General features: G+C 36.7%; 1 protein-coding gene, 1 long non-coding RNA gene and 1 pseudogene across 5 annotated transcripts; all 3 read left to right on the top strand.

Annotated features, from left to right (window-relative positions):
• The first annotated feature begins 24,668 nt into the window (after positions 1–24,668).
• Positions 24,669–45,628, top strand: LOC126767842 (V-set and immunoglobulin domain-containing protein 10). Of its 4 annotated transcripts, none has more exons than XM_050485515.1 (7): positions 24,669–24,779; positions 26,216–26,477; positions 40,664–41,218; positions 43,165–43,422; positions 43,749–43,867; positions 44,548–44,761; positions 45,140–45,628. In XM_050485515.1, the coding sequence occupies exons 2-6, from the start codon at positions 26,399–26,401 to the stop codon at positions 44,569–44,571; spliced, it is 1,035 nt and encodes a 344-aa protein (XP_050341472.1). In that variant the 5' UTR covers positions 24,669–24,779; positions 26,216–26,398; the 3' UTR covers positions 44,572–44,761; positions 45,140–45,628. The 4 variants fall into 4 exon arrangements, with proteins under 4 accessions (XP_050341472.1, XP_050341471.1, XP_050341473.1 ...); XM_050485514.1 differs by lacking the exon at positions 24,669–24,779 and adding an exon at positions 25,684–26,156; XM_050485516.1 differs by lacking the exon at positions 24,669–24,779 and having other exon boundaries at positions 25,684–26,477; positions 45,067–45,628.
• Positions 45,629–56,520: 10,892 nt separating this feature from the next.
• Positions 56,521–60,451, top strand: LOC126751068 (tigger transposable element-derived protein 2-like; annotated as a pseudogene).
• Positions 60,452–86,126: 25,675 nt separating this feature from the next.
• LOC126767857 (uncharacterized) lies at positions 86,127–140,860 on the top strand. The gene is made up of 2 exons (XR_007669163.1): positions 86,127–86,453; positions 140,049–140,860. It is a non-coding gene; the product is annotated as an uncharacterized LOC126767857 (long non-coding RNA).
• Positions 140,861–144,179: the final 3,319 nt, after the last annotated feature.

Raw genomic sequence — 144,179 nt, 5'->3', positions numbered from 1 at the left:
CAATGTTTGCATAAGTCAAACTTTGTTCGCTTTTTAAGTACTCCACGCTTTTGTCCTCTTTATTTCCTTTTATTGTTCTATTTTTTTTTTTTTTTTTTTGTTTTATTTTTTATTTTCAGTGGAGCGCTGCTGTTCCTTTGTGCCACACCAGTTCTAGGCCGCTGAATTGCTTGGCCAACGCTTACTCGTGCTAAACTGCTATAAAATTTCATTGCTTCAAGTTTTCCACGCCCATTATATATTTCTGCAAATTTTCCAATTCATTTTGCTTCCATTTCGTTTTCGTTTTTACTTTATGAAATTGTATATGTTTTGGGTTACGCAGAATTATAGCAATTCATTTTATTTAATATAACACAAAACAAATCAAATTAATTGCGTAGGTCGATACTGTTTAGTAAATTAACCTTATTAATTTAAGCTTGAACGGCTTGTCGCTTTGACGCCACAGAATTACAGAAAGTGAAAACCATAGATAACATCACTCAGGCAAGCTAATAATTATTAAATTAATCTACAAATGTGCGGTCAACCTAATTTGGTGCAAAAGTTTATGATGACATTTCTATGTCAAGGTGTGAATATGGACGAAATTGGAATTCAAACGCGCCTAATTTCCAAATATACTAATTTGAAATTCCAAATAAGTTTTACGCTTTTAAGTATTCAAATCAAGTACAAATGAATGCATTCGGATGAAACCTTAATGGTTTTAATATATGCCATCGGGGTATAACTCAAGCCTCCAGACAGCGAGTAGAGGGACTCCAGTGCTTGTTGCTAACCTTTTACCGGCAATATGGGTCATTCTATGGGATACATTTTTGCAATTCGGAGAGAGTCTCTTTCATTTAATAGCCCTTCGGTTGACCTAATAGGAATATTTTCGAGCTACAGGTTTACTTTATATCGAATATATCGGTCAATATGTAAGTTCTAATAATCAAAATGAGAGAGTATGGATAAAATCGAGTGAAACCTCTTAAACCTAATGTCAGGATTTTCGAGTGAGTGAGTGAGTTTTCGCAATAACAGTGTAACTATGCGCCTAAAATAGATGAAATCAGGGGGAATAATGTCCCAGACACCACATAACTAATCAGAGGATTTTCGAAAATCCGGCTGATTTTACTCTATATATGAAATGATTAGCCTGTGGCATGTTAGTTGTGTATATTATTGGTAAGAATAGATAAAATCGATTAGCCAACTTAGCCGATTAGCAACTAGCCAACTCTGATACTTATAATAACTTTCGTTATACTAACAAGTTTTTCGCCGAATATGTCAGTCAATAAGCTTAAAAATATGTTCTCGAGTATACCCTACTCAACTCTTTTAAACCATTTATGTGAGTAAAAATTTGTGTTATTTCAATAAAATTAAGTCTATAGGCTTCATAAAAAATATTAGTTTAGCGCTTTATATGAATGAAGTGGGCTTAGACCTCAGTCCAAATTTCATACCCTGATTGATGTTGGTTGATGTTTTTGCATTAAAACGTTACATAAAATTTAATCTTAACTTCTGACATTTGCAAGTAGAATTAGTATGAAATTCGGTTACACCCTAACTTAGCCCTTATTTACTAATACTGTCCACATAAATTTAGGGGTTACTAGAAATAAGTGTAACAAGTTGAAAATTGTAAATCATTTTATTACCTACGCCATTGTCTTTTAACTTTTTTCCATCTGACTCATAATGTGTGGTGCACTAAGGTCCACTCCAACCATGGCACTTAACGTCATTTTGAACATAATGCCCGTAGGCATCGCGAAAAAGGTGTATGGCCGCGAACGTGACTATTAGACTCAAAGGATATAGGTTATTAAACGAATATGAGTTCTTAAAAGAATGTGTATCTGAACACTCGGATATCCTCACACACTTTGACTGCATACCGGATCATCATGGAGTCGCCAAATGTAGTCTGCCGGCTTCTTCTCTGCCCATATACCGAAGAATGAGCTACGGATGGGAAGATGCCCTTAGAAGAGAGGGGTCGTGAGCTTCTTTATGGATGGGTCAAAGCTGGGGAGAAGGGTGGTGGAGGAGTTTACTGTCTTGAGCTCTCTATCAACTCCAGTTTCAGACTTCCTGACTATTGTAGTGTCTTCCAGGCCGAGGTTGCCATCAAGGTAGCAGTACATTTACTGCTCCGGAGTGCAGCCTCGTTTAGAGAAGTGACCATGCACTAAGATACTAGCCTCGAACTCATTTACAGTGCGTCCAGGGTTGGTCGAGGTGTGCCTAACCTCGCTATCAATAGCATCAAGTATCTTTTTTTAAGACTGGTATGAGTGCAGGGCCATAGCGGAATCGCAGGTATGGTAATTGTAAAGCTGATGAGCTGGCAATGAAAGACACCCTAGAGCCGCTATCGGTAGAATGGGAGCGGGTTGATGTTCCCGCATTCTCTTGTGTTCTACTACTGGATGCCTGGGCTTCGCGGAAGCTTGCCCAGCGCTGGGCCACCATCGGTACTTGCGGTGAAGTCTTTTGGCCCATGATTGATCGCAGGAGATCTAGTGATCTCTTTGCCCTCAGTAAGGCTAGCCTCTCACTAGTTGTGGGACTTTTAGCAGGCCATGGTTCTACTGTCGTCCATGCTGCAAGGTTAGGAATCTTACCAGACACCTCTTGCAGAAGCTGCTTGCATGAAAATGAGCTGAAAAAACTCAGCACTTCCTTCTTGACTGAGCGCATACCTTCAGGCATCCCACCGAACTAGCGGGAGTTGAAATTACGCGCCTTTGCAAATTTGTATTGGAACGAAAAGATTTAGCCAATCTGTAAGTTCGAACACAGAAGTTCTTATTTTGTGTTTCCTCACAAAGGACTACATACATATACCAGTTCACGTGCGAACATCGATCAGCCATCTACCCTTGCCTACAAGGGTTGCCGGAAATTGAAATTAACCATTTCTAAAGCTTACAAATTTAACCAGCCCCCGCCCTTTACTCCTCCTGATCTTAGTTCGCAAGAAAATTATTTTTTCTTAACATTCTGTTGTTTCTTCTTCTCTTTCCAATGAGCTTCACCTACTGTGATTTTTTTCAGAATTATCGGGTCTGTTCTGATTTTACTCGTCAAAGTGTATTTTAATGGGTTGTGACTTTCCAACTGATATCTTTGAAATATTCTCATGGAAGTCAAAGTATGATTCTGCATTATTTGAGAGATGTGTAGTTTTGAAATATATATGTAGTTGATTTTGTAGTAATTAAAATATTCAGAGATATCAAAGAAATAAAAGCGCACAATAATAACCAGGCCAACAATTTTTCGAATTTTCAAGTGTATACAATAGAACTCAGTTTTGTATCACCAAAGACCATACGAGAGTTAAAAAAAAACTACTTGCCTAGGTTAGACACGCTCTCAAAATGTGCCGCAATTCAAGTCTTAATTTATGCCGAGGATGAGCAAAATTTTCCGCTTCACTGTAAGCATTTCCCTTCAATCAATCGATACATCGTTATTAAAGGTTAATTGCAGATTAAGTTACTTTGTAATTATGTTGGCAATATTTGTAAGTGTTGCGCATTTGCAAGCAAGCCGATAAAATGTTACGTGAAGATGTCTAAAATTAATCTCTGCGAAGATTTAGCTGCACTGCACACCGCAGTCTTTGTGTGTAACTTATATGCACTCATATATTCACTAAATGCATGCATTAAGGCATAATTTTAATGCGGCTTAAGCATTGGTTTGCTTATTCACTTACTGGCGCTATTTGTATATATTCACTTATATAATTGCCTGTTCAGAAGTTTATCGTTTACCTGGTTTGGTAACGCATTTCCCGTAAGATGTACAGTAAATTTCCACTCGTACAACGAACGCAGCAAAGCTATACTGCAGGAAAGTCATAAGGCGAATGAGAAATTGCATTAGAATTTGGGTGCGTAACACACTGCCAACTAGTTTATCAACTAGTCTAACCAGTGAGTTAATTGTCATTTCTCCACATGAGCTAGAAACGACCAGTATTTCTCTCGAGACCTAACTAATCTCGTGCAATAAATATGTAGCTAAATTTCTTGTGGGTACATACAAGTATATAGTATATTCACACACTACTTTCCGACATCACTACAGCGTTGTTATGGTTGGACGCAGCTGCATTTGTGTTCTTGGCAGCACATATCTATCCATTTATACATTAAAATCGCTGAAGCAAACAAGTTCATTATGCCATATAAACACGTTTATTTGAATATCACAAGCGCATAAAGCACTTTATGTGCATCCTCAACCGAAACTAAATAAATTCCCACAAATGTGTTGGCACGCATACAGAGTTTCTGTGCGCACATTTGTTTATGTCCTAATGCCAGAGGCTTTGAAGATGCTACCTCGCTGGCGAAAATGTCTCGTTCACATACTAACCTCAGCCCTTGTTGTTTTTGTTGGTGTTTAAGTAAAGCAAGTGCCTAATGATACTTTCGCCTATTAAGTGGATTTACGCGTTTATCCGTGATACAATACAGCAAAACCGTAAAGTCACCAGTGAGCAGCGAGGCGAGGCAATGTGCGTACACGAAGACACGAGTGTGTTATTTGATTATCGGATTATTATTACGAGCTGAGACACAGGCTGGCGCTCAAGTAAACTGTTTCTACACACAACTAGTAAGTGGCTTTAAAGCAGCAGAGATGTATGTGTGATTAGGAAGGTTGTATATGGCTTGAACTGCATATGAAAATATACAAAACAAAACAACAATAACATATAACTTGAATACATTTTGTTAAAGCAAAGAAGTCTCTGCTCACAGCATTTGCCTGATGTGAGAGAAATAGCAAAAGTGTAAATATATTTTAAATGCATACATATGACCTCAAGCAGTGCTAACTAATAGTTGTTTGGAAATAAATAAAAATAATAAAAACAGCTTTGTTTTAGAATAATATTTGCTTATGCAATAAATTTTTTATTTTACCGTTACAGATGCTACATATTTCATATATTAAATTTCAGCTATAATCGTGTGTTTACTATAAATACTTGCACAACTACACTGTGCTTGAGGCATTATAACTTTCTTCCTGCCGGCCCACACCTAGGTAGCTGCAAGCTGAGAGTGCTGCTAACACACACATACACATGCATGTGTGTATGTACGCTTGTGCTTGCTTTTTTAAATCCTTACACATGTCATAAAGTTTTATCTGTTGGATTTTGCTGTGAGCAGCTTGTCGTAGTTGTGCAGACTTTATGCACGGAAAATAAATTCTGAATTTATGTCCGGCTATTTTCATGTAAATATGTGACTAACAGTCAGTTATCTATATAGCTGAAATATTCGGATGAAAATATACGATGCATAACTATCTTTCTCTGCGTTGATTTTTACGGCTAAATATTGTGCGGGTACCTTGAGGTGTTTACAAACAGGTTAGTAAAATATTAGTCGTTTGGCATTTACACTGCTGCCACACGAGTGCAGGTGAAAAAACAAAATTTTATTGAAAACTTAATGTATTTTTTACAACGAATGTTTATGTGTCTAACCTCACTCAATGCATGGGGCTTATTCATCTCTGTTAGTGGCAAAAAAGTGAAAGTGAAGAAATTTTTGTCTGAAAGTCGTAGAGTTTTATCAACGCTTATGAAGTGAATATCTTGTGTTAAATTATCCATCGTGAGTTGAGTTGATTGTTTCTTAAATGAAATATTTTCTTCTTCAAATATCAAAATTAATTTTTACTTTTAATTTTTCGGGAAAAAAGATGTACGGAGATGAAATCTTAAGTAGAGACGTTAACTTGCTTGCATCAAAACTATAATATCCTTCACAAATACGATAGATTCCACATAACAACTTGATTTAGATCAGACAATTTGTATGGCAGCTATATGCTATATTGAACCGATCTGAGCAATTTCTTCGGAGCTTGTACCGTTACCTTGTTGAATGAACCTTACCAAATTTCGTGAAGATATTTTCTCAAATAAAAAAGTTTCTCATAAAAACTTGATTTTAATCGGACAGTTTGTATGAGAAATATATGCTATAGTGATGCGATCTGAACAATATCTGCGGTGATTATACCGTTGCCTTGGTGAATGAACCTTACCAAATTTCGTGAAGATGTTTTCTCAAATATAAAAGTTTCTCATACAAGAACCTGATTTTGATCGGACAGTTTGTATGACAGCTATACGCTATATTGATCCGATCTGAGCAATTTCTTGGGAGCATGTACCGTTGCCTTGGTGAATGAACCTTACCAAATTTCGTGAAGATGTTTTCTCAAATATAAAAGTTTCTCATACAAGAACCTGATTTTGATCGGATTGTTACGTTCATATGGTAGCTATATGCTATGGTGACCCGATATTAGCCGCTCAGACAAATGAACAGCTTTGAGACCTTTTGCAAAATTTCTGATCGACATCTCAAAAACCGTGGGATATACAGACAGACGGACATGGATATATTGATTCGGCAAATCCTGCTGATAGGGGTGACTGACGTTATCTGCTGGATATAAAAACCAACTGAAAAGGCGAGTAAATTCATTATAAGTAAGTGTGAACTCGATTGAGAACTAAAACGCAACTCCTACATATATGTACAAGTGAATGAAGAAGTAAAAACTTGAATGTATTTTTTCATGTGTGCATTGATTTAAAAATTGCGCGCTGTAAAATAAAAAAATGCGCTCCTGTGTTTATATTTCAAGCGCCTTCAGCGTATCCCACTCCAGCGTTGGCAATAACAACCTTGACAAGCCTCACTCACTGTGAGAGAATGCAATACTGAAAAGCAAACAGCAAGCGGTAAGCGGTAAGCAAAGTAAGAACGTAATAACTTTTACACACGACATGCAGAAATGCTTAATCAAGTGTATGACTTTATGAATCAAATGCTATTTTCAAAGCAGCAGCAGTAATTTATGATGAGCTATTGACATGTACAAACGCATACATACACACACAGGTATTCAGCTTGCTATGCTCAGTGAGTTTTGATTTAAAAACTTTCTCCAACCCATTGCTTTGATTGCCAACTGTAAATGTGTATGACCACTTTCATGGTGTTTGTTATGTCATCCTAGCACAATTTGCATTTTTGACTTCTGCTTTCCTTTCTGCTTGCTGTGAGAAATTGTATTTGCCACAGCAGAAAATCGAACACTTCGATTAACCTTTTTAGCACTGTGAAAGCTCATTCATGTGGTGATATCGACTAGCTTAACTCCCATTGACATATGCATTGTAATGCCTTCACTGTCGTTTGTCGGTTAAAGGTGTACGGAAACACATATTCCGTTTACGCCTTAATGATGCTTCAAGCATACGATGAATAAAATTGTCTTTAATATTAATCATATGTTACTCATACGCCACGTCTCACCCTATTTCTAAAAAAGTGCATGTTCATGTATGCCAATAATTAATGAGCTTATCCTCAAACTGGGCTAACTGTAAAAATTTATTAAGAGAGTGGGAGAAATTTATTTACATTTCAGACTTTTAGGTTATTTTAAATATGCATTTTATTGTATGTTTAAATAGGCTGCTACCGGACCATCGTTCGGGACAAACTCTTTTAAGGAGGCCTTTACTGGCGCAGTTGACTCTAAGAACTCGTACTATCAGTGGCAATATTAAAAATGTATTTTCAATCTAGAAAATGCTTGTACTAAAGTTTTAAAGCTCTTTGAGTATGAATGAGCAGTAAATTGTTCCTTTTATGTCTCAAAATTTTACTTTAAAGCCGAACTAAAAATTTTTGGTTTTTAGTAACTATTGAAGATTTCTATGTTATCGTCGCTATTTTCTCTATATTTTATATCGATTTGAGGGGTTAATATAAACACTAGCAAATTTTAAAACTTTAATTAGTCTTAATTTTTAATTATTATGCATAAGTGTATACTTTTTTTATTTCAGACTATTTCTACTGAAAATTATCTTAAATTTAAAATCCCAAAAATTTGCTATTATAATTAGTGCTTGCATACATGCATGTAATGATCGAAGGACTAGTAAAAGCTTTGATCAAAAAATAGTAAAAGTTTTTGATCAAAATAATTACTTCTCAAAAAATGTGTTTTTGTGAAAAAGTTTACATTTCAAATTGGCTTAAAAAATTAAATTATTCAGCTCTGTTCTGTATTTCACGTTTACATACAAACGAAAGGATTCGGTCTGAAAATCGTATAAAAGAGCAGTAAATGCACTGCGGCGAAGAGCTGCTTCATTCGCTACTCTTATTCAATCCGTTAACAGCGCAGCAATGGTGGCCTTGAGCTTGCTGACAGTAAACTCACTATTAATATCATCAAGTTAGTTCGTTATCATATTGGTTTGGGTGCCTGGTTGCTGGAAACTGCAAAGCTGATTTATCGGAACGCAACGAAGTGGATCGGCGCTTCACTCGCTTCTTGCACTTTAACGCTGCATCAATATAAACGTTGGTTAACAATTAGCATATATGCGACAGTGAAATCTTTCTTGTCCGAAGAGGAATTCATGTAGACACTTGAATTACAATGATAAGTTCTAACTGATCACTAACTGATCACTATAACACTGCCATGCACAAAATGAGACTAAAAATTTTGGTGGGCACAAATTGTCAAATCTGGGGGAAAAATGTAGGTTGAGAGCATTTAGATTCTTTTCTTCCACCATGCAACTTTTGCTAAATAAGTTTGAAGCATCTCCGAAGCCATACCTTCTCAAGCTTAGCAAATTGGCTGGAATTGTTATTAGCTGCCTGAAAAATGTCTGTCAGGTTCAAGACGAACAAAACAAATATAAAATAGTCAATGAAAGTATTAATGCAGAACTTCAGCAACTTCAAACGGATTTAAATTCCTGAAAAGCCCACTTCTAAACCTTTGCAACATGAAGTCATTTCTGTGCAAAGTGAGTGCCACGTGAGCTCACTTTTGATCAAAAGCAACGACGAGTGAATGTTTCGGGTCCGAGTTTTTGTGTCGATATGTGACAATGGATGAAACAGAGCTCCATCATTTCACTCCGAAGTCTAATCGACTGTAATCCGTGTGAGCTTTCGGGTGCGCATAGACTACCCTGGAAAAGGAAGGACCATCAAACGCAGCTATTACAAAGCATTATTCGATCGTTTGAAAATTACCACATTTGGAGAAAAAGAAAGTGCTGTTTCACCAAAACAATGCGGCGTGTCAGAAGTCAGTGCAAACGATAGAAAAAATTTATGAGTTGGGCTTCCGTATACACCGTATTCTCCACATCGACCCCAGTTACTATTGCCTGTTCTCAGATTACAAAATAATTTGATGGAATATTCGGTAACTATGGGCTTGCAGTAGGCGTGGTTATTGTCCGATTTCACAAGGTGACATAGAAATATGAAAAAAATAGAAAATACCAAATTTTGTCGAAATGAATTGGTCGGATCTCGAGATATTGGATTTCGCCAAAAAGTGGGCGGTGCCACGCCCATCATTCAATTTTCACACTGGATCTCATAAAGCTCTCTCTTACCATCCCGGTGATAAAATTTAATGTATTTGGCGTATTTAGTTATTGATTTATCGCGCTTTAAGTAGTTTTCATCCGATTTCATTAATTTTCACAAAATTGGTAGTAGTTCTTATAACATTCGTGCTGAACGAATTTGGTTGTTGTAGCTTGAGTGGTTTAGGAGATATATACATTAAATTTATTAGAGCACAGGGCCACGCCCACTTTTTCAAATTTTTTTTCCCAAAGTTGTTCCCAGCTACTGAGATCCTCTGTGCCAAATATGAGTTTGATAGCTTCATTTAGTGCTTAGTTATGTCACTTTATATTAATGACGATTTGTGGGTGTGGGTGTGGCAGTGGTCCAATTATCTACGAACTCGAGCGTCATCAAGATATCTCACTTTTTACTCAAATTAGTGCTTGCTCGAGTTAATTTTTACATGAAGTAAAAATGAATCAAAAGAATATATTTTGAGCTGCACCGAAATGTGTACTCTTTGTTTATACTCTTAAGACTAACTTATTACATCGTTTTTACTTCTATTTATACTAACTAGTATGTTTACTTATTACTAGTTGATAGTTTGTTTAGATACAGATTATATTATTTCTTTAGGTTTTTTACATATTTATTGTTTGCTTAGATACATTTGCTTTGTTTTAAGATAAGGTTGTTGTGGTATTCAAACTCAATGTTGTTTTGATACTTGTTTGTTTAGGATTGTTTGTTGTAGTGATGGTGCATTTCTATTGTTCCAACTCAAGGTTGTTTTGATGCATTCTGTTTACGGAAACAAAACGTTGTTTTGTTGTTTGTTACTATTATAAGGAATACGTTCCTTAACTCTCGCAAGGACAGACAGACAGTAACCCGGATTTCATCTCGTCTCGTCACCATTTATATTGTATAACCCTATATCTATCTCGCTTAGTTTTAGTTGATACATACAACTGTTAGGTGAACAAAACCATAATACTCTGTAGCAACTGAGTATATAAATGTTATCCAAAAATATCCTTTTAAGCTCCCTTTAAGGGAACTGTGTTGAATAAAAAAAGCGAATTTTGCAAAACTATTTTAGGATGAGGACTTTTCTATTGACCAGTTTGGTACATTCGATATAAACGAAAATAAAATTTATTTTTTGAAATAGGCAACTGAATATAACTTCTTAGAGCCTGCTTTAGAGGCTTCAAAAAATCTATATTTTCAATGATTTTTTTGGAAAGGAAAGAAAACTCTGATTGAAATGAAACTTTTAGGGTTATTCTTATATACTTGAAGAGTCTTCTCAATTTTTTTTATTATTACACATTAGATATTCTTCATGTTTGAAGAAATTTACGGAGGCGCCTCGAGTGTGCAATTTCTGTGTGGCGGGCAAGATGCAGGTCGCAATTTTCATCTGAAACAAAAAAACAAAAAAAATTTTTAATTTTCAATAGTGTAGTTCCTAGGTTAACCAAGAAAATTCAACAAAAAGTAAAAAATTCAAAAATTTTTCGCAGATTAAAAAAAAAATGCATTTAAAAAAAAATTTACTTTAAATCGTTTGAAAACCGGATTAATGTTAACTTTCTTACGGTATTTTAGGTTCACCTAGAAGAGAATTTAATTCCAAATACAACGCATTTTGATTCGTTTCGATAGGATGCTTACTTTTTTTTCTATCCTGCCCGCCATTTAAGAAAAATCGTAAAAATGAAAAACCGAGAAATCGCGCGTCAACATTTTCGCTTTCTGCCCAATCGCTCATATATCTGCTAGACGCTCGGTTACTATTTCCCTTCTAGCTCCGAAAATATTTCGAATTCCCATCTAAAACTTTCGGGACATATTCTTAGATTATTTTTAAAGAGATTTAAGCAAAAAAAAAATAATCGATTTTTTGAAGCTTCTAAAGCAGGCTCCCCCCTTAAGTCTAACTAAAACTTTTCAAAAATCCTATAAGCTAATCTTTTGTGATATTTTCCATGTTTTCTTTACATAATTTTTTCTGAATTTAAAAGAGCCATCAACAGAGACGATTATGAATCGATTTATGTTAGTTACATAACACATAACACATAAAAGACATATTTGTTTTAGAGTTTAGAAGTAGTAAAAAAGTATTGTATTTTTGTATATAGAGAGCAGGAAATATCAAACATTTTCAACCGCCACAATGACCTGCTCGTATACATTTTTAGCGCCGCTGTTGCAATCGCGTTCGACTACGAAACATTTTTCAGTGTGACATTTTATCATAATACACATCAGATATGGTTTCTTGCTGCTTTGGCGTAACGGATATCACAACTATGAACAACAACTGCGTTAAACGAAAGAAGGGTAAGGCGTGCGGCACAATAAAATATCATATTGTCCTGTCACAATTTTCTCTTATCTCTCAAAACATACTGCAAATCCATGCTAAAGCAACTTTAAAATAAAAAAAGGAATTGTGGCATAAAAACATACACATTCAAACCGAAAACTAGCGACATAAAATGTATGTCCATATATGTATTTATATATATGTGTGTGTATGTTTATGGTGTATTTTTGCATTGTGAAAGGGGAAAAACGGAACAAATTTCGAACAGGACTTAAAATTGCGTTCGATTTCCGGTGTTTTGTGACGCTCGACTAAGCGAAATGACGAAACGCTCAAACAATGCCATCTAAAGTCTAAAACGGTACACACACATACGCGCACACCTTGTTATTTGCATACAGACTTAACAGACATATAGCGATTGGCAGCCACAAGGGAAAAGACAACAGTTGCGGCGGCGGGTGGCAGGAAAATGGCAAAAACAACATTGAATCCGCAAGCTACACAAAGCTCTTCTTTACTTTATTTATACTTTGGTGCTATTGTGGTCGGCGCAACAGCAAAAATATAGTTTGTGCGCTTGGGCAATTGGAAAACTAGCTGTCTAAACGACCGACTAACCAGCCAACTTAACACGAGAATTGCATGAAACACTGGTCGATTTGCTTTCGAAAGCAAATTGGCGGTGCGATTGCGGCGCATTGTGGCGGTACTACGCCCACACACACACACACACGCACACACAGAAATCTATATGTTGATATATGCGGAATACTGTGCGAAATGTATCGGTCATGTCGCCAATGCAAAAACAAGTAAAATGCAACTATTATTGCTGCGTTGCAAGACAAACCCATTGTGTTTTCCTATGCCACTTTGTAGCCCCAAAGTTTGTCGTGGGCAAGGGTGGTTGGTAGTCTGTTCAGGCTTTCACTCATTCGATGGTGATTTGATTGCGGCGAAAGGTTTGTACTTTTTCTTTGCATTACAAATATATATGCATACGGAATTGAGTGAGTGAGTGAGTGTGTGAGCTCACAAAATAATGTTGACTTTATTTGGAGCTCAGGCGTAGTTGGTTGAATTTGAATTTCAGATTTTTCGCATGAATCGCCTTTCTTGTAATCCGATGAAAAGGGTATTAGCAAATAATAAAGCGGGAGAGATGAGCTTCTGTCTGCTAGTTTGTATGCAGTGTGCTTAAAACGGATTTAAAAGCATGTCAATTGACGAAATAGATGCAAAGCACTTTATGGATGTATATATTATGTGCCAGAATCAAGTACGAATTTGCTGCATATCACCTATTTCATGAAATTTGCTTAGCACATTTACATTTTGAACGCACTCTTTCTTTCTCTCTCTCTCTCTTTCATATATATACAAGTGCTTTACTCAAAATGAGCATCAGTTCAGCTGAGCATGGCTGTATGAATGTGTCTGTGTCTCCACAGACAACAAGTAGATATATGTAGATGACACGAAGCACTGCATATATTCTTCAATATAAACATATTCAGTGCAATGCAATGCAGATTATTCAGTTAAATGGCACTTTGCTTTATCCGAAATAAACTTTTCATAATATTGTTTTAAGGAAAATATTTTCTAGACTCAATTTCATATATTACATTCATGGTAATTGAAAAGTAGTAGTATAAGTAAGTTATACTTTTAACTCTCTTAAAAAAAATTTCCAAATAAGAAAAAACGCTAACCTCTGCTGCACCAACACTACATTAGTATCCTTTACCGGTGTATTTGCCAAAAATAGTGAAACTTTGCTCACAAATTTGAAACTCTAAATTTATGCTTCAATACAGTGGAGCCAACGTTTTTTCCAATCTCCGAACAATTATTAAAGTAAATTTCCGGATTAGCCTTCAATGGCCATAGTGATTCACGTTTAAACGGCTTCAATTGACCCAAAACATTTCCCGAAGCGGTCATAGTGCAAAAACCCATAATTCCAGCCTCTTTTTACGAATAGCTTCACGTAAACGTCACATAACACTCAAACAGAGTTTCTTTTTGACAGTTTTGTCAGTAGGAAGGAATTCGGAATGCACCACACCTCGATAACCGAAGAAAGCTGTGTTTTTTCGGCTCACCTTTGCACGATATTCTGTTTCCGGGCGGCAAGCATAAATCCAAGACTCATTGCCAGTTATAATACACTTCATGATATCCTAACGCGATGCTGTTTTTCGAAAATATTTAGTCACTTTGAAACTAAACATGTTTACACTTTTCTTAAAACCAAATGAACTTTCAAAATGATTTTCATTGAACTTCCGATATTCCGAAGATGTCAATCAGAGCTCTGACTGTTAATCGTCAATTCTCAAGTCCCAATTTTACTTTTTCCTTCCTTTTTTGGTGTGTTGATTATCATGTTGGCCCCGTAGTTTAATAAGTTTAATGTATATCTTCTTCTTAATTGGCGTAGACACCGCTTACGCGATTATAGCCGAGTTAACAACAGCGCGCCAGTCGTTTCTTCTTTTCGTTACGTGGCGCCAATTGGATATTACAAGCGAAGCCAGGTCCTTCTCCACTTGGTCCTTCCAACGGAGTAGAGGTCTTCCTCTTCCTCTGCTTCCCGCGGCGGGTACTGCGTCGAATACTTTCAGAGCTGGAGTGTTTTCGTCCATCCGGACAACATGACCTTAGCCGCTGTCTTTTAATTCGCTGAACTATGTCAATGTCGTCGTATATCTCGTACAGCTCATCGTTCCATCGAATGCAGTATTCGCCGTGGCTAACGCGCAAAGGACCATCCGTTGTTGACATCGTCCAAGACTCTGCACCATATAGCAGGACGGGAATTATGAGTGACTTATAGAGTTTGGTTTTTGTTTGTCGAGAGAGGATTTTGCTTCTCAATTGCCTACTCAGTCCGAAGAAACACCTGTTGGCAAGAGTTATTCTGCGTTGGATTTCTAGGCTGACATTGTTGGTGGTGTTTACGCTGGTTCCAAGATAGACGAAATTATCTACAACTTCAAAGTTATGACTGTCAACAGTGACGTGAGTGCCAAGTCGCGAGCGCGACGACTGTTTGTTTGAGGACAGGAGATATTTCGTCTTGCCCTCGTTCACCACCTTATCCATTTGTTTTGCTTCCTTATCCAGCCTGGAGAAAGCAGAACTAACGGCGCGGGTGTTGAGGCCGATGATATCAATATCATCGGCATACGCCAACAGCTGTCCACTCTTATAGAAGATGGTACCTTCTCTATTTAGTTCTGCGGTTCGAACTATTTTCTCCAAAAGCAGGTTGAAAAAGTCGTACGATAGGGAATCGCCTTGTCTGAAACCTCGTTTGGTATCGAACGGCTCGGAGAGGTCCTTCCCGATCCTGACGGAGCTTTTCGTGTTACTCAACGTCAGTTTACACAGCCGTATTAGTTTTGCGGGGATACCAAATTAATGTATATATCTGCTAAATAATTGAAGTGATTTCAGTCAAATTTGTGCCGGACATTTAATTTTGATACACGGAAATAAGTGAAGTCTTATGACAACCATTTCCCACTTCCTATATAAATATTTTGTTAACTAAATACCCTGAAGACATTAAGCTTTACACCCAAGGTGACACAAGACGATTTTATGGGAGCAGTGGGCAAAACCGTACGATGGGCTTGCCCACATTTAGGTTAAAATCCATATCTCAGGAACGGTTTCAACCAAGTGTGAAATTATTCTGACATTCCTCATTACAGTGTGAAAATGATAAAGACCATGTCCACATAACGAAATTTTGAATGCTTTATGATGCTTTTAGTTCTCAGTATACAAGTAAAGAACCTCTCTGTGTATTCGAATAAAACTATGTACAAATAAAGGCATTTCATCAAATTGTCGAATTCCGACTATAATTTTTAAAGAACCCAGAAATCAAATATGTGAACCGCAGTAGGTATATCCGATTTTTTGGCGAAAATATAGATCAATCTGTGAGACATATTATTGCAATGCGGGGAAAATGTTTCCTTGATACTAATATACCCTTGTGTCAAAAATGGGTTGAATCGGATCACTGTTTCCCTTAGCTTCCATATACCTAATATAAAGATTTTCGAACTTCCAGTTGACTTAATACCACTTATATTGGGCAGGCTCGTTTCATATAAAGTTTTGTCAGAACCTATTTACAAGTATGAAATATTTGTCCTTGCAAGTTGCAACAGCATGAAAAATTCGAACTTATCCTTTCCTTACTTCATACATAAGTATATACTCTTTTATGGTTTCATTTGAGTATAACCAACTTCGTGGCAAGCTCAATGTACCCTGTTCAATGTATTCTATAAGAGTAAAAACGAGAGCATAATGTGGCTGCTTGAAAACGAAAAGAAGTAAAGAACAGTTTTTCACTTCTTCACGCACACAAATTTGCATTCAATTTATTAAATTTTCAAGTGCAGCAATTACGTAAAATTTTATTACTAAATTTGGAATAATTAATTATTTTCGCTGTTCAAATGTACACGTGTTTCGAATGCCGGGCAAAAGAGATATCAATTTGTGGAAACTGAGCCTGCAAGTGGTACGTGCCTCGTTAGACACGTGTTCTCAATAATGCCACAACCACCGCCATTCAATCATCAAAAACATTTCTGTATGCAAATGTCCTATCAAATGTATTTGTCAATATTTGTGATACATGCCGGCATATACGCAAATATTATTGGGGGCAAACGCGAGCAATATCGCATGCAACATCTGCGGATGCGGTTGCTTCGCACAAAATTTGTCTAATTTCATATGCGGGAAACGCAGCGACAACAGCGCCGCTACACATATCAAGCCGCAACGTCAGGTCTACTGCCACTAGCAAGGAGTAAGTAACAACTACACAACAACAATAACAACAACAACAAATACCCCACAATAATTTTCAATCAAAGAGCCCTCATGTTGGCCTGTTAGTATTGATGCCATAAATGGCGCCTAAAATAGCACTACAAAGAAGCAGGAGCCAACAGCTGCGACACAACAACTACAACAACAACAGCCCATATGTACGCTACAGCCTGTTTGTGTTTTGCTGTGTTTGTGAATATTGACGCATGCAATAGTGTTATAGTTTTGCTGTTGTTTTTGTGTTTGGAATTGGTTTCTGATATATTGCCTTTGCGCTTTGCTATGTTGTGTCACCGTTGGCATCGCTGGCATCACCGGCAACGCTGTTATTGATGTTGTTAAAACGCCTCCCACACACGGTCACGCAGCCATGCGGTGTTTGCGTACGCTCATGTAATTGTATGTATGTGCGTGTTCGCACGCTTGTCGTGTTTAAGGTGCACGCCCACACGCATAATTCAATCGCTCGCTGGCATGTTCGATATGGCAGGGCAGCAAAAAGTGTGACAATCAAAGAGTCATAAGAAAAAACTTCATCACGCAGCCAACTGCTGCGACAACAAACAAACAAACAAACACACAAACAACAAACAGTGCACCGTGAGGCGAAAACCATTTCATCAGCAAACAACAAACGGCGCGCCGTGAGGCAAAGTGAGCATGTTCCCACCAAACTAAGGCCTGAGACTACATATCAATCCTTAGCGCCTTGCAGCATATGCTCCCCCTCCAACACTCGGCTTATCCATGCATAACCGTTGCAACCCCTTCATGTCAGTGCCTTATATATGTATGTACATTAGGGTGTTTGTTCTTCAGCGAGTTGATTTTTTGTTTTGCTGATGCCTCTCGAAGTTTTCGTTTGTGCCCTTAAACATGAATTTTAAACGATTAAGCTCTTTATCTTCTACTCAAAGCGTGCCAGAATCATTTTCTTCCCTCATGCACATAACATGGCATTTTTATATATTTTTTATGAAAGAAGTACTAAGGCAGCAACTTCAAAAATATATATTCTTATTGAAAATTCTGCGCTCTAAAAACAGTTTTGATTTAAAATTTTTGTTTAAAAATATTCTTTTTAATATTTTATGCTGTCAAAATTACACAAAAAATGTACTCAGCATTCATACAAGTGTCTCATACACTCAGTGTTGCTCATACGCCACGGTGTACCGTATGAATGCTCGAGCTGAATAACTTAAACTGCGTATAACTTGTGAAGTAATGGTTTTAAGAGAAAAATTACTATTAAAACATTTTTTGTAGAACGTACATTTTGTACTAGAATATGCATGATTTGAAAGTTGTTGGTTTCATATAAAATATTGGGTAGTCGAAAAAGTCTATTCGTATTTTGTCATTAGATGTCATTGCTGTCGTACATGAGTAATTAGGAGCGGTTTAATTGAAAATAAAGCGCTTATTTACGCTGAAAAATAAAGTTTTGAGACAAAAACTGAAACGAGATGAGTCTGTAACAAAAAAAACAAAAATCAAGATCAAACACCCTAATGCATAGTACATACAAAGTAAGCAAGATAAATATGCGAGCATATCCGGCACGCACACCTCAGTGCCATTGTTATTGTATCATATAGGAAATATTGTAAAATATTTACAATTTTTTTGCGCAACAACTACAAACACGCGTGTAACCCCATTGAGTATTGTTCCAACATACAACCGTTACAAATTTTTGCACATATAATATCCAAATGAATCCATAAATAAGCGTGTGCAAGAATAGCGGACTTCCTGGTGTGGAATGTTGGGTGTAATACTAAAATATGATAGTAAAATCTTATTTAATTCATGTTTAAAAAGAAAATGAAAAAGTTGAATACTTTTTAGTTGCTCAAGCGCATTAAGTTACCTTTGTAGTTTAAATATAAATTCGCCTGGCATGACAGAAATGCGACAAAGCTCAAATTTCGTTTGATATTTTGAACATAATATTATCACTTTAAATTTTTTTGTTAGCACCAAATTGCATTTGCGGTATTTTCTTCATACTTTTTTATAAAAAATATTGTGATTTGTTGGAAGAAATACTGGATATAGTATCTTTAAAAAAGCTTTGCAATATTTTCGTAATTGTTATGATTGAAGGATATAATAAATGTAGTTGTATGATTGTGTTTTGCGTTCTTTTCTATGACCTGCATTTTTTGCTTCGAATATAATAAGTTTAAATAAAATTTAATAAATTTAATTAAATAAATTTTTATAAATTGATGAAAGCGAATGGTAAACCCACTTACTCCTCATATAACGGTACTGTTGAAAACTACTAAAAGCGCAATAAACCAATCACTAAAACGCCAGCGACATTAAATTGTAGCCTCGAGATGGTATGAGTAGGCTTTAAAAGAGCCTATCAGTAATTGATGATGGGCGTGGCAGCACCCACTTTCAGATGATATCACATATTTCGGTACTCGACTGACCGATTTTAACTAAATTTTGTACGTAGCATTCTTCTTACATACCAATGTCACAGTGCGAAAATGCGCGAAATTGGTCTGCAACTAAGCCTACTTTCTATATAACACAAATTTAAATTCCATTTGATTCTTTCATTTTCAAGCACACAAATCAAGAAGTAATTAATATAACGGGTTACAATTTTTCACTAATAATTCCCATAAAATATGCCACCTTATGACCAAAAAATTTCCAAATTCAACAAAAATTGTTCAAGGTATCTAGTTACCGAATATGTGGACCCCAGTATCTATAGTTGACCTTTGGCCGAAAATATCGTTTAATACATATATGGAACATACAATGAAAACTCAGAGTGAATCCTTTCCTGTTGAAAGTATATCTGTGTGTCAAAAATGGGCTGATGAATCGGGTCAATACTTCTCTGAGCCCCCATATACCTAATATAAAGATTTTCGAAGTTCCTGGTTTTGTTATGCCGCATATATTGGCCAATATGTGAGTCTCGAAGAAAATGAAAGAGTGTGGTTTACTCGTAACAGTGAATCTTTGTGCCTAAAATAGATAAAATTAAGTGAAAGCTTAACAAAGCCCCCATATATAGTAACTAATATCAGCATTTTCGAACATCCGGCTGACTTTACTTTATATTATTATATGATTATATTTTATTGTATGTGTGGTAGTTTAATGAAACCCAGAGAATATTTTTATTAGCATGCGGCACGATAATAGTTAATAGATAAAATCGGTTCGATACTACCCACACTCCCATATACACTACCCCATATACACTGCAAGATAACGTAACATCACTTTTCATAAGTTTCTAGCGACGGAAATTGATATAATAGAAACCACTCATATTGAGGAAAATTTTGAGTTTTGGTTATAAAAAGGTTATATATTGGTTATAAAAAGGTTATATATTGGTTATATATGAGTTATATCTGACAGCGGAATGAGTTATATCTTACATAGTTACATAGACATATGTGGGTCAAACCACATTATTTTCATAAATGGTATGTAATAAAAAATCTATGAAAAATCCATACAGCCTCAATTAAAAAGCCGAATATCTCGGGAAGTATTAATGAAAGCGATTTTAACCTCGAATTTTTTTTGTAGCTAATAAAATTTGCTCATGCACATTTTTTCCATAGCTCTTGTCATTTAGAAGATATATACAAAAAAAATGCAAATTTCGTCGAATAATCAACGTCAACTACCTCGCCGGTGTGAGTTTCGACTTTGTCGCAAGGGGCACTTTTGTAGAGTGAACAATTCTGAGAAATATGCGTCTAAAGTCAAAGCGATGCCATAAAATACCTCTGATCTGTCGGAATTTAGAGATAAAAACTCACGATTGTAGTGTATTTTCTATTGAAAATTTTTACATGCCTTGGTCCACTTCTTAATGTTAATATTAAGAGCTAAAATTTTCAGGGAATTTTGTTTAGGGTATGGGACTGAAAAAAATGAATAGCTTAAAAAAAAAAACCCTAATATGTATGCTATATGTATATAAATGCTTGAATTCCGATCCTCTGGTTGACCACTTACACCTTAAGGTAGTTCCCTAACTTTGATTCCTGCAGGTTGCACGAGTATAAAATGTTCGGTTGCACCCGAGTTTGGCCCTTCCGTACCTATTTTCTATGTCTTTCTATATTTTTAGACTATACAATTTTAAATATATCATTTTCAGAATTTTCTCTGCCTTCATATGCTTTGTGTAGAAAATTTGAAATATTCTCTTTTCGCTTTAGCCATTGCTGAGCTTTTACTTGTCTTCTGTCGAAGTTTCCTGCAACTACCCTGTTTTTCTTGTATGTGAAACAACCATACCAGCTGTGAATATTCAATAGATTTTATAAAAACTTTCCACCTAGTTGCACTGCTCTTCCCCTACACTGTTATACATATGCACGTATGCGCGCGTGAATATTTATATTATATAAAGTTATGTATGTACATACTATATACTCGCTTGTTTTACATAAATGTTTGTTATACACTTCATTATTGTTTGTTTGTTTGCGTAGCAGCTGTGGCGTTTTTCTGTGCTTATACTATTATTTTGGTGTTATTTTTTGATAGACTCATAGCAACGTTTTCACGCTTCCGTACAGATTTATGTGTGTTTCGTGCGCCTAAAAGCGTGCTACGAACACATTTTTACGCTTGATTTCCTGCATATTAGGGTTAACGGCACAGTATCGGTGTTATTGAATTCTCAAATTCAATTTGTGACGCCTGTTGTTGTAATGGCAACACCACTTTCAATTTTTGTTTTTGTTTTATACATGTTTCACGCTACAAATATGAATATGATACAAATAAGACACGAGTTCCAACGTAAATACAAACATTTGCGTGTTTGCGTGAGTGGTTGTATGTGTGTGCGTGGTTGTGCATTGTGACACGCGTATTAAGTTTAGTTCTGCGAATACGCTAAACAGTCTTCAAAGCAACGGGTAGCATAACTGTAGTCGAGTTAAATTGAATTTTGCAAGCATTTGAATTCGATAACATTGTAAGTGTGTGTGCGTGTGTGTGGGTGGAATTGGAGGATGCCATCACGTTGCATGATTTTTCAGCGACGATGCGTATAAGCTCATCAACCAACGCTATTTTTGCTGATCTGCAAAACATCAACTCGCATTTGTGCTCGTGTTGGCAAGCAAGTACTTCGTTTACCGCTCATATTTCACAATAATGCCGTTGAGGGCTTCATATTCCCTTATTGAAGCATTAAGCGTAACACTGACTTTTAAAGTGTGCTTATTATATCAAGGCTGTGGCAATGCTGAGCCATTATTGTGTAAATACTTGCAAGGCGGTCGCGCTTAGCTCGAAGATATCAGCTGCGTTACTTCTTTTACTGTTACTTTTGTTTACTGTAAGCACGGATTGGCTGTTCGCTTAGCTTCGCTTAATTAATAATTTAATGATTTCTATTGTAATGTTGCTTATTCTCTGTAAAGAATTGTTTAACTATTAATACAAGTGATAAAGCTGGTTCAGTTCTATTGAAAACTGTAAGGGTCTTCTATTTAGTTTGTGTTGGTGTGTAGCCGCAGTTTGCACAGTATTTTATTTGAACTCAGTAATGAGAATGACTGACTGCCAGCAACTGATAATTGATGGCATGAAGTTATATATAAGTTAATGGAAATATACTCCATCCCAAATGGGTAATAATGTCAACTAACAAACTCTTTCTTACAAGCATATGATTTTGATCGATCAGCTTGTATTGACGCTATTAACTATAGTGGTTCGACTTGAATAATTCAAGCTTCGAATGAAATTTCGTGAATATATTTTGTCAATTGAAAAAAATTTTCATACAAAAACTTGATTCTGAACGTTTAAGGGGTTTCATGAGTATCCTTGGTTAAAAACAGCTTTCTTCAACATTTTTTTTTCACATATCAAAAATGAAATATTTTATTAGAATTTTTTATTGTTATAAACATACACTATTAACAAAGAAAATCTGAAATTTTTGGAAAAATATATTTTAAACTCAGCCATTGCGACGCCATTTCCGGTGACCCCTCGGAAAAACTCGGAAAAAACATGCGCCCGAGTTAACAGAATAACTCCTTACAGGATCATCTGAAGTGAAAAAATACGTGCTTTAGTTAAAATTTTAACTTAGAACTTGGACGAAGGAAAAAAGCTGAAAATTGCACTTTTGGCAGATATTTTTAGAAAAAAAAAATTCAGTGGAAATTTCGCGACTTTTTTTAAATAGTTGCAATCGTTCGTCCAAGTCTTTAAGAATTGTATCTCAAAGACTTGTGAAAAATTTCATGAAGTTCGGTTGAGTAATGCTCGAGAAATCTTGCCAACCAGCTTCAAAAACACAGTTTCCAGAAAAACGCGTTGAAAGACGTCACACTTAGCCCAGAATTCGCGCACAAGTTCTCAAAGCTAAATCTTCGAAATTATTACTCGAATCAACTTGAAAATTTAGAACACTATTCTAAATTTCATAGCACAATAAAAAATTTGATTTTTTTTAAATCTGTAAGCCCATATAACCCTTTAAATTGTCTGGCTGCAACACTTTATAGTTGGCCAATCCGAACCATATGTCCAGATGTTGTAGTTTTTCATCATAATAATAATAATAATCGATGCCAAATTTCAAAAAAAAAGCTTTCCATACACTAACTTGATTTTCATCGCACAGCTTATTTCGGCTTTAAAAATAAACTTGCTAAACAAAGAAAATTGTCATCTGCATCATAACTTTTTTTCAACAAATCTGCCAAAAAAAATTAAACAAAATTTGTGACTCTAAAATTAAATCAGATTTTTCAATATTTCGAATGAAGCCGTAAAATCAGTACGTTTTCCAATGAAGCCACTGTAGTTTATATAACTACTATTTAAAAATTTCTGCTACTAACTTGGCGACATTTCTTCAAATCAAATCATCAAATATTTGCAGTTGTTATATAAGTTTTGTTTCAATGAAATGCAAAAAGAATATAAAAATAAGCTGCAAAAGCATAACGTAATACAAAAAAAGCGTATAATACCTCATTCGGCGAAGCAATAATTTTGACTTTGAACGAAATTCTCATTTATTAAAGACACCAAAGTTGAATATGAATGAATGCAAATCAAGTTTTATTTCCACGAATCGCTTTTGGCTCGTTGCCTCTTTATTTCATATTCATAGCACTCCAGCATGACCATTTGAGTTAGAGCAGTGTGTAGGGGCGTGCATTGGGCGGCCTCTGATTGCACCTGACCGGCATTCTCTAATTCGCAAATTCATGATATTCGTTTTCTGCATTCAATGGGAATTCATAACAAGTGTTTCTGGAAACATTTTAGTTTAGAAAAATTGTATTCCATGAATTCGTTGAAAACGTTGTTACTAGCGACTAGTTTTCGTATGGTGAGTGTACATGAATGGTTTTTGGGAACATGAATGGTTTTCTAACCTATTTTTTATTTCTAACCGACGAAAGTAGTTTTCTGTAAATGAGGAGAATTGGGGCAACTTATGGGCATCTGATTTCTCTACGTTCTGCTTAAGCATATTTGAAACGTCACTTTCGTAAGGGATTTATACATATATATATACCATACTTATATGTAAAACGTCAGATTTTCTTTGTCATAATTTAATTTCGCATCCTCGTGCCACATAACATGTTGTCGTCACTACGCATTGAATATAACTATTTTTTTTCAATAAATGCGTGAAATCCACGTTTTAGTTTTAGTTGATGCTGAGCAACATGTTATAAAAAGCATTTGCTGCAGCAACATTTCACTACTCTGAGCACTCCATTTATTGCTCATTTTCGCACCGAAGCGCTCAGTTGGGCATACAAAGCGCCTGCGCCACAAAGTATGCTCCGAAATGTACACGACCGCTCAGCAACACGACTGCCTGCCTGTATGCTTTACTGTTAAGTTATGCCGTTGCTGTCAGCGTTGTGTCGTGCTACGCTCGGCCTTACCGTCGTCGACTGCACTTAAATCCCTCTTTTGCAGCACCAATATATTCAGTAGTCTGGTGTAAGTGCTCGCAAAAGGACGGTCAAGTGTTTCCAGCGCGGAAAGTTCATGTTTATTAGCCGCCGTGCGTTCACACAAAAGGGAGAGTGCAATTTAAAATGAAGCCAAAGGTAATGTTTTGTTGGCTACGCGAGATGTGAGTTCAGTGGCTAGCCGTGACTGTGTCTGCTAACTCATTGCTGACAAGTGTTTGTGCGTGTGTGTGTGCGTGGGGCGATTAAATTGAATTGATGTGATATTTAAGCTGTTGTGCTGGCACACATTATGCTGAAGTTGTCGCAATGAAATTATACGCTGTAAAAATTGTTAAAGTGTCAGCTGCTGTTAGTAACTCTGCACTTGTCAAGGAAATGCTCGGCATAATGCCATTTCCTTTAAGCGGAAGTCATAAGTTTCAAGTGAAATGTGCCACGGAACTACTGAAGTTATAAATATACTTCCGCCAATATTATTGCAAGTGAAGTGTGTTAGTGTGTGCCAGCGACTTGTATATTGAAAGTAAAAAAAAAACGCAAAAAAGGGCGTTAAGTGAATACAAGCAGAAGTGCCAAAGCAATTACAGTGTGTGCAAATAGTCTTTAAATATTTATCTAGCTTTTGGACCATCAGCCAGTGTTTAATAAATATACTAAATGAGTATCTGACAAAAAAAAAATATCAGAGCGCCTTGCAGAAAGTTGGCTGTTGATCGCAGGGCAATGTTTGATTCAAAAAGTCAAAAAAATCTTAAGTAAGGCACACCGCAAGCGAGCCAAGCGCAGTTTGGCACAGTTCAACAAATCACCGATTCCGTTAAAGTGTGCGAGTCGTGTGCGCCAAGTGCGCTGACCAAGCGTGGTCTAACGCAGATATGCTTGAACAACTGTAATTTTAATTGTTGTGGGTCAAAGTGTGCGCTGAAAGCTCGAAGCCGACATAATTGTTGCGCAAACAAAACGCAGACAAGCGATTCGACCAAACGCAATCAGTAAACAATATATATTTGTACACAAATACATACATAAATCCACACATAAATACCTACATATATATATAAATATATATAAGCACGCACTTATACGCTTAAGCTAGTGCATGTAAACAACCTCTGCTTGTTTGTTGTATGCCGCACAAGCAGCGCAAGGCAAGTTTGTTATCGCTTCATCGAATCGGCAAGCGTTTGCATGTGCATGTGAAAAGGAAACCACAGCGCGTATGGGCGTGTGCGTATATGTGCATATGTTGAAGGCCATTGCAGCAAGCTGCGCTTCGTGTCAACGACAGTGAAGCTGCGTAAGCACGCGTTCGTGCAAAGCCCTCGAAGGGCTCAGCTACAACCGTAACAACAACAACAGTAACAACAACGAGAACGGGCGTCAACTATCCGCCGTCAATCGCGGTTGCGGCTGAGTTGGGTAACGTCCTTCAAGCGCCATCATTGTCGCAAACAACAAGCAATTTCTGACAGCAGTTGTCATCGCTAATAACAATAGCAGCAACAACGCGACGTTGGTGTGCTATTTTTCGTCAGACGATTTTTTTTTTAATTTTCGTAAATCTTCTTTAGCTATCGACGTTGCGGCGCTGAGCTTTCGACTGTCGCCTTGTTGGTCCGCGCTGTCGTCGCGCGTGTCGTCATTTTGGTAATTGCCACAGCCTTTCGCAGTCGTCGTAGCAGTAGCGGCAGACAAGCGAGCAAGCGCAAGTAAACAAGTAAAAAAATATTGCATATAACGGAATTTCACATGAAATGTTGCTGGAATACGTAATGATGCTGCTTGTGTTCGGATTAACCACAAACGTTGAGCGAAGTCAAAGCAACGCATACGGTAAGCATAGCTATAAGTATGTCTATGTAGTGTCTATGACTGTATATATATACATATATATGTATAAGTATATATGTGTATACATTTGTATGTGTGTTTTTGTTTATATGAGGAATTTTGTGCTTTTGTGAGTGAAGTTAGGGCGACCGTCAGCCTTGTGGCACCAACTTGTTTTCGCGGTTGTCGTCATGTACCTGTTTACCAACATACTTTTAACATCATACACACACACACATACTTAAATATACGCCAAGTATATGCTCTCAATATTAAAGTGGGATACTTGTTTGTGTATTAGAGACGCGTGTAAGCTATGCTGAAAAATTTCACTGATTTTCACAAATTAATTCTTGCTCTATACTTAATGACATGCAAAACCAAATGACAATTTTTTTCTGGTTGCTGGCGGTGCTGACGTGCCATACATAGCGCGAAGTAAACATGGGCTTTAGTATATAGCATTAGGGCAAACATTTTTTCTATGCTGAAGTTTGTAGTATCTAAAATAAAATTAAAATATTCGCCTTACCTTCAGCAACCATCTAAAGAAAACAAAATGTTTATGAAAAGCTACATGCAGTGTGTCATTGCTTTTTGCACTTATAAGAAATTGCATTTGGTTTAACATAAACAATGTAATGACCAAACAACAGTCAGCAAGGCAAAACGGTACCTTTTGTAGCTGCATACTACAGGTAAATACTTCATAAGAAGTGAGTCAAGCGAAAAGGCCGCTTAATTAGAGCTTTCGGCTTTACAACTGATGGATTGTTGGTTTTGAAGCCGATTCCACTAATTTCTTTTATTTGGATGCTTAAATTGTTTTTGTTTAAATATATAATCATATCTGTCAGTAAAATAGGGTTTAAATTAAATAAGCACAAGATGTTGATGTGGAGTAATAAGTATTAAGGATCTTATTCCATAAAAGCATTTAATGTGACAAACGAGCGCTATACCTTTAACATATTTCCAATTGCTTACAAATTGGTTATTAATTGGGTATTGTTCGGTTACTATTTATATAGATGCAGTAATAAACAAAGGTAAAGAAATAAAGGGTTAAATATGCCATACGTGTAGGTCTTATAAGGTAACCGTTATATTGGTTAGTCGAAAAAGTCTTTTTGTATTTTGTCAATAGTTGTCATTGAAGTCGTATATCTCCAGTGCTACCAATCACATTATTTCACACCATATACTATAGTGCTGGAAATGTTTAAAATGGTACATTATTATTAAAAATATAAAAAAATAAGTTAAAATTTTATCAGAAATACGAAAAGACTTTTTCGACTACCCGATATTAATGAAACAAGGAAAACCTTAACACAAGACATCTGAAATATCCAGCACAGATACATTTTCTATACGCTATATAAATGCGATCACAACAATTTGTTCGGACATTGTAACTTTACTGTGGAAAATAATACATGCCAAATTTCGTGAAGATATTTCGTCAAATGAAAAAGGTTTCTATACAAAAACTGAATTTTGATCGAATAGTTTTTACGACAGCTTTTTAATATAATGCTCCGTTATCGAAGGTTTCAACAATTAAGCAGCTATTTGGGGAGAAAAGAACGTGTGTAAAATCGATATCTCAAAAACTGAGGAATTAGTGCGCGTATAGCTATTTAGACGAACAGACTGACCTTCCTAAAGCGACTAATCGCAACATGCTGATTGTTTATATTATATCTTTTATAAGATCTCCTTTTCATTCTGGGCTTCTGGTCGTAACAAGCTTCGCGGTAAACTTGATGTATGCTGTTTAAGGTATAATCAATCTATTTTGAATACGCATATATCTACAAAAATATTTATGTGTGTTAAAATTGTTTACGAAACTCTAACTTTAAACTTCCTTGCATTATATTTACATATATGCATATCTGATGTATGAAGTCATAAAACACTTCACATGTGCATTCAAATGGAATAAGTGCCCACCCGTTTACCGTAAGAGGCTTTGCATATTATTTGGCCAGTAGCTGCAAATATTTGAACTGTATGAACAATTTACCAAAATTCCCAAAATAATAAGTGGAATATGTAGTTGGAAGCAAATATTGTTGGATACGTTGCAAATATACGTGCATATATGCATATATAAATAATAAATATATATATATATGTATATATATCTGCGCAGTGTGTACCTTCATACTGACCGCCGGCAAAAGCTGTATAATATCAATGGCAGGAAAAGTAATGTCACAACTTTGCAGTACTGAGTGAGTGAGAATCCAGTCGCCGCCTGTGGAGCTTTTTTGACATAGATGTTTATTGTTTTTGTTTATTTAAAAAGTTAATGATTTAGACATATATACTTCTTCTTCTTCTTCTTAATTGGCGTAGACATATATACACTGCTCTTAAATCGTTGGACTTACATATATTGGTTGGTCGAAAAAGTTATTTCGTATTTCTAAACAAACTTCAACTAATTTTTTTTATATTTGTGCTAATAAATAAATGAACAAATATGTACCAATTTGGTCGATCTCTTTTTGCTATTTTTCCGCTAGAGACATTACTTCATCAGTGTTAGACATTCATCAATGTAAATCGAAATTCGAATTTTTCAGAACGGAAGCGAGCAAACCATCGTTGTGCTACACGAACTGTTATAGCATCGTCTCCGTAAACTTCACAAATTTCATTTGTGGCATTCTTTCCTTTTTTATATAAAAATTTCAAATATTTCATTATTATTTTCACTCATTTTTGAATAGCTTTAACAATTTTCAACTTCCCCGAATTTAGTTTTTAATTTTTTTGTTTAAATTAAGTTTAAAATCTCACTTTCCCAAGACTATATAGTAAAACACAATGTGATTGGTAGCACTGGAGATATACGACTGCAATGACATCTATTAACAAAATACGAAAAGACTTTTTCGACTACACAATATATGAAGTCTCTAACAATATGGGTGTGTGTCATAAATTTATGTTAATAATATTCATTCTGATTTGAAAATAGAAATGTTAAGTTTGCCTGTTTATATGAAGTAAACGGAAAGAAGCAAAGTAATCTTAGAAGGCAATATCCTGTGGATCCAATTCTTTCCTTGAAATTAATACCGGTTTTTTGCATTTTTATACAATAAAATATTGTCTTTTCGTATTTCAAATCAAACATCAACTTATTTTTCTTTTTATAAATATTATATTGCGTGGTGTTTGTCTTTCCATTATAAAGTTTGCGGCAAAATATTTAAAGTATGTTAGAAAGCTATATTAAAAATATTATGGAAGGCATTTAACTTCAAGCAAACATTCTCCGGCCGATGCTAATTTCATAACGCGCTGATATTGAGAAAATAGCACAAAATTCCAAATGCGTAGAAATGCGTATACGCCACATTAGAAAAGTTAAATTATTATTTATACACATTCACACATAATTCTCAGAACTCATCAGTTATAAATATATAATTTTGTGTGTAAACGAGAACATCAAAGCAAGTCGCAGCGTTTCATTTAGGTTTTGTAAGCATTTGAAGCGCTTAAGTTCGACACACTTTACCGCATCGTTCACAATTCGGTACACACTTTGCAAGCAGGAATAATAAATTAAAATTGTATTAAAAGAACGTTTACGTGGGAAGATACACGCATGTAAAACATCATTATCCAATAATTGACAAAGCAAAACAAAAACACATCAATTCAGAGTCTAGCAGAGAAAGTGCTTTTACTCAGTACAGGCTCAACGTCAGCACGCAAGCATAACACCAGGTCTTTGCATTTAGTATTTGCCATCACTCAGTGCGGCTTTCTTTCGCAGTGCCGAATGCTTGCTTCATCCCTACACTTGCGAGCAGACGTTGCTCATTCATGTCGCTTCCGTTATATCGAAGAATGCAAATTTTGTATGTTCGAATAAGATGTAAAAGTTCAAAATTGGTTTTAAAAAGGGTGTCTCTAAACATAGACATGTGAGTGTGTATGTTAAGGCTTAGAAAAGAAAAAAAAGGTTAAGTTCAGTTGCATTTCACAAGTGGAAGGGGTTTCCATACACTTGTACACCTCTACTTTGATCGCTCAGTACGTACGGAAGCTGTGTGATATAGTACATAGTCCAATTGAATAAGTTTTCGAATATTTTACTATTTTATTAGATATTAATTTTTGATCACATTTATTTAAACTACCTCATGAAAAAAAAAGATTTTAGACAAAAGCATTATTTTGGCGGTTCTGAAAACAACAGTTACAAGACAGACAGACGGACATGGCCAAATCGTCGCAGCTCGCCTTGTTAATCTTTATATATTATATAGTTCCCTAGGTTTTCTTCACAGATCTAACATTCATACTTGCTTTACGTGTTCTGAATACATGAAAAATATACAATATCAATGAGAAAGTATTATTACAGGGTATCCATTTGAAACACCCTGCTTCGAAGAGATGTGTATCTATATGAGAATGGAAGAACAACAGTCACACACATATGGCCTAACATTTATGCATATCCAAAGTAAATTGAAAAATTTTTGGGTTGCTCAATGTACAGCTGAGGCCTTTAAAATGAAAAATTTGTGGAAATTCGCGGTTAAAATTCGCGGTTGTAGGTGCATACTAACCAACTGAGTAATTCATTTCGTAGCTTTAACGTAGTCAACTGACACATCAATGGCACTACTAGAATTAAATTCATATGGTTTTTGGTTAGTCTTAACCTTCAAAAGGCGCGCGTATAATATAAACAGTTGTAGGATTATTACTTTCTGAATCATATGACTTTGAGTGAAGCAACTTTTTTTATTGTGAAAAAAAATGGATAAAAAGGTATTTCGCGTTTTGATAAAATATTGTTTTTTTGAAGAAGAAAAATAGTGTTGAAACAAACCCTTGGCTTGAGGACGACTTTTCGGACACTATCCCAAGAAAATCTACGTTCAAGATTTGATATTGTAAGTTTAGACGTGGTGAAATGAGCACCGAAGACGGTGAACATAGCGGGCGCTCAAAAGTGCTTGTTAACGGCGAAAACATCAAAAGAGTTCATAAAAACATTTCGGACGAATGTAAAGTGAAGTTCTTCTACTTAAAAGCACTCTGAAGATATTAACTAAATGTCTACATCATAACATAAAATATTTGGGCATGAGAAAGCTATGCACAAAGTAGGTGCTGCACAAACTCACTTTTAACCAAAAACAACGCCAATCTGATGGCAGTGTTTGGAGACGTGCAAGCGTCTTTTTGTGTCGATATGTGACAATGGACTCCATCATTTCAGCCCGGAGTCCAATCGACAGTCATCCGATTGGACTGCACACGATGAAACCGCTCCAAAGGTTGGCATAAGGCAATACTTGGCTGGCAAGGTTTTTGTATTTTTGGATGCCCTTGGATGAAGTTTTATTGACTACCTTGAAAACGGAAGAACTGTGCACACCGACTATTACATAGCATTATTGGACCGCTTGAAGAACAAAATCGCTGAAAAGCGGCCGTATTTGAAGAAAACAGAGTGCTGTATCACCAAGACAATGCACAGTGTCAGAAGTCAGTGAAATCGATGGGAAAAAATCCATGAATTGGGCTTCGACTTGCTTCCGAATCCATCGCTTTCTCAACATCTGGTCCCCAGTGACGATTTTCTGTTCTCAGAACTCAAAAGGATGCCCGCTGGGAAGAAAATATCGTCGAATAAAGAGTTGATCTCCGATACTGTGGTCTATTTTGAAGCAAAGAACAAATCGTACTACAAAAATTGTATCGAAAAGGCATTGAATTTTGAAAAAAATAGTATTTTACTATAGTAGGCGGGGAACTTTTCAACTGACCTGTTACATAGAAGGCTGCCACTTTAATTGCTGATTCTGACATCATGTTCCACAGTCCATAAAATGACTTTAAGCGAACAGTATAAAGAAAAGTATGGGTAGTCGAAAAGTCTTTTCGTATTTTTAACCAAATTTCAACTTATTTTTTTTTTTCTTTATAAGAATAAATAAATAAACTATTATGTACTTTTTTGGTCGACCACTTTTTTCCATTTTCCGTTAAAGACATTATTATCCGTTAAAACGAAATTTCGAAACGGAATGCCAAAAGAAATTGCTGTGCTAAACGAAATTGCATCGTCTCCGTAAACTTCATAAACTATAGTACATTTTCCCTTTTTTATATAAAAATTTCAAAATAAAGCGCCCACTTTCTTCATTATTTTCACTCATTTTTGAACAGCTGTAACTTTTTCAACTTCCCCGAGTTTAATTTTTATTTATGGTTAAATGACGCTTATACTTTTCAATGTTTTGTAGGCGTGGCAGTGGGATATATTTTGCCCATCTTCGAACTTAATTCTTATGGACCAAATACGAATAAAGTTTCATCATGATATCTCAATTATGGTGCTATAGTTACAGCTTAAATGATTAAACGGACGGACAGCTCTTATAACGAGTACAGTGAATTTCTTCTCTTTGGTAGACTCTCTCTTTACTGGAAATATTTCGCTTTCTCTATTATGTTTCGGTAACCATTCTTCAATTCCGTGGTAATCTTAGTTATGCCCTAAATGCACCCAACCACTTATATTATATAATGAATATAGATATTGCTAAGAGTCTAGTCAATTATAAAGCATATATTTGATATATAAAGAAAGTTACTGTAGTAATCATCTTAAGTGAGCAATTCATTAGTAACACCTTATGGTAACAGTTTTGCAGACAGCTGCTTTTATTTCTCATGCCCTTAATTCTCCACAATTCTTTCACCAGAAATTTGCTCTGTGCCGGAAACTACAGTTCATGTAGTCAAATTTCAAATTCATTTTGTATTTACTACCATAACTTGTAGTACCAATTTTGCAATTACTTTTTGCTGTTGAATTTATTTTCCATTAACGAAATGTTACTACAACCGATTTCCACCGTGTTGGGAGTAGAACTTTCAAATGGCTTTATAAATATTGAATGTATAACAAGTTTCCTAGAAATTTAAGCGCTGTCTTTGTACAAAAATATACTCTTGAAAGTATATTTATGTGCCGCTTAGTACAATTCCGCACTCACCGCATACGGTTGCTTGCAAGAATTTCCCTACGGAACTTGCACACAGTGTGAGTAGGCTTCAATGCCCGTTTGCTCAAATATTCTTCTTCTCTTTTAGGAGAAAGAATTAGAAAACTTTCTGCAAGTAGCATGCTGTCTTGGTAGTGTTGGAATTTGGCTGCGAGCAAAAGTTCAAATAAGTGGAATTGTTTCTTACGGCATTGACGAATAATACACTCTGAAGCTTTGCAAATATGCTTGCATATACATTTGCACATTATTTTTAAAGCAATATTAAATATTAAGGTGTATTTAGATTATGCTGTCTATGAATGTTTGAGCCACAATTTTCAGCAGCGAGGTGGACTTATAAGTCTCTTATCAATTTTGAAATTGAATGCAGTGTAAGTACTCGGAGTGCTCTCTATGGTGATGTAGGAAAATCTTCGCAGACAATCATAGTTGTTTTCAATATAGAGAAGGCATTTTTTTTTTATCTATGGTCCCACCTCTTAGATAACCATTGATAAATAGAAATAGTCAAGTGAGAGTTTCTGATTACTAAGGTTTATTCGAATTTTTCTGCTACAATCGGAGTATAGTGAGTATTTAGGAAAAATATGAGGGAAATGATAAGCAGCAAATTATACTGAGTTTACATAACACGTAGCTTACACATAACGGTTTGTATAACACTACAAAAGCTATAGTAAAAGAGCACGAAGACATACTGAGTGCACCAAAAAATTCATCGACTTCCACAAAATTCCAGAAAATCTCATTACTTTAAGTTTGGTAAACTTGCGTTGTACTAGGACTTCTTGCAATTCATATAATAAATACAAATGGCAAATCGATATTTTCCGTTATTAAGCATACATGTCACATTAATCAATTCCAAACTGTGTTTTAGTTCATAAAGGCATAATAATCTGATCAATAATCCTCAATCCACATAAACCGCTCACACTCGTAAATCATTTATAACACATGTAATCGTGTGTGATCAGTAAAGTCAACAAAACGTATGAACGACTGCCAGCAAAGGAGCCCCACAACGTTTCGACGAATAAGCGTTTACTACTACACTTAAACAGTCGTACAGTGGTGTGCAATGAAAGCAGCTCATGCCAACTGTAAAGTTTGTATGCTACACCCGGCAATATTGTTAAGCAATTGAGTGTGTAACACTTCAACTGGTGTTCGAATATTTTGCTTGATTTTCTAACCTTTGTTTCAATTTCAAATCCTGGAAACAATAGCTGACCGATAATACAATTTAAGATATTCAGTTCTTTAGAATATTTGTATTTTTTTTGTCACAGTTGCCAAAAGTTGTCCTGTCGGCGCATATTTTAAATAATATACATATATACATATGTCTCTATTAGGATACCAAACTATACCATCAACGATTTTTCCAGTCCTCGAAACACTTTTCACAAGCACTTTTTGTGATGGCCTTCAGCTCCTTCACTGTAATTCTTTGCTGAAATGCAATTAAATCGAACCATTTCTGAAGCGAATGGTAACAGGAGACGAAAAGTGGATCAAATACGACATTAATGTGCGAATATGAGCATGGTCCTCGGTGAAGCTCAACAAATGAACGCAAAGCCACAATTGATGCCTTGAAAGGTTATGCTGAATGTTTGGTGGGATTGGAAAGGAATCATCCACTATGAGCTGCTTCAGCCTGGTCGAACGATTGATTCTACATTCAGTGTTTGGTGGGATTGAAAAAGAATCATCCACTATGAGCTGCTTCAGCCTGGTCGGATGATTAATTCCACATTTTACTGTCAACAACTGATGATATTGAAGCAGGCAATCGAAAAAACAGTCAGAGCTGATCAACAGAAAGGGCTTCGTCTTTCATCATGACAACGCTAGACCACATACATTTTGATGACTCGACAAAAACTGGGAGAGCTTGGCTGGGAAGTTTTAATGCATCCAGCATAAAGCCTTGACCTTGCACTATCGGACAACCGTTTGTTTTGGTCAATGGAGAACTCTCTTAATGGAGTAAAGTTGGCTTCAAGAGAAGCCTGTGAAAATTACTTGTCGCAGTTTTTCGCCGAGAAATCAGAAAAGTTTTACACTGATGAATGTCTCTAGCGGAAAAATGGCAAAATGGTACATATTTGGTGTATTAAAGTTCATTATAAATATAAAAAAAATAAGTGAAAATTTGATTAGATATACGAAAAGACTTTTTCGACTACCCTATCTATGGGTTAGATATTTGTAAATTAAAGCAAAAATCGAATCACTAGTGTTTTTTAAAAAATACCAGAAATGGTAAGTTTTTAACTATTTTGTCCCACTGTACTAATGTACATTCAAGACACACACACACGCATACATAAAATATTTATAGCTCTTTGTAAACACAAAAACCTGCATATGTAAGATGAAATCTCCAAGCAGGATTAAAATTCGGTTAAACTTGTTTGTGGCTTGTGTATGCAAATGCAATTAGAACATAGCATCTGCGCTTTGAGACATTTTTGCTCCGGCTGAACTATCACAATATCTTGAGTAAAAGCGCATTGGTGCAAATAATGAAGGATTTTATGAAGTAATGATATTTACTTGTATTAGGGAAATATATTAGTGACATTTATAACCACATGTCCAATTGTTGTGTAAATAAGTACACTGGAATATTCATATAAAGAAAATATTCATTATTTTCGAGGCTATAATTAATGAACGTAGCTAGTAATGCTAAGGCCAAATGTGCCAACGATTGCTTGTGGCTATAAATTATCTGCATATTAAGATCAAAAGGCTTTCAATAATAACAGTAAAATGATGCTTCTCAGCCACATTTTCGTATTTCTTGTAACAAGCTGCAGGGCGTATAATACTATATTTGTTTTTGTTGTTGTTATAGAGCTAAGTAGAACAGGTAAAATTTTACTGACTGTTTATATGCATCTGTGTGTTCGTCTGTCTATGCAATAATTGGCGTCAGCACTATTGTGTTCGTACAGGGTTTGTCTGGAAAGTAATAGGACTGAATCGATTTAAAAAAATTTATTGAAGCAATAGTTAGAATTCTTTAAAAATTTCAAAATAGACTGCTTTTGCGTCGGTGCAGCGCTGCCTGCGCGATTTCCAAGCATTTGAAGGCGTCACGGAAGGCATTCTCCGGAATAGCTTGGATCTCCTTTGTCGCCTCATAAGAAAAGGAAGATTGCCTCTTGGTCTCGGAATCATACTCTGAGAGCCACGACTCGTCACCTGTGATTACGTTATTCAAAAATTGGGGTTCACTTTCACACATGTTCAAATTTCTTGGCACACTTTCACTCTCCGCAATTTCTGGTCGTCAGTGAGCACTTTTGGGACCATCTTCACGCACACCTTGCGCATGTTCAAGTGCTCCGTCACGATGTCATGAACCACAGATTTTGATAAATTTAACATCTGGGCAACCAAATGAACGGTCAACATCTGGGTAAGCCTACTTGATCATATCAAACGGCTTTGTCGCAGATTTACCGAGTTCACATAGAATTTAATCGCGTACCTCCGGTCTAACGAACGCTGCATTTTCGGCTTGCACCATTCACAGGAGCATGTCGCTCGAAAAAGTTTGTCCTGACTCTCCAGGTGCTCGGAGACAACTGGCCGGTCGCTACTTCGTTAGCTAGGAACGCTCTCTACCGAATCCAGTCGGTGCGCTTACGCTCCGAAGTACAGTCGCGTCGGAAGTCCTATTACTTTCCGGACAAAATCTGTAGACTAAGGCTTAATTGAATATTTTAACTCACACCTAATCAAGCGTATTGTCTGGTTGTGAACGAAGACAAGAGGAAATATCTCCTGTCATCAAACGAACAGGCTCAATCATCACTGTTGACGTAATAACTTTGAAGTAGTACATACATAATTTTCCCTATCTTAGACCCAGTTTTATCATCAACAACAATATCAGCCTTGACCCCCAATTGAGAAGTAGTAGTAGAGAACTAGAGTCTTCTCTCGACTAACAAAGACTAAACTCTATAAGTTCCTCATTATTCCCATTCTGCTTTATAGTGCGTAGGCATGGACAATAGCATCATCTCTTGAGTCGGCCTTAGCAATGTTCGAGTGAAAGGTTTTGTGAAAAATGTATGCTCCTTTGCGCGTTGGCAACGCCAAATATCGCAGTCGATGGAACGATGAACTACGCGAGATATACAGCGCCATTGACATAGTTCAGCGAATCAACAGACAGTGGCTGTTGTCCGGATGGACAGTTCATCTATAAAAAAGTTGTATCTGTGAAACCCATATATTGTTAGGACACACTTGACCGATGGTTGCGATTATTTGCCTATAAAAAGCTTTGCATTTGCATTGAAATGTTTTATAGTCTCGTCATCAAGTGTCTAACAGTATCTACAATAGTCGTTATATGGTGTTACTAGTTTAACGGCATGTTTACAGATTAGACAGTGACCTGCTAGCACTTCTACTAGAGTTCTCATGTCATTTCTTTTGAATTTTAGTAGTCGCCATGTGCGACTCATATCCATCCAGGCTCAGCTGTATTTATAACATTTTTATCATTAAAACTCTAAAAGTAGCCAAAAAGCATATCAATTCTTTTTTTTATGGAGTCTAATTATAGGATGGTGCCTGTTCTGGCTAGTTCATCTGCTTGACAGTTAGCAGGAAACCATTGCAGATTTATCGTGAAATAGGATGATATGTCGACTAAGTGATCAAGACATTCTTTCGATATCTTTCTCGAAACCCTTAGAAACTTTATTAAATTCAAAACCGACTAGCTATCTGTATAGATAAGTGTAATTTGGTACCAAATTTTGTTGAAAACGCATCACCTTCTACTCGATTATCTAGGTTGGACCCAACTGCTTTGATGCTTATCCCTGTGTAATTGCCCACTCAGCTTCTTTACCAGTCTGTTCTGGTGGGGTGTGCAATATAGGGACCAATTTTAAGTTGAGTTCTATAGGGTTTCGAAAATAGGTATTACGTCGAAACCGGTATTTATTAAGTATCTTAGAATGCTACTTGTTACTGACGATTAACAGCAAGGATTTCAGTCTAAGAACTGATTTTGCTGCCAGCTTCTAACACAACAAGTCTTTTGGCAATAATTTTCAAAGGTGCCTGGTTTGACGTTATTCTAAGACCTCAACTGAAACATATACTACAGTCCTCGAAGTGTAACCAATTAAAAAAGCCATAAATTCGGTTTGGAAAATTATTTTTATTTATTTTAAAATACAAAATGTGTGAAAATATTAATAAATTCAGGACCAATACAAATTTTGCTCGATATGACCACCTCTTGCCTTAACTATGGCCTTAAGACGGTCAAAAACGGAATCGCAAGCTGCCCGATGGTGACTTGCCGGTATTTTGGCCCACTCTCGGACAATGGCTTTCTTCAGCATCTCGAGACTGTTGTATTTTTTACCTCGGACCTTGCTCTCCAAAATAGCTCAGAGAGAATAATCCATTGGATTCGCATCTGGTGAATTCGAGAGCCATTGTGTGGTCGTAATGAAGTTCGGAACGTTGTTTTTCAGCCATTCTTGGTTCACTAGCGCTTTGTGAGACGGTGCTGAGCCTTGTTGAAACGTCCATGGTTTGCGACCAAAATGTTTGTTTGTCCACGGCCTGAAAGCAGCCTCCAGAACACTTTCCCGATAATATGTCGCATTTACTTTGACGCCAGGCTCGATGAAAACAATTGGAGAGCGCCCATCTACGGTGACAGCGGCCCAAACCATTATTTGTGGCGGGTGCTGCCCGCCAAGTCGGTCAAGTAAATCCTATCGTTTTGAGAGTTTACGAATTGCTCAATTGGAAAAATTTTTCGTCAGAAAACACAATGTTCGGAATTTGACCGCTTTCGGCCAAGCGAAGCAACTGCTTCGCTCTCTCAAGTCTTACTTGTTGCTGCTTCGGTGTGAGATCATGGGCCTTTTGGAACTTGTAAGGCTTGACCTTGAGCTCATTTTTCAATATACGTCGGATGCTGCGGTCGGATATTTTCAGTTCTTTAGCCATTTGATTGGCACTTCGTCGTGGATTTCGCTCAAGTCGCTTCTTTACTTTCCGAACCATCTCACGTGACGTTGCAGTCTTTTGATGACCACCTCCATGGCGTTTTGCGATGCTACCAGTATCATTGTAACGAGTAATGGTGCGTTAAACAAAAATTTTATTCACATTAAGGTGTTTGAGCTCACGAACAATTGCTGGCTAAATATAAAGCAATCACACTATTACGCACACTTTGAATTCCATCGCTGATCACTTTTTTTGCGTTCACTTTTGACAAAACGGTTTTGTACACTTGTGAACAATACTCCAAACTGTCATTCAGCAAATTTATAAACAGCTGATTCCAGTGCAACAGTTACACGAACAGTGTGAAGTTGGTTATACTTTGAGTGCCGGACCCTGTAGCTGGTATTTGTATGCTTTTCATAACCCGTACTGTATCGTTTATTGATATTTCCTCTATATTTGCTCTTACAAATGGCAAAAACAATGCATATCACAGAATGTTCCTTGATTTTCGCTTCCGTTTTGTTTACTTCAGCGCATACAATTGACAAGTATAAATCTTATGACAAAACAAGTAAGGAAGGGCTAAGTTCAGATGTGACCGAACAATTTATACTCCTGCAACTTGCAAATATTGGAAATTCCTTCAGATTAACAAAACTAGTATACTTTGTAGCAACAAGTTGCAAGAGTATAAAAAAGTATATTTCTGAGCAGAAATTACGGTGAAGACAGTTGATCTTATGGAGTGGCGCGTGTGCAAACAGCAATCGAAATGTATCTCTGACAGCCTACTGGACAGTGATAAGCGCCAAAATTGATAATTTGCAAGCAGAGCACGTCCCTTTCAGATTGCCTGCACACAGCTGAGTAAGGCAAATAATGGTTTTCGGTTAATTTGCTGAAATTAGGGATAATGGCGGCAATGAGACGATTTAGCTATGCCACTACTTAGTATGTACTTAAAATATACAAATTGGATATTTTGCGATAAGAATGAATGTTGTTTGTGTCTGAGGGAGATCAAAGGCTTTGTGTGATTGTGCAACTCAATCTTAGTAACGGCGCGTACAATTTCAATATTCTACTACACATAAATTCTTTTTCTCGTTTCAGCATTCGAAGGTACAACCAGATATCCACCACATCACCATCGCCCGCCGCCCCAAAATGCGCTCACTTCAAGCGGACACCATCACCCACAACATCACTTTGACTCAATATCGCTAGCAGGCCACCTAGCAGCCTCGTCACTTGTGTCATCCTCATCGCCATCGCTCGCATCATTATCACAGCTCGAGCTGTCCAATGTCATTGTGGACAGTTTCGAAGGTGTGGGTGGTATAGCAGGTGGCGGCGGTGAGCCGCAATTTGAAAATACCACCGAACGCGAGGTGATTGCGGCTGTCGGTACGACCGCACGGTTGCACTGTCGTGTGCGAAATCTGGGAGATCGAGCTGTCTCATGGATACGTAAGCGTGACCTACATATTCTTACCATCGGCATCATGACATACACGAATGATCAGCGTTTTCTGGCGCGTCACACCGACAACTCCGATGAATGGGTGTTGAAGGTGGTGTCGGTGCAGCCGCGCGATGCTGGCGTCTACGAGTGTCAGGTGTCGACAGAGCCGAAAATTAGTCAGGCATACAAGCTGATGGTTGTGAGTGAGTATCGCAAATATGTTTAGTATAACAAACACAAATATGCATATAAATCAATTTGAGTGGTAATAATAACAAATTATTTCTATGCTGGCGACATTGCGCGCTTTTGTCGCACACAATATTTAATGCTTATTGATCAATATGAAAGTGAATTCATTGTTTATTGAAAGTAAATTGCTTACGTTTCATGACAAAGTTAGAAATGCAAGACAAGCCGAACTCAAATATTGCATTCGATCACAATACACACTCAAGTTCGAATCTGACTCGGACTGATATTTTTTTCCTAGATTGGTTCAATATTTTTACGTTCATGTGAAATTTGATCTCCATAAGCCATTTACTGGCTATGGAGGCGTTGAATATGTAAGAAGTGGAAGAACATTGGAGAGTCTATTTTATAAGCACCACAAATGTTTGAGTGACACTAAGTATTTAAAAAAGGTCATGATGCCATCGAAAACTAAATTCATATATGTCATCACTCCAACTTTATTAATGACAAAAGCATCAAAAATTTGGCAATAGAGACTTTACATAAGGTTCTATCATCTCTTATGGATATGATCAATAATTATAATCTGATATTTATAACATCTAAAATGTAACGTTAGAGACCCTTTAAAGTATAAATATAAATGAGTAGCGCGACGTGCTAAGTCAATTTAGCCATGCACGTCTGTCTGTTTGTCCGTCAGTATACATAGGATCTAGATGCTCAGTTTTTGAGATATTGATCTGAAATTTCGCACAGACCCTTTTCTCCTCAAGAAACTGCTCATATGTCAGAATGGCCGATATCGGACCTTTATACCATATAACTGTCATACAAACTGAACGATTGAAACAAAGTGCTTGTATGGAAAACTTTTTGATTTGACGAGATATCTTCAGAAAAGAAATCGCAAGGGATATTGTCGAAAACAGTTATGTATTTTTCGAAGAAACTGTTTAAATCGGATCACTATGGCTTATATGTAGCTGCCATACAAACTGACCAATCAAAGTTGTTCAGAAAAATTATTTTGCATTTGTGAAGTTAACATGTTTTATTTTATTAGTTAATATTTCGGGTATAAATAGTAGCTAGACTCGTCTCAAAAAATATGATGCACGAAATGAGAGTCATCACTTAAGCTTCATTTTCGGCTAGTTTGACTTCCTATGACTTTTTTCTGTTTTCGAAACTCAAAAATCTGCTTCGGGCAACGCACTAGGAGTACTTTAGCCCTATATTTAGAGACTGTACCAATCAAGGAAAAAAATGTAATAATTCGGTTTGCTCGCACAGTTTATATGGAGCAGCGTGCGTAAAATTTTGATCTCCAGTAACTACAAGGCTTATAAATAGTGAATTAGTCACCTCGTGGGTTTAAAGAAAATAACTTAATATGAAATTTTAAAATAAATTACACACATACACATATTACACACTAGAAATATATATGAATTTGTAACAGAAATTACCCCTTCCTTACATTGCGCCATTGCAGCATCATCAATACCTGTTGTAGCCATTCATTATGATAATTTCTTGCATGACACCCACTCTAGCACTGCTTGCTTATCTCCTCCCTTTTAACTAATCGCAAACTATGCTTTTTTCTCTCGCTTTTTCAATGGGCCTACCCGTGCTGACGCCGCTGTTTGATATTCCATTTTGCCTTTTTCGCAATTAACACTGATTACGGCAATGAAATGCAATGGCAATGTAAACGCGCTGGTGACGCTGCCGCCTTTGCCATACACGTCGCTATCTATACCAAATCCAACGCATAATCATGGAACCAATAACACTGCCACAACAACATCAACTCGACTGGTACTCACATTAAATAAATCCACCGAATGCAACACGGACTCGTTGTTCGCTGTACTATTTGTTCGGTTGGCTGGCGATGTTGATGTTGATGATGATGACGTTGATCGGACCGTTTCGACTGCAGCATCGAAAGCGCAGATACTGTCGAATCGTGAGCTTTATATACAAAGCGGCAGCGATATAAATCTGACGTGCATCGCACCGCAAGCGCCCGGCCCGTACACGCATATGATGTGGTACAAGGACAGCGAATTAATTAACGACTCAACGCGCGGTGGTATACGCGTCGTATCGGAGCAGCAAATGAAGACGAGCAATTTGGTGATATCGCGGGTGCTGCACCGGGACTCGGGGAATTACACATGTGCAGCAGATAATTCAAGTAAGTACCGTCCGCTGTGAGCCCCCACCCGCACACCTGTCGGCACATATATAGTTCGAATTTTACTTGCATTTGCAATTGTTTTGTTGTGCGCTCGGCTCTTGCGTATGCGTGTATGCGAATGTACCGTACATACGATTGGCTACTCGGCGCACACATGAGCAGCTCGTGTATACGCGCGAATGCTCATTATGTCGGCATTACTGCAATTGGAAACGTGCACTGTGTCGGGCGGGTGTCGGGCAGGTGTAGGCTGTAATTTGACGTTGATTTTCATATAATTTCGATTGCAGTAGTATATTAATATGTTTGATTAACACTTGTAGATTCGGATAGTGTGTTAGTGCATATCATCAAAAGTGAGCAGCATGCGGCCATGCAACATGAGCTTGCCACGCGCATGCAGACGCCGCGACTGATGCTGGTATTACTGGCATTTTTCTATGTGAGTTGAGTGAGTTTCGCAAATACAAATTTACTAACGCACATACACACACTTACATGTGCGATTGCATACATTTACAGGGGCGAGCATGCCACAAAAATATTAATAATACATATTAGGGTGGATCAAAACAAAAAACAATTTTTTTCGCCTGTTACTATGAGAAATAGGTTCTTAGATATCTCTATGAAAATCATGAGTTCCTAGTTTTGACGAGAAGATCATCTGCTTGAAATATTTCTTTGTTTTTTTTTTTATTATCAGCTAATCATAAAAGGAATCCATATCTCGATTCCTGTTACTTGAAAAATTATATCGCTTCATACATTTTCGAGAGAACTTATTGCTTTACAATATGGTCTTCAACGATTTTTTGTGAACCGAACTGTTTAAAAAACGGTTGAAGTTGGCTTATTTTAAGGCAATTTTTGCTCCTTTTATAAGCCAATGATAAAAATTCAAATTGCAAAACTAATAGTTTTGTAGCAAATTTGCTGCTCTAGAATTTCAGATTACCAAGTAAAAAAAAAATGTTTTTTGACCCACTCTAATATATACATATGCACATATGTGTTCCTAGTTTCACTCTCCTACTCGCCCCTCTAAATGTATGCAGTTGAGCCATTATAACTGTTGGTGGCTAATTTTTATATTTTTCCTCATTACTCTAAAATTCACAGTTATTCGAGCGCGCAATTAAATGAATGGAGTACGGTTGCGCTATGAGTTAGTGTAACTTAAATTAAGGATTAGCAACAAAAACAATAAGATACTTGAAACTATTGAATAAGCAGCAGAAAATAATACTACTAAATAAGTCTTAAAGTTGCAACAGCTTAGCTGTTCGAAGCGCATATGCAGCGAAGAGGCCACAATGGAGATGCGCATGTGAAGGTAGGACGCCAAGCAAACTACATATTGTCACCTAAAATGCAAAATAACGTATCCCGAAAAAAAATGAAATTGAGTTTTTTATTTCGTAAAATTTTCAGCTTTCGCTGTCAGATATAACCCATATAACCAATATATAACCAATATTTAACCAATATATAACCAAAATATAACCAATGTATAACCATTTTATAACCATTATATAACCAAAACTCAAATTTTGTTTGAAAACAAGTGGCTTGTATTATATCGTTTTTCCTTCGCCAGTAAACTTATGAGAAGTGATGTTACATTATTTTGCATTTTAGGTGACGATATGCAAATATAAACTCAATTCTCCGCTTTGTATTGAACCAACTGTTATTTAATTGCGTAAACTAGTCACTGGACTCACCACTCAGCACGCTTGCGTCAGCACTATTGCAGAACCAAAGAAACCAAGTAACCAAGACAACGAATGTGCGTTGAGTTATACGTTGAGGGAAGGATGCGCCGCTGCTGCAGCTCAATTTTCGTACATTTGTGTGCACAAGAGACTTGATAATTGTTAGTTGTTCTTACATATAGCTGTCTGATAGCTGTAACTAATCCTTTACTTGCTGTTAATTTACGATTTTCCATTATTTGGTATTTGCGTTTATTAGCTTTAATGCGATATTTTGTTATGGTTGTATGTATGTATATTCTGAAGCGTTATATTTCACTTGTAAATGTAGTTAATTATACATTATTTGTAAGTATTTTTGTACTTAATAATAGCTGATAAGTTAAGGATTTTAAGTGAATGTGTATGTGTGTGCGAGGGAGTTGAAATTGACAGCAAATCAAAAGTGTAACTCAATAATTCAATGTGTATATATAAAAAAATATGAAACAATAAATATTATTATTAAACCAAAGGCTTTGATATCATTGACAACTACAATGCAAGCATAAGTAAGTAATAGTATGTATATAAGAATTGCCACAGCAGCGCACGTTCAAGTACTGTGTTGCTCATACAACACGGTGTACTGCGTGTAAGCGAATGATGAATAACTACCCTATAATTGAGTATAACTTTAAAAGGCATATTTTTATACAAACAACTAACACCGCCTTTTTTTTATAGAATGCTAAATTCAATAGAAAAATATATTAGCTACAGTAGGGTGCTTACTTGTGAGAAAAATTTGCGGTGTAAAATGTCAAAAAGTAATGGCACATTTTTAAATCAGGCACTATTTAAATTGCAAAGAAGCATTCTATGTTGGATTATTTTTAGCGAAAGACTCAAATTTCATGCGTCAACAAAATAAGACAAAGAAGAAAGACTTTAACTTCGGCTTCCGAAACTCGAATACAAAAGTAACTTAATTTCGGTTGTTCAGTTTGTACGGTAGTTATATGCTATATCGATCCGATCTCATTAATTTCTTCGAGGATTACGTAGCTGCTTTTTGGTGATAAAGCATGCCGAATTGCGTGAAAATGTCTCGTCAAAATCAAAAGTTTTCCATATAAGCACTTCAATCCTATCGTTCAGTTTGTATGGCAGCTATATGCTATAGTGATCCAATCTAATCAATTTCTTACACGATTACTTCACTTATTTAAACAATAATTCATGCCAAATTTCATGAAGATATCTCATCAAATACAAACGTTTTCCATACAACTACTTAATTCAGAAAGTTTAGTTTGTATGGTAGCCACTTGCTACAGTCACCCAATCTGAACAATCTCTTTAACCATTACATTACTGCTTGAAACAATAATGTTAGCTAAATTTCGTGAAGATATCTCGTCAAATACAAAAGTTTTCCATACTAGCACTTGAGTTTGATCGTTTAGTTTGTATGGCAGCTATATGCTATAGTTGTCTGATATCGATGGTTCCGATAAATGAGCAGTTTCGTGAGGAGAAAAGCAGCTGTGCACAACTTCGCATCGATATCTCAAAAGCTGAGGAACTAGTTTGCATACAGATGATCATTTATGAATACAATATATATTATAAACTATGCGACATTTCCTTTTAGGTGCTATAATCTATGAAGCCAACTTGATTTGCCCTGTTCATGGTATAGAAAATACCTTTGGCTTTAATATATACTAATATATGCACCGACATTTATGTAATTTATATATGGCATATACGCTTAAGTCATTCTAATATTTTCCAGTTTTTGTTTTCGCACCAATGTAGATGATATCTCGAAGCTGGCTGTGCAAAAACCTTCAGTACGAGCTTAATTATAAATAATTTCTTAATAAAATTCGTCTGTTAAATTACGTACACGTAGCCCAACTTAATAGCCAGGAACCTGTTACGCGGAGCTATAATTACATACTGACACACCTTAATATATATTTACACACGTGTTACAATCAGAGCAATTTACAACAACAACATTGTAAACGCATATATTTGCATATATGTTTAGCTACGTAAATATCTGCATGTAATCGTTTGTAATGTGGCATAAACAAAAGCAAAATCCTCTAACATAATAGCGAACACAGAGTGACATGTCAATTATGTACGTGGTTAACCACATAACGGTGCAAATAACCCACCTGCGCGCGTCTCACTTGGTGGTGGTGCGCCATACAACTACACACATCCACAGCGGCTTTTGGTGTTTTTCACAAATGCCTCGCGGCCGCTGTCGCCTTTTGTGATTCTCTTTTCCCCCGAGTTTGGTTAATGGCAATACCACGCCCGACGCCGACATAACTGTAATAACAATAATTTTGGAACCATAATTTTAATTGACTGTGATTGTGCGCTGCGCACGGGAAAAGCCGAGGAGAGCACACGTCAACGGAAAGATGGAAGAAAGGAGACGCACCGTAGGATACAAACGCAGCAGCGCATTTTTTCCACGCCAGCAGCAATGAGTGCTATACAAATATTCGCCAGCACACAACTGGGAAAAACGCGTAAGCTTTGTAGAGCTTTTTAGAATGAAGTCGCCCATTCCCAAAGCCATTGAAGTCACTTGACATCGTTGTCAACATTCCAAAGCACACATACTCCTGTTTTTAATTATTGTAAATTATTTTAAAGGAATATAAAGACAAATTATTACCACCGAACCGTTGCACAATACCGTGTAATGGAAGGAGACAAGCAACTTCGAGCGAGGAGCGCCATAAACAGAAACAGCGGATGTGAAAACCCGGCGGCATCGACTTAATATAAATAGCGGTAAATTAATACACTTTGGTATAAGTTAGTAGTATTGAAGGTCTGTGGTAATGGTTCATACGCACATTTTTTGTTTTTTTTTTTGGCTTAAGATTAATTAGTGGACGTTTAAGGGATGTTTTTCAATCAATCGGTGTATGCCTTCCTATAGCCACCCTCTATGGAATATGAGAAGCTGCATGTAATATTATTGTTGAAAAAAATCGGAACTGTGAAATCGCTGCGTCTTCTTTTGCTACAAAAATACCAGATCTATCTGAAAACTCCTCTGGTAAACATATTTTTTGGCAAATTCGGTTTTTTTATTCAACATAGCTCCATTCAGGTGTGATACACTTATTATCAGGTCAATTAACATGGTCTAAGACATAGTTGGCGTCATTAGAATTAAATCCATATGTTTTTTCGTTAGCCATAAACCTTCATGTTCAAAGCCAACGGATCAATAGTTTGTGAATTATACCACTTTAAGTAAAGCAACTTTTTAAAGGGAAAAAATAGAGTTGAAACAAACCATTGGCTTGATGATAAGTTTCCGGGCACTCCTCCTGCAAAATCAACCATCAAGGATTGGTATGCTAAGCTTAGACGTGATGAAATGAGCACCGAAGTCGATGAACGTAGTGGACGCCCAAATAAGGTTTTTAGCAACGAAAACATCAAATAAGTCCAGAAAATAATTATGAATGACCATAAAGTGAAGCTTTTATAGATAGCAGGAACTCCAAAGATTTCAACTGAAAAGGCACATCATATCATTCATTAATATTTTAGTATGAGAAAGCTCTGTGCAAATTGGGTGCCGTGCGAGCTTACTTCTAACCAAAAACAACGACAAGTTGATGATTAGGAGTAGTTTTTAGAGATGTTAAAGCGTAGAACATAGATGAAAACTGCTGCACACGTTGATCTGCTCCAAAGTGTGAAAAAACGAGACAAGGAAATGTTCTATATTTTGGGATGCACTTGGAATAACTTTTATTTATTACCTTGAAAAATAAAGGATCATCAACAGCGACTATTACATAGCGTTAAAACACCGTCGGAAGATCGAAATCATAAAAAAAGGCCAAATTTAAAGAAAAAGAAATTGCTGTTTCCCGCAAACAACGCACGGTGTCACAAATCAGTAAAAACGATGGCATAGCTTCATGAATTGGGCTTCGAATTACCTTCGCATGAGCCTTGTTCTCCACATCTCATAAAGAAATTTTATGGTAATGAAGAGGTAATCGCCGAAACTGAGGCCTATTTTGAAGCAAAGTACAAATCGTACTACAAAAAAGGTATCGAAAAGGGTAAATAATTAGATTCGAAAATTGTTCTGTCCACCACGACGAATACGCTAATTTAGTTATACTTCTGTTGCAAGCTGATGAGTTCGCAAACATGCTGCCACGCATGCCAACAAAATTAACAAATGCGCACAATCTATCAAACAATTCAATGAATATTTCACCTGAAATTTTGCACAACGAAACTATCTATAGGGTATGCTCCTATACATAAATATGATTGATATTTCGCTGTGGGCTTTATTACTTGGTTTGACTGTGGCTTAACCCTTTGGTCTAGCGCAACAGAATTTATGGATTGCGTCGACGGAAATTAGGTAATGAATGCCAGTGATTAATGAGAATTTGGTATAATTATTTATTTGTACGCTACACTGTTATGTCATTAACACGGATGTTGCTGTTGTTACTGCGTTCACGTTATAATTGAAGCGGACGTACGCCCACCACGTCATTGGGTGGAAATGTTTTCTTCGAATTACAGCATTACATACACATGTAATTTTGTTATATGTGAAGCATGTAGAGAATCTGGTGAAACGAAGCGGAAACCAGAAAAGCAGTATGCGGAGCACGCTGTTAATTTAATTGCGCATTGAATTGTGCCGCTGAAATATGAAATCGTGTGGCAGCACAAACGACATATATGTGTGTATCTGTTGTACACAATTATTAATATTTGCCGTGAAGGAAATCAACAGTTCGAGGCAAAATTAAGCGTGATTGGCTTTTAAGCGTGTTTGTATGTACGGCTGACTGTGGAGTAAGCCTCCTTCCTTTTCCCTTTAACCATTCGCAATACAAATATTTAATACATTTATGTCAGGATATCTTCTGTTATATGCTTTTGAGTTTCGCCCTCAAGGAATTAATTGGATGTCATGCCGTGAAAACCATCCGGTCTTATCGCTTTTACTTTTTGCTAAGGATGTAATATTGTTTGGCGGCATGAAAGTATGAAATGAGTTTAAAAATAGTGTCTCTTATAATTGAAATTATTTAATTTATGTTCTTTACAATTTATGCGGCCTATTTTTTGGAGGCAAATTCGTAGTGTGGTGTCGAAAATGCGCGAAATCGGAATGCGAGTTCTCGCTTCTGTCGCAGTTCAAGTTTTTACGGTTATGTTCGATGCCTTTTTGAAAATTGAATAACAATTTAATAATGGAACTTTCTAATACATCTTCAACCTGATTAAAAAAATTTTGGAAACTATATTTTCACTATAAAAATCATTCGACATAGACAGTATGAATCAGTAATCACACAGTAAGAAGTAGTAAAAACAACTGTCCAACAAAGCACCCGGAGATTCTGAAGAAATCAGAACGGTCAGGGCGACTGTAAATCTTGGCTAGACCGCCGGTTATGCCGATTCAACCACAACTGGTTTCGCATTGAGTTGTCGTAAGCGGCCTGTTATTTTCAGCAGTTACTCATTAACTGCTCCAGAGTGCAGTCTTTTGCAGAGAAGTGAATATCCAGTTCGATAGCAGAGCGGGTTTACCAGACTTGAGCTAACTAACTATGCATTCAAAACTGCCTAACTGCCGTATGTCAAACCTCGTTATCAATGGCATCGATGCATATAATTGAAAACCTGATGATCAGGCAACAAAAAGCAACCTAGTCCCGCTAACAGTAGAATGGGAACTAGTCGAGGCTTCACTTTTCTTTTGTTCTGCTATTGAATAGCTGAGATTTGCGTTAGCTCGGCCAGTTCTGATCTGCTATAAGAAGTCGATTGAAAAATTTCCGGCATGTCATAGTACCCTCTATGGACAATATACTGATTATAACCACTTTTTGTAGTATAATTATACTTTGCTTCAAACTAGGCCTCAGTTTCATCGATCACCTCTTCGTTCGACGAAAACGCCTTCTCAGCGAACATTCCTTTAAGATCTGAGAAAAGGAAATAGAGGGATCTGGAAAATAATGTGGATGTGGAAACAATTCGAAGCCAAATTGAAGGACTTTTACCACCGTTTTCACTGACTTATGATAACATACCATTTTTGTTCTTCAAATGTGGCCGCTTTTAGGATATTCCGTCCTTCAAATGGTCTAATAACGCTCTGTAATTGTCGCTGTTGATACGCCTTCCCTTTTTAATATATTCAAGAATTATTATTCCATGCGCATCCCAAACAGATGACATAATTTTCCTTCCTGACTGTTGCATTTTTCCATGATTTAGTGCGAGTTCATCGTCTGAAGTCCCCTCGGATGAGTGTCGATTAAACTTTGAAGTGAAATGATGGAGCTACGTTGTAACCCTTAACACATATCGATGCAAAAATTCAGGGTTTTTCGCCCGAACATCTCCAAACACTGCTCAGAATCATCATTTTGGGGCAAAAGTGAGTTCGCGCATCATGCACAGAGCTTTATCATACCTAAATATTCGTGAATTATAGGATATACACTTCCATTTAATATTTTAAGAATGCCTGCTTTCACGAAAAATTTTACTTTACGGTCATCCAAAACTACTTGGGGACTTTTTGATGCTTTCGTCGGTAACAGCATCAATAAGACATCCATCACCATGATTGTCTTCGATACTCATTTCACCTCATTCAAACTTAGCAAAACACTTTCCAGTGCTTGATTTTCGTAATGCAGAGTCCAAATTCCGTTGATCGATTTAAATCTTGGCTGACCTGTTAGGTTTTAACGCTGTCGTAAAGTTCTTTTTAGACCAAGGTTGATAGTCGGAGATCCAGTGAGCTCTTTACCCTCAGTAACTCTAACCTCTTCCTAGGTGTGGGAGTTCTAACCAGGTCATTGGTCTAGCAACGCCCACGCTATAATGTTGAGAATCTTACCGAATGGCAACTGCAATAGCTGTATGGAAGAAGAATAGGTGGTAACCTGTTAACACTTCCTTTTTGATTGTCTCGCGTTTGCGATATAAAGGCTGGAAGGCTTAAACTTATAAATATCCTACTTCCCTGGTGAATGGTGGAGTATTGGTCGCAAAGCTTCACAAATCACTAAATAGTAGTTTAACTGAAAACCAGCCAACGAACCTATCCTAACCATCCACTTCAGATATGAAACGATTTTGCTGCGATTCAGCAGTGATGGTAACTCGGTCCTGGAAATTTTCCTTGTTATTTTTATCACAAATATTTCGAAACAAAGAAAGAAGATCAGCTTTAGACGACTGACAACCACTTTAAAGAAATTCTATGCTTGAAAGATATCACTTCCGAAAGTATAGGAACACAAAAAGCATAAATTGCAAGAGCTCTTCGTGCAAAACTAATGACTACAACAATTTTGAAAAAATTACATGGATATATTTTAATTAGCACATTCGCAACGGGTTAAGCCTTCCACATAGCGCATTTTGTTGCTATTTAATTATGTTGAAATTGCTTAATAACTTCCCTTTTATTATCACTTTAAATCGCCGTAAGTTAAAGCGTAAAAAAATTTTACAAAATTTACACAGCAACCGAGGGGCAAAAAATGTAAAGCTCCCCGTAGATTTACGCCGGCAGACAGCGTTCTGTAACGCAATTTGTTGCTGTTGCCGCGACGCAAGCTCGCCAGAATTAAGGCAATCATACGAAAAGTAATTGCGGACCCGAAAGGCTTGCTGTCGAGAGAAACGTGCATGCTGCGCCAATATTAACAGCAATAACAACAACAACCATAATAAGCAGTTTGTTGTGTGATTTATGCTTAAATGCTTCAGCGATTTATGAGTGTAACGAGAGAAAGCCAGCAACATGGCGTGCAGTGCGCGACTGTGTGCTGAAATGCTAAAAACAAAGAAGGCAACAACAAAAACACAGCGCGGCAACATAAATGCTGTTTGCCAAAATAACTAAAATTTCATGGAGTTGCTTGTACGTAATGCGAGTAAGTCGACAGCCAACGAAGAAGTGCTGTAATTTTGAATACTTAATAAATGCAACAACAACTTCACAGCACATAAATTCAAAAGCTGGGCACAGCGCTGAATGCGCAAAGGTCGCAGCAGTGCAGAGAGATTGCTGTGAAATCGTTGTGAAACTGTGACAGCATTTATACAAAATATTTTAATTGATTTGTCGCCTGTGCGGAGCAGTCGCCCTGCTGCTGCGTGGACACAGTGCATGGTGTATCATTTCGGATGTTACTCATACGCACTGTCGGTCATGTCAGTACACTGGTCATACGTATACTTCGGTACCATAAGCTTGCTTTGGTTGCATATGCATATAAATGTGCAATTATTTTGTTGACGAATTGTTTAAGGAAACAGCATAACAATAACAACAACAAAAACCAAGTGACGCTTTACAGCTGCAAATTGTAGTTGGGTCGCAGTCCAGTTGCCGAACAAATTATTTACATTTTTGCGCAGTTCTCCACATCCATGTTCTTGGCATTTACAATAGCAACAATTACCAACACATTTACAAAATATGCTGGCTAAGTGCGCATTGTCTCAGAATTACAGCATCAAAGCCGAAATTGGTATTCCTTTCTTCACTCTAGTTGTTGCCGCTTGCGTGCGTTGTATGCGCTCAAAGCATGGCAATAATCAAGCAAGCGTCTAAAAACAGTCAGCTATTCTGTTTGAAATCAGATTGATGTGCTGTGATGTGTTGGTTGCCTTCATAAACTCCGCAGGCTGCTGTAGCTCCATTCCATTTTCGAATTTGGCGCGCCGCTTAGCTAAATTGCTGCCGCTGGCATTGTATGCAAATTGAAAACACAATCAGCTCACCAAATGCAGCAGTGGTTCTCTGCAGAATCGTGGCTTAGTGAACTTAATAGCAATTTCCTGTTGGAGGTTCGAGAATCTGTGCAAGAGCAAAAATCAGTCAAAGTTGAGCATTCAAATCGGAATTTTTACTAAATAAGCACCATAATTGGCAACCGATACCGGTTTGCAGCAAAGTTTCACCTTTTTTTATGAGTGCTTTGCTGCAGCTCCTACTTCTGCTTAATATTCGTGTTTCATTCAGACTCCAGTACAACTGTAGGGCGCATTTATACTCTTGTTTGAAAATAACAATAATAAGGAAGCAATGCATTTGATACATCTGTGTCATCAAAACTCAAAGACCAGCGTTTCTAACTGCTTAGTCGATTTTTAAATACCATTTGGATACCCAATGTCTAAGTTAAATTGCGATATTTCAACATTTTCATTACATCTAACATTTAGTATGAGAATAGTATAAATATACCAGCTGTTATTTAAAGGAAATAGTTTTCACAATAAACTGTATAGAGAGTGTGATATTTGTTGGTTAAGCAGTGGCAACGGGAGACACAATTGGTTGATACAGCCTTACATAAACTTTATAGTACATTAAAATTACAATATTCGATTGTCATCTTCTGGATATGTGGGCGAAACTGAATAATAGAAAATCGCACTTAAGCCCCAGAAGTTGATCGTATAAATGTAAAACTTAAATTATAAAAATATAGCGGAATTGCGCAAAAGTTAACACGCGAGAAAGTTAACCCTTCGGCTAAGTTGACCGATTTTGTGCGTCTAAAAAATTAACTTTTCTTTTTTGAACTTATTTATTTCTTCCAACCCAAGCGTTTGTAAAGGAATAAAATCAATTGCTACAGCCGTTGACAGCTAATTAGAAACGCGACTTAGTTTGAAGTAAATGAAATTATTTTCGAATAAATCACTTATTTTTACCGTTTTTTTCACTCGTTTTATTGATACTTACATTAAACTTAAACTCTAATAGTAAAAATTTTAATTAAAAATCCGTTTTTTTCTTTAAGATTTTAACAAAAATGTTTGGAATCAAAGATTTGAGTGCGACAACTAATTAGAAACATTTTTTTTTTTTTCAGAAAAGAATACTGCTATTAAAAAGGATTGCTTATTTTCAGTTAGTATTTTGTTGCTTCACCATTTTACTTTAATACTGCTTCACATCCATTGCGGATTGTGGTTATAAGACTCTTGCTTGCCATGCCGTCCTAATTTCATCAAAAAGGACATCCATATTTGTGATAGTTTTGGTACCTACAGTTTTTTTGACATCAACAGAGATGTGTTCTTTGCAGGTCACTTCAAAACATTGATGGAATTTTCTACAAAAAACTTTTGTGTTGATTTTGCTATGTGATTTGGATTATTATTTTGTTGGAATTTCCAAATAACAGGCAAATTCCTCCTTAGTCCATGGCAGAATGACATTTTTTAGGATGTCGACGTATTTCTCCTTATTTCAAATTCCATCAATCATATAGAGCGGATCTACACCACCCCAAATTCCCACATCATGATTGATCCTCCGCCATGCCTCACTACGCGGGAAACATAGCGAGGATCAAATTCTTGTTAGATTGGTCGGCAAACATACCTTCGACCATCAGGATCTATGCGATTTATTTTGTTACATAGCTCTAAACAACATACATCCATTTATATGTTGTCTAAGATCAATAAGCGTTGAAAAAGTCTACACATTCTTTCCTTTGAATTTTAATTAGAAGTGGTTTCATGCGTGCTGTTCTGCCGTGAAATCCAAATTCGACTAAACGCCGGGCAATTGTTTTCTTGGATATTTGGACATTATACTCGTCTCGAATTGTATGTAGAATGTTAGTGGAACCCTTTTGTTGGGTCTTCTCGGGAGATGGTAGTAATCTGCGGTATATGTCTGTTGAAGTCTTTTGGGTTTTTTCTTCGCGTGCAACGTTGAAAATAGTTTTTAAATTCTTTGTATGCTTAAGGGCATTGGAAACAACTTCTTTTGAGCATTTGATCTGATTCGAAATTTGTTTGTACGTCATTCCAGACTGACGAAGGTCAAAAATGTAACTATGTAGGGCGGGGAGCGTTTACTCATTAAAAAACTTGAATAATACATTTTAATATATTTTAAACCATAACTTTAAAATACACCCTTACCAGAAATCAATAATATTATTAATAAAAATTAACACTTTGAGGAATTTTAATTATTTACACAACTGTTTCTAATTAGCTGTCACACTTAATTCACCTTTTATACCGTAACGCATTTACTATTTGAAGAAAAATTAAGAAAAAACAAAAAAAACTTCAACTTCACAACTAGAAAACAGAGTGAATTTAGGAGTAAATAGAGTAACACGAACAATGCACGACTTTTAGGAATATAAATAACGGTATATTAAAATTTTTTTATCATCATACTCATCAGCCACTTACAAAAAAGGGAGCATTTCTAATTAGCTGTCAACGGCTGTATATATTCCTCGAATTTCTATGTAAAAAATTATGGTCGGTGTCACGAGTGTGTTAAAATATGCAAACAAATCAGAAAAAATCATTGCAAATCCGATTAAAATCCATCAAAGAGCTGAGATTTTAATTAAACTCGATGAAGGTATTCATAGAAATCGATTGGCATTGGATTATAATGTATCTAAGGCGGCCATCTCAAAAATAAAGAAAAAACGTCATGAAATTTTGAAGTCAGTGGCAAACACGCAATAAAGTTGGAATATTCCGTTCTTGAGGCAAGGTTGTATAAATGGTTCTTTAGTCAAAGACAGCGTAATTGTGCAATGAGTGGTCCAATTTGAAAGGCAAGAGCCAAGCTCGAATTTGCCAAATTGCGCTCTGGAAAACAATTTCATGCAAGTGATGGATGGCTGGCAAATTTTAAGAAACGATACGGCATTTGTTTGAAAATTCTCTCAAGCGACAAGTCAAAAATAGCAACGTTAATTCGTAATTTGTGGGCAAAAATGAATAAAGTGATAAAACAATTGTCGCGGCAAACGAGAAGACGGCACCTGCCCGAAAAATAGCCACGGATAGAATCACATTTATGTTGTGTGCAAACGAAAATGGTTCGCATAAGTTGAAACCATTGATAATTGGTAAATGCGTAAACCTCCGTAACTTCAAGGGGTTTGAAAACCCATTGGAACTTTCTAATTTGTAAAAGTCTTGAATGAATTCAGAGCTATTATTCCGCTGGTTCTATGATTTGTTTATTAAAAAGGTAAACTTATTTTTTTTTGTCATTTTAAATTTTTATGCAAGCTAAAATACATATTTTTCCGGTTAACAAAGTTTCTGCTGAAAATAATTTTCCACCAAGGGCATTATTGCTGATTGACAACTGAACTGCACATAAACTAAATTAACAAGTTACAGTCAGATTATGAAAGCATTGCGGCAATGCTTTTGTCATCTAACGTGACTGTTGTTTTGCAGCCCATGGATCAAAATCTCAAAAGACTGCTCAAGTTAGGATACCGGGCTAAACTGTTATGGAACACTGTAGAACAAAAAAAACTTCTGGTTGAGAATATTTTGAAACGACATTCAATTCGTAATGCCATCTTGCTGCTTAAAATAGCATGGCTTGAATTGACAATTATAAAGCTTGGAAAAATATAAAACAATGACACGATGATCAATACGGCAGCAAAAACGAAATTCCACTGCTTACATTGACAAGATCAACTAGATCTCACTATGGTAAACTTCGACAGGTACAATCGGGGGGGTGGTGTTGACGTCAGCAGTGAAGACGTCGAAAATTAGAACGACGATTAAAATAAGGAAGATGATGAAGATTTCTAAGTGCTTGGCAATGAAATTTAAGAACCGGTTATCGAGGAAGATGTCCAACAACAGAAGGCCATTTCCATTAATTTCAATGATGATTTCGGCTGATTTTTGATGAATTCAGGCACACTTTCAATGGAATTTCCGGTGATCACGGATTTTGATTGGCCCACATGTTGATCGTCATTTATGTCCTCGCGACCACTTTGAAAGCGTTGAAACCACTCGTGCACTCTGCTACGGGATAGGCAATCATCGCCATAAACTTGTTTCATCAATTGAAATGTTTCGGTAAAAGTTTTACCAATTTGAAAACAAAATTTAATGTTGGCTCTTTGTTCGAAGCTCATTTTCGCACCGATAACACAAACATACTGACACTTAAAACGCAATAGCTTCACTTCCAATCTATGAAATGTCATGAAATTTCCACTGGCCAATCGATAAAGATAGCAGATTCTAACGCATTCGACATGTAGATGGCGCCACCAGGGGGCGCTAGATTAAAAAAGTCTTGTTTACTTTGGAACGCACCTTGTATTCATCTAAAACCAAAATAGCGATCGCCAGCGATCCAACAACGAGTCTACATTATTAAAATTTACTACACTAAGTCCAATTTATGATCGTCATAATTGTCCTGTCAGATCAACAAATGAGCGTCTAGTGGAAAAATTTGCATCCACAGACGCAGTGCAAAATGTTCCCGTGTCAGTGAGACAAAGAAGTGTCACAAGCCACACAGCGAATGTCACACAATCGATTTATTGAAAACCAAGTTTGGTGAACATTTTATCTCAAGAAATGGCCCAGTCACTTGGCCGCTTTGGTAGTGCGATTTGATGCCGTTAGACTATTTTCTGTGGCGCTACGTCAAGCCAATGCCAACAAGCCAGCGACGATTGATGGACTTCACAAAAATATCGAACGTGAAATTGCACCAGAATCGGCCGATTTATGCTTGAAAACCGTCGAAAATCGGGTTCAGCGTTTGAGCTTCTGCAAGCGTGCCCATGGTGGCCATGCAAAAGAAAGGTCGAATTCCATACATAATGCCATCAAATGTACTTTCACAGCAATAAAGAATTTTATTGATATTGCAAAAAAAAAAAAAACAAATAATCACGAAAAAAAACGTTTTCCTGAATTTTATTTCCTAAATTTTTTTTTGAAAATCCTTAATCGGTGTGAAATGTAACTGCGTACATATATATTTATTGACACCTTAACAAAGTTGAATAACATATTGAATATTGGCGCTTACATGTGCTAATTGACTGTTCAATAATTTACTTAGACTGCTGTTGACACAAATTTAATTATAATAGATGTTGTAGTAGCCACACGTTGTTTACCAATTATGTTCCTGTTTGTGGTATATTGAGGTGATGATAATTGTAAAATTGAGTTTTCAAAGCCGACTAAAATGGTTCAGTGATTTGCAATTATTTCAATGTGTTGCAGAGCGAGAGCTCTGGCTAAGGTTGAAAGCCGCATGACTTTTACTTGCTGCTACTAAGCAGCGTAGAAACAAAAGTGTGTGCTATTCTGCTTTTGTGGACAACTAAAGACTCTTCCCAACGAGATTGACCTAAATATTTCAATGTAACATACCAGCCCCAGCATTAGCTTTTGTTATTTATAAGCGCATCTGTAATTCCACTGGCACACACACACACACAAACGAATAGGCGGTATGTGATGTGCCATAAATCAGGTTTTAAAGCCTGATACCGTATCGAGGACAGACACGTTCGTTATTAAGGAATTGTGGCGAGGTATAACGCCTTCAGGCTGGTAATTGTTTGCACTTAACTTGGCAGATGCTCTCCGAGGCGAGCAGAGCAAATTAAAGCTACGATGGCACGCTACGCGTAGTCTAAAAGTATGAAGATATATTAATGCGGCAGCAAAATCAAAGAAATCGAGTATTGAGTGCCACAAGGCAAGCAAATTTATTTGATTTTAATCGTACTTCGTTATTGGCAATATATTTATTAACTCAAGCTCAAGCTTCTACGTAGTAGTTCTTCCAGTTCCAGATTCTGAGTTCACTTTAGACATGCTGTAGCGCACATTTCTGTTCGCCAATGCAACTGCGTTGCAACACTCGTGCAGACAGAGTTTCCACATAGTCTCGTGCACCAGTGCTTTGGCTGCATTTGGCTTGCATGCTATGGAGCATTAAAAGACCAAACAATAAATCATCTATGCCTTTTAAAAGTGTTTGTATAAATTTCCAATTTATTTGCCAGTGTTGTTTATAGCCAAGCTTCTTCTCTTCAAATTCTAGTACTTAAGCGCATCCGCAGAAGCTTGGTACGGTCCACGCGTACATACATACAGACTAAAGTAATTTTGTATTTCCGTTGGTGTGTGGTTATAATTACATTACTAGAATAAACTCATTTATTATAAACGACTTAGAAAGCATTGTGTTGCTGTTGTTTACAACACTTCACAGTTATCGTGGATTTTAGTCTAATAACAGCTTCGGAGAGCTGTGCTTTAAGAGATAAGGCAAAGCTTAAATTTAACGCAAAATTGAACGTAAATTTCAACCACATGCAGATGGGGCACGGGTTTCGAACAAAAGGATATATTATATATATTTTTGTGTTCTTTTTGTTTTTTAGATGCGTGATTTTCAGTAATGAGGGGTATGGAGTCATGAGTAGAAGCTCACGCAAGAGAGGAAAGTTCCCTGATTGCCATTCACTTGGGAGTGGCCAGAAGTGATTATTTTACATAAGGCTCAAGCAGCTCACGACTTCCGGTCCTAGACCAAGTAGTTGGGTAGCCTAACAACATCCGTTCGAAGGCGAGCTAAAGTGAGAAGGCGAAGCATCCCCTCTACAGCGTTGTGCGCTGGCTTTGGGACCCGCCACGTAAAACACGCCCCCCAATAAAAAAGTTTAAGCAACCTCGGATGAGAAACCTCTCATTTGATGACGAGCACAGCAAACATAATAAGACCAATAATTTAAGGAGTGTCTGGTCGCTTAATTGGTAAGGCTGACATCACCGCCGTTCAAGAAGTGCGATGGACACGACAAGGACAAAGACGAGTAGGTCTGTGGTACTAGGTTCCAGCATTTAAAAATTAACCAAGCCACCTGACTGTCTTCGGATCGAAAAGTCTCCAACCTAAAATCGACTTGGACCACCATCCATCCAAGATACGGACCTTCCTCTGTGCAGCAATAAACGTACGTCAACAAACACAAGGAAAGTTCGACGTCAAGAAGCTGCAATCACTACAGACAGCAGAACGATTTTCGACTCGACTTGCACTTCTGCTCTCTGAGAGCACTTGTCAACCATTCGATATAAGGGAATTGTGGGACGGCATTTCAAGCACCTTACGTACAGTTGCAACTGAAACCATCGGTTTTCGGAAAATGCAAAAGAACAGCTGGTGCGGTGAAAAGTGCCGTGTTGCAGCGGAGAGACTACCTACCTCGCAACGTTACAATCGACCACAACACGTGCGGGTTGGGATAGATGCCGAGAGTTGAAGAGGGAACCTAGACACATTTGAAGACCTAAAAAGAGAGAGGTCAAAATGCTTGAGTACGAAGAGCTTTACAAGCTGGCCTTTGGGGGTGACGCTCGGAAATTCTACGAAATGATACGGACACTGGCAGAAGGTTTTAAGACCGGAGCATACTCTTGTCGAACCCCCAGAGGTGATCTGGTAACCGATGCCCAGAGCATATTAAAATTATGGAGGGACCTCTTCTCCAACATGCTGAATGGCAGTGAAAGCATAAAACCAGGAGATGATGAACCCGATATACCAATCAGTGACGATAGAGCGAACGTTCCATTGCCCGCCAATGAAAAAGTTGGAATAGAAACTATTTGTCTGAATAAGAACAAACCGGTGTGTCGCTGGATTGCCGGCTGAGCTACTCAAATTCGGTGGTTTAGAACTGACAAGTTGAATGCATGAGCTTCTTTGCAAGATTTGGTCGGATGCTAAGTGTGCTCTGTCCAATCCACAAACAGAGAAACCTTACAAACTGCTAAGCCTCCAAATGGCTAAAATTTTAACTATTTACAAGTATATCAGTTTAGCATATACATATATTTACATGAGCGCTATATACATTACGAAAATTGCTTTTTATATTTCGAGACAACACAACTGCAGAACAAGCAACAAATACTATTCGTAAAAAATCACTTTATTGTTATTCCGAATGTTCTTCATCTCTCAGATTTTTTCCTCATTTTTGTAGTTCCGTTGAAGGCGTATTTTGGTTTTGCTTTCAATGAAAACGCTAATGCAACAAATGAGTTAATATATATGAATGCTTAAATGCCTGATGACGAGCAAAAAATTGTCTGTTTGTGTTGCGCATTTGTACTTTCTGTCACGCAAGTAATAAACATAGACACGACATTACATATTATTTAATCGTGCGCATGCATTTTCTTGTTTATTGTACACGTGTGGTGCTACAAGGAGTTTTCCAAAGTAAGCAGGACTTTTTTAATCTAGCGCCCCCTGGTGGCGCCATCTATATATCAACTAGTGCGTTAGAAACAGCTATCTTTATCGATTGTCCAGTGGAAATTTCATGACATTTCATAGATTGGAAGTGAAGCTATTGCGTTTTAAGTGTCAGTATGCTTGTGTTATCGGTGCGAAAATGAGCTTCGAAGAAAGAGCCAACATTAAATTTTGTTTTAAAATTGGTAAAACTTTTACCGAAACGTTTCAATTGATGAAACAAGTTTATGGCGATGATTGCTTATCCCGTAGCAGACTGCACGAATGGTTTCAACGTTTTCAAAGTGGTCGTGAGGTCATGCTTGCAAATGACGATCAACATGTGGTCCAATCAAAATCCGTGATCACCGGAAATTCCATAGAAACTGTGCGTGAATTCATCAAAAACCAGCCGAAGTCATCATTACAGTTCATGAAAATGGAATTGGACATTTCCGAAACATCGATTTATCGCATTTTGACCGAACATTTGGGCTTACGAAAGGTGTGTGCACGGTTTGTTTCCGCACAAATTGACTGACAATCAAAAATTGCTCAGAACGATCGACGCTTGTGACCGATTATTTGACCAAAAATCACACTTTAACCATTAACCCTCCCCGTATTCACCCGATATGGCAGCGTGCGTCTTCTTCCTTTTCGGAAAAATTCGGAAAATGCATGCTGGGTTTTTTTTTTTCAAAGTCCTGTTTACTTTGGAATGCAACTTGTATATTAATGTATCGAAGAAATAAACAGAATTGCTACTTAGTCACAGATTAGAATGCATATTTTCGCTGTTATATAATTTGCGTGCCTGGAGCACTCATTTCGGAGATTTTTTTTTGTATTGGCGAAAAAAATACACCTGCGACTGGCAAACGCTGAATGGCAAAAGTTAGCACCACATACACTCGTTACTAATTGAATATTAATATAGTATTTTTCTATGATTTTGGTAGTGAAATATTTTACGGGGAAACAGCAGTTTACAACAGAAAAACCGATTATGCAAAAATGCTGGGTATGTTTTGCAAAGATGACAAAATCCATGGAATGTGCATAACGACAAATGCTTTGCTGGAATTGCAAAGGGTAAACGGAAAATATCAAAATTTAATATATTGCTGCGTCAACGGTGCTACAGCGTAAGCTTAGCCGAGTAGCATTGACAAGTAGCATTGAATAAAAACCAAAACCAAAAGCGTATCATTTGAAATAACTTTTAATGCTATGTTTGATTGCCACGAGCTAACATCCGTATTATAGTTTGTCATGTCTGTGTTCACTGCTCGTCTTAAAACCAAGCTGAAAGCACAAAGCACCAGAGAACCCTAGCGGTGAAGAGAACTCTTAAATTTAATGTTAGTTCATTATTCTCTAAAAATTCTAAAAATACTAAATTCTCTTCTCTAAAAACATATCAACACGAATAGAATATACGGAAAGGATTTGGAGGGGAACATTGCACGAGGCGGCATCAGAGATCATTAGTGATGCGGTCAAGTACATCCAAGTTGATACTGAATGAATTTTCACCATTAGAAACATATGAATATTGCTGAAAAATCCTCCTGATGTATTACTCGTACTTGACGGGAGCTTTACCTGATGGTAGGATATTTAGTCCTGGATAGGAGCATGAAATGACCTGCCTGGGTAACATAACTGCAAAAGTTATTGGTAAAACGTTAGTTAGGAAATATACAAACTTCCTACGGGCAATTGATAGAAGAGGCTTTAGGAATATGATTGGAATACACACTGTCGGCGATACATGCCTGCAGAATGGAGCTGGCAGATTGCGAAGACATCAGGGAAACTATAGAGCACCCCTTTTTTCCCGCATATGTAAGGCTACCATTTGAGGCCACTTTGTGGTGAGACACAAAATGAAGAGGATCGTTAGTGAGGCCACAGAGTTCGATGAAATTCACGTCAAGCGCAGGCATGTTTAAGTCTAACTACTCCTTATAGACTTCATAACGAGACTCTATTTGGTATCGTAAAGGAGCAAACCGAGCCAGGTTTTGATTCAGACTAACTTAACCTAACCTAATGAAATGAACTAACTGACTAAATATATATATGGGTATAAATATAACCCAGTCAAAATTCACACTATCAGCTACAAATATGAGCTAAGAATCTCACACACGAGCGGACAACTGACAGCAACAAGAAAAATCACAAACAAAAGTTGCTGCCGCAAAACTAAGCGTGCTCAAGCTGAAACCAAATGTCGAGCCGTGTTCACGAGCAGCAATTGGAGCGATTCGCCTGAATTAAATTACTGAATTAACATTTGGCCTGCAGTCTTCGGATTTTATGTCTGCGTTACGGCCAGCTACGTATGCGCCTGCGTAAATTGTGCTAAAGTCATTGTGTCGCCGATAGCTGTGCTTATTAAACAGACAGACAGACCTAACTGCAACATCAACAAATTAAGCCAGCGCCCGTTCCGCCACGCTGCGCCGCCTGCGAATCAGAGCACAGGTGTCCTGCTGCGTTAACGACCAACAGACGTGCTCTGGCCAACTGCCGCGCCCTTGCCACCGCAATCAGCAGCGCATTCAACTAATTGTTGTTGTTGCCATACTCGCATGTTCACAAATTGTTGCTGGTGCTTGTTGGACGCTGGCGCTTGTACATTTAATGGCTGTGCTGCAGTGTTCTTGTTGCAACATTCTTTTTGTTCGCACAAACATAAAGTACACAGAAGCAAAACAATTCTGTTCCAGCCGAAGGCGCTGCTGTTACAGCACAATGCAAACAGCGTGCAGAGGCAACCAAGCGACATACACACGTGTGTGTGTGTGTGTTCCAATCGTGTATGGAGTTTTTGTTTACTATTCTCAGCGAAAACTGCGTCGGAGCCGGGCAATTGTGCTTTTATTATGCCTGCCGTTGCTGTTATTGTTGTTGGCGCTTGTGGTGGTAATGTTTTCTTTGGCGGCCGCAATTTGTAATGAAATTTTCAAAATTCTCCCATAAACTTTTGTTGTTGTGCGCCATCAAGTATTTGCATTTATACTCGCTTATTGTTTTCGTTGCAGTTGAAGGTAAAAACAATCACATCAACCAACAACAACTGCTCTACGGTGAAGTAGCGAAGCATTGCACAATAAAACCACATTAGCTAGAACTAAGAGTCCTTGCGCATTCAGAGCGAAGGATTTTGTGCGGCATCGCTGCCCTCTTCACCTGGCTCCTTGCTCAGCAGCGTTTCCTTTACGGCGCTTAGATAGGTTGCCAGTCTCACCACCGGGTTGCGGTTTTTGCATAATACAATTATGACAAGGAGACAATAGTTGGACAATTTCTTGCAAATCAGATAAAGAATAGTAAAGTTGCAGCATAAATATATTGTACCAAGAATTGGCTTATTCATCTAGCAACCTGTATGTGTATGTGCAGGCAGTGTATAAGTAAATAAGTGCATAGCAGCAACGGCAGCAAAAATTATTTGTTTGCAAATTCTGTGAGTTGAATTTGTAATGCTCGAGCTGCGTTGATTTGGTCATGTCCGTCGGCCCGGCCGAAAGTTTGTTCGTCAGTCTGTGTATATGCGAACTAGTCCAACAGTATTTGAGATATCGATTTGAAATTTTGCTTACGTCTTTTTCCCTCCAAGAAGTTGCTAATTTGTTAGAACTACCGAAATCAGACCATTATTGCATATAGCTGCCATACAAATTCAAGCATCGGAATCAAACTCTTGTATAAAAAACTTATTGATTTAACGAGCTATCTTCACTAAATTTGGCATAGATTATTGTCTACGGTATATATGCAATATCCGAAGAAATTGTTTAGATCGAATCACTACAGCATATAGCTGCCATACAAACTCAACGATCGGAATCAAGCGCTTGTATGGAAAACTTTTTCATTTGATCAGATATCTTTACTAAATTTGGCATGAAATATTGTCTTCCGCAATGATGTAATCCACGAAGAAATTGTTTCAATCGGATCTTTATAATATATAGCTGCCATACAAACGGACCGCTCAAAAAAAACTTTTTGTAATGAATTTTGATATTTTGATTCCAGCTTTATTTGCGGCTCAGTTAACGGAAAGTTTTTTGCTTTTTGCAGACGCCGGAATGAAATTTTTCGGATATTTTCTTCCAAAGAAAAATATTATCCAATGGATTTTATTTCAATTTACAGCGTGTCAAAAAAATAAATAATTTCACTTTTCTTGCGTGTGCAGCATGGTAATTTTTGATTTATATTGCTAATAAATCAAAAACATTGAAATCAAGATATTCTAATTCAACAAATAAACTTAATTTTTTCCATTTTTGTCCATAAAAACATGCCTTTAAAAGTTAAATTTAAATATTAGTGGTTCATACGGTACACCATGGCGTATGAGCAACATATAAAGCACACATCGCATACATATGAGACGGCTCAGTATATTTGAGGAAAAACAGTAACTGCATAGAACAGTAAGAGGAATGTTTTTTTTCAGGAATAAAAGCAGAATCGCCTTGTGAAACAACGGACATCCTAATAAGAGGTTGTCAAAAAAGTCTTGCTGTATTTTTATTGAATTTTTTTTTATATTAAAATTGAAATGAATTTTTGATGACTCATGCCCAGCTCTTGACCGATGCTACGGCTGCTACTTTGCCGGTCTCCTTCGACCAATTCACCGATTTTAGCGCAATATTCGACGACTAGCCTTCCGGAGCGTGGCGCATCTTCGATCACCTCTACACCAGAACGAAAACGTTGAAATTATAAATATTTCGGAACTATATGAGACCAAAGTATACCCTCAGTATTCACAGAGTATTATTCGGTGCGTCATGCGGACTTTAATTCCACCAGCCATCCTTTATTTGTATGTCACTACTGTAGACAAAATATGGTCGAAATGGTGTTTTAGCTTCGTCAACTGTGAAGATTAATTGAAATGGCGGCAAATTTAAATTTTTCTATAATTTTGAGGTACCCATTATACCTGTAAGCAGTTATATTTGTATATGCAGTACTTACAAAGCTGCTGTTGGATTAAGTGGCGAATCGCATTGAAATTTTCGGTAAGTTGCTTTAATGCTCCTAAAATGTAAAATAGTTTAGAAGGATTTTGTGTGAATGCAAATGTCACTTAGTCACCACAAATTAGTGTGTGTGGTCAAAAACGGTGAACATGTATGTGAATGTGTACAATAACACTAAATTTTAGCTGTCAGCTCTGATGACACAGTGTGGTTTGCATTAATTAGGCGATTTTTATACCCTAAACAGGGTATATTGTGTACGAAATCAAGCGCTTGTATGGATAACTTTTTTATTTGACGAGCTATCTTCATGAAATTTGGCATGGATTATTTTCTAAGACAACACTACAATATCCGAAGAAATAATTCAGATCGGATACTTATAACATAGAGCTGCCATACGAACTGAATGATCGGAATAAAAAACTTGTATGGCTAACTTTTTTATTTGATGAGATATCTTCATGAAATTTCGCATAATATGCAATATAATATATTATATTATTTTCCAAAACAGCTATGTACCAACCGAAGAAATTATTGTGAACGGATCATTACAGCATATAGGTGCCATACAAACGGAATATTTAAAACCAAGTTCTTGTATGAAAATCTTCTGACGAGATATCTATACAAAATTTGGCATGAGTTACTTTCTAAGACAACGCTACAATATGTGACGAAATTTTTTAGATCGGATAACTATAACATATAGCCGCCATACAAACTGAACGTTCTGAATCAAGTTCTTGTATGAAAATGTGAATTTCAGAATTTGTGAGAGGTATTCCAGCTTCGGTGCGACGAAAGTTGACATATTTTTCCATATTTTAGTATTTCTGATTACTTTAATATCCTTGTATGGTTAGCTATTGACTTACTTTAAGTTTGCACAATATGCAATATTCAATTTTTAGAGAAATTGTTTAAATAGCACTTCTTTTCGATCTAGTATTTCTCGCAAATTAATTTCAGTTATTGAGGCTTTGATGTGCTGGACAATAGCAAAAGTAGCGTTAGCTTTTAACAGAACATTTCAACATTACAAGCACACACGCACACATACATACGTCAGCTGGAAAACGGTCCGTTCAAGCATTAAATTTACTTGTCTTGTTGATCCTTCGGAGAATTGAGTGCTTTGTGAAACTATTCAAATAATCTGAGCACAAACGGAGTCAAAAGGATTTGAAGATTTTATATGCCAAAGCAAAGGTGATGATTGAATGCTATGTAGATCAAAAGTGCTGCAACACATAACGGTACTTAGTAAAACCAATTACTCTGCTCGGATACGTATTTTTTATTCCAAATGTGAATTGATTTTTTTCGCCGCCACTGCAAGCTATTCAGTTTGTTCTATCTGTAAATTCACAGAACTCATATTCATAAATGCATAAATCTATAAGACACATATGTATAAGCGGAGAACTCATATGTGCATATACTTTTTACACAGAGCAAGTCGTCGTTGGAAGCATTCGAGCTCTGTGACTTAACTCGAAAAACTTAAAGTGTTCGATAAAAGTGATACAAATCCGCCTACTGAGCCATTTCTGCTGACAGCTGCCAAAACTTGTTGTCGAACGTTCAACTAATGTGTCGGTTTATCTGCAACTTTTCCAATCAATTTTCCTTTCCATGGATTTTGTATTTGTGCAGCAATGGAAAGTGCACGTGAAGAAGCACTTACGCTTTTGCTGGCAAATGGTTTCCATTGAGTTTTCGTTATTTCTGTTGCTATGACAACAAATGCTCTTTTCTCCCACCAGCACTAGCACGGACAGCGAAAGCTGTGTGTCGCGCAAAAGGCAAAAAGCGGAAACGATTCACCTACGCTTCCTCTTTTGTATAACGTAAACGTATTTGGTGTGTTTGCTTCCGCCTACATTCATATAATCTATCTATGTGCATGCTATATGTACATATACACACATGAGCATATGTCCCCTTGCTCAGTTAGTTTTTTGCCGTTAGAGTGTCTAGAAAATTTCTCGGCGCCGTCATACGTAATCGTATGTATGTGTTCACGTCGGACCTGCCAGTGAAATGCAATTGCATATTCCTTCAGCGCTAAGTGAATTTCTTTTTGTCTACAAGTTTGTTGTTGTTGTACCACTTTCATTTTGTTTGCGCTCAAAACATCAATTTCTTTTGCTTTTATTGTAGTAGAGTTGTGAAAAGTAGGATTACGCAGCAGTGAAATTGCAGCTTAAAGTGGCAAATGCGTGGGGCAGTGCGTATTAGTGATGCCCAAGCAAGCAGTCTCAATTCAAAGTGATATGCTTGTGTGCGTGTTTTATAGCATTCACTCTTTTCTCTGAGTTCGTTTGAGAACATATACTGCTGTAAAGCGACTATCTTTAGTCAATATTAAATTTCTTTGCAATCGCTACGAATTGACGCGATATTAGCGCTAGTTGAGATTGAGTTTGGCAAGGAGATGTGAAGAATAATTAAAATCTTCAGTCATCAAAGCTTTTTACTATTTATTATGCTACTTGCACAACATGTCTGTTTCTCCATTTTTAGTAATGAAGCAAGTTGCTATCATGAATAGAAAATTTAATCAATATTTTTCACAGTCTAACCGATATTTTCGTTAGAAAATCACGCATCGACACTGTGGTACGACGGAATATGGGCTCTTGAAATGTTTTAAGGCGATTTCAACTTTTAATTGCATTGGGTGCCACACCGTGATGATACTATTCAAGCAAAGTCACATTTCAATTGTTATACTCTGTTGCAACCTGTTGTGACAACAAATAAGCAATGGGTTAGTAATTGCAGTCAAAGATGGCCTTCGTGATGTGAAATTATTGTATAGCAACCTAAATATGTATTTCGTTTATGTACGTGGTGTGCGTGTGTGTGTGCTGTATGGCGTATGAGTCATGATGGTTCAAATTTTATTGCTGCGCACACATTACACAAATGCTATATATGTATTAGTGATATGTTTAGGTAAAATATACAATTTTACGTAATTTTCAGTTATAAACAAATAAATAGAGCATAAAAATAATGACTCATTAATTATCAGTTTGGCATGTAATGAAAACATAGTTGTGGATGTGAAAGTCAATGGCCACACATTATTGAAAGCAATTACCGTCATTAGACTTTCAAAACAAAAAAAAGGTAGTGAAGCTCATGAGAAACCAACCATATTGACGTCTTTGTCAATGGTAGAATATATTATATGTATATTTAATTTATAATAAGGGGTTAGGTTGGGTTCGAAATTTTCAAAAAATCAATATTTTTTGTCTTATTATTGCAATATACTATTTTTAAAATATTCTCCCAAAATTTTAAATCGATGAGAGTAAAATTCTAAGAGATAGACTTTTCGGAAGTTCCGCCCATCAGGCCAAGTTGGAGTAGGGCACCAACTTTAAATGCGTTGTTCTCAAACTCCTTTTTTGAAGTCGGTGAAAAAGATTTTTCGAAAAGTTATGAACCGATTTAGTTCGAATTGAGCAAATATCGTAAAAAATAACGTTATGTAATTATTGAATGAAGGATTTCTTTCATTACAACTTACTTTTTTAAGCCAACATTGGCGAAAATGTGACTAAAAAATGAGATTTTTTGTTCAAAGTCTGAGAAAATACGAAAACTCTAATTTTTTTCCTTCGTTCAAATACGAGATTTATATATGTACTAACGGAATATTTTTGGTTTTTTAATTTTAGATCAACCAATAATATATAAGTTATGCTGTCCACGGCGAGAGCACTTTTTTTGTGAGACCCCCAGGGAGTTGAGTTTTCAACGGCTGAATTTTCAACATTTTCATATCAAAACTCTCTCTCCTACATTGCTGAAATATGTATCTTTGATATGCTCTTTGATATGCTATATTATACTTTGAATTATATGATTGTTTATATTAAAAAAATCGTAATAATACCTTTTTTTCTTACATGCGAAACTCACCTAACTCCTTAAACACCATCAAATATGTCCTAATGATGAAAAATTTATGTGTATATAATGCAAACTGATTAGTTATTATCGATATTTGAATAAAAGCTAGTTAAAAGTGAGTACTGGAACCCATCTAAATGATTTCATAAGCGCCTTAAGGAGCTGCAACCAATTGTAAGTCAGAAAAAAAAAAAATTTATTTGTGAATTTTTATGAAGAGGCATTTCATTTAATAAATACAATAATATATAATGTGCTTTTACAGAACTTAATGTACATACTTGTATGATTGGTGGTCCATTTTTTTAAAGTGTAAGTTCTCCCGATTCCGTAGTCGACACCACATGGGACTTTTGGAAGAAGCGGTCAGGTGGTGTGGAAAATTTTTCTCTTTCAAATTATAGCAAATAAAAATTCTAAAAAAAAAATATTATTATAGATACGAGGTTGCATTTTATATTTTGGGAATAGAGAACACAAACAGATATCAATCATGGAAAATCGCTTGCTTATTTTTCAAAATATTCTTCATAAGATCTATACACATTTGCATGCGCAGAAATTAATTGCCGAAGCATTTTCGCCACTCTAACTGAGGTATGAGATATTCAAAACATGTGCTTTGAACGCATCAACAGCCAGAAGGTGAACAGCTAGTCACAATGTGTCGTAAAACATTGGTCTTTTAGTTTATTTCTTTGTACGCGTGTCGTACGCGACTATCTTGTTTTGGATTCGGGTCAACTGAAAACAACATTACAGTCAACTGCTGTTTATTTTCGAACTCATAGCGTAAATCGACGATTTATCGCTTATCATGATATCATACACGTGTTTTGAAGCACTTTTACCTTTTTTTTCTCGTCAAATGTTCATGCAATATTGAATGCATGCTAAATGCTAATGTCTACTGCTATAAGAAAAAATAGTAAAACTTTGTTCATAATTTTAAAATTCCTAAGAAATTCGGCCCCTAATTCCGGGCGGAAGGAATTCGGAGTGCATTGTAACTCGGCAATCGAAGAAAGTTGCCAAAAAACGTTTATTTTTGACCCGCCTTGACGAGGTTTTTTCGGCTTCGGCTCATATTCGGCCGATTGATCGTCTGGTTACGTGTCGTAAGCTTTTGGAAAATATTGAGGATATTTTGGAACCAATTGTGCATTCACTTTTCTTAGGCCCAAGAGATATTTCATAATGGCTTATGGTTTTCACTGATCATTCCTATATTCCAACGATGTCAGTTAGACCTTTGACAGTTAATTGTCGATTCTCAAGCACCAATTCCCTTATTTCCCTTCCCTTAATTTTTTCCTCTGAGGTGTTGGTCATCAGTTGTTGTCGATGGCCAGCCTGGGAATGGTTCGTCGCCTACGCGTTCTCGCGTATACTAAACACTAATCAATATCATCAGTAGTTTCCGGAACAACAAGTGATTTTGGAAAACCTTTACAAAAACCCGGCCGAGGTGAATGCTTTATGTCACTGTAAATGACACAAATAGACAAAAAAGTCAAATTTTTCCGTAAAGTTGTGTTTGTGTTTGTTTACCATATTGTCCAACATTAGTCTTGCTGAATTCCGAAATACTAAAGACAGGCAGTTAACGAAAGACGTTATGCAACTCCGTTCACAATCAGGCAGATTGTAGTTATTTCGAAGACATTATCCGTCCTCATTTGGCTTGCTGTTTCAGATATAACATTCATGAATGATGTGCATTATTTACATGCAGGACGTCTGCAACTTCAATTCCTAAACAGCAATATTAAATTATGTCAAAAGCACTCCCAGTAACGGAGATGTTCTTCTGCATATCTGCTTACTGTTAATGGCATAGTGACATAAATATACTTTACATACTACGACATTGGCGGACACATATCTTCATACGTGTACTCAAATCTAGATATGTCTAATTTGACTATACGCGTATGAGATAGACTGACCTTAATGAGGGCGCCGTTGTGTGCCTTACAGACTGATATGCTGGGCCTCCAATGCCACTAAATCTAAGATGAAGCAGGCACCGGCAGCTGAATGTGCGTAGGTAAGTAGGTGTGAACATGGAGCAGAGCTAAGCAACCAGCGTGTGAGCTTAAATGAGAATAAATGCAGCGTGTTGTAAGTTATCTTCATAGCCTTAATGTATGCTACGGCATTTAATACTGGAATCAGCAGCAAAGAGCAGCATGTGGAAAAATATACTATTATACATATAAGGAAATACCTATTTTTAGCAGGCACAACTAAGCAGCGCTTGCTTACAAATATAATATGGTGTGCACACATAAATACCTACGTACTTCTTTGTACGTATGTGTACTTAGGTGGTGGAGTTAATGTGCGTTTATATGGAAACACATTGTGGTGTATGTGGCGATGTCAACGCCATGGCTTATAAATAAGCGTATTTGTGTAAAGATAAGTACGTAAGTACACAACAATGTAGGCAATAAAAAAATTCGTAGGAAAAGCATAAGAAAAGATGCCTGCAATATGTACCATATCTAGAACAGAGCAGTAAAAGCAGAAAAAACGCAGACAGAGATAACAAAGCCAAACTACAAACGACCCGGCAGTAAAGCAGCGAGTCAATCAGTGCATCAGTTGTAGGGGTGTGGTGAAAGCTCGCCGTAACAGCCGAAAAATCGGTGCTGGTAAGTGAATAAGTGATGGCCTAAGTAACTTCAAGCCGCTGCCTGTAAAAGTCAGTCAGTTTGAGTGCCGCTCCCGCGCACCGCCAGCTTTGCATTTGCAGCGGACATTCGAGGAGCATATACATACATTCGTTCTGCGAGCCGCCGCTACCACAATACTTGTATGTATATGTGTGTACTTATATGCTTAAGAGCTTCTGCCCGTTTGGTACTGGTGTACGTGGGCGTCATACGTTGTGCTTCCTGCTTTGCCTAATTCGTATGACTTCTATGCTGTGCACCCGAATTTCGCTTGACTTTTGTTGTATACTTACCGGTTTGGCTGCCATTTGCCACTTTTTATACTCTCTTTGTTTTTGTCTATTTTTCTGCGGCTTCGCTATGCCCACGCGGTTTTTGTGCTGGCAGCTTTCATGTTGACAATAAAATGCGCTAGGAGACGGCAAAAGAAAAATCTCAATTACGCATGCATATTTGGCTATATTTACTCCTAGCAGCGACAGACAGGCATATCTAAAATGTATAATGCTTTTAAAATTCAGCTTGTCGCAATGCTGAAATAGGCTTCATATTGTGGTAAAAGTCAACCACTTTGCCGTTTACCATAATGTGAATGCTGCGTGGCAGGCAAAAGTGAAAGCAAACTCCGAATATAAAAGCCATCAGGCTTTAACGGTTTTGTGAATACAAATTCCACCGCCATAGCTTACATACATAAGCTCTCATAGTTGAGTTTCTTTGTGACTTGGGGAAAAAATTTAAAAAAGCTTAATTCATATATATTAAGTATGACATACTGTTATTATTATACAAGCAAATATTAGTGGCAATAATTTTATTTTGTGCTACATTGACCAATCGCAATCCACTTCTTCGTTGACATGGTTTCTTGGAAGACATTGACGGCAGAACTTAGAACATATCCTCACCTAAAATGCAAAATAACGTAACATCACTTTACAAAAGTTTACAGGCGAAGGAAATACGATATAATAGAAACCACTAATATTGAAACATAATTTGAATATTGGTTATAAAATGGTTATATATTGGTTATTATATCTGACAACGATTTTCAGTTTTTTTTTTTTTTTTTGATGATACGTTGTTTTGCATTTTAGATGGATCTCTGGACACCGTCAACGGGTTAACATAAGGGTATACCAATGTGGTAGCTAGATGGGCGGAAATGAGCGATTAAGCTGTCAATCCAATAAATCAGAACTGGAGTTATTTACCAGAAGGTAAAAACTCCGGAAGGTACTCTATTCTTCATAATTCAGCCTCATACTTCATTGAAAGTTTGCATGAAGGTCCAGTATTGAGGTGAGGGTGAGAAAGGCATTGGTTACCTTATATTGTTGTAAATGAATGATGATGAAAATGATGTTGCGAATCCTCCCTAACTTCGGCTGCAACCGAAAGTACTTGTACTACTGCGCCGCGGAACTTAGTCCCAGCGGCATCTTCTCCGCGTACTTACTAGCGAGAGATATGTTGGTGTCGAAGTCATTGATGAAGAGGCGCTGTGGGCTTTTCAATGAATAGATCGAGGCTCAAGGGTTATGTTTGCGAGAGGTGGGAGATTTTCTGTCGGAAGCTTTCAATCAACTCTTGTTTCAGACTGCCAGACGAGTTTAGTGTCTTTCAGTCAGCAGTGACAACCATCAAGGTAGCCACAGATGTATTGCGCCGAAGTAGCATCCACTCCGATACTAGCGCTCGCTGACAGTGAACTCAATGCCAGTTTAGGTGTGCATGAGCCCAATAGCAGTAGCATCAAGCTACTTCCACATCAAATTTGTATGGGTCCATGGCAACAACAGTATTCAAGTAAATACATCCGTCGAGCTCAGCAAGCAATGATCAGTAACTTGTGGTATCACGAAAGCCTTCTGGCTCACAATACGCTGAACTGCTAGGTCTTACCATGTCTCACACCGCCCCAATGATGGATGTCCTCACTGGACAACTTGTCAATGTTGCAATAAGAAGAAATATAAGGAAATATATACACAATTTTTTATCCATTGTCCAACTTTCGCAAAACATCACGGTTGCCAAACTTTTTGCAAACCTGGAAAATTGGTCTCAATAAATTTGTGGCAGATCCTGCGCAATTTGACGACATGCGACGGTCATCACAGCGGACAAGTGCCTCTTGCTGTCCAAGTGGTATTATTCGTGGCCTCTCGAGAAATTAGCCTACTAACATAACCAAACCTACTCAAACGTTAATGATACGATTTATGAGTTGAAAGCACTTATTCTTATACTTATTAAAAATAATCGAAAACCATCTCTTTTGAAATCCAAATTGTTTAGGCATTCAGGAATTGTACATGTTTTAAAAATATTTTCTTAATTATCTGGATGACACTGCAGACTTTCACCATATAATAAATGTATAATGTATATAAAGTGTTTGCTATGAGCATAACTGTAATTATATAGCAACGGCGGAGTAAAATCTCAACTTTGCACTGTCATAAAATGACCACTCAAGTGCGCTCTCACACACCATTTGAGCTGTAGTGCTCGACAAAGGATGGCAGACGACAAAGAAGAATACAAGCATGTGGCTGAAGAATGACATTCAAGTTTCTTTACCGTTACACATAACGACGCCCACATGCATGTGCACAGGTGCAGTGACATTGTTGAAGACACGCCAAAATCAGACGCTCCCACACACACACATACACACTACGCGCACATACTATACATATGAATTGTGTTATTTTCGCATTAGCTTGTATTTTTTTGCTCATACGGCTTTCTGCTGAAGAGCTTCTAAGCAACACAGCAAGAAATGCAATCTCGTGTTGTATGTGGCAAGCTGGAAGATTATAACAACAATAATTGTAACCGTGCACCCTTTTTCATTGCTCTTTTGTACTTATATGTGCTGTTGGATTATTCTTTCCTGTTTGTTTTTCTTTGCCTCAAGTACGCACTTAGTCATGCAACACTTGTGTGGTTGCCTCATACATGCAATTATTCTATTCAGAATTTCAAGCTGACATGTAATTTTGCTTCTCTTCTTAGTTGCTGAGTTCGAAAATATCTATCCTGCAGCGCGTTTGGTTTGTAAATATGAGTAGTCATACCGAGCTATTTGACTTCATATTTATAAATTCGGGTATTTTAATAAAATTGTAAAAGGAAATAAACTTTCGTCAAAATTTTGAATTGGTATTTTCGACTTAAATTGTTGTGAACATTTTAATATTTCTCTCTTGGTTATTTTAGTTATAAATTTTAATTTTTTAAGGTTTCTTTGCAGTGATTTTCAATTTATTAGGCAGGAAAGTATTTTTCATTGAATTCTGCTTCCAATCAAAGTGTACAAGCCTGAGAATAATTGTTTAAATTTGATTTGTAAATATATGCAAAGTCTCAATTTTTGTTCTGAAATATAATATTTAAACAACATAAGTAACTTTTTGATTTTCAATTTACACTGTGCCAAAATATTGTTTCTTTATATTTCATATATTCGTATTAAAAATATGTCTACAACCTCGATAAGAGCATATTCTAATACAAATTCTTGCACTCTACCAAAAAGGTTAAAATTTTTTTCATAAAAACATTGCTTTAAAGGCTATGGGGAGTTAAGACATTCAGCAATTGTACCGAGTGCCTTATGAATTATTTGTTGCTCATACGCCATGGTGTACTGTACTGTACCTGCCTATACGGAGTTTTTTTAAGAGCATTAAGCATAAAATTGTATCGGTTCTTTATTTGAAACGTTAGCCATTTACTTTTTGAAGATTTTCATTTAAATGTTGACTCATAACAAGATGGCCATGCCACACAGTGCGATTCTATGGCCATTTTGAGGGAAAACTATCTCAAGAAATACCTGTTGGCCTATATTTAACGCCTTTAGACTATTTTTTGTGGGGCTACGTCAAGTCAACTACAGAAATAAGCCAGCAACTATTCCAGCTTTGGAAGACAACATTTCCGAAGAAATTCGGGCTATTCCGGCCGATATGCTCGAAAAAAAGAAATTATCTTCAAAAAGTAAATGTCATGAACCAATCTAACGTTTCTTGAGATTTTGCAAATTTTCTTAAAAAATCACCCGATATTTGGTTATCGATGTGAAATTTAGCACACCTCTTTTTCTCTTCCAGAAGCTGCTAATATGTCGAAATCGCCGATATCGGATTACTACACGCTATAGCTGTCATACAAACTGAACGATCGGAATCAAGGCCTTGTAAGGAAAACTTTCTTATTTGAGAAGATATCATCACAAAATTTGGCACGAGCTCTTATCTAAAATAAGGATATAAACTCCGGAAAAATTGTTCAGATCGGATTACTATAGCATATAGCTGTCATACAAACTGAACGATCATAATCAAAGTCCTGTAAGGAAATGTTGCATTTGTGAGGGGTATTATAGCTACGGTTGTATAGCTAGCTGTTTTCAATATTATTAGTTAACATTTATATGTGCAAAGAAGGTGACAAGTAGGTACAAAATTCAGCGAGCCATAGATTGCTTCTAAATAAAAAAGAAAAAAAAACTTGCATTAGAATTGGAAATTAGCTAACATTTTTTAACAATGTGTAATACCACTCAGCTTGGTACCGAAAGACACTTTTTTAACGAAATAGTATCGCCTTAATTGAATGCGATGTCCCGCACTTAGGAGAATATATATGGTTGCAAGTCAATTAAATATACTATAAAATGTATCTACCCCTGAACCCGCTTTGTAAAGAAACTACCACACAGCAAGAGCACCAAGACCTACGATAACTTGTTTGATATTAAACGAACAATCTTCTAAGTTCAATAGACTGATGGTATATAAAATGATTTCGATTGCTTTCATTTCCAAGATTTGCATCAAGAAGTGGCACACTAAATTGTGAAAATCTAAAAGTTTTGTATAATTGTTAACCTGCTACATATTTGTGAGGACCTTTGCTTGCTCTTGCCTTTAAAAGTAATTTTAAAGAGTTCTGTCTCCATTGACTATGATACTTCTTGTCAAATTTTGAATTATTTTGGCCAATTATTACTTCCGATATCGCCCATATGCAGTACCAACCTCTCAACAGTATGCATTTCTCTTGCCACCTAAGCACTTTGTACCCGGTGCGTGGAACATTACATAATGAGTTCTGTATATTGGATATCCGAGCAGTCGCTTAGCTGCTACAAACAACGCAATTATAATTCAAATACAATTAAAACGAGTACTTGAAGGGTTAATCATAAACTTAATTAATGCCACTTGCAATGCGATGACGGATAGAAATGCAAAACAATTCCAAGTACTGCCAAATCTTGCAGACAAAGGCAATGCGAAACCAAATCTGTCATCTATCTTGTTTGTCTAACCGAAATCTGACTGTAATAATATATCCAAAATCAACTCGAAACTTTGTGGAAAATTAAGGCAACACCCGCACGCTGCCCAAATATTAGCCATGTGACACTTCAAGGAGCTTGAAGACAATGGCTGATTGACACGCTGGCATGGGCGAATTTGAGGCGTGAGTAGCGAGGGTGAAGAAGTTGTGCGTCAGTGGCAAGGGTGAAGAAGTTGTGTGTGTGCACTTAAGCAGCCAACAAGTCCAAAGCCGCTTCAGCGATTGGATTTAGAAATGCTGACATCATTGCAATTGTACGGGCCGGAGAGTGTGGCAAAAAGCGATTGTGCTGCGAAACAATTGACGCGTTTGCTTCTGCAAAGTCACGGTATCTTTTTATTCTTGTTCTTTGACGCTTGCTGGTGGAATTTTAATGGCAATGTTCACTGTGGTTTTGTCGCGACAGATGGCGAGGCAGCTGAAGGCAAGTGTGCGTTTCGGTTGACTTTTTGCGATTTGATTTTTCAATGTAACCAGTCAACAACAAAGTCGGCATTAAAATATTTAGTCATCCAGTGGCGCTCGTCGGATGGGAAATAATTTGGAAAAACAAAAGACAAACAACTTCTTTGCCAGGCTTCGAAAAACGCAGTAAAGAGAGATGCCAAAGCAACAAAGCGTTCACCGCATTCGCAGCGCCCCAAAAAAGTGCCATTGGTACCAACAACAAGACAAAACATTTTCGAGTGGCGCAGTCGTAAGTAGATGGATGCCTAAGAATCCACGTACCGCGGCGCTGACTGCTGAGGATTATGTGTTTAATCCTTTTACAATGATTTCTGTGCTTTTGTCGCTGGCAGCGTCGTCGTTTGTCTTTGAGGCTTTTAGCAGTCGCGGCGTATTTGTGGAGACCGCCGCTTTGCGAAGAGTCTAAAAACATGGAAAGAGTGGGGAACTGGCCTGGCGAAATGTAGCTCCATTCATGTTGTCAGTGGAGCTTTGTCTGTGCTTTTGTTGTGGTTGAATTTATTTTTCGTTTTGTTCTTGCTCGGCTATTTTGGGTGCTGCCGAGCGAGCTAATGTAGGTACGAGTAAATGCTGTAAATCAGCAACATCAACGGGGAAAAGAAACAACAAAGTTTGCTTGTAATTAAAATCCGCAAATTTATTAAAATGAGCTTTGCGCTGCGAATATTTTGTACCGCTACTGTGCTGCTAATTCAAACTGACGAAAGGACAGTTGTTGGCTTAACAATGAGGAATACAATTGCGGTTACAAAAACAAAGCATAATTTAGAGATTCAAATTTAAGCGTTTTTCCGTTGTATTATTTAATTTGTGCTCATTTCATGGTAGCTTGTGTGTGTGTTGATAATTTCAGTTTGAAAAGACTGTAGGCGTAATTAATATCATTTTCTGCATATTTATATACATAATCAAGCGTGTTTCCAATATTTTAACCTTGGGTATAAGGTACCGCGATAACTTGAGTTCGAAGTCATCATTTGTTTCTCAAATTTATTCCTTTAAATATGGGATTGCACTGTGATGAACTTTGCTGAAGTTTGGTACGCCGAAAAAGGTAATAAAACAATCCCTGATCCCTTTAGTTCAGATCTTACACAGAGCTTTCGAACCAAAAGCTTTATAGATAGGTAAGTAGGTGAGCTGCCACCAAGGGCTCAATTAGCACTGGATGCGCTATTTTGATCCACAATCCTTTGGACCTTTTCATATTGCTAACTCAATGAAACTCCTTATATTCATGATGCTTTTTGTAAACAGCTACTCAAGGTTTGGTGCCAGCTGGGTTCTAAGTATCTTCTATCGGGTTTGTGTTTGAGCTAGACATATACAGAAAAAGTGAAAAAATAGTTTCCATGTTGCCTTCTAGCTTGCAGCTGCAACAAAATTATTATGAAGTAAGTGGAACGATCAGCGCTTTTTATAACTAGTAGCTGTAAGTCAGTATATAAAACTTCTGGACCTATTTAGTAAGCCCTTGCTTATATTCTCGGCGTGCTAACACTATATTTGCTTTGTTATTTTGCAGCTTGTTATTGTTTTCTTTGCATACAAAGCTTTTTTTATCATTTTCATTGGACATGGTTTTAACTCCGCCTAGGATTCGTCTAAAGTGGCGTTGAAATAATCAAATAATAAATGCTTTTATTCGTATTTTTGGTCTAGGTGGAAGGGACATCTTTTCAATCTTGGTCGGGTTCGAGGCCGATCTAAAACCTTTGCCGCGCTGTGGGTTCGGCACCCGGCCGCAGTGTGACTCCATACTGGATTGAATTTTCTAATCCTACTTGCCTTTAGGCTTAAACCACAGCCACCACGAAGCTCTCCAAAGGGTCAAACCTAGTGAGTAGATTGAAGCGAACTCCAAAGGCTAACTGCTCCCCGTATCAGACTTAAGCCTTCTGTCAAACTTTGTAGCTTTTGCTACTACCAGTTGAGCAACCCATTAACACAATGCCTGGTGACATTTGTCGTTTACACTTCAAATGTCTTTTCATTGTAAGTACTCTCATCCAAAGTCCATAATATAATTTCAAGCCGAATATTACAGCACTATTTCTGACAAAGACTATACAGAAACTTCTAGGCAAACCAAAAATACAGACCCAGTTCATATGGATTTTAGTCGCCTCTTACGACGGCATACCTTACCGCGGACAAATTCTACGTCCTGTCCGCTGTGAGATCCAAATGATGGATAAGTAGAGTTGACCTGTCTATGACCATAAAGCCTTCCTGCAATTGTTGACTACGCTGGAACTAACCTGTGTCGTCAACAATATCAGCAATGCCGCCTGTCTATCCAAGTTCATGGTTGTTTTCTGCTTCCTCCGGTAGTTATGCTATGGAACTCTACAGGCCTTCTCTATACCTTGTACTTTCGCTCGAAAAATGCCGATCAAATTCGTATTGAAAGAGAAGAGATGTAAAGATCATTGGCGCATACCCCAGCCTCTGCTCCGCAGTCCATATTTGACCCATCGTTAAAGAAAGAGGTAGTATACTTCTCCTCTACTAAACCTCTTCTCCAATTATGGCTAGAGGGTAACCTTACGCGAAAACGTCTATTATCTAAACTTGAGAGGAGAAAGTTTTCCTTGGGTTTAGCTTATTCAGAATAGCGCGATGTCCAAAATCTTTCCGACTCCAATCTCCTAATTCCATTAATCTCTTAGCATAACTTACTGCAACACACAGTTTAATACAAAGTGATAATGATGATCCAGTTTGAGTCAATCTCACAGTAAATGAGAAGTTTCTAACGAGCTGAGTCCATTCATCCGAATGTCTCTATATACGCGAAATAAACGCTTAGTTTTTGAGATATCAATTTGAAAGTTTGTATAAGTCCTTTTGTCCCCAAGAAATTGCTCATTTGTCGAAACTGCCGCTGTCGAACCGCTATAACAAATATATGCCAAGTCAACTGACCGATCAAATCAAATTTTTGTATGAAAACCTTTTTTATTTGACAATACATATGTCTTCCCGAAATCAGTATTGTTCGGATCGAATGAAAATGGCATATAGTTGTGATATATATTGTGTGGTCAAACTCAAATTCTTGTATGGAAACTTTTTCATTTTTGAAGTGTATTATAGCTAAATTAACGTTTAGTCTTGCTTTTGAATGAAAGTAATGCCTTAATTTCCTTCTATTCAGCAAACAGAGGGTTCAGAATACATTTCTTACAAATTTAAATGTTTAAATTGCTGTTAATCTTTTCAAATTTTCGAAGCCGCCTGCAAGGACTGAAAACCCATTTGAAACTGAGAACTCTAACACAGTAAATTACTGATTCAGTAAACTGACATGATCAAGCCATTTTGGGGTGGGTGCTTCGCATGTCAGGAAGGGCATGAGTAAGCAACAAAACCCGCAATGATTACACACGTTCACTTCAATACTTATATATATGTATATGTATATATCCACCAAATGTTGTGTACTTTGAAGCCACTTCCATAACAACCGTTGTGAAATGGTATCTCATAATACGGAGGCATGAATAAATAAAGGTAAGCAGGCCAATCGTTGCGGGTAGAGAGAAATGTGAAAGCATGCACGCGAATATTTGTAGGCGGCTGAAGATGTGAGTGCTTGTGTGAGTGTGTGTTTAAAATGCCACTGAAAGAAAAGAGCAAACACATTGCGGGGCTAATACGCACGCACTGCTTATGCGCGATCCAAGTGTGAATATAACAAACACACGAAGGCATGCATACATAAAGGAACACGCATGAAAATACCGAAGATGGCGTGTGCGGCTTTGCACACGTGTGGTTGAAGTGCCAATAATAATTCCAGAACTCGTAATATCCAATAATGCGATTTGCATATTTCTATGAGTATATTTGCAGAGTTTTTTATTAAGTACACATGCACAAACATACATATCTATATCTATGATATGCAAAAGTGTTCTTGTAATTGCAAATTACTAAATTAAGCTTGAAAGCCTCATTAACCTTCATATAAATCAAGATAATGAGCAAATTGAGTTTTCAATATTTGTCACATTTACTTTAAGAGCATAGCGATAAGTTTTCCCCGTTTGCTTTCAAAGGAAACATATACGAATGTGGATGGTGAAGAGCGCATTCTGATAAGAAACTAAGTCTAATTGGTAATGTTCGACTCAGCACTGTGGCACTCATGTGTGTTATCGTAACGATAATAATTTGTGAAAAGAAATTACAGATTAGCTAAATATTTTGACATATTGGTTAGTCGAAAAAGACTTTTCGTATCTCTAATCAAATTTTAATTTATTATTTTCATATTTATAATAATAAGTAAACAAATATATACCATCTTGGTCGAGCACTCAAATTTCAAAATATGGCGAATTTCTTCATTATTTTCACTCATTTTTGAACTGCAGTAACATTTTTTCAATTTCCCCGAATATTTTTTTCGGTGAATGAGGCTTAAAATCGTTAAAATCTCACTAATTTTACAGTATATGGTATGCCACAATGTGATTGGTAGCACTGGAGATATACGACTGCAACAACATTTATTGACAAAATACGTAAAGACTTTTTCGACTACCCAAATACTACTCATATTCAAACAAAATTTAGTTTTGGTTATAAAATTGTTATATATTGGTTATATATGACAGCAGAAGCCGAAAACTGTATGCTGCAAATACATATGTAATATGATGTAATGAATCGTAAGCAATAAAAAACTCAATTTCGTTTTTTTTTTTTGCTTTTGTTGTTTTTCACATTATGTGGCGATATACTTCTTAGTTCCCTTATTTGATTTTTTTGACACGCAGTGTTTTGCCTTATGTAGTCCAGAAGATACTTTATTAGAGTCATTCCAGTCAATATTAAAATTGTATCGGGTGATTTTTTAAGAGCTTGATAACTTTTTTTAAAAAAAAAACGCATAAAATTTGCAAAATCTCATCGGTTCTTTATTTGAAACGTTAGATTGGTTCATGACATTACTTTTTGAAGATAATTTCATTTAAATGTTGACCGCGGCTGCGTCTTAGGTGGTCCATTCGAAAGTCCAATTTTGGGCAACTTTTTCGAGCATTTCGGCCGGAATAGCCCGAATTTCGGAAATGTTGTTTCCAAAGCTGGAATAGTTGCTGGCTTATTTCTGTAGACTTTAGACTTGACGTAGCCCCACAAAAAATAGAAGAAGTAACTGCCCATGCCTCCCGAAAAATGCACTGTTTGGTGTGGTTTGTACGCTGGTGGAATCATTGGACCGTATTTTTTCAAAGATGCTGTTGGACGCAACGTTACGGTGAATGGCGATCGCTATCGTTCGATGCTAACAAACTTTTTGTTGCCAAAAATGGAAGAACTGAACTTGGTTGACATGTGGTTTCAACAAGATGGCGCTACATGCCACACAGCTTTATTCTATGGCCATTTTGAGGGAAAACTCTTTCTCAAGAAATGGACCCGTAAGTTGGCCAATGCGATTTAACGCCTTTAGACTATTTTTTGTGGGGCTACGTCAAGTCTAAAGTCACAGAAATAAGCCAGCAACTATTCCAGCTTTGGAAGACAACATTTCCGAAGAAATTCGGGCTATTCCGGCCGAAATGCTCGAAAAAGTTGCCCAAAATTGGAGTTTCCGAATGGACCACCAAAGACGCAGCCGCGGTCAACATTTAAATGAAATTAACGTTTCAAATAAAGAACCGATGAGATTTTGCAAATTTTATGCGTTTTTTTTTTAAAAAAAGTTATCAAGCTCTTAAAAAATCACCCGATAAATGGGCGTATATTATTGTTACCACAACCGCGTAGACTTTCTACCATATATGTACATATGTGTGTAATAATTTTAAGTTCCCCCTGAATCTTTTAGTACAACATATACACGTGGCACCAAAGGCAGTGTTTAAAATTTTGCAGTTATTTTCTCATTAAAAATACTTACGTGCTCTATGATGCTCATAAAAAATTACGCTCATCTTATGCACTCGTAGTATATCATATGCTTACCAATAGGAATAGCCAATAATCTTTCTTCGGCAACATGTTGCTTTTGCATAAATTTTTCCGAAATGTCGCAGTAATATTACTCCGAAATGTAGCGGCAATATATCGCTATTTTTGTTATTTTTCGTTGTCAGAGAAATTTACAATGCGTTCTCGTTGCTCTCGTTAGTCTCTCTGGCACGACGCTACCTACAGCAACATCTGTTTTGTTGAACCGTAGCAACATTATTCGAAAGCAATGAATGCTCTCAGTGCACTTGCTACATTCTCTGTGAGCTACCTTCGATAAGCAGCATTTGCGCCTCCTATTTTGTTGTTGCGCCTGCCGCAGAATACTCTCGCCGGCAATTCAGTTCTTCCGCGTAGGTCATCGTGCGAAGATATTCAAATTTAAACGTTTCTTTGTGACATTAAATAGACGAAATTTTTGTCGAGAGGCAAATGTCAAACCGTGTCTTAAAATTCTTTCGCAGATTAAATTTAATGATTAAATTTTGAGATGGATTTTATTGGTAGCCTACACTAAAAATCTAAACATTTTGCTTAAGTAACTTAAATTAAACTCTACAAATACATCACTATACTTAGAAGTTGGTATCGGCTACAGTTTCGATGAATACTAAACGGAAAAGTTTGGTAAGAAAAGTTTTCTTCAATGGCTGCTACTCTTCGACAGCCTATAGGGTACCCTTGATTCGTAAGCATCATTTTCATATAGAAATATGTTTATGTATAATATATTTGCGTATACATATCTATACATACATATGTAAATCATTGAATAATTAGTACTTATACAAATAGTATATAGCTGATGTGGAGTGTTGGGTCAACGAGAAGCATAAAATGGGGGCGTTGCTTAATCTTACTCTTTAGCACCTTTCTAAGCGGTGCTTAATATGTTGTTCAAAATTTTTTGCTTCATGCTAATGCTTCACTACATATACAAAAATATCTGGGAGGTAAAATACTAAATGGGGCTATGCTTTTGTGCTTATTTAATATTATCCAAGATTCATCTTCCACTCTCAATTCTTTGTCTGATACATATATTGAAGGAATTCTGCGCCAATCTGCGATATTAATATTTGAATGTTTTCCTTTTTAATTTTGCAAGAAGTTGAGCTATTTATTTTAAGAGCATACCTGTAAGTTTACTTTCAAAGGAGACATATATGATTGAGTATAGTGAAGAGCGTATACTGATAAGAATTTTGCAAAAAGGTGAGCCAAAAATACTATCATTTATTTCTATTTTTTGTGAAACTGTGTTATAAGATCTATCTATTTTGAATTTCGTTGTAACTTGTATTATTCCAAGTACCAAACAATGGCACATTTTCCATTAGTAACCTTAAAGTTTTGTTAACTCAACTACTAATTTCCGATTTTGGCAATTTTTATCGATTTCTCGTTTTTCCGATGGTATGGTAGCACTTCCAATAGCTCCAGTTGCATTGTTAAGAAAATAAATAAACTATAATATAACTTATAGAAAGGAATAAAGTGCTTTTAAGTGGGTATATAATGGGTATACTCGGTTAGATAAAGTTCGTAAAACATTCTTATAGATTTTCAGTTTTCAGATTCAAATCTGCATAAAGGAAAATATCTCTATAGATCAGGGTAGATAATTTTTGAAAGTAGAAAAAAATCGTAGTAAACTGTAGCTATTGGAAACGAAAGATAAATAAAAGAAAATATTTTACGGGCGATCTGTGTTCGGGAAAAGGAAATTTTAAGCCTTCAAAAGGGCTTAACACGAGTTACGGAAAATCGACGAGTCGTATAGAAAAAAGTTCTATGCAAAAGTTGTTGTTAAAAAACCATCTAAAACCTTTTTGACAAGGTTTTGGTTTTTGAATTTTTTTTATATCTTCTATCTTAAGTTTAAGCTTTCCTTCTTGTTTCCCAAGCCCAAAAATTTTTTTATTTTTTTTTTTTTTTGCAATATCAGCCAGGAAATCTTATTTCGATTTAAAATCGCAAACACCCTAATTCACTATCAAAATTTAAAATTCTTACTGCGAAATATCAGTTCCTAGAAAAATACAAATAAAACCAAAACAACTCAGATGTAGTACTTAAGTTTACAACTTACAGAATCTTCCAGAAAATATCTAATTTTTTGTAATAATTTAGTATAGGACTTTGGGCTGGGCACTGTATCAGTAAGAAATTTAGGTCGGCAAGGCATTACTTCACTATTTTGGATGCATATTTTGGGTCGTCATCATGTTGGAATATGACTTCTTCTTTAAAAAAGTATGCAGATAGTCTCCTTTTCTCTTTATTCCATCAATTTTTTATAGACGCACAATATGCCAGTATGTGAAGTCACTCCAAACCATGACGTCCCTTCCACCATATTTTACTATTTGTGTAACATGGTTCCTTTGGATAGCCTCCACAATGACAATGGCAGCAATTTTGTTGCCAATTGGTTGAAAATAATTAAATGTCGGTGCTCTCTGGCGAGTTTCAACTGTTCGTTAACATTCTATACTGACAATACAGGTTTTTATGTTTTACCGCTGCTATGTAGCCAATGTCGCGGAGTACGCTTCTGGTATTCCATTTACTAAGAAGCTTATTCTTTTGGTGTCTAGAGCTTGTTCCTTTTCTTATGTTTTATCATAGATAAGACGTGCGTCTGCATTCATCAAAACTTTATTATGCCCTTTGACTCGTGTTTTCAGAACAATGGATCGTCTTTTCCGAACTCTGATGATCATTGATTGGCTTAGATATCATTCGTGTAGAAGATCTGCTCTTGTGGTGACCCTCCTCAATGTATGAAGATAGCTTATTCGTTATTTTGAAGGCCAATTAAATACATGTATTAACATTAGAAAATCATTTTTTTATTTATTAAAAAGGTGTTACCAAGCGCAATAAAGCACAATATCAGTTAAACGTTTTATTTAAGTCGTGAACAATGTAAACTTGCGGCAAACATTGATATCTTTTATTGAATATGTAAAGGGTGCATTATTGAGTGAATGTGAGTTGTTTTCGTTTACATATTTTTTTTTTCTTAGAATAACTTAGATAACTTATTTTTGTTTTTATTATTAATAATTTTGTTTGGAATTGAACATGAACTAAAAGAATAAAAAGCTTTTTAAAATTTCTTTGCTTCTTCTATATTTATGAAGGTATAAAGGCTTCATTATCTTTACAAATTTTTAAAATCTTATAATTTTTTAAGAGCTTAACTCAAAATGCACGTTAGCACACCCCCAAATACCAAGTGAAAACTAAGTGAATTTTACACCAATCAAAAACTTGCATGTCAAGCTTTCCTTCTTATTTGCCAAAAAAATATTTTTGTTATATTTAGAACTTAAAATCGAAAAGAACCCAAATTCATAACCAAAATTTCTCATATCAATATATCAGTTTTATTTTGAAGTCAGTATACTTTCTGTTTGCTAAGGTCTCTACTTTCTAATGGTATAAGAATATATATTTATATATTTCTATAATAAATTTTCTCAAAATATGCGAAAAAAAGATCCCACCATGAATTTCTCTCACTTTTTACCATTTCCAGAGGTTTCTGCACTGGTCTATTAGCTCTAAGATGAAACTCTATACTCCTGCAACTGTCATAGAAGAATAGTTTTAAATCTGATTTTATCAAAAAATGTTATATACTACAGTCGCATATATATATACATATTATGTAGTTGATGCGGTTATATCATACCTGTTCTTTCTTCTTCCTCATACAAATCAAAAGTTTAGAAGCAGCGCTATCCATATGCTGCGTTCGTATAATTCGCGGGTAATGAATATGTGTTCATCAATTTGCAATTGCGCTCCTTATGCTAAAGAGACTACTATAAAATAATCAATACCTCGTATTTTGCTCGTTTTATGTGCCTTCTATGCAATTTGTAGACAAAGCATAATAAATTCTACTCTCAGTGCTGTGGCTTTCAGCATCAACAAGTAGCAATCAGTAAGCGGGGCAACGAAGGTGGCACAAGGGTGCGACTGTGGTCTTATATCGGGAGCAAATACCAAGGCAAGCTGATGGCATACAACAGAAAACTTGCGTTCAGAAGCAAATCCGGCTGAGTCAACATAAGAGGTTGAGCTTGTTGTTTCAAACAACACACACACACAATTCACAAATCAATTTGCCAAGAAAATCGAGGCGTAATCCAAGAGACAGAACGCATAACTGTACGCGCAAATGGAAAATTGTGAAATGGAAATCAGTGACAGACAATGCAAGCCAATAACTCCAGTAAAACAATATCGTCATCAACGCGAGCGCAAGCGCTAAGTGCGGAAATTTACACGTCTTGCAGAATATTTATGATGCAATGCGGGCATGTACTAAGAACAGACAAATACAACAAAGGCACACGCAACACAAAAGCTTGAGCTTGTGTGTGAGTGTGAGTAAGCCTGCTTGGCGTTACAAATGTGGCGATATTAGTCACAATAACCGCGCAACATATTCCGTATTCCGTCCCTCTCCACAGCGCACGCATATCGCTGTTTGGCTGGCTTTGGGCTGAGCGCAGCAGCTGAGTGACGTGACTAATGGCAAACGAGACGGTGAAAAATGCGTGAATCCTTAGACAAATAGGCAGCCGAGTGGCATATGTGCAAATGCATCTAGCGCCAAAGCACAACAACAACAAAATCGTTTAGCATCGTACGGCATCGCTAGTGTAGGAGGCCGCGTCGGCTTCACTTCGCATATGTTCTGTATTACATAAGGAATTATGCAAATCCTACAAGAGGCTCAGCGAGAAGCTGGGCTGCTGTTGAAATGACGTTGCCTGGGGTTGATGGAGCGGCGGTGGCAGTAGTGGTTGGTGAGATCACCCTCCTTGGGGACAAGGTAACGGCACAAGCCTGCTGCTGAATTTTATAGTGGTGTGATTGCAGTGCACTGAGAGTTACGGGCCACACCTTGTGTGAAATTGTTGAATTGTCAAAAAATGAAATTTTCTTTCAGATTTCCATAAGCTAATCCTGTAAAAATAACATACTGAAATGTTATGTTTATAGCACAAAAGGTTTTTGAGTTATGACTTTCTAAATTGTACCCACTCAGTTCAATGAGTTCCGTCAGCATTTATGATAATGCTTTTCGAATGATCATTTTCGAATTTACTGCAATAATTACTCGGGAACAAATCATTCAATCAGTATCAATCAGCTTGATGTCTGTTTTTACACTGTCTAGTTCCTTAGTTTTTGAGTTATTGTTCCGAAATTTGCATCTGTTCTTTTCTCACCCAAAAATTGCTCATTTGTCGAAACGGCCGATATCGGACACACAGCTGCCATACAAACCGAATGATCGGAATCAAATTCTTCTGAGAAACCTTTTGTATTTGTGATGCGTATTACAGTTTCGTTGCAATCGAAGTCAAAGATTTTTTTCATCAACGGAGAAGGCCAGCTTTGTTTAGAGCGATCGGAGAACGCTTGTAACTCGAAAAGGTTTAAATTCTTTCGTAAAAAATGATATAGTGTATTCCTAAAACATGTAGATTTGACATTCAGACTTCTATATTTAGGCGTATGTGGAATTAACTAACAGTAACTTTTAACATACTAAATTAATAAATCGACTTTCATGTTTACATTACTTGAATTCCCCCAGGTCATAATAATACTTGTACACAGAGAGTTACTTTCACCCTTTAAAATAACTCTCGAGCCAAATCAACCAGTGCCGCAAGCGTGCGCCTCTGCATGAAATCTCAACCGGCTGTGTTTTGTTGTTATTTTTGCAGTCTTTGTTTTACTACGTCGGCAGCATAGCAAATATATTTTTAAATCCTCGCGACCAGACAAGTAGATTTGTTTTGCTCATAAATACAGACAAGGGCCACATTTGATCGTGTTCACACACACAGGCTTACACGTCCGAGAGCAGCAGAAAGCACATATCCGGGGGTGGTATGTTTTGAAAAACTGTAACCGCTTGCTTGTGTACTTGAAAACTAAATGGAAACATTTGAAAATGAAACTAGCTGAATGTGTTCGTACTCGTGCATTTGAAATTCATCAAAGAGTATTTACCAAGTGTATACATACATATGTAGGTTTACACATACATACATGTATGTGAAATAAATAAAAATGTCATCTAAAATGCAAAACAGCGTATCATCAAAAAAAAAAAATATATATATTAATTAATTAAAAATCGCTGTCAGATATGTATAATACCCAATATATAACCGTTTTATAACCAAAACTCAAATTTTGTTTCATTATGAGTGGTTTCTATTATATCATTTTTCCTCAGCCTCTAAACTCATGAAAAGTGATGTTACGTTATTTTTCATTTCAGGTGACTATATGTATGTATATAGCATAATAAAAGCAAATAAAAGAGGCTACAATTCGTAACCGCTCTTTAGCTAAGCGCTGCTGTTCCGAGCAAGCATTGTCACTCGAGCTGATTGGCGGCAAATTTAAAGCTTTAAAGTCATATTTCACGCAAAGCAAAGTGGATCTTAAATATATCTTTATATATAAAAATTACGTGTCACGTTGTCACCGATTTTAGGTAAAATTTAGCACACTGTGTCCAGTTCGAACCAACTTAGAAGATAGGATAGTAAAACCAAAAAAAACAATACAGTGAAAGCTCTATTAAATGGGCGCTCTATTAAGCCGACATCCCCATTAATCATGAACATTGACCGATTCCACATTTTGTTGATGTTTACTAAGTACAATCTATTATGTGGACAACTCTATTAACTGAACAGAAAGGCTGGTAACCAAACATTGTGAAAGCAGTCTTAAATTCTTTACTTTTTCCAATGAAATTTTTTTGCATGAACTTATTCAAAATTAAACTTCAAGTGCAATCCCTTGAATTCATATACCGACAAAAAAATTTTCGCCATTATGCGTAAATAAAATTTTCACTATGTTGCATAGTTTATTATATGAATAATAGTATAAAATATATGCCATAGCAACGCGTGGCCGGATCAACTAGTATATATGTATATATATTATGGAAATACTTATGAACGAATTGCCTTATCCTTCCTATACGGGCGCGCTAGCCTCCAAGTTTTGTAGATATCGATCTGAAATATTGCACACATACTTTCCTAGTCGAAATTATTATTATTTGTCGGAACTGCTGATATCGGATTACTATAGCATATAGCTGTCATACAAACTGATCAAATAAAGTACTTGTGTGAACAACTTTTTTAATTGACGAGATGTCTTCTCGAAATTTAGCATGAATCATTGGTTAAAATCCATCCAAAAGAACTGTTCAGATCTGATCACTAGCTGTCATACAAGCTGAACGATCAAAATCAAGTTCTTGTGGGGAAAACTTTTTTATCTAACAAAATATCTTCACGAAATTTTGTAAATAATATTATATAAGGCAAAGCTATAATCCTTGAAAAATATTGCCAGATCGGATCTCTATAGCTTAAAGCTACCAAACAAACTTAAGGATCAAAATCAAGTCTTTGTATGGAAAACTTTTTTAATAGTAAGAAAAAAAAGTACAAATATTCTAACAAAATGCTAATATTCAAGCAACTTCTACAAATTTAGAATTTTTTATTCATTTCCACTTAAATGTTCCTTTCTAACATGAATTCTTAATAAACTGATTGAATAATGGCAAAATCCAAAACAAATTGCTTTAAGAATCATATTGTCGGCGCCAGCGCTTTTATCCAAACGCTTCTCAGTAACCACGAACCTTGCCATGCTTGAATAGTTCTAACCTCATTTGAATGCCGCACAAGCGTTTCTCAAAGTCCTTCATAAGCTTGTGGATGTGTGCGTTGGTGGTCGCCATCCCCTACAACGGCATGTCTTCGGTGACAGCCACTTAAAAGCGGCGCCTGTGGGACGCTGTTGCTTTGCCACTTCACCTTCATAGTGTTGTCGTAAACAATCAACAAAACAAAAGAAGAACTGAGCTTTCTAAAAAATGAAAATAATGTAAATTTGATTCGCTGTTGTTTGAAATTATACTTCCGAACTTGCTACTATAAATAAAATACAAACAATTCAAACAGATTCATTCAATATTTGCTAGTCCACGTGGAAGCGCATTATGTGGCAGGGCGGGGTGTTACAAACAGAAAGCATGTAACGTAATATCTACTCCTCTGTAAAAGCAGATACTGACTTTAATTATCTGCTATACAAATGAATATATTTAGATAGATATTTTTTCAACATTAATATTGCTATATTTAAAGCGATTTGAGGATTTGAAGAATATTTGTCAAGCTTTAATATCAATATCGTTCATTGTATACCGAATTCGTGCTGTAAATTACTTCAATTCCAGTACCAATTATTCAATTCAATCCAAAGTCAATAGCTAGTATTTATTGCAGCTCAAATTCTTAAATTAATTGGATTCCATAGTTGGAAATAACGAAAATCTGCTTAGCATGAAAACCATTCAAAATGCATTTGCAAATATTATTATATTCATAAAATACTAAAACAATGAAAGTAGATTGGTAATTTATTTCTTTTTCCAGCAAATGCTTTATTAAACAAACTTTAAACACAGATTTCATATGAATACACGTTTATTTAGAAGCACCAAAAGCTCTTAAATTAATTAAAATTTTCCAATATTCATGTCAAGCGGCTTTAAATATATTTCGGTGATTTATGAAAACAGTTTTTTAGAGAAAAAATATTGTGGGCAAAAAATAGTAAGACTTTTTAATTTATGCTGCGAAAGTCTATTCGTTGTAATATTTTATTTCTAAGTTATTATGACTATCAATGATATCTGTGCCACTAAAGTTCATAGAGTGAATTCCGCGATTTCTACGATGAAATTACTCAACAAAGAAGTTGGAATATCGAAAGTATCAGTGAAACTCATTTTAAAAGGTTATTTGAGCATCAAAGCCCGATTGGCTCCAAAATGACTGATTTTTTTCAAAAAACAACGTCGCTCTAACTTCTGTGAAACTACTCTTTCCGACTACCAGGATGACGATGAGTCTTGGGCTTTTGCTTACAATGCCGAAACAGACGATCAGACGGCCAAATTTTGTGGCAAAGGTGAGCCGAAGCCGAAAAACCGACGTCAAAACTGCTCAAAAACCAAGGTTAAGGCGACAGTTTTCATCGATTATCGAGATAAGGTGAACTGTGAACTCTTTCCGACAGGCCAAACTGTTTACAAGAAATACTATATAAGTGCGCCCAATTATTCGTTAAAAGAGGCCGGAATTATGAGCCGACAACTCTTGGTTTTTTCACCAACTACCTTGTTGGCTTGATTTAGCTCCGTGTGACCTCTGGCTATTCAGCGAATTCAAACGACCGCTCCAGGGAAACCAAGACCGAGTCAACTGAAGACATTAAACGTGAAATCGCTACGTGAATTGAAGGTAATTCTGGAAATTGACTTTAACAACTGTTTCGAAGACTTAAAAAAAACTTTAACACAAGTTTATTAGGGCAAAGCGGGAGATTACTTTGAGGGCGACAACACAGATTTTGAAGAATAAATTAAGAATTTTAAAATTATGAGCAAAGTCTTATTTCTTGCTCATAGCACTTAGCGCAGCAGCGTGTTAAGGCTTAAAGAAGTCTTTAAAATTTCAAATATTTTCTGGCTTCTGCACAGCTCACGAGCACATGACTATGAAATAGAAGCTCAAGGGGATAAGCTTTGGGTCAATTAAGCCATATGCATGTATAAAATACGAGCTATGTGCACACACAGGCATCGGGTATGCGAAAGTAATTGAAATGTATTTATTTTAAGCCCGACAAGCATGAGAAAGGCACTGACACATGTCGGTTATTTACCTTGCGAATACCAAGACATAAATAAGCTGAAGCAGACGCATGTAAGTGGCATGTAAATGGCATGTTTACTGTCATTGCGGAGAGTAGCTGCAAACTCTTTGTTTTCAGCGATATATTTAACTTACAAAAAGAAGGCAACTTTTGTCAATCCATATTAGACATCTTGGTCTAGTACTTTCATACGCCTTTGTCTTTACTTTATTATATTCCGAAAAGCGTATATTAAGTTTGCCAAAAAGTTTGTAATACTTACCAGGAAGCGTGGAAGGCTCTATAAAATATATATTTAGAATATTTTCCTAAATTTTTAAGTTGATCCGCGTAATAGTTTCGGAGATACAGCCTTCAGAACTTGTGCGCTCGCAGCTAGCTAGGCTAAGTGCGACATCTTTGAACGCGTTTTTCTGGCAGCTGCGTTTTTGAAGTCGGCTGGCAAGATTTCTCGAGAGTTACTCAACTGATCTTCATGACATTTTACACAGGTCTTTGCGATGAAATCCTTAAAGACTTGGATGAAGGTTTTTTTTCGATTACAACTATTTGAAAAAAAATATCGCGAAATTTTCACTGAAATTTTAATTTTTTTTGTAAAAATTTCTGTCGAAAATCCAATTTTCAGTTTTTTTCCTTCGTCCAAGTTCTAAATTAAGAGTTTAACTAAAACATTTAATTTTAAATGATTCTGTAAGAAGTTATTCTGCCAACGCGGGCGTATCTTCATTCCCAGGGGTCACCAGAAATGGCATCGCAATGGCCGAGTTTAAAATATTTTTTTCCAAAAATTTGAGATGTTCTTTTTTAATAGTGTATGTTTGTAACAATAAAAAATTTTAATTAAATATTTCATTTTTTATTTGAGAAAAAATTGGTGAAAAAATGCTGTTTTTTACCCGAGGAAACCCATGTAACCCCTAAGATCTTGACCTCGAAAAGTTCTTCTTTTGAAGAGTTTCCTCCACCTTGCGCACGACTTGTTCAACAGCTGGTCCTGGCTGTTCTGAAACCATATTATCGCACCGATAGTTCGCCAGCATTGTCGTAGGTGGCTATAATGCAGGGTTTCAGTAGTAGGTCTCCTGCTGTCTGTATGCTGTCTATGTCTTTGTGGGCCTCCTTAGTCAAATATTATATGTTCACCATTCTTAATTACAAAAAAATATTAATTTTTAATTATTATTTTTTTAATTAGTAATTTTCATAATAATGGTCTTGTCATAATTATCGATAAGCACAAAAACATAAAATTTTCTTGTATGACTATTGCATTAATTGTCCTACAATACTGTTTTCGCCGAACTCAAATTTCCACAATTCCCTTACCGCAATTACCGAAATGTAAATGTCGACCTTGATCTGTCTTAAAATCCATCATATTTGCAAAACAATGCAATGCACAATGCGTGCGGACGAACCAATTATGTTTTCGTATGTGGCTATGTTCTCAAGACCAACAGCTCCTGCGTGTGCACAGACGTCCATCTAATTCATTTGCATGTTTGTGCAATCAATTTCCGTAGAAAGATGCTTTAGCTTGAAAGTGGTTCAGTTCATTGTCTCGCTTGACTCATACTGAGAGATCTATTTTAGACGTAATTGCTCTAACAATAAAATTCTTAACTAGTTCTCGGGCATCGAACAAAACCAATGAGCAAGGTTTGAAAGCCAGGATGTCTGCAGGAAATGGAGTGGTCATAACGCCAGGAAATACCATGTTTGTGCATATGTAAGTAATATTGCAGTGAAAGTGGCTTAAAAGGATTTGGCGGCATGGCAAAGATATTTTCAACTTCATAAAAGTACTAATCCTCAATGTTTTCATCACATAAAGGGTATATCGACGCTAAATGATATACTATTATTGCACTATATTTTTTGGTTTTCTTGATTATCATACCTGTACCTCAGAGCACTTATACAAAGTCAGTCATTTATTTAGCCAAATATAAAAACTAGTTTGAGTCTATTTTTCTAAAGTGAAAGAACTTGCGTACACCACAATTCTGAGTTTTTGAGAAAGCAAACTACTGGCTAAACAGCGAATTTCATTTCTATGCTATTGTGAGACTACTTCCAAAGCCATGCTATTATGAAATAGCCATTCGTTTGTAAAGCTCTTCGACTATAAACCCACTTATTTCGGTAAAGCTCCAAAAAAAAAATATACATATGCATATGTATGTGTTTACAGAAGATTACCAGGTGTGTATATAAATTTAGCTCTTTTGGTTTGCGCTAAAATATGAAAAAATACAGAATATCATAGCTTAGCAATTCACTTTCTAGCCAATGTCCCTTTTTGTTGGAAACATATGCTGAATTTGTGGCTGTTGCTGGATTATGAAGGTTGTAATGTGTTCATATCAACAATGTATTCTGATTATGCGACACTTGTTACCGCTATTATAGGATTGTGGGTCGCCTGCTCGGGAGCTGTTTACATTTGCACATCATACAAAATTTACATTTATTTCTGACCTTTTGAAAGGGGTCTAAACTTTGAAAGGGCATTACAATTTTCAGCTTCGCTCGGCCGCTGAAATGATGCAACAAATGTTGTGCGAATGTGTTAAATGAAATATTCTTAAGATTTTATATCAACATCAGTTGTGTTGTATGCTGGGGATAGTTGAACGCTTTGAGGTCTTGAATGGTTATATCCACCTGTCAATTTCAAAAAATCTTTTTTTTTGCATATCCATCGAATGTACATATGTACATTTGAAAATAATTTCCAAAAATTTCAAGTTTATGTGGAAAAAAGTTTCGGAGTAATAAGCGTGTCTGTAAGAATTTTTGACTTAGTGCTTAGCTCAAAAAATTTTAAACGGGCTTCTCTCGAAGCAGTGTTCTCCCAAACGGCGGGACTGATCAACTTGAACTTTTCGTGCGATCTTTGAAAATATATTTGTTTGGTAGTGGTCGAAGTTATAAGAGTTTTGATAACGATTTCGATTATTTTAGCCATTCTAAGTTACAAATTTTTTCACAAAAAACGCCTTTTTAGGAAGCGTCTATTTTTATTAAAACGTTGAATGGTTCTATTATTGAGTGTACTCATATATTGTGTAGTCGAAAAAGTATTTTCGTATTTTACCAATAGATGTCATTGCAGTCGTATATCATCAGTGCTACCAATCACATTGTGCCATATCATATATTGTTGGAAAGGTAAGATCTTAGGCTTCATTTAAGCAAAATAAAAAGATAATTCGGTGAAGTTGAAAAAAAAGTTACAGCTGTTCAAAAATGAGTGAAAATTATGAAGACGCTATATTTTGAAATTTTTGTTTAAAAAAAAGAAGAATGCCACAAATGGAATTTGTGAAGTTTACGAAGACTATGGTGTATCAGTTCGTGTAGCACTCCAATGGTTCGCACGCTTCTGTTCTGTAAATTTTAATGTGAAAGATGCACCTCGCTCTAGTCGACCTATCGTTGAAAAAGTCGATGAAATTGTGGAAAGGATTGAACAGGACCGCAACATAAGCAGCCATGACATCACTAAGGAACTTAACATTCTTCATCAAACAGTTTTGAACCATTTAAAAAAGGCTGGCTATAAAAAAATGGATAATATACGACAATAATGTGCGAAAAAGATCATGGTTCAAGCGTAGTGAGCTCAACAAATAATCGCAAAGTCAGAATTGACGAGTTGATAAGTTATGCTGAATGTTTGTTGGGATTGGAAAGGAGTTATTATGATAATTATGAACTATGAGCTGTTCCAGCCTAGTTGAGCGATTGATTCTACATTTCGCACTCAACAATTGATGAGATTGAAACAAGCAATCGAAAAAAACGGCCAGAACTGATCAACAGAAAGGCTTTGTATTCCATTAGGACAACGCTAGACCACACACATCTTTGATGACTCGACAAAAACTGGGAGAGCTTGGTTGGGAAGTTTTGATGTATCCACCATATAGCCCTGACTTTGCACCATCGGAATACCACAGAACTCTCTTAATGAAGTAAAATTGGCTTCAAGAGAAACCTGTGAAAATTACTTGTCGCAGTTTTTCGCCTAGAAACCAAAAAGTTTTACACTGATGGAATAATGTTTCTAGCGGAAAAATGGCAAAAAGTGGTCGACCAAAATGTTACATATTTGATTCATTAAATTTCTTTATAAATATAATATAAAACAAAAAAAATAAGTTGAAATTTTATTAAAAATACGAAAAGACTTTTTCGACTACCCAATAATACTTTAGAGACCACTTCATCAGACATCCACCATACATATGTAGCTGCAAATGAGCGCTTTGTGTTAGTAATATACAATCTCAAATATATTTTTAGAAAATATTCAAAAAAAATGTCGATCTCGACTTCAAGCTCGTAAATCTACGTTGAAAACTTTAAACCTGTTGTTGTTATTTGAAATAGAACATAAAAAAGAAATATTGCTGTAAAAGCAGATATAAATTCCTTTTAATTATGCAACGCAATAACTATTAATCATTTAGCGAGTCTTCCCTGAGGACCTCTTATTTCGAGCTGTGTTTTAATACATCACTTTGCCTTTCCGCTGAAATTCTACTCTTAAAGAAATATGCCTTAATTTTATTTTCAATTTTATTTAAATGTTGCCACCTTGTCCTTTATAGACGCCGAGCAACACTCCAGCACGTGCGTTTGCCCTTAACGTATACGAGTCTAAATGTAAAGACAACAATAAAACGAAAGCATTCATCGCAATTTAGACGAACACTTTGGTAAGAGGAGAAGAGCTCTGCCGAATTCCTGCCTCAATTCGTCTGTTGCCGTCGTAGTCGTCTTTTGTTACCTACGGCCGCCATTACAGTACCGTTTCTGTGTACATATAAAGCAGACGTTTCGCAATAGATTTGAGCTTCGAGCATCGCTGCGGGGCCAATAATAATCGCATAAAACCGACGTTAGTTAGTTATTGAGTAAAATATGCAAAGCATGAGCTGAGCAACGACGCCTGCCAAGTGCAAAGAGACGGCAGCAAAGGCGCACAGTGCCAAGGATCAGCGACTGCCAAGGGCATTTACTGGGTGAATGTGGAGTAGACATACACACATATGTAGCACGAGTATATTAGCGAATGAATGTGCGAGTGGGCGCTAGGGCAGGCGTTTGCCTCTCACTTTGCACTGCGTGTAATGAATCCTGGCAACGGCAATTTGTAGGTCAAATATGAGCATGTCGTTGTGTGACCCGCAAATGCCATGGATATTTTGTCAATCTTTCGAGTGTAGTAAATCACGTGTAAAAGTGTGTGTGTGTGTGTGTTAGTGGTAGTATTACGAGTCGCTTGGCGTTTCAGCAATATGCTTAAGACATACCTATGGGATCTCGAAATAACGCCCACGGCACACACGTGTAAATTTCATAAGTTTAAGGCTTTCACTGGTCCTGTCCTCGCATTGTTTTTACAAAAGTATGTAAGTGTGTGTACGGATGTGTATATGGCTTGGTCTAATAGGAGGTTAGACTTCATTTCATGGCATTTTTGAAGGACGAGCCATTGACGAGCTCTCAAAATGCCGTGTGCACATTGTTACTTTGTTTGCTATGTCGCATGGCAAATAGCACAGTTTTTGTGCGTTTGACTCCGGTTTTATTTTTCTTCATTTTAAGTACGTTCAACAGCACAAATTTTATATTCTCGTTTATTTGCATAATTTTTATCTAACGTTAGACTATAAACATCCACAGCGCAAGTTTTAAGACTACAAATGGATATGAATGGAGAGTTCAACACTGAAAAATTTCACCAGATCATTTGTCGGCTTGTTTTAAAGCACCCTCCCTTTCATTTGATAAATTAATTGACATTTTCGCGAAGATGAACGAAAAAGACTTTGGAGAGTGTGCGGCCGAAGCGGGTGTAATCTAAAACGTTGTATAGTATATGGTCAAGGTAAATAATGGAGGGTGAAACAGTATAATTTATTTCCGTTGTACTTAGTTTCAACATTTGCTTGTCGACAATTTTTTTGGTCAGTTGTCTTCATGAAATTATGTTAAAGTAAATTTCGCAGAATAATGGATAACGAAGAAGATAAAGGAACTTCGTTTGCACCGAATATTATTTCATCTGCGTGGCCACCACGGGCACGCTGGCAGAAGTCTAGTAAATCGGCCGATACCGCTGCAATTTTACGTTCGATATTCGTACGTACATAAGTCGTCGCTGGCTTGTTGGCATAGACTATTGACTTGACGTGGGCCCACAGGAAATAGTTTATGGCGTCAAATCGCACAACTGAGGCGGCCAATTAACTGGGCCATTTCGTGAGATAACACGTTCTTCAAACTTGGTTTTCAATTAATCGATTCCGACATTTGCTTTTTGTTATTGAGCGTTAACGTTTCCCATTCACAGTAAAGCGCCGGTCTTGGACATCACGGCAGAAGTACGGCCCAATGACGCCACCGTAATTTTTTCGGGATGCAAAGGTGACTCATGAAGTACGTGTTGATTGCTGCCTGACCAATAACGCATATTTTGCTTACTGACGAAGCCAAGATATTTTCGCAAAATTCGCCACAACGACGTCACAGCGATGCCCAATGCTTGAAAACGACGTGTGAGAGACTGATTTGTGTCTCTCTCAATTGATGCGCCAGCGGCAGCAATATTATCGACATTACGGGCTCTTCTTTGTCTCATTGGCACGGGAACATTTTTTACTGTTCTTGTGAAATAAAATTTTTCCACTAGACGCTCAGTTGTTAATCTGACAGGACCATAAATTGGACGTAGTGCTCTTAAAGTTGAGGCCACTGACTCCGAATATCGGCACTGAATTTTAATAATATCGAATCGTTGTTGGATCGTATTTCTTTCCATGATAAAATGGCAAACTTTACTGAAGAGAAATGTCAAAACAGCGAGAAAAAATATGGCGTCGTTTGCTGTCACTATCAAACCGATTGTAGCGTCCCTATTGAAAAACCTGTTATATCTTATGGGGTCTCCCACACTTTCTTCTGTATACCGTAAGTAATTATATATTACTAACTTTGGTGCCCACTATTTAGTATTTGTGTATCAGTAATCGGTATTCATATGGCAAGTAACTATTAAAGCTTGTCATTGCAGTCATTACCCTACCTAAGCGCCCCACAAGCTATTTAATGACGGTTTATTGACAGACAAAGGCACAAAGTGTTGCGGCAACAATAGCTCACCAACAAGTGCACAGGTACATATTCAAGACTTCAGTATGCGCGCATTAAATAGTTACGTAACTTTAATATATTCCAACGCACCGCCTGAACGCCTTACTTCGCCCCATACATGCGCATATGTATGTTTGGATGTGCCCGTGTAAACATAAGTATAAGCTGCCCTAAGCGCTATTGTGCACGTCACGTTAGACCGTTTTGTTCGACATTGATAAAGGTTAGTTTATATGCAACATTAACGGTGAACGCCAAGTGCTCTCAACAGTGTGCATTTTCTTCGAAGGTCTGCCGCCAAACATGTCTGCCGTTGAAAGTGAGTGACTTAACTGGCAAGTTCACCATGAAGTGAAGTTAAAGTTTTCATGTTCACACATACACACAAGCACACACACTAACGTGTTGATTTCTGACCTTCCACTTCCGTTATGTAGTTACGCTTCACTTAACAAGTTTCGTTGGCGACTTTTGGCAAAGAACTGTGTATGTAAATATGCTTGGCAGGCGTCGCTAATGTCGCTGTTGACGCAAGTTAATAACTTTTGTTCCGGTTCAGTGGCGCGCTCATATGTTGGCGGCGTGCAACGCCAGGCAAATATTGAGACGCTTTGTACAACGCGTTTTCTAATAGATTTTGGAGCTGTTTACTTAAATATCTTACACTAATTACTTGCTAAGTGTTTGTTTGCGCTCACAGTGTTGCGCGTCACGGTACCGTGTCGCTGGCAGTTCGGGGCTCATTTTAGGCAAATTAAGATAATTGATGACTTTGAAAATAACAGTGTAAAATTACGATTACTCTTGCGGTGGTTTACGCTCATTATCTTACCTATTAAAGTCTTTATTATTTACCTAAAAACCTTAGTTGCTTATTAAAGTCGAGTGTATACTTTGCTGCTATATCCCTGAACAAAATGCCGCATGCTGTGCGATTATCTTGACCGCTGGTACGATCTACGAAGTTGATGCCATTTCCTACGCAAATCTTGTGATTTCCTTCAAAAATTCAATTTCGCTAATTGCATATAACTCAGATGTGTCAAGTCGTCACAAAATTGTGATTCAATTACATTTAAGTCTCTTTTCATTTGAGCGAAAAAAAATTTCAGAAGTTTACAGCTGAAGAACATGCATGGCTTTGCGAACGCTGACGCGATGCAGCGGTGATATATGTACCAGCTAAAGGATTTTTTAACACTGTTTTTATACATAAAACAAAAATGAATGCTGCTGGAAGGTCTGGCGAATGAAATTATAGCATGGAAATGTCCAAAAAAGTGCTCAAAGCATAACAAAGTACAAAGAGGCTTGACACGAAGTTTCTCCCGCCATTAACCAAGAGCATAGAAAAGTTTTTATGGGCAAAAAAGGTAAACGTAGTCACACTGTAACCACTGCCGGTTTTACGTTTCTTCTGCCTGACTAAGGCTCGCGTCACTGTGATTGGCGAATGTAGCTGCTAATGAAGATTTAAAGGAACTAAGCTTGAATAACCCGCTTACTACTCGCATTATTTTTATTGTTTCAATTGTGTACTACTAACAAGCGTACTATTTGCAACACCTTCCCATCTAGAGACCCATCATTCATTATTGGATAATATTTGACCGAATAGACTACGTCTAGCACGCAGTGAGTGAAATATAATAGCCGTAACTGAAAGTGTACGGGACATGGACTCACGTATGAAACAAGTGAGGAAATTTTACTGATCGCCATTCAAATAAAAGAAGCGTAATAAACGACTCTTTTACATATGACTCAAGCATATCGCTTCGCACTATGGGTTCTTCGAAAGTATCCAAAAAAAAATCTTAACGTTTTCCTAAGAACATCCGTTCGAAGGTGATGCTGAAAGTGAGAAGGCGACGTGATCTCGGCGACATTTGGGTTGTGCGATGGTTTGGGACCCGCCACGTAAAAAGCCTATCTCCAATGAAAAGAAAACAGCTTCGGTGATGAGAAACCCCTTTTGTTTTGATTGACGACCAAGATGGCATATCACACCGTTACACCTTTTTCCTATAAATATATGAAGTATAAAGTGTACGGGCAATCACATGGATTTACGTATGAAAAAACTTCCGGATGTCATTCGACAGTTACAAGATCTTAAATAAAACGAGTCATCGAAAAATGAACACAACGAATAGACCATCTTACTCGTAACCACGGCTAACATTTGAAACAGATAATCTTCAAAAAAAATCTAACGTTTATTTCATACTATGTTCCAATATAATGCCCTGGCTCATTAAATTTGATGTCTGAAAAAAAAGCACGTGAAGCTACATTTGGTTTCAACAAGATGGTGCATTTTTCCAGACATCGTTCATTATTCTCTCAATAGCACTTTTGATAGAAAATGGGGTATAAAACGGCTCTTAACTTAAGTCATTTTAAATATGCTATAGTGATACGAGATAATAATTTATACTAAATTTCGAGAAGATATTTTGTTTATTAAAAAAGTTTGGAGTGTTCTCATCTATCCGTCCAACATGGCCAGCAAGGGTAACCGCTGTCCCAGTAGGACTCGTACAGCTTATCGTTCCATCGGCTGCGTTATTCGCCGCTGCTAATGCGGCAAAAAGCTTCCGTAAAGCCTTTTTCCCGAACATTCCTAATGTCGATCCATAAGTTATTATTGTTGTAACGGTTATGTAACCTCTACGTGGGTGGTATGGTTCAGACTGCTGTTTTGACGGTTTCGGACCATATGGAGAGGGCTGTTAAATGTTTAGGGTTGGCTGAGCATGGAAAAAGGTTAGGGTTATGCGATCTCCGATCTCGTCGTCTGCAATTGATGGTGGTGTGATTCCAAGTACGCCATTTACTTATAGGGATCAGAGGTTAATGCAATTTTGAAGTGGGTTTTGTCCGAAGTCTGTTGGGCGTACTGTCTAATGTCGTCGACTTTGTTAAGGAAACTCTTCTTCACGCAGGCGATTGGCGGATTGGTTTCTGCGAAAACATCATTCATTCCTTAATCGGAAACATACGGGCCTCACTGTGTATGATCAAAAGGCTTCCCGTTACAGTCCGAAGTGCAGTATTCTGGCATGTCTGAAGCTTTCTCGCCTGTGTTTCACTGCAATTAGGCGACTATATTAGTGCGGAATAATTAGAAACCGGCCTTGTATGTTGTCAACAACGTTTCTTTATCTTTTCCCAAGGTGTTGGCGGCTAGCGATTTGAGGATTTTGTTGCGGCTCTGTAGCTTGACAGTTATCGCAGTCGTATGAGGAATGAGGGTTGTCTAGTATTACACTTAAAATCTTAGGATTATTAACAGTCGGAATTTAACGTCATCGACCGCAATGTTAAGGTCTAGTCTGTACTCTTTTGTTCAGTTTGCCAATAGCTGTGCCTTTGTCGGGGGAGAAGATTAGGCTACTTGCAGAGAAGAAGCGATACAGGTCTGAGTGATAGCTGTTTACTTTTAGCACATGTCCTCGATTTCATTGTTGTCATTGTCTATGCATCCACACTATATAACAGAGCGGGAATGACGAGGTACTTATAAAATTTGGTCTTAGTATTAAGTGACACGATATGATAAGTCTTCCCACTCAAATGCAGATTTCGTTGTATCACCTCCGACCAAGATTATGCTGTTCTACCTGTATTTAGTTTTGCTCACAATACTACTTTCTTGCTTTTATAGCTTTGTAAGGCATAACACATAGTCCAAGTAGCACTAAAGATAGTTTTTGTATTTATGGAAAAAGGTAATTAAAATAGGTCTATGTATTTCCGCTGGCTCGATATAACTTGTATATTTATTCAGCTGCTCACTTTAAATCGACGTTTGTGGTAGCTATTCTTTTAATTTTCCACCACGTAACCAAAAGCAGCAATAAAATATGCGTCTGAAGGCTATTTTCCTTGTTCGGGCGTGCTTGCATTTTTGCGTATTTTTCTATGAAAGTCTTCCAGTCATTGCTCGCCAGCTGCTTGAAACCGTAGCCAGAATGCCAGCACTTGCTCGTGTACTTCTCTTTTCTATGGTGTGAATAGTAGTGGTAGTGAAAGTTATCAGTTTCACTGTTATATTAAATATAAGAGCGTTTTACTGCATCTTTTATTGCTGGCCATATCCGTTGGGAGACGAAGCGTTGTGCAGGGCGTAACTTTTAGTGCCAAAATTGCGATTTATTTAATCGTAAAACTGGTCGCTTTGCATAGAAGCGCTTCGTATGTAATATATTTGTCCAAAATGCACTTTAACTTTCAAACAATAATAATTTAGAATTGGGAACTATAAAAGCAAATAATTGCATTAAATTTTAAATATTATATGTAAAGAGCTGGTTAGATTATATAAAATTTGTGGGATTTCACGGCGACCGTCTGTCTACTGTGTTCTCTCTTGTTCTTACAATACTTCGTTTAACCCAGTTAAATAAAAGAGGTTTAATGGTTGCAATGCGCTCTCAAACCGAATGTAACTGACCGATAGCCTGACAGCAGTGACCCACAAGCTGCCTTATTTTGTCTCTGGGAAAGACGATAGGTTTCTTGAACCATGAAACAACCCCGCCTGTCGAAACCCAGGCACTTGTTGCCAATGTCAACTTCTACTAACCCTTTCTTCTTACCTCTTTTCGAAGCTCTTCTCTTAAAATGTGGACCCTCAGCGAAGAAGGTTCCAGAAATACACCGAGTTTATTTTACTGATTGATTAGATAAATTACTGTTTCTAGTGAAATCCCCGTTAAGCACTTTGATGCACCCCACTATCATTGTTGATTTGAATTCAACGGATCAAATTGCCGGAAGTGCCGCTTGACTATCACTGATTATGAAAATTCGTTCCTCGTGATAGTTCCTCTCTACACATCAACTAATGACATAGACCTCAGCTTGAAAAATGCATTGAAACCTACCCCTGGGCACTGACAGTTTAGTAAGTAATCCAATTCAGTCTGACGTTTCGTCTGTATACCATTGCATCATAAGGATAAAGTCCTACCATTTACTTTTGCAGCTTAATTAGATTTTAAATCCATTTTCAAAATAGATTTTCTTTTTAATAATATCTCTTGGAAAAATGGCAATGGCGCGCTCTGATTTTGAGTGCTTAATACCCTGTTCTTACCATGTTTTGGTAACAGCAGTGCTAAGATAGACCTTTCTGCTCTGTCTCCACATTAATATGGGGCGGAGTGAAGTCCTGAAACACCTGTAGTGCAGTGGATGGATAGTACCTGACTATCGTTAGTATATCCAAGGTAGTATGCTTGGTTTTCAACCCCAGGTTCTAGCATCTAGACAACACCATTAAAGAGCTGGTGGCTTCCGCAATCGTGGAATCTACGCGCTTCTTCCATCTATGTTTTAAATCTAGTACCAGCCCTAGGTATACTATATTATTTCATCAACCCTGGCCACTTTCACTATATTGGGCGTTAAGATTCTTAGAAATTATTGACAGCTTTGTCTCTTCAGCTGCTTTGACTAGGGCCTTTTGTACCTTTGAAGCCGCTAGGATTGTTAACAAAATCTTGCAGAACTTGCTGAAGTTGTCTTTCTTGGCGTTACGTACCTCGTAGCTGTGTAAATGTATAGTAAGTCTTGCTCTATAGTCATTCGAAACTCCAGTGTGCTTCTCTCTGTTAAAGAGGCTGTGTACCGATTTGCTTAGAGTCGAAAGTTCGGTACTGTTTATGAAACTTTTAACTAAATGCTTGTGCTTAGTAAACTTGCTATTGTTTGGTAAAGAATTTCTATTGCCAATGAACATTTTATTTTGAAATCAATTATGGACTCAGATGCATAATTTAAACTCTCTGTGCACAAAAATTTTTGACATTATGCGCTGTTGCAGAACAATAATACAACAACGGACAGCAGACAGCAAATGTGAACAGAGAAAGAAGTAACAAACAAATTTTAATTAATAATTAGAGAAGTAATAATTGCAAAAGTTTGTCATATGCAACGCACAAGCGCAGTCAGCTAGATTTGGACACACGTACGCAAGTTATATGGTGACATTCATATGACCATTAGGGTGCACCTTATTTTCAAAGTTGATTTCTTGTTGGTTCATGGCACCTCAAGTTTCAGTTTTGCACTTAAAAAAAGTATACAACACAAGTTTTCCATTTTTCATGCACACAGTGCTTTTTTCCATCCATTTTCCATAATAAGATAAACCTACAACTTTGAGAATATAATATTAATAAGCAAAATGTTTAGCTTTACAAAAAAGTTCTTAAAGAATTTCTTATAAAACCCTTTTTTCAAAATATACGCATTTAAAGTCCTGCATCAAATGTGCTGAGTCTTCAAACAAGTAAACAGGACTTTAAAAAAAAAACACAAAAAAACGTTAACTTCGGCTGCACCGAAGCTGATATACCCTTCACATGTGCATTTTTTAGTAACTATGAGTTCAGTTTATATGGAAGCTATATGCTATTGTAATCCGATCTGAACAATTTTTTCGGAGATTATATTATTACCTTAAGCAGTAACCATGTCAGATATCGTGAAGATACCACGTCAACTGCGAAAGTTTTCCATACAAGCCCTTGATTCCGATCGTTCGGTTTGTATGGCAGCTTTATGCTATAGTAATCCGATCTCAACAATTTCTTCGGAGATTACATTGTTGCTTTAAAAAATAAATTTGTACTAAATTTCGTGAACATATCTTGTCAAATGCAAAAGTTTTCCATACAAGAACTTTTTTCCGATCATTCAGTTTGTATGGCAGCTATATGTTTTAGTGGTCCGATATCGGCAGTTCCGACAAATGAGCAGCTTCTGGAAGAGAAAATGACGTTTGCAAAATTTCAAAACGATGTCTTAAAAACTGAATGACTAGTTCGTATATATACAGACAGACGGACGGACAGATAGACAGACGGGCATGGCTAAATCGACTCAGCTCAACATATTGATCATTTATATATATACTCTATAGGGTCTCCGACGCTTCCTTCTGGGTGTTACAAACTTCGTGAAAAACTTAACACACCCTGTTCAGGATATAAAAAAACAGAACAAATGTTTTTTGGCAAAATCAATTTATTTTATTCAAAATAGTCTCTTTCTGTATCAATACAGCGTTTTGCACCGTCCCAAAGCATATCGAAAGAGTGTTTTAGCTCGTTGGCCGGTATGGCCGCCAGTATGCCAGTGTAAGCCTTTTGAATGGCCTCTACATCTGCATAACGCTTTCCATCATGGGCGAATGCCGAATGCCTTCCGAGAAGGAAGAAGTCGCACGGTGCCATATCAGGTGAATATGGGGAGTGGTTAAGGGTTAAAATGTGATTTTTTATCAAATAGGTGAATTTTTCACAAGAACTTTTGGACATAGCTCGTTGAGCAGCGGATCGGCGGATAAAATGACCACCTAACCTCACGCTATATCTGGAAGATCCGACTTCAGGTGACGCTAAAAGAAGGTGAATGGCGAAGGGGCAGACGAACCACCAGCACAACTCTTAACATACTTGTATATGTTTGCACACGAAAATCTGAAATGACTGATGAAGTGGGCGCCGGAATCTATTGCAAGGAGATAGATCTCGGGCGACCCTTCAAGCTGCCGGACTATTGAATTATCTTCCAGGCAGAAGGCTTGGCGGTGAGGAAATAATCTCACAACGCATTGTGTCAGAAAATGTCCTTAGAAGCAGAGAGGCAGTAGCAAGTCATTAGAAACAAGTCGTGAAAAATAAAAAGCAATGAGTTTTCCGAAAAGGGTAGCAGACGGTTTAGGGGCATGAGAAAAGCATGAGAAAGACATTGGAACATTCTCCCTGCTTATGTTCGGCCTTACCTCGAACTCTGCTTCGATATCTAGGAGTCTCGTAGTTCAAGTGTCTGGAGAATGTATCACAATTAGACCTGAAGGACTATATAAGACATGGAAGCGAACCAGAGTAATCTAACCTAACCCAGGCATGGGTTAAATTGAAAATAAAAAGCTTTTTTTTTTGGATTGAATACTTTTAGGTGCAAAAACTGAGACATCAGGTGTTTTCTTACAAAAACAAAAAAGTAATTTTTTAGAAACATCGCACTCTTTAGGACACCCTAATGGGCAAGTACATGTGCGCATGTGAGTTTGCAAGTACAAATATTACATGCTCGTTGCGTGCATGCAATCCCGTGTTAACACACGCAAATGTAACCGATAGTGCCCAAGCACACTCACCCGCACCCACACCCACACTCACACTCATATACACACATATACGCTTAAGCATAAGTTAGAGATTGTTGTAGAGTGTCAGTCAATGGTGTTGCAGTTTGCTTTGCTGGCCAAACACGTGCGTGTGTGGGCGTGTGGGAAAAGGTTGAAAAGCAAAATCGTAGAGGGAAAAGCGAAAATTGCTTGACGCTTGCAAACTTTGCCAATAAGTTGCTTTACTTTACGAGCGCATTAGCATATGAGTAGTGTGCGGTGTGCGAGGTGCGAGCTGCGCATGCAACAGGCGTTGGTGGGTGGTGTGTGCCTTGCCTAAAAGCCTGCTTCTTTTACATTGGACTAGCAAACGCCATGACACCAGCTGCATATTGATGCGGAAACTTCTGAACTGTTTGCTGAATACAATTGTTGTCAAAAGTTTGCTGGCAACACATCCTGATGCAAATGCATCACTGCACGTATGAATAGCGCTGTAGCTTTGAGGCAGAGGATGCGTCATGCAAAACACATCACTTGCCCTTTTTGTGGGATTTTGTTGACATTTTACTGCTTCACTGTCTACTGACTTATGCCGCCATTGTTGCCAGCACAAGTGCTGCTGTTGCTAAGCTGATGAGCTGCTTGCTTCGCAAATTGCACCTGCTTCTACCAATTTACGTTTACTCTTGGGGGCTTCAGTATTTTTTCATGTTCTCTTTTGTTTCTTTTGTTGCTAATTGTTACTCGCAACAGGCTATGTAATCTATCTCAGCTCGTTGTGTGCATTAGCAAAGAATGCTTTCTGACTTTTATATGACGGTAGAAGTAATAGCCACAAAGTAATTCTAAAATTTATAAAAAAAAATGGAAATTATATTTTGCTATGAGGCATTTGTTCATCAGTTTTCCAAAACATTTTCCGCATGTCACGTATGTGGCTCTCTTCACTATATTTCATCTAACATTTCACAACATGTTTAAGTAGTTTGCTTTTGGGATTTGGCAACCCTGGTATTGTATCTGGCAATTCATTAATGTATCGTGAAGTTTGACATTTTTGCTAATTCACTTACTAAGAACGTTTTGACATACGAACGCTACTTGTTTACAGTAACTTAAAATATTCATCTCGACCAAAAATGGTAATAAATCGCAAATATTTTCGCGTGATCATTTTTTACAACTTCCGACGTTGATTTACTTTTTGCTCCCGTGCGCAAGAAATAAAGTAGTTGGTCAACGTTTTGGAGATACCTACATCAGAGTCGCAAAAAGTTTCGAAAATTTATTCAAACGCATGCAAAAGTACATAGATCTTAATCGACTACACTTTAAAAACAATAGAGTGCTTTTCGTTGATTAATATTTATTTTTGTGTCCTAATACCGAAATAAAATATTAAAGGTAACCGACGTAGTACTTACCGTAAGTGCTGTCACGACTCTGATTACAACAAAGTAATTGTGTAATTTTTCGCTTTAACGAGCCATTTAGTCTTACACGACACCTTAGGAAATTGCGGCGCCCTCGTTGCAATATACACACACGTATGGGCGTGTTATATATTATTCGGCACCTGTTGCACGCACATACTTGAGGCAAATTTGCAGCACTTTCGCTGAAGGTGTGCGATTTCTTCTGAAGAAGTTTGTAGCAAACTCAAACTGAAGACTCAGAGAATACAGTTGTGTAGCTGTTGGCTCAATGTTGTAATCGGAGAAGTGAATGCCTTTAAAGTGTTCGCCAAAGTGCGACAACAACAAAAGTGACAGGCTAACGAGCGCTAGACAGCTGACTGAAACGCTGACATGCGGAATAGCGATAACAATAATAACATTGCGGGCAGCTGACACGCACGCAAGTGTCGCGGAGTAAATTGAAGACTTTCGTCTACTACGCTTGTGCACCGTGGCAATAGATAGAGTCACATGACTTAAGTATGGCTTTGTTGAAGAAAAGCAAATTGTTTTCAGAACTTGCGCGTTATTTAACTTCTTCAGCACATATGCTTTTACTTTCTTGTGCATTATGACTTTTAGCACTTAAAATATGGGAAGGCACTAAATTCGAAACGGCTAACGCAGTGGGGGCCGGAATCTATTGCTTTGAGCTGGATAACAGGCAACCCTTCAAGCATTCGAAATTCCTGCAGTATCTTCCAGGCGGAGGTCTTTACAGTTGTCAGAGAATGTCTTTAAAAGCAGAGAAGCAGTAGATGAAGCTGCTGCATATATTGGGTAGTCGTATTTTGTCAATAGATGTCTTTGCAGTCGTATAGTATATCTTCAGTGCTACTAATAAGGAGACGAAAAGTGAATCAAATGCGACAATAATGTGCGAAAATGATCGTGGTCTGAACGTGGTGAAGCTCACCAAATGGTGGCAAAGCCAGGATTGACGCTTAGAAAGGTTATGCTGTGGTGGGATTGGATAGGAATCATCCATTATCAGCTGCACCGGTCGGCTCGAACGATTGATTCGACATTTTTATGTCAACAACTGATGAGATTCAAGCAACCAATCGAAAAAGACAGCCAGAAGTGATCAACAGAAAGAGCTTCGTCTTCCATCAGGACAACGCTTTGTCGCACTTTTTCTTCTACCCTCTAGTATATAGGGTCCGCGCCACAAGGGAGTTCCGAGAAACGAAACGGCAGATGAGATATACCTTTCGCTACCGAACAAGTACAGGAACTACGCAAGTCACTAGAAACGAGATTCAACGAAATTTATGAAAGGGCTGCTGGCGGATCAGGGCGAGATGGAATGCATTCAGTACATGCAGGATCGTCAAGATCATGTGCAAAAGCCCTTTACTCGCTTGCTTCTTACTCACATGGTTTCGAAATGACTACCGGACGACTGTTGGCCGCTTGACATGTCACATCTTACTGGCATCACAATCTAACAGACATAAGTGATAATGATACATACAGAACTACAAACTAATTACAGGAACAGTGCTGAAAATCGTCGTGAAAATCATCCTGTTGGCTTCAGAGAGATATCAGAGAATCTTACTAACTCTTATGTATCGGCTCAATACATTTTCGTTTATGCTCGTGCCAAAAGGTCTGAAACTTTAGTTAATAAACGACGTTGAGTAGAGGTCACAGAAGAGATACAGCAAAAGCAATATTGACGTCGAAACTGTACAACCCTCGTGCAGCTAAAACTCTCCTTTAACTCTTAAGTAAGCGTATGCAGTGTTGATGTTTTCAGTTATTTTAAGGACATTTGTAAACACTTGCCACACAACTTAAAGCTATTATTATGTACTCCCCTAAAATATATAGTACAACAATTAACGGTTCCTTTGCCTATCTGGCCGGTTGGAATATTTCCTTTGACGGTTGTGAAAGCAAAAATACTTCGTACAAAATGCGAATGGTATTTAATTGTGTAACGGCGCCGATCATGCCTCTGAGACTTTAGGTCTTCACACATACAACAGCGCGTGGCTTCAACGACGATTTATTACATTTTCTTGCACAACTGCTTTGTGGAAAAAACGTTGGCTATCGTGCGCATTCTCAAAGCGCCAGATTGAATCAAATTAAATCATAGCGAGAATTAAAATTGCAATGAAAGTCCAACGACTACGTCTCGTAACCGCAATTAAGTAGCAAACTGGCCGACACAAATACATTCGTGCGAACGACTTTTTATTGCAATTGCTTACACGCCATAACTCTTGGCTTCACGCCGAACGCTCTCTGCCTGTAGTGGAATTGCATTGGAAGGGCAAAGCGAGCGCAGAAACAAATTGATGGTAATAAAGCATTTGAGGCGGTCAACCGCAACTCAAATGCCTCAGCGGCGCCCTCTTGTGCGTCGATTGCAGGAATTTCATTTGCAGCACTTTAATCGCTTTGCAATGCTCTCGGCGGCGGCAGCAATTATATTGCGCTAATTCTCCGGTTCCTTTCTTTCCTTGAATGCGCTTGTGTATGCTACACTTGTGCACACTGAGTTCGCGTGAGCGTGCTGTAAGTGAAATAAATGCTTTGAAGCTTCATTGCTGGTTGCACATAATTCGATGTACGAACGTTGTTGGAAAGACTCGAAACAAGACGGAAAGCAAAAATCACAGCAACGGCGGAAGTCAAAGTCATGTGACTTGCAAAACTTCTTCTTGTAGATAGTTAGCAACCAGAGTGTATAAGACATTATATTTCTTCATATTTAATACCTACATGGAAATTGACAAAATGGCGGCATTAAAATGAACTTGTTTGAAGACTGTTCTCTTTGCTTCGAGTTATAATCAGTGTGCTTAATTTCGTGAAGATAAGTCTTCGAATAAAAAAGCTTTTCTTACGACGAAGTGATTTTGATCGTTCAGTTTCTATGACAGCTCTAAGCAATATTGGTCCACTATAAGCGGCTCCGACAAATAAGCAGCTTCTTTGGGAGAAAAGAGCATGTGCAAAATTCCCGAACGATATCTCGAAAATTGAGGGACTAAACAACTCAAACACTATTTAAAATATAAATTTTTAATATGTTTTTATTAAAGCCATAAACTATAGAAAAAAAGAGAAATCGATTTTATTTTATTTCCACATCATATGTGCGCCTTCAACCACAGAAAACTTTGTAAGCTATACAGTACAACAAAATGTCTGCTACGCAACATTTTTCCCCACAAAACCGATGTCTTAACACCAAGCTTTAGGAATGAATATTATACATGAGTAAGCAAACTGTGAGCTTTTGCTGCCTAAAATAACTGGAAGAGGCATAAATCAAAAAGTTGAGAGGCATATAAGAAGAGTTGAACTTATTTGCTCTTTGCCTTAAAGTTAATAATAAATCAAAATCTATTTTGACATTTTGAGTCCCTACACACCTTCATATACGTGCATACGGTAGTTTCCCTCATAAAATATATATACATATATAAATTCATATTTATACTTCAATAATGACCTAAAATATAAAATAGATAAGAGCTCCTGAATAATTTTTTTAAAAGCAGCGAATAATTTGCTCACGCATATGTATTTGAAACACATTTGAAAATACTTGTTTTAAACTTAGAACATCCATTAAAGTTTGCTTTATTTCTTAACCCTCTTTGTGGATTGCGAGGGGTCTAGCACGGCAACAAAAGTAAATAAAACAAAACGAATCAGTTTTAACCGCTTCATTGTGGCATTCATCTAAAGTCCAAGTCGCAAGCTCATTGCAAAGTTTTTCGCTAATGAAAACTAAATCTCGGCACTGAGCAGCCTTTTCAACGCCTTTATATCTTCACTTAATTAATTTATGCGGATTTTCAAAAGCAGTTTAGTTTCCGTTATGCATAAGTGCTTTAATAAGAATGCAAACTCTTTTGTCACATTTTATTGATGATTATTCTTATGTTCTCGCTGCAGGTTAGACAGAGTATAATGTTCAGCAAAATTTTATTTATAACACCTAAAACTAATAGGGATAGATGTAAGGAGTTCATGAGAATATAAACGTATATATGTCTTCATATGAACGTATGTGAAGTTGCATTTCAATCTATCAATCCATTCTTTATTTACAAGTCACTTAGTGTCGCCGTGTCATAGTATTTTTTTACAATGGAAACAATTGAATATCGTGCAGTGATAAAATTCTTACTTTTGGAAGGTGGACCATTACAAACGAATGTTAAAAGTGTATAATAATTGTTCACCTACAATTAGAACAGTAGAAAGATGGGTTACTGAATTTAAACGTGGTCATACATGCCTTGAAGACGATCCACGTGAAAGACGTCGAAAAAGCGCATCAACACCAGAAATCATAGCCAAAATGCAGGATATGGTTTTAGAAGATCGCCAATTGATTGAGAGAGATTTAGTAGAGGGTCTACACATCTCAGTAGGCAGTGTGAGCCATATTTTGAGAGAAATTTTGGGTTTTAGAAAGTTGTTGCACAATGGGTGCCGCATTCGCTAAAAATGGAACGAAAACACTTTCGAATGCGACGTTCTCAGCAGCATTTGGAGCGTTTTAAGAATAATAAAGTAGATTTTGTGCATCTATTCATCACTATGGATAAGACTTGGGTCTACTACCATGATCCTGAATCAAAACAAGAGGCTAAAGAGTGGTGTGAACATCCAGATGTTCGGCTTCGAAACGAGTTCGAGTCCGGAAATCGGCCAAGAAGGTTATGGCATCAGTTGTTTGGGATGCGAGAGGAATTTTGTATGTGGATTACTTGCAAACCAGTAAAACAATTAACTCTGAATATTATTGTAACCTTTTGGACAAGTTGAAGAAAAAAATTTGTGAAAAAAAGACCCGATTTGCTGAAGAAAAAGTGATTTTTCATCAGGACAATGCATCGTGTCACAAGAGCATTTTGACAATGGCTAAATTCCATGAATTAAATTTCGAATTGTTGGAGCATCCACCGTATTCACCAAATTTGGTCCAGATTTGCGGAACTCAAAAAAGTTATGCGTGGCACGCTTGCCATCAAATGAAGAGATCACAACAATGGCTGTTGAAGCGTATTTTGCAGACCTTCCAGATTTTCACTTCAGGATTGGGATCCACAGATTGGAAGATCGCGGGAGCAAGTGTATTATTGTTCAGGGAGATTACACTAAATAACAAAGTGTATTTTGAATCATAGAATTGTGTTTCTCTTTATAAAACGACAAAATTTATTGAACAACCTGCTATACTATGAGCACAGCATAGTCATTTATTCTTCAAAATATATGTTGTCCCTTCAGAGTAACACTAACTAACCAATAAACTGCTGCCAACGTTTTTTCCAAACCTCGAAAAAATTGTTAAAGTCAATTTCCGAAATAGACATTAGTGCGCGTAGCGATTTCACGTTTAAAGTCTTCTCTGTGAGTTCTCGAGGTGCATTCCAAAGTAAACAGGGCTTAAAAAAAACAGAACAAATGATTTTTTTGGCAAAATCAATTTATTTTATTCAAAATAGTCTCCTTCTGCTTCAATATAGCTTCTTGCACGGTCCAAGAGCATGTCGAACGAGTGTTTTAGCTCGTTGGCCGGTATGACCGCCAAGATGCCGGTGCAAGCCTTTTGAATAGCCTCTACGTTTGCATAACGCTTTCCTTTCATGGGCAAATGCATTTTTAAGAATTTTTCCGAAAAGGAAGAACTCGCACGGTGCCATATCGGGTGAATACAGGGTGTGGTTAATGGTTAAAATGTTATTTTTGGTCAAATAATCGGTCACAAGCGTCGATCGATGAGACGGCGCATGCTGGCTTCTGAGCAATTTTTGGTCGTCAGTCAATTTGTGCGGAAATATGAAACATGATTTTGTACTGCGCGAGTAACGGTAAATACGAAATTAAATGTGGAAAATAACGCAAAATGATTTAAAAAGCGAAAATGTATTTCGGCACAATTTGAGTGAATTAAATGGTACAGTTCATGAACTTTGTGAAATTTGTTTCGCAGTTAATTTATTAAACAGCGATAGCTCAACTTTGTTCTCGGCCACATATGTTCCATTGAATTTCACAATTCGACTGAACAAACTGAAATCAATGCTATTATGTTCGCTTATTGCATTTGCAATGTTTGCATGCCAATTTACTTATTTTATATATTTAACATTACAAACTTATGACGCAGAGCAGCCCGATGGAATGGAAATAATGCTGACTGATAAACACAAAGTTGTAAATTTTTAACATATTCGACAAGCAAGATGGACAATTAAACTAAGCATATCAACTAACTTCCGTATACTAACTCTTACAATTTGATGTGGCTTAATGAATTACTAATATTTGCTTAGCAAGTAAGTTGTGTGTACATAATTGCAACTGTGTGCTTGCTTAATGAAATCTGCAAAATTTTGCGTTTAATTAAAATATTTTGGCTTTGCCAGCAACGAATATTGGACTTTATCCTTTAACTTGATCAGTATCTTCATCAGTATCCATATGCGTGCAGGCTTTAACATTTTGATGTTTGATGGTTGAAGAGTAGATAGTAGAGCTGAAACTGCAGATTTTAGTTACAGTTAAAATTAAACTGGTTTGTAGGCTCAAATAATGTAATGTATATTCGTTCAATTTCTCGTGATGTGTACTGCAAATATTCTTGCATTGGCTTTAAATAGAAAATTCTGACAACTGCATTAAAGCAAAGACACAGGTTCTCACAACTCAACACCCCAACTATACAACGACAACTCTTCTTTATATAGATTCGTATATGAAGTTTATTAGTAAATGAGCAATGAACGGTAACTGTTCCGTCAACACACAAATTCACTTAAATATGTGGCTCTGTGGGTCAAAGCCAACGGGAACAGCCAGCCAGCTGTCAGCGGTAATCTGATTTCGCTGCTGGCCGACTTACTTCAACACAGTCGCCAACAACCACACACCGCTTATAAGTGTACTAAGGGGCAACAGTGGTTGGCACAACAGCAACGAATGCGGCCGATTTAACTGTATTCGGTGCTATCAAGCCTTGAAGACCAAGTGGAGCAAAGTACATGGCGAAAGTGAAAGTAAAAGGGAAAGCGAAAGTGGAAAACAAGTGCCAACACAACATAAAAATAAAACAATTGAGTGCGCAAAGTGCCGCCGGGCATTGGCAGCCGCCAAATGACATCGAAACTTTTCAACGACAATGTCGTCGCCATTTAGTTGTATTGTGTTATTTGCAGATTTTGCAGAAGCGAAAATTATTCATTGAATTCTCGTTGATTTCATTTCCTTGCTTTGATTAAAGTGCTTGTTGTTGTTGCTATTGTAGTATTAGTATTTGATTTCGATTTTGTGACAATTTGGCATTCAGTTATTCAGGGTCTTCCGTTTAATTCACACTCTGCCTTTCCACTTATTGGTGCCTGCTGCTGCGGACAGATGGGTATGGAAATTATTGTGGCATACTTTAAGGCGTGCCCACTTTGTGTGCATATAAGTAAAGATTTACATACGAAAACGATCTGTGCATAGCTAGCGTAGTGCCATTATTTGCGGTGTGGCCTTCGATTTTGTCGATTTTGTCGAATCGCATTCGAATTTTATGTCATTCGCTTTGGTTTCATCGATGCCTAATGATATTCATTACCAAGCAAAACAATAAAGGCCAAGATATGCGCAGGCAGAGGCGAGATATACAAGCTTAACTGACAAGCAGAAGATTGCCATCAATACACACACACAAATACATACACACACAGAATATAGCCGACAGGCATTTGTGTAATGACACTGCGCCACAGTTTGGGCATAAAATTTTATTATGGACTAATGCCATACACACGAGACGTTGCCGGGCGGCGGCACCATAAATAAACGCCATCGTTACCAGAGCATGAGGAAAATTATGGCTGCTCACGAAAGGCGTTAAATCGAATTATGTACTTAATATACATATAGTCAAGCTAGTATCCGCAAACATTGGCATTTTTACTATCTGCGTATGAAACGTAAGGTTTTATACTCTAGCGCTGTTCTAATAAAATTTTAAGTGTGAAATGATTTAAGTTTAGCATTCGTTTATAGTCGAGAAAGTATGAGTTTTTTATGATTTTGTCTATTATGACTACCTTACTAGCCTTACCGGCTATGGAGGTCTTGCCAGTATCCAAGCTACCGACGGCATCTCTCTCAGGCGCACTCCACTTACTGAGCCACCTCATGGCTACCAGTTAACAATTCTTTACTTAGAACAAACGTTAACCGTCCCTTAAGATTCTCATTCTCCATAAAGGTTCGTATGTTTTCATGAATATACCAGATCGTTCAATAAGTTTTGTCGTTTGATATGAAAAACACAATTTTATGCTTCAAAATGCACTTTATTATCTATTAATATCGAAATCTGGTGAATACGGTTCATGCTCCAATAATTTGAACTTTAATTCATAGACTTTAGCCATTGTCAAAATGCTCTTGTGACACGGTGCATTGTTCTGATGAAAAAGCATTTTCATCAAACCGGTTCTTTTTTCACGATTTTTTTTCTTCAACTGGCCCAAAAGGTTACAATAATGTTCAAAAATAATTGCTTTATGAGTTTGCAAGTAATCCACAAACAATATTCATCTCGTAACCCAAAAAACTGATGCCATAACCTTCTTGGCCGATTTCCGGACTCGAACTCGTTTCAAAGCCGAACAGCCAGGTTCACACCACTCCTTAGCCCTTGTTTTGATTCAAGATCATGATAGTAGACACTAGTCTCATTCATAGTGATGAGTTGATGCACAAAATCTGCTTTATCCTTTTTAAAACGCTCCAAATGTTGCTGAGAAAATCGCATTAGAAAGTGTTTTTGTTCCATTGTTATCAAATGCGGCACCTATTGTCCACACAGCTTTCTAAAACCCAAAATTTTCACTTCAAATATAGCTCACACTGCCTAGGGAGATGTGTTGAGCCTTTGCTAAATCTCTCTTAGTCAATCGACGACCTTCCAAAACCATATCCATTTAAGATTTCTGGTGTTGATGCGCTTTTCGGACGTCCTTCACGTGGATCGTCTTCAAGGCATGTATGACCACTTTTAAATTTAGCAACCCATCTTTATGCTGTTCTTATAGTAGGTGAACAATCATTGTACACTTTTAACATTCGTTCGTGAACTTCTTTCGGTGCTACACCTTCCAAAAATAAGAATTTTATCACTGCATCTTATTCAATTTTTCCATTGTAAAAAAGTACTGTGACACGGCGACACTAAAGGGCTTGTAAACAAAGAATGAATTGACAGATGTGACAGTAATAAAACTTCACATACCTTCATGTGAAGGGTGCACCAAAAAAACAAAAAAAAAAAAAAAAAAAAATGGGCTAGTAGCAACGCCCTCTCTTATCGAATGACAAAACTTATTCAACAATCTGGTATTGAACTCGTCTTCTCCCTTTGACGATGTTGTCAAGTTTCTCAACGCTAATTGACTTTTCACCACATCAGCTGGCATCGCTTCATTAGATGTGCGGTTTTTCGGCTTCCATATAAGGACATACAAAATTTTATCAGGTTTTCAGTGTTCTATTTCTTCACTACACCAATGAGTGGCTCCTGAAAAGTACGCTTGAAATATACGATGCTGGCAGAAATCGCACAAAAATCACTGAATTGTTTTTCAGCTATCTGTTCTCTCAGAGAGAACTCTAATTTCATTAAGTCTTCGCTTTACTTAAGCAACTTTGCTTTAAAATAAGTAAAATATTTATCCAAAACTAACTAACAATATCTATTTTCAATTGGTATGCGAGTATTAGCTTCTAAATTTAATTTTATATTTAAATGTTTATCGCCAATCAATAAGTTGTACGAAGCAATGAAAAATTGTATAACAAAAATTACCATCAATTGAAAGCAGACAGTCAGACTTGCTTCACAGACCGAAATATACATAAATTATTTTAAATAATTTAATTTAAATTTGAAACCATATTGAACACGAAATATATAACTTGAATGTGTGTGATGCCGTCTTTGAAAATTTATTATTCTCTTATCTAAATAAAATCTTCCACATACTCCATTGCATGTTGCCAAACTCTTACTATTTTTTATCAGTAGCGTGTTATGGCTTCCTACTTTCTCATACTACAGGCAGGAGTTGCAAATACATGTGTACATACCCAGCAAGAAAGCATGAAAAGTTTGCACAATTTCGACGTTCAGCACTAAAGGAACTTCGCATAATTTTCAATTGGTTGCGTACTCTAACATACAAAAATCTTGCATTTGCTGCAAGCAGAATTCGTATGCACAAGTCTTGAGCTACGACACACATGAAGAAAGATGCGTATATTGCCTTTCTCTGCAGGGTCTATATATGTACGAAACTGTATCGATTGGCATGCAACCCTCCGGTTGCATTGTGTTGCTTTGAACCATTTAAAGAAACTGTTTGCTGCGCTGTCACAGAGGAAAGCGAAACGAAAAATGCAATATCAGTTGCTGCTTATTGGAGAGAAAATGCAACGAAAAACGTTTGAACAAGTGTAAACTGCCAAAGGATATTATCCTTAGAAACAAGAAAATAACGCATTAAGAAAGTTGCTGCAGAATAGTGAAAGATAAGAGATATTGCAGCATGGACCCTTCTCATATAAAATCACATTTTTTACTTTAAGGGTAGACGTTGCATTGCGGTTAAATCGTTTAGTTGGTGCCACAAATGCGTGTTTTTCTTTGCCCCAGAATATACATTTGTTTATATCTACATATACCTACATATGCTTATATTGTCTGGTTGGCATTCGAAAACGAGGGTAAATATTGTGCCAGGGTGTGAGTGCGCATGATGTGTGTGCTGCTGCACATTTGACACTTTCAACACTTCGGAGTAAAAATGTAGGTTGACAGTTTGCTTGACCTGCCCGCCGCTCCACGCCACGTTGAAAAACCCAATCTCTCTTCGGTTTGCGGTTGCCACATGTTTCCCTGCTCGCACGCTCGTTCTGAGTGGGAGCGCTGAGCGCTTTTCGTATGTCCGGACGCGTCGGTTATCCTTTGTCAGTTGAATTAAATTACAAGTATTGTAGTAAAAAACAGATGCATTGCATGACTGCATTTGATGAAAGTGTCTGTGGGGTAATGCACACCGTGTATATAATAATTGCTGAAAAACATCTCTGCGCTTGCAAAGATTAAATGATTTTGACTTTAAAATAAAATTCTTAGTGCATGTTGAATATTGAGGTTTTAAAATTTTCGTGCAAAAATAGTCATTTCAAACCTTTCGCCAAAGTACCATCGATTGATGCATGGCTTAATTGGTTCAGCTTAACTTTTTTCGCATTCGCTTGCCGCACGCTGCTATCGATATATGTACATACATGGATAAACAAGTTGCTAAGCAAAAATATTGGTAAATCTAGCACAAACAGTTCGCCAAGCAGCGTTGCTAACCTTGCTGAACTAATTAACCGCTTATGGACAGTTCTACGAAAGCAGCTTAATTGGTAAACGCACGTGTTGTGTTCGCTGCGCTTGGCAAATACACGTGAAGCATGTTTCCATAACGGTTGTCTTAAATTAGGCAGAGTGAATTGGAGTTTTCTTGCCACTAATAATTTGCTTTACTAAATAGTTGGCAGTGTAAAATATTTTGCTAGCAATAGTAAGATGAGGATCATAGATTATTCCAAAAAAGTAATGTCACTTTAGTCTTCATATATTTATTTATGTTAAAGCTTTCATAAAGGAAGGCGTTAAATTAAAGCTCGCTTTTTGAACACACTCTAATTCGTGGTAACAGTTACTGAGCAACTTTTTACGAGTCGGTTCGGAGAAACTAAAGTTAGTCTTATGCACTCATATTCGCTCATCTTCTTTTTACAACTTACAGAAGCGCTTTATTTTCAATTTAAACCGTGTCTAAGCCATGGTTTCTCTTTACTATGTACATATCACGCATTTTTTGTAATATTTTGCATTAAATGACCGAACATTTAGCATTGGAAAAACAATATACTAGTACAAAATCTTCCGTTCTATAGAAAAGTTCTGTATATAATTCTTTTCATTAGAGCGCTCCTTTAAAACTTACATGCAATTAAACTTATGCACCAAATTTAATAATACTCACACAGTACACCATGTCGTATGAGCAACACGGACTGTATATGTACATGTATTGTGTGAATGCTGAAAATATTCGATGCATAATTTTAACTGCGTATAGCTTTTAAAGGCATATGAAAATTAATAAAAAAAAACGTTAACTTTGGTTGCACCGGCGCTATAATGCAAACCACAAAAACCAAAACTTACTTACAAGAAATTGATTCCAACTTTTTAGTTTGTATGGCAGCTATATGCTATAATGGTCCGACCACCATAATTTTTTTGAAGATTGCATCAATGCTTTGGATAATAACCCATGCCACACTGCGTGTGATATCACTTCAAAAGAAAATGTTTTTCATACAAACACTGGACTCCGATCGTTCGGTTTGCATAGCAGCTATATGTAATAGTGGCCCGATATCGGCAGTTCCGACAAATGTGCAACTTCTTTGAGACAAAGGAACGTGTGCAAAAATTTGGATCGATATCTCAAAAACTGACTGACTAGTTTGCGTATAAACACACAGACGGGCAAACGATCTGACAGTCAGACGGACATGGTTGAATCGACTCAGCTCGTCATGCTTATCATTTAAGCATATAAATATTTTATACGTTCTTTGACGTTTTTTCTCGGTGCTACAAACCTCGTGTATATTTCGTATACCAATATAGGGTATAAAATATTCTGGACTTTTTTATAAGCCGTTAAATTTTGTATAAGAATATTTGCATTGCAAATTTGCTTTGGAAATAAAGATATGATTGCAAAAGATTAAAAAGCCTCACCTCAAATATGTACACATACATGGGAAATATAAAATGATTAATGCACGACCGATTTAAGCAAAGATAAATAATTTTTGTAGGGCAAAAAATGAGGCTTCTGAAGGTTCCTACAAAAAAAAAAAAGAGCTCATGAAATAAGGGACACCCAAATATATGTACAACAGTTAAGTTAAAAAGCAAGTAAAGAAGACAAAGTTCTTGTACAACCGATTCTAAATAAAGTAGAATCGTTATATGTGGTATATATGGAAGTGAAGCGTAGTATCGATCCGATTTTATCTCTGTTTAGTAATACCGCATACTATTAACATGCCACATACTAACAAAATGTTTCCTGAATTTCATTAAGGGGGTATTCTCATGCAATCAATTCGAAAAATTGATTTTTCTTTATATTTTGACAGTAAAACCTATTGAAAACATGCTGTGAAAAATTCAGACCGAAATTCATAGTATTTGATAAGTTACAGCTCATAGTCGCCGACGTGTCATAAGCGACTGTCTACCAGACGCCATGGCAAGTCTGCATTTTTCTCGAATCATCATTTTCTGAAACTGTCATGGTCCTAAAAAAAAAGTATTCAACCGATTGCTTTAAAATTTACATACGTTCTTCTACTCATTTGTAGTTATCGTCCCTACCTGAATTGTTTACTTTCGTAAATATTTTCATATCTTTTTTAAACGATTTTTAACAAAAAAAAAACAAGTTTTTCGTGACTTTTTTTTTGAAGTTCGACATTTTTGTTTTTTTTTTTAATGAAATTGGTTATATTTGGTAGGGACGATAGCCGCAGAACTACTGAATAATAATCCATTCGATTTTTTTTATTTCAGACAACATGAACAGCCGCTATCACCATGACCAGTGAACTACTTTGATTTAAAAAAAAAATATATTAAAAATGTAAAAAACGAAAAAAAAAAATTTTTTTTGTACATTTCAAAATACAAATAAAAATATATTGCAAAATTAAAATGATTGAATTTTGTTGTCGCATAAAAAAAATCCTAAAAAGTGGTAAAATGTATGCGTTCACAAGAGAGTACCCCCTTAAGCTACCTTACATACCAGCACAAATCATATAGAGTAAAATCTATCAGAAGTTCGAAAAGCATTGTATTAGCTATATGGCAGCTCACGGAAGTATTAACTCGATTCAACTCACTTTTCACACACTTACATACTATCAGAAAGGTATTCTTCTGAATTTGAATTATACACATATCTCACACAGTGACCGATATTTTCAGTAAAAAAGTCAACTATAGGCATTGGAGCTCACATATTCGGTTACTTGAATAGTTTTCATTCTACTTGAAGAATTTCTGGCCGTTAAGCGGCATTTTCTAAAGGCACTATTTTTGCAAGATTTATCCCATTATTTTAATTGCTTCTTGATTTGTATACTGGAAAGTGAAAGGTTCAAAACGAATTTAATTTTTTTTATATAGGAAATAGCAATGCAAATGCAATAAAGAAATGTCAAAGTATACTGCTTTCGGTTAATCTCTAGAGATGTGTTTTACTTAAAAGGTGGCAGTGCCATGTCCTTTGTACAATTTAGGCATCGGCTCATACAAAGTCTTCTCATATTATTTCATGTTTGAAATATCGGGTCTCTGGCGTATTTATATATTATTTATTGATTTATTTTTCAAATTTCCCGTTGAGCCCCTCAGTGTAACTGTGCGTACACTTTTAAAAATTGATTTTCTTTGTTTTGCCTTTTCACTGGTTTATATTTTATAAAATATCTTGTGAAATCAGTAAGATCGTATCTTGAATAGTTTTTGAATGGCAAAGCTCTAAAGCGAGATCGTTAGCAGGTATATGTAAATCGGATAGTTGAAACGCCTTTTTCTCGAAATGACATTTTTCGAAATTGCTGATATTATAACTCAACGAGACTGACTGACTGGTCGACTTCAAATTGAAACTGGGTATTCTAGGATATATTTACTACACAATGATATACGATCTTTTTGATTGCTTAAAAATTGTCAATTTGACATAAAAAATCGATAATTTTTTACGATTTTTTTTTCAGAATTACGTCACTTTGTTAATTTTTGATAGTAACAGGTCATTGCTTAGAAATTACTGTCAACTTTAATTGCCTTTTTAAATTTTTTTGTTTCAGTTACTCATTCTGCCCGAATTATGTCATCAGTTGGGGAACTTTTTTTTGGCACTTCCGAAGACAGCAATTAACGTTTCTTTGTAGACCCGTGTGCCATGGAAGTCTAATTAAAAGGTTTCCCAATAAAGTTCACATTTACGTGCAATTTGCGGTAGTAATATGTTATATTTTCTCAGTATTGTGGACTACCTTCAACCGATTTGTAATTTACAACTAATTGGTGCAGAGCATTTCAATTATTCCGTTACAAGAAAAGCCACAACTGCTGATTTGCAAACTGCATAAAACATGGCGCGATATTGAATTCAAAGGTGCTATACTATTAATAATATTCATTCACCTGGATATGCGTAGTGTGGTTAGTGGGTGAGAAAGTAGGCAGTAAATAGGTAGAAACGAAATGCAAATTACTTGCAACCGCTGTTGCAGGAATAAGCCAGTGAATATTTCTACTTATACATATGCACACGTGGATATTTGTGTGGCAGCTTTGTATTCAAATAATTTGAAGGACTTAATTAACTGTACATTTGTGCGTTTACAAGTGATATATGGTGCACACTACATGCGATTTATTGCGTTAATTAACTAGCGATGCCTTTCCATACTTATTGCATTTTACGCTAGAGATTATGCTCATCAGAAATTCTCTTCAGCCTGATTAAGCTTGGACTATTAGAGAAATGCCAAGCGCCTACTCTTGCTTTTCCTAACAGAGTTGTATGGGAGGCTAACTTTAAAGTAATGCTTTGCTATTTTTTATCGCAACCGAACTTACGAAATTTTAGTTCTCTTTGTGGCACAGAAATATTTTGTGCTTTCTCATCATAGGTGTTATTTACTTGTATGGCTACGTACGTTCGAAACGCGTTCTACATAGTAGATATTGGGCAAGAAATATGCGAAATTTGTTTTAGGCAATTGAAAGTATATGTCTAGAAAAATTATATATTTAGAGTACAATAAAATATACTCTGCAGCTCCATTGGGAATCAGTTTCCACAAAGCATATCTTATATATAAAAATATGTTGGGTTTCTGTCTGTTCGCTAGAGCTGACTAAACCGTTTCATGAAATGAAAAATGGCCTGAACCACTGGAAGGTAATCCAATGAGAATGGTTTGTAAAAAAAATCAGAAAATATTAATTTTTAACCGATTTACGAGCATAGATTCAGAAAAAGAATATCGTTACTTACTTTTAACAGAGGATGTTAAATTTAGACAAAAAGCTAAGCTGCAAAACACTGATAAGGGCGGTAGTTATAGCGTGAACAATAACAAAAACAACTTTCTTTTTTGATGACCGAGGTGACTGGCAAGACATTTATTGAAAATTTAATATTTGCTAAATTAAAACAATCAGGGAAGATAGCGATAGCAGTTGCTTCGTCAGGAATCGCTGCAACTCTGATAAAGGATGAAAAACATTCATGTTTAAACTTTCGTTATCCATAAGTATTGAACAACAATCGATATGTTCTATGCGCAAAAATGAGCCTTTTGGTTAACTATTGCAAGACGCCTCATTGATTATGTGGAATGAATGCACCATGAGCCATAAAGCACATATAGAGGCCATGGACAGAATATTAAAAAGTTCTTAGAAACTCCTTTCCTCTCATGGGTGTGATAACTTTTGTATTTGCTGGAGATTTCCGACAGACTCTTCCTGTGATTAACGGAGGTACGCGAGCAGATATCATCAAAATATGCTTAATATCGACGTCCTTATGGACTTTAATTGAAAATATAAAATTACGGACGAATCTGAGAGCGCATTGTCATGGAATTACTGATGGTGATTTTCCACAGCAACTGCTTAAACTAGGGGAAGGAATTTTTCGCACTCCAAATTTAAGACGTAATTGTAATATTCTTTTGAATGAGTCTCTAGGCCAAACAGTTCATAGCTTAGAAATTTTAATAGATGCAGCATACCCTGACGTCAAGAATTTGCACGAAAGGAATTTCATTGGTTGTGTTCTATGGCAACAGTTTAGCCCATGAATGATAGTGTTAACGAAATAAACGATCTAATTATTCAAAAAGTTCCCGAAGAATTAAAAAAATACAAATCGATGGACACCGTGACTAATATCGAAGACGAAGTCCATTATCTCCAGGAGTTTTTAAATTCATTAAACCCTGCTGGACTGCCACCACATGAGTTTGCTTTAAAAATTGGGTTTCCAGTTATGCTTTTGAGGAATTTAAGTCCTCCAAGCATGCGCAACGGACGAGGCTGCTTATTAAGAAATTAAAGCAGCTAATATCATCGGACCAGCAGCTGGTCAACTAGCTTATATACCAAGGACTCCAATGATCCCAAGTGATCTGCCAATCTCATTTAAATGGCTTCAATTTCTGGTGAAACTTCTCGCGCTCAAATTATTAACCAGTCTTAAGACCAAACTTACGAAATAGTAGGGATTGACCTATGAAGAGAATGTTTTACTCATAACCAACTGTAAGTTGATCTATCGCAGGCCGGAGGTCCTGAAAATCAATTTATATTGCTGCCATGAAATAAATTAACATCAAATACCGTTCACAGGGAAGCTCTGATTCAATAAATTATTTTGCAGGAGCAGAGAAAGTAAAATATATAGTAAAGGCCTTTTTACAAAATTTAAAAAAATAATAATAGTACAAAAAAATATTCTTTCATGTTCGAATTTCTTTTATTTAACTAATTGTTAAGGACTTCACGCAAAAACGAGAAAGTATGTGTGGGAGAGTGTGTAGAAAATTATAACTTTTGAAATGATTGTTTAATACCCGTCTGAAGCCGGGACGGGTTGCTAGTAATTTATAATAACATCTCAGTATTTTTCTTAGGTAAACTTTTTTAAATAAATATTTGTCTTAATATGCTTACTTGTAAAATCGACCTTTAAGCCAAAGCGTGTAACTATATTTATACAGCAGACTTTTAATTTGTCTTTTTCACTAGTGAAGAGTCCTTTTCTCCCAAGCATATAATTTTAAATAAATTTCCTTTTACTTGTTGGTGCCACTCACGTCCCTCGCCACACAGTTTGCGAGTGTCCTTGCTGTGCAGCGCCCACAACAAACAGCTAAGCTCGCACAACTTCCGCGCCTGAGTGCCACTAAAATTGAGCTCATCCGGCCATTACTCATACGCCACGTGCGCCGCCTTACGCAATTGCCCATCATCGCTAGGATTCGTTCTAGGAAAAGGCAAGACTATGCTTGTATTCGCTGCTTCCAGTTAGTTGTTTCATTTTGTTATCGCCGTCAGCTATAACACTTGCATAAATGTCAATTACCGTTCACCGTAATACTTGTATAATGGTAAGAGATTTTTAATACACCGCTATTTTGCCAGCGCCTAATCGCGCATCAGCTGCTTGTAAGCTTTCACCGAATTACAGAATTAGCACACTATAAAGCAAGCAGTTGCAAGCGTTAGAAGAAGGCGCTTAAATATCGACAAAACATGTTGAGTCTGTCAGCAGGATAGACGAAAAATTCGTATTGTTCTAATGAAAAACGAAACACAATTTGGAATAATGCATTATTTTGTGATAGAGTTAGCATTAACGACAAGTAAAGATGAATTTTTTTGGAAAAAAATATTTTAAACTCGTTCATTGAGGCGCCATTTCCGGTGATCCCCCGGAAAAAAGATGCGCCCACGTTGGCCCACGTCCTTACAAGATCATCAAAGGTGAAAAAATACATGTTTTAGTACAAATCTTAACTTAGAACTTGGACAAAGGAAAACAAGTAAGGAAGGGCTAAGTTCGGGTGTCACAGAACATTTTATACGCTCGCATGATAAAGTGATAATCGAGATTTCATTATCGTCATTTACATATTTTTCAAATACCGTATTTGTGTAAAGTTTTATTCCGCTATCATCATTGGTTCCTAATGCATATATTATACAGAGAAGGCATCAGATGGAATTCAAAATAGCGTTATATTGGAAGAAGGCGTGGTTGTTAACCGATTTCACCCATATTTCGTACATGTCATCAGGGTGTTAAGAAAATATTATATACCGAATTTCATTGAAATCGGTTGAGTAGTTCCCGAGATATGGTTTTTGGTCCATAAGTGGGCGACGCCACGCCCATTTTAAATTAAAAAAAAAGCCTGGGTGCAGCTTCCTTCTGCCATTTCTTCTGTAAAATTTAGTGTTTCTGACGTTTTTTGTTAGTCCGTTAACGCACTTTTAGTGATTTTCAACATAACCTTTGTATGGGAGGTGGGCGTGGTTATTATCCGATTTCTTCCATTTTTGAACTGTACATGGAAATGCCTGAAGGAAACGACTCTGTAGACTTTGGTTGACATAGCTATAGTAGTTTCCGAGATACGTATAAAAATCTTAGTATGGGGCGGGGCCACGCCCACTTTTCCGAAAAAATTACGTACAAATATGTCCTCCCTAATGCGATCTTTTGTGCCAAATTTCACTTTAATATCTTTATTTATGGCTTAGTTATGACACTTTATAGGTTTTCGGTTTTCGCCATTTTGTGGGCGTGGCAGTAGGCCGATTTTGCCCATCTTCGAACTTAATCTTCTTATGGAGCCAAGAAACACGTGTACCAAGTTTCATCATGATAGCTCAATTTTTACTCAAGTTACAGCTTACAGCTTGCACGGACGGAGACAGACATCCGGATTTCAACTCTACTCGTCACCCTGATCAATTTGGTATATATAACTCTATATCTGACTCTTTTAGTTTTAGGACTTACAAACAACCGTTATTTGAACAAAACTATAATACTCTCCTTAGTAACTTTGTTGCGAGAGTATAAAAAATTGCTAATTGGATTTTTAGTAGACATTTTTACGAAATCTTATAGGCCTGTGTAAAATTTCATGAAGATCGGTTGAGGAATGCTCGAGAAAGCTTGCCTACCGACTCCAAAATCACAGTTTAGAGAAAAACACGTTTAAAGACGTCGCACTTAGCCTAGCTAGACTCAAACGCACAAATTCTTAAGGCTGTACCTCCGAAACTATTAGACGGATCAACTTAGAAATTTTATAACAACATTCTAGAAGTGTTGTAGAGTTCAATAAAACAGTAAAAAAGTTAAATTTTTTGTTACCATAATCCATAAATCTTTGTAACCCCTTTAGCGATCATGTTCTTCTACTAACGGCGCATCTATGTAACTAAAATTGATTAAATGGATGGACCAATATCAATTATCCGGTTACTTAACTTCTTATATATTGTTGATGGTATGTGAGATACTTTAATGGAACTTAGACAGTATCTGTTTCTGTTAAAAGTATATAGTTGAAAATTCTCAAGCGTTTTTGAGAAGCGAAAATATACACTGGGAATGCGCGAATTAACTTGAACCCTAATTGCCTGTCACGAAAATTATATATGTATTTGCGAAAAAGATAAAAGACGCGTGCGTTCGGTTATACGGTTCAATTACAATGCCAGTTCTTTATTTCTTAATCTAATTGCTAAGCCTAAATCTTAAAAATAACGGGTTAAACTAGTGGTAACATAAATATGTATTAATAAGGGGTAGTATAATCATCTTCAACTTTTCGTTCAATATTGTAACAGATTATGGTAAGTATTAAGGTAAGTAGTAGATTGGTATTACGAATGCCTTATCAAGGTAAGTATTTTATAATAGATTTTCTTAAATTAATGACGCAACAATAGTAATGCCAAAGATACTTAAAATCGGGTTAATACTACACCTACATATTTCCCATATGCCTAATATAAGATTTCCAAACTACCGTTTGGTCAATATGTAAGATAACTTGGCAGAGTTAACTGAACTTATAATATTAGATGTACCTTAGTTTAACGTCAAAGGTATGTGAAGCTATATTATTTATTATTATAAATATAAAAAAATAGTAAAAATTTGAATAAAAATACGAAAAAACTTTTTCGACTATTCACTATATAAATTTTTTTCTATAATAAAATACTAAATTTTATTGTTATTCCTTAACGATTTTTTCGAATCATGAATTTTGAATTTTTTCGCAACATTTTAAAAATAATGTAATTTCTTGTTAATTTAAGGCAGATCAAAACTTTTTTTTTTAATTTTCATGATTAGTAGTCAAGAGCGCATATATTTACATTTTGAAGCTTATTTAATGAATTCGTTTTGTTTAAAAATCAAAGCAATTATAATGTTTGAGGCGTCATATATACATATGTACTATATATAGTATACGATGCAAAAGCTACACCAACACTCTCCCTTAAATTGACTTATTTCAGTTTTATTGGGAGAATATAATATTTTCTCTCAACTTTGCCAACTTTTCACAGAAATTGCTACAACTTAATTGCTTGAAGCTGAGAAAATGCGGTAATCAATGACGACGCTATTGGAAATGTCAATGTGTGCGTACGACCAAAGTTATTTCATGTTAAATATGTAACCGACTGTTGAGTCTCTGCAGCGGCAAATTGTAAGCAAGTTTCCACAAAGTGGCAAAAGTTAAATTTCTGTTGCCACTTCGATTGCACGTTTCTCTGATTTATTTTACCTTTTCGGTAAGCTTTGAATAGTTTCTTGTTAATTAAAGTTGAATTTCACTTTTAAGTTGTAGTTCGGTTTTTATTTGTCGGCCTTATTTTCTATCGAGACATCACAACATTTCACTCTTGACATACTAGTAATGCAACAACTTTATATTAAGGGCAGCAGATTTTAGGCTCGCCAAATTGCAACAAGAAAGTGGTATTTATAGACATACATATTTCAGATAGTATCAAACGTCGGTATGTAATAAGTCAATCGTTTGTATTGAATTTCGAAAACTGTAATCGAAATATAAACAGAAATAAAAGAAAAATGCAGAAATTTTCAATTCGACCGAATGTAAGAGAAATTCTGGCAAGTTCAAGAAGACTAATACCTTCCGACCGTTATACAATTATTCGTGATCATGTTGAGTACATATTCAGTTGTTGTCTTTGGGTTGCCTGCAGTCTCGAAGAACTTAACTTTAGTGTCATCCAAAATTCGTTTTTGGACTTTTTTGATGTTTTCGCCTGTACAACCCCTTTTCTGCGGCCACTTTGTTCACTGTGTACGGAACACATTTCACCACGTCTTAACTTAGCAGAACAAATCTTGATGAATCCTTCCTGTTGGCCAATTCTGAACGTTTCTAGTCGAACGCCTGCTTCAAGCGGTTCAGTTTTTCGCAGTAGATGGTAGAATTAAGCGTCTGGTCATATGGGAGCACCTCATAGTGGACGATTCCCTTCCAATTCCACCAAACACACCGCAAAACCTTCCTGGCCGTCAATACCGGCTTGGCCACTGTTTGGGACGATTCACCGGCCTTCGACCATGACCGTTTTCGCTTGATATTGTCGTATGTGATCCATTTTTTGTCGTCAGTCACCATCCGCTTCAAAAATGGGTCGAGTTTGTACCGTTTCAACAGCATATCGCAGGCGTTGATTCGGTCCAAAAGTTTTTTTGCGTCAAATCATGCGGCAAGCTCAAGCTTTGTTTTGTATCCAGCCTTCTGCAGATAGTTTACAATGGTTCCCATCTTCTGGGCGATGTCACGAGATGCCACATGCCGGTCTTACTCGATGTTTTTCATGATTGGACCGGTATTCGTCGTCACATGTCTTCCGCCGGCTGGCTTATCCATGGTGTCGTTTTCACCCGCTCGGAATCGTCGAAACGAGCAGTTCGAAGTGATAGAGTACCATCTTCCAAAACACCATTAATCTCAAGTAACGTTTCTCTAGCGGATTTGTCTTTATTGAAGCAAAACTTTAAAATAGCGCGAATTTCGGCGTTAGTGAACTCCATGTTTACACGTCTATAACTGTTGAACGCAATATCCAAACTAATCATGCATATCGTCGTTTTGTAGGTTATGTCAAGACCTTTCAAAGATGTGTAGTATTGCCAGATACGAGCTTTGTAGTGCTTTATACATAGCCGCGAAATTCAAAATTCAAAAGACAAAAAACGGAAGGGAGATATTTGTCAAACTAATAATTCACAAACTAATGATCCGACAGCTGTCAAATTTATACAAGGTTCTTCGGAGGGTTAGGGCTAATTAAAAATTCTCTGTATTAAATTCTAGTAATACCATTTATGTGTCAGAGGCACTTTTCTATTGACCATACACAGATGCTTTAAGTGACATTTCCACACAAGGAATATGTTCAGAACTTAAACATAAATAATTTAATATCCATACTTTCGCTGTTTAAAGAATAAATGATTTATAGTTGGAATTAGCTAGCGAAGTAATGCTATTATGTGTATCGCAATAATTGTTTCGCGACGCGTGTAGCTTATAAGCTACATAAAACAGGTGATTGATTTCTTTATAGCCACTCATCGAGCAAATTGCCTGTACTTTGCCACAAGGCTGCCAAATGCCAATATTTCTTTGATATACAATAGAATTTTAATTTGGCAGACACGGCTAAATTGAATTTCTATTGTATGTCAAAGTCAACAAAAACTCGTCCTCATTCGCTTTGAGGACAACTGGAATGATGAAAACTCTTTTAATTTCATACGAAATTTGCACATATGGCTTATAAATTGGATTTATACGATTTTACTTATTTTTATTATGCATGCCGTGACTTCCGCTACAAATATGACACATTGCCTGCACGGCAGCTGTGTGCCTTCTTCCATAAATTGTTTTCATACTATTTGTATTGGTATTATTCGTATAATAAACAACAAAACAGCAAAACAGGTGACTTTATAATAACTACACGGCGAGTGTCATAGCGAACGCTACGTCAATTATTATATTTCATGGTGGCAAGCAGGCGACTTGCTGGTGCCATACATGTGGCGTGTCTGTGTATGAAATGTGACATGCCACTGACAAGCGACAGCCGCGACACAATGTCAGTCAGGGCAACGGCAGCGCTAACAACACTTGTCAATTTTATTGATGTTTCTATGTCGCGTGGCTTGTTTATTATTATCCGTTATTGTCTGCGAGTCTCTTTGTTTTCTCTTCGCGCAGCTTTATTTTCCAGCGTCAACTGCTTTTGTTATTTCTGTGCATTTGCAATTCGTTGCTATTGCGACGACTGTCTGTCTGCCGTTTTACACACATTAACACGCGAACAGAAGTTGCAGGCAACATGCAAAACACGCGAGTCAGTGTAACATATAACGCGAGGACTTCTTACATAATGCGAATCAATAGCTGAATTAATGGCGGTATTCATGCTTTAACTGCTATATCACAGAGATAAATTTATACCTTGTCATTCATGCTATGCGCCTGGAAGCGGTTGGAGAGGAGCGCTTGATTATTTGCATTGTTGGTGAACAATTTATGAATTTTCACGTGAAATTTTCTACAATCAAAAGAGAAGTGCGCGTGGCTTATTATTATTTTTTAAGTCAAAAGAGCCAGCGAAGATTAAATTCTATATGAGTTTGGTTGAAATGTAAAAAAAAAGAGATTCGAGAGGGATGATATGAAAGAGCAAATGACAACTGCATGATAATCAAGTTCATACTCTGTAAGAAAAAACATTAATTTCGGTTGCACTGAAACTATACAATAGCATTCACTCAAACCAAGACTTGCTTTTGATTGTTCAGTTTGTATGACAGCTGTACGCTATAGTGAACCGATCTAAACAATTTCTTTGGAGAATACATCATTGTCTTAAGCAATATACCATGCCAAATTTCTTTAAGATATCTAGTCGAAGCTAAAAGTTTTCCATACAAGTGCTTTGTTGTGATCGTTCAGTTCTATATGGCAGATATATGGTAAAGAAGTCCGATATCGTCCGTTCCGTTGAATTAACAGTTTCGTGGAGAGAAAACAGAGGGTGCAAAATTTCAGTACGATATCTCAAAAACTATGGTAGTGGTTCGTATGCCTATAGACGGCTTAGCTCGTCAAGCTGTTTCTAGAGTCTTAAAAACATTGGGCAAGTTAAACCCTGTCCATGGTATAATGATTGAGTTGATCCATAAGAGATGTAAGAATCTATTAAATGTGACTAGTTCACGGTTATATAGACAGGAAGTCGAATATGTGTATCCGGTGTTTTCTTCTGAGTGTTGAAAACTTAATACACACAGTTAAGGGTACAAAAATTTCGCCATTGAAGGCGTTGCTAAAATTATGAAATTTTTTTTTTCATATTTCAATAGTCCATACCTTTGAAGATACCGTAAAAAAATTTTTAAGTGAATAATTTAATAGTAATAATTTTTTTACTTCTAGAGTGTAGCAGAGCGGCGCAACCTGCGCCATCCGTTTATTTTTATATGTTTTTTCTTAAAAATATATAATTTAAACTTGCTTGAGTAATGACTATAAAATTTGTCTGCATGTTCCATACACGGTTCTGCATGAAATGACCTACCAATTTTTTTATCTAGTTAAAACTCGTATTTAGACGGACCAAAAAGTAGTAAAATTTTGGTTAAAATTCAAGTTATTTTTTTTAACGCCGCTAGTATGTGAATCTTTGATTAATTTTCCTACCGTAAGGCTGGACTATATCCGCTAGTAAGGACTTATTGTTTAAAGATTCCATCTACGAAAAAGGCCGAAATCACTACAGAAATGAAGGACTTGTTTGTTTTTAGCGTCGTTGGAAATCGCGTGTTACTCGAAATATATATTTTTTTTATTTTTTTTTATTTTTTTATTTCTTTTTAAATTTTTTTTTTCAATACTTTTTATTCAAAATTTTGTTTTTTCAATATTTTTTTTCAAACATTTCACTACAAATTTTTTAAAATATCTATAAATATATCTTTACATTTTTAAAAGATGAATACATTTTTTTTTGTTGCATTTAATTACTGTCTAGTTGAGTGTACCTTTTAGTATTATTTCTCAATGAATGAGCTCAAGTACGAATTTCTTCTCAACAATCGTTAAATTATGCGCATTTAGTATATTAATACGTGCTCGTTTCGAGTTGCAGACACTAGATATTTGAATTTAGACGTAAATATTTAAAAGAATTAAATTTGAAAAATCTGAGTGGAGCCGTGGACACGAATAGCAACGCAAAATTCTACACTTTTTTTACAGCATACCTATATACAATTTTGCATTAGTTCTATATGTCTCTACATACACATACATATTTGTTTTCATTGAATTAATGTCACTCATACGCCAATGTGCACCTGCTCCATTGCTTTGGCGCGTCTTTGAAGGAAAACAAACTGCAAAACAAATAAAATAGAAGAAATGTTAAAAGCAAATGTGTGAGAAAAATATGCTTGTGTGAGCGAAATTCCAGCAGTCAAGCCAGAAAATTCACTTCACACTTAGTTTCGGTGGAATGATGAAATTGAGACGCTTCATAAACACATTCAATGTTTAACATCTTTAAAGATTTTTCTCTTTTAAAATCTGTGAAGCAAAGTTTTAGGTCGACTTATGGCACGATTATAAAGCCTTAATTTTGAAAGTTTTAAAAAATTTGTATTGAATTAAATCTGAGGGCAATCCCATGAGTGCCTTTTCGATATTTCAATCGTGCTTTTGAAATAACAAAAATATAATCTTGCTGGCGGCAACCACAAAATCATCAAACGAAAGTGTTGCTCTTCAAAATTATAGCTTAATGCCAGCTTAGCGTTGCGCTTCGCAGTTGTAATCGTAATTACGTACGATCTTATACTGCAAACAACAAGCTCATCTCCCTATTGCTTCGAAAGCTGCAAGGTAAAGGTAATCCATCGCAGTATAAGCACAGTTCTAGATGCACGTAACCTTTGCTTCTTTGTTTTTGTTGTAATTGTGCGCAATATTCTCTTTTTCATTGAAAAATACAATTATTTACTTTGGTGTGCGCTCTTCTTCCTTTCACAGAAAACAGTTTCATTAAGAAATGCACAAGTTTCACACTTCATTCGTTGCACTTCCGTACAACGGAAGCTTAATAATTTTTTTTGTTGCTTCTCTACACACTCATCCTCTGCTTTATAAAGATCCAGTGATCTGCGCACGGAATGCGAATGAATGAATACCCGGAAAAGTTGCGCTGCCCTGTCAGTTGCTGTCGCCTTAGCGCTCGCCTTACACCTCCCGGCCGGCCTCGTCAGTGTTGGCAACTTAAGTGACAACAAAAGCTCCCTCTGTGTCGCCGTCGGCCAAATGAAGTGGCGACGCCTGCAATTAAGCCGACAACGTCAGCAACAACAATGTAAAGCGGCGCTGGGCGTTGCTTTCGTTGCGTTATGCCTTTGTTCGTGTGACGCTAGGAGTGTGTGTGTCTGCGTGCTAGGGTAAGTGTATTGTAGGCCACCTGAAAGCCCGAGTTAAAAATATAGTAATTGCTGACTTAACACAGAGAAGAGAAAATTACTGGCCGGAATTAAGCTTCATTGTTTGCGGCCGTTGTGTGAGTGCGCTGAGCTTGTGTCATTTGTAGGGGTAGACTGAAGCGTACAGCCTTACATATCTACATATGTAAGTGAGGAAACATTTATTGTCAGCACAATTATTTATAAGCCTACTAACTTCCTCCAATTACATTTATTTATACTGTCTGATATAGACGGCTTAGCATTAATAATACCCAATTATTCCATTGTATACAAATATAGAGATGATACGTTATACGAACTTGCTTTAAAACCACGCGCACACATATGTATTGTTTGAAAATACAACTGCAATTGAATGTTCGATTGTAATAAATTTGATTTTCTCTTTTCAGGAGATTTGCACAGCAATAAACCAAGCATCAAATTGCTTGTATTCATCACCTTCCACAACAGAAACAACAGTAATACCAATAACAATAGCGTCACGAAGGCCAAACATATTAGCATGGCTCTGTGGCCAACATATTGAACAGCGCATTCATCATGCGTCGCTGCTGTGCCTGCTTCGAACATTACCGGCATCTTTGCTAACGGGAGGCCAGCCGATCTATTATCATTGATTAATACGTTTCGCCGTAGCGCCTCTTTTGTGCGCGCAACGACTGGCAGTGGACCATTTAGCAGCATACCAATGCAACTCAAGGTAATCCAGGCGAAGTGAGTGCAGCGCAATGTGCATTTGTGTGGGGGCGTGACTGTCGCAAACACTCTATGTGGCGCATAAACAAGGCGATTCAAGGTGTTGCCCCTTGAGGGCAATAGTACAGTCAATTAGCATTCAGTCCAGTGGCGAATGCCGAGATTGTCGAGTGCAGCTTAGTTAATTTGCACCAATGTAGGCATAATTGTCAAGCGCAATTTACTTTGTTGTGACAAATTTCAGGCATTCGCCGTAAGTTACCGGAGCAAGGGTGTCAAGAGCAGAGCGCCCCATTTGCATGCCAACACTGGAGCAAAATTTGCGTATACGCAGACACACATACAAACATATCACAATGCTATGGCGTTTGCTTTGGAAGCAATAATTGTTTTTGTGAGCGAAACTCCGTTATTTATTGTATTTATTGTTGTATGTAAATATGTAAATAGTAAAGAAAAGGGAAAATTACCTTTTTATTTGAATAAAGCGCTCACCTTAAAAATAGTTCACAGCTTTCAATAGTTTTTGATCATTAAGGTAAGTAATAAAAGCCAAAAGCAATTGTTGCACATTTATTGAATTACAAATATTTGTAAATTTTTTATCGCACCGCCGAGAACAATGCTACTCATGTTTATTGCCTGTTAAAGTTCTATTAAGCAATAAAATAAAACTACTCAATTATTCATTGAAATATCTCTTTGTGAATGTTTGAGTGTGTTTATATATGTATGTACATATATACATATATACCATAAAAGCATTAAATTACAGCGTATGAATTCACCGTACCGCAAAACGAGACTAACCGATGAAATACTGCTATAACAGGGAGGGCCGAACCGTAATCAAAGTGGTCAGAAAAAAACTAATTGGTAACTAGTTCCAGCAGATTTTTCAATACAGTGAAATAAATTTGTTGTTACTATATTTAAAGAAAAGTTTCATACTGCAATGGAAGTGGGCAGAAAAAAACTAGTTGGTAACTAGTTTTGGAGTATTTTTGTATATTTTAATACAGACAAATAAATTTGTTGTTAGTTTATTTCGAAAAGAAAGGTTCGGAGTGCAATCGAAGTGGCCAGAAAAACACTAGTTGATAATTAGTGTCGGCAGATTTTTCAATACAGTGAAATAAATTTGTTGTTACTAAATTTTGAAAAAAAAAATCGAACTGCTATCGAAGTGGCCAGAAAAAAACTAGTTGGTAACTAGTTTCGGCGTAGATTTTAACACAGTCAAATAAATTTGTTCTTACTATGTATATATTGAAAAAAAAAGTTTCAAACTGCGATCGGAGTGGTCTGAAAAATACTAGTTGGTAACCAGTTTTGGCGGATTTTTCAATACGTTCAAATAAATTTTCTACTACAAAAAAAACTAGTTATTAATTAGGCAAATACATTTGTCGTTATTATATTTATACTCGTATTTTCTGTAGTAATCTCTTATCTCATAGAATAACAGCAAATGAAAAATACCAGATGCTTGTATTGCAAACAAAAAGCAGTCCGTACAGTCGAGCTTGCTTCCATACTAATTGTAAAGCAGTTTGAACTTCTTCGTTTCACCATGGGGCTCTTACGTGTGTTCATATATTTCACATATTATTTTTATTGTTTTACGGCTTTATTATCATATGCAAATAAATGAAAAGCAATAGAAATAAACACAATCCAGGAAAGTAATTGTAAATGTTATGCAAATTCTCAGCATTACTTTAGGCAGTTTTTGTACAAAATATTTGCTTGATTGAGTGATAAAAATATTTGAAAACAATCAAAGAGAGCTATAACACTGAATTCTGAGTAGGGTATATGAAATTTGCCACAAATTTTGTAGCAAAGAAATAGAATTGTTAAAGACTCTTTAAAGTATATATATGTTTATATAGATGGTCAGCGTGATGAGTTGAATCGATTTAGTCCGTCTCTTTGTATATCGTCAAACAAGGCCCTAAGTTTTTGAGATTTCGATCCGAAACTTGCACACATAAGCTTATTTTCCGCTTATTTGTCAGAATTGTCGATATTGGATCACTTTAGCTTATAACTGCCATTAAAAAATTTTACATTGTTTATCTTCTATAGCAACAGTATAATTTTCGAAAAATCATTATGTCATTTATGTTACAAACTGAGCGATTCAAAACAAGTTCATATATAGAAATCTTTTATTTATGAAGGATATTTTATATAGCTCCGGTGCAACTGATTTTTCTTGTTTCAACTTATCATCAAAATTAAATTCTCAAGAGTTCAAATTGTTGAAAACTCCGATCAAATAAAAATAATCACTTCAGTCTATTGAATTAGTTTTATAACACATTTAATTCGGTGCTACGATTATGACAATAACAACTTTGAGATAAAGACAACAAAGACATCGAACCGCTTTGCTCTGCTTGCACAAAAGAGACAGAATCCTCCAGGCGCTAGTGCGATTGTCTGCTTGATGAGTCATTGCTTGCTAGCAGAACGGCAGTGAACTCACTCTTAGAATGACAATTTCACGAAAACGCAATTCAACCTTCACTTGCACAGAGTAGTGCACATTTATTACACATGCAATTTGTTATGCAACAACAAAGTTTATTACGTCTTACAGTATTACGGCAATTAAATGCTGATGTTGATCATATCCTAATCTATATATGCTCGGAATACATTTACTAATAGATGTTTGCATTTACCAGAACTTATTGTCAGCAAGGCTTTTGCTTTCATCTGAACTCGATTTTAGTAAATTTACCTTTATCCTTAAAACAATTTAGATTGGTGTCATGAAATTGAAAATTGAGCAATATTAAACACGTTAATGAAAACCAAGTCAACTCTCCTAACGTTGATAGCAAAATTAGGTGTGACAAACAATAAACGGGAGATCTTGAAATACAAATCAAAAAAAGCAAAAATGTTTAGGAGAACTAGCTCTTATTTATTATTTTTTTAGGTTCTTCATATCAGCGGTCTTTCCATTTTATCTTCGTGTAGCTACACGTTGCACTTCCAAGCAAACACTATTCGTCTACAATAAAAGCAGCACACAAGCCCTGCTCAGTATACCTATAGCCACGCTTTAATTTATAAAATACACAAAGTTTCACTCTAAAGCTATTTATCTCCAACTAGTAGATCTTCGCTGTAAAACATGTTTTATGTAAATCGCCTGACGCAGTCCAGGTCAAACAATTCATATGAACACGCTTGCTTTAGCAGACAAATCCCTTTTATAAGCATCTCACACAAGCACTACTCAAAAAGCTCCACGTACATATGTCACACTGTATGTCGTCCTAAAAACACATTAATTTGATTTGTGTCTCCCGACATGCAGCACATACATATGTGAATGTATGTATAATAAAAAGTTGGCATATTGTTGTAGTCACTTTACTGTCTTTGATTCGTTAAAAAATATTTATTTTACGCCGTCACTTGTCCTTTAGCTGTGACAGCTTTTACTGCAGATTCGCATGCGTCGGTCTTTTGAATGAGTGGGTAAATAACAATCTTGCTTTCAGAAATAAGTGTGTAAATAAACATTGGCCGTAGCAGTGAATATACCTAATTGCTGGGTGACCCTTTTCAGCAGGCTGAAATAGGCATAAAGAGAATATACCTTTAACGCAAATACTAAAAAAAAGCAAGAAAAAAATGTTAGCTTCGGTTGTAACGAAGAACATACTATACATACATAAGAATATAAAGAAAAATACTCAACATAGGAGCATAATGCTATATAAAAAGGGTGTAAGAAGATTTTTAACGTTATTTTGTTCAGTTAGTTTGTATTGGAGCTGATGCTACAGCGGCCAGATCTA

The sequence above is a fragment of the Bactrocera neohumeralis genome, chromosome 2, assembly GCF_024586455.1.
Source record: "Bactrocera neohumeralis isolate Rockhampton chromosome 2, APGP_CSIRO_Bneo_wtdbg2-racon-allhic-juicebox.fasta_v2, whole genome shotgun sequence".
In the NCBI taxonomy this organism is placed as follows: Eukaryota; Metazoa; Arthropoda; class Insecta; order Diptera; family Tephritidae; genus Bactrocera; species Bactrocera neohumeralis.
The sequence above is the reverse complement of the archived record's forward strand: the minus strand, read 5'-3'. Positions and strand labels throughout refer to the sequence as shown.

Bases quoted from the DNA above. Each gene is read 5' to 3' on its own strand.
- LOC126767842 (XM_050485515.1), top strand. From the start codon at position 26,399: ATGTTGCTGGAATACGTAATGATGCTGCTTGTGTTCGGATTAACCACA. The intron at 26,478-40,663 runs GTAAGCATAGCT...TTCTCGTTTCAG, and splicing joins AAGTCAAAGCAACGCATACG to CATTCGAAGGTACAACCAGA. The intron at 41,219-43,164 runs GTGAGTATCGCA...TTTCGACTGCAG, and splicing joins ATACAAGCTGATGGTTGTGA to CATCGAAAGCGCAGATACTG.